General features: G+C 46.1%; 1 protein-coding gene and 1 pseudogene across 1 annotated transcript; one reads left to right on the top strand and one right to left on the bottom strand.

Annotated features, from left to right (window-relative positions):
* Positions 1-22,160: 22,160 nt before the first annotated feature.
* Positions 22,161-96,138, top strand: LOC143960480 (aldo-keto reductase family 1 member C15-like). Its single transcript, XM_077469127.1, has 9 exons — positions 22,161-22,326; positions 37,992-38,159; positions 48,843-48,959; positions 50,706-50,783; positions 56,166-56,288; positions 65,741-65,853; positions 67,627-67,792; positions 90,101-90,183; positions 92,944-96,138. The coding sequence occupies exons 1-9, from the start codon at positions 22,237-22,239 to the stop codon at positions 92,984-92,986; spliced, it is 981 nt and encodes a 326-aa protein (XP_077325253.1). The 5' UTR covers positions 22,161-22,236; the 3' UTR covers positions 92,987-96,138.
* Positions 81,975-82,096, bottom strand: LOC143964628 (U2 spliceosomal RNA; annotated as a pseudogene).
* Positions 96,139-103,410: the final 7,272 nt, after the last annotated feature.

Raw genomic sequence — 103,410 nt, 5'->3', positions numbered from 1 at the left:
CGACCATGACGAGGCTTGTTCTGAGTGGAAACTCTCCTGTTAAACCACTGTATTGTCTTGGCCACTGTGTTGCAGCTCAGTTTCAGGGGCTTGGTAATCTTCTTATAGCCTAGGCCATCTTTACGTAGAGTAACAATTATTTTATTTTTTTCAGATCCTCAAAGTTCTTTGCCATGAGGTGCCATGTTGAACTACCAGTGCTCCCTATTCACACCTGAGACCTTGTAACACTAACCAGTCACATGACACCAGGGAGGGAAATTAGCTAATCGGGCCCAATTTAGACATTTTCACTTAGGGGTGTAGTCACTTTTGTTGCCAGCAGTTTAGACATTAATGGCTGTGTGTTGAGTTATTTTGAGGGGGCAGAAAATGTACACAATTATACAAGCTGTACACTCACTACTTTATATTGTAGCAGTTTCATTTCTTCAGTGTTTTCACATGAGACAATATAATAAAATATTTACACAAATGTAAGGGGTGTACTCACTTTTTGATACTGTAAATGGGCTGAAAACACACCGCACCAAAAGTAGTGCATGCACATACATGGTAAAATGTAATGCACTGCATTTGCGACCAGCGTTTGAGGTGTCATTCATTTTGGACTGACACCCACTGCAGATCACAAGGGCAGTGCACTCAAGGTTGGTTTACCGTACAACATTCTAGTGTGAGCATGCTCTTATAATGTTTTTGTGAGTAAATAAAAGTAGAAAGCATGAAATAATATCTTCTTTTATGTACATTACCCCTTTCTAAACCTTAATATAAATATCTTTTGTGAGAGGATAACTTAAAAAAGAATGCGGAAACTGATGCACTTATATTGCATTTTCTGCATATCTTTCCAACTAGATTCGAAAATGTCAGCTTTATTTAATACTCTTTAAACTATATGTTAGGTTTTCCAAGGTATAATTTTTATTACATTTTACACAGAAATGAAAACGTCGTTCACAATTTCATTCTGCAGATCTTCCAATTTCCCCCTGGGCAGCCTACACTCCATTGTTTCTGCATCAATAAGCAATGTGGAGGCAGGGGGATGCATGCCTCCACAATGCACAGAAAGTCATCCAAATAATGTATGACCGAATCCAGCCCTGACTCGTCCCTAACCACCCACTCTAAAAAGGAGCTAAACTCTTCAAACATAGCGCACAAGATGGAGATCCACGTAAAACTGCTCCTGCCAACAACAACCCAGCAGCCGGAAACTCTCTGGATGCACCGGCAGCAAGCGGAATGCAGATTCAATGTCCGACTTAGCCATCAGTGCCCCCTTTCCATATTTCCTGATCCACTGCACTGCCACGTCGATTGACGTGTAAGATACGGTGCAGGCCTCCGGGTCAATGAAATCGTTCACCGACCCCCTTTTGGGAAGGACAGGTGGGGAATCAGCCAGAACTTGTTTGGTTCCTTCTTAGGCACCACCCCCAATGGAGAAACCACCAAGTCTTGCATAGGTTGTACCGAGAACGCCCCCCCCCCCATGCGACCTAGCGACACTTCCTTTTCTAACTTCTCCCCCACTACCCTTTTATGTTCCAAAGCGGACCTCAAATTTTTTGCCAATGGCGGCACCACTGACAAGGAATATGGTATCCAAAAACCCTCCCTAAAGCCATCGTCAGCAATTTGGCCACCTCCATGTCCTCCATTTAGAAAAGGAAGCATCCTTTCCTATTTCACCGGTGTCATCCCTTTTGTGAGCAAGCTCGCTGGGACGCTTCCCCTTTTGAAGCATCTGGAGAATGGGTGCGTTCCCCCACAACCAGAGCAGTCATGCTTGAACTTGCACGAGCCCCCGAATCTGCAGGAACCCTCATTGTACTGCCAGAAGACCCGCCACTTTTTCCCAGCCGAAAGTCCAGAGGTATTTGAATTCCCCCCCCCCCCCGAAGAAACTGTGACGGGGCCCTCGTTGATGACATAAGCCGCATCCACTGACTAATGTGTTTGTGATCCCACCGAAGGGACGGACGAACTGCTCTATGCTGGCAGAACTGCTCATTGTATTGCAGCCAAGAGGACCCCCCATATACCCTGTGAGCCTCCCCGATTGCATGCAGATAACAAAATAACGCAGAGCAATACTCAAGGTTTTTCTCTCCAATCACGCTTGCCATAATGGCGAATGCCTGGAGCCAGTTTGCAAAAGTCTGCGGAATTAGTCGATACCTCCTTTTTACCTTGTCTTCTTTTTTGGAGTCATCCAGCTTTACCTTATGCAGGTAAAATTTCTTCAAAGGCAGGGAAAATATTTCCACGTACTCACTCTTGTGAATCTTGTCTCGGACCTCCTGCTTAAAGTGTGCCCCCAGTGGACCCTCGAAGCACACGTAGACCTCACACCTCGCCGCGTCCGCAATCCGCACCACATCCGTCCTGGCTGCAGGCTACTTACTACCTTTTTCCCCTTTTTCGGGGGCCTTATCCCCCACTACCGTCCCTGGTGTGTCTGCCCCTGTCTGTGCCACCATGTTAGATGCCCCTGCACTTACCTCCCCCAACCCCTGCTCCAAGCCAGTCCACGGGGCCACCTGGGGGGCCAGATCCTGTCTGGGTTCAAACCTCCCTACCAACGCCTTCAATCCCTCCAATAACTCTCGCATTTGTGCCCCTGACCTGGAACTGGCCTGCCTTCCGGCCGCCAATTGCTGGTCCAGTGCCCCCCTTACTGTACCACCTGTGCCTGCTGCGAACACACCAAGCAGATCATTCAAAGCATTAGACAAAGACATGTTATCATTAGACTTACCGGTCCTTCTGGATGCCTGCCTCACTGCCTCAGCACTGGCCGGGATTGCTGCGCTTGTTTGTTCATCCTCCTCAGACAGTTCCCCTTCTGACCGGTCTCTCTGCTCCATGACGGGTGGTGCAGTCTGCCCCCCGGGTGAAGTGTCATCGGAATCCGTGTCATTCTGTCCTTGTGAGGGCCGACTCCCTCCTGCTGCTGAGCCCCTCGCTGCAGGGGTGTAACTATAGGGGGTGCCCCGCAACTGGGCCCTGTGATGCAGGGGGCCCATGCAGCCCCCTTTACATATGGCCGGCAGTAGCATAGGCAGCTAGGGGTACGGGTGGCTGGAGGTGGAGAGAGACTAGCAGAGCTCCATGCTCGACTATTGCACTGGCTGCTCTTTAGTTGTGCATTCCCCAGCATGACCTGTGTCCTCGGCTGGCTCCTCAGGGTACCCCTCTCCTGCTCCATGCATTGCCACTCAGTCTGATGTCTGTTCTCCCCAGCCAGAGTCCCGCCCCCCCCCCCCCGAGTCTGGCCCACACTGCACTGCATACTTCTCCCAGGTAAAAAAACTTTAAGCACACAGATGCAGTGCAGCCCTATGAGAGCCGGCGCTTGTCTGCCAGCCCCCCTCCTCCCCGTCATACACAGATGATGAAAGGTCTTTCTGGGAGATATGCTGATAGCCCGTCCAGCACACTGGATGGAGCCCAGGCCAAAATGGATGAGTGCGCGGCCTGCAGCTTGGTCATGGTGAGTGAGAGGACCCCATCCCCCACACACCATTACATACCCCCTCCATCTCCCCCTGGGGACAGGGACCCCTTCTCACGTGGGGACAGGGACCCATTCTCATCTGGGGGCAGTAACTTCATCTGCCCTGGAGAAAAGGACCTCATCTCTTCTGGGGATGGGGACCCCATTCTGCCTAGGGCCAATCCCCCAATGGGGCACCTAAAAATTAAAAAAAAAATAATAAAAATAAACTACTGATACCAGTGGTGGAACTACAGGGCTCACAAAGGTCATACCTGTGACCACGCCCTGGAGTTCCACTGCTGGACTCGGAGGGAAGGGCCCTGGCTGGGGTTCAGGGAGACCCTTCATGGTTTCTTGCATCGGGCCCTGAAGGTTCTAGTTACACCACTGCCTGGCTGAGCCTCTGTTTGCAGTCGCCCTGGTCATCCTCGGACTTGATGGTTGCTGACCACCACCACCATTCTGGCTCCAGGTTCTTCTCCCCATGGGGGGCCACCCACCTGCAGCCCTGTGTACTGCTCCATGCCTTCTACCGACCGCTGTGCTGTCTCCCCTCTCCCCCACTAACCGCTCCCCCTGCTCTCCCCTGTCCTGACTGGGTATCTCCCTCCCCTGCAGCCTTCTACTCCCTGGGGGGGGGGGAGCGGCGCCATGGCTGCCCATGGCCCCGCCCCCTGCTGTAGGCCCGCGTCGTGCAGACCGCTCTGGCCCTGTGGGGATGCTGGGTACCAATCGTTCCTCCCTGGGTTATCTCGTTTGCTGTGCAGGCCACGACAGCGGGCGAAAACCGCGCCGGAGGCCACGATCTCCGCGTGGGGGATCACCTCCGCCATCCCCGATCCGCCTGCTTAGTCTTCCACTAGTGCCCAGACTTGCCTGCTCAGCCACACTGTGCCCCTCGTCACCGCTGCTGCCCACAATCTTGCTAAAATGACATCAATCTCTGCCATGCTGATTTTCTGGTCAGAGGAACAGCGTGTAAAAAACTGCCTCCTCCTGTGTTTTCTCCTTCCAACAGCCCCCCTCCTGGCACCTCCTTCCACCTATATACGACCACTCCCCCTCCCCTTCCCCTTTCTCCACAAAGTTCCTTCTCCTCCTCCTCCCACTTCTTTATTCACAAACTTTCTATAAGATTAACCCTATCCTGTGTTTCCTTCTCCACACTGTCATGCCCGCCACTCCGTTATCATTCCTTTCAGTCCCTTTCCACTCCGTGCCTAACTGATCTGGAGGTCCACATTAGAGGGGTGGCTGGAGAGAGGGGGCGGCAGTGGCACCCGTGCGCCCTTAACGGACGGGCCGCCCCTGTTCACTTCCCATGCCAGCCTTGTTCAGCCCTATTAGCATGTACTGTTGGACTTTGGAATTTAAGATGAATGTTATTATCCTGTTGACTGTATTGTTTTCTGACACACCAACCGCTTGCCATTTACTCTTAATTGTCATCTTTTGTACATCTTTAAATAAAATAAAAAAAATAATAAATTATTGAAATTGGGCGGATCTGGGCATGAGTCTGTAAAAGATGATGTATGGGATACTTCTTTAAAAGGAAAGTACACCAGCCAGTTTCCCTGCACCTCATTGGTTCCATGATCAATTCCCTTACTTGTTTTAAGTTATTCCCTGAGAGAGCATTAGATATTGGAGAGCTAGAGAAGGGAGGTTAAGTTTTCTAATGGGTATCCAAGGCAGGGATAGAAGAGTATCTATCTGCACCTATTGTTTGTGCTTTACATTATATATATATATATATATATATATATATATATATATATATATATATATATATAATATAGAGGCAGCTGTAGGCTTTGTGAGGCTTTCAGCAAGACTTAGACATGAGGCCCTACTCACACCCATAATGGGAAAAATAATTCAAGTGATAAAATGTAACTGTTTAACGACTTACGGACTGCCCGCCACAGTTTTACGTTTGAAGGAGGATATTGTTGTTATGGCAGCAGCTAGTTTCAATAACCCCGGTATCCCCTTCTTCAGCGAACAGTCTGCTACAAGATAAAAGTGGTCCCTGTGGCGAGATCACTTTTATCGGTGGCGGGAGAGGCCCCCCTCCCGCCGCGATCCGGTGCCTTCCGCCACTTACCGGAGCTGTCGGCAGTGGCGGAGATGATTGCGTCCTTTCAGTAGCTGTGCATGGAGACGAGTGAGGGAAAGATGAACCCCACCCGTCTCCATAAAATTCCTGGGCGGAAGAGACGTCAAAATGTCACTTTTGCCCACAGCTCTTAAAGGGCCAATTTTTTTTTAATTATTTTTTTAAATTACAATTTTTTTTATTGCATTTTAGTCTAAATATGAGATCTGAGGATTTTTTAACCTCAGATCTCATATTTAAGAGGACCTGCCATGTTTTTTTCTATTACAAGGGATTTTTACATTCCTTGTACTAGGAATAAAAGTGACATTTTTTTTAAACAGTGTAAAAATAAAAAATAAAAGGTAAAATAAATAATAATAATAATAATAAATTATTATTTTTTTAAATGTGGCCCATCCCGCCGAGCTCGCTGGCGCGAACACATATGTGAGTAGTGCCCACATATGAAAAAACAGTGTTCAAACCACAAGTGAGGTATCCTTGCGCTCAGTAGAGCAATAATTCTAGCCCTATACCTCCTCTGTAACACAAAACATGCAACCTGTAGAATGTTTTAAATGTCATCTATGGAGATTTTTAACGGTAAATATTTGACGCCATTCCACGAGCGGGCGCAATTTTGAAGCATGACATGTTGGGTATCAATTTACTCGGCGTAACATTATCTTTCACATTATAAAAAAAATTGAGCTAATTTTACTGCTGCCTTATTTTTTTATTCAAAAAAGTGCGCTTGTAAGACTGCTGCACAAATACGGTGTAAAAAAAAAATAGTGCAACGACGGCTATTTTATTCTCTAGGGTGTTAGAAAAAAAAATATATATATATAATGTTTGTGGGTTCTAAGTAATTTTCTAGCAAAAAAAAAAACTGTTTTAAACATGTAAACACCAAAATCTCAAAACGAGGCTGGTTAAATTGTATATATTCACATTCTGAAATCCTTTGAACTAGATTGCAATAATGCATTCATTTTATGTTCCAATTCAACTTTTTCAGTCAATAATTGTTCAATATATATCTTCTCCTGCGTTTCTGCAATTTCTGTTACACTTTGTATTGCTGCCTGATTCGCTACACAAATCATTTCTTTCTGGCTCATCAAATATCATAGTATTATAAATTTTAACTAGCTTCATTACATTACGTAATTTTTTCTTTGTTTTAACTAATGAGAATCTATCCTTCTCAATGTCAGTATTTGCCTGAAAGCATTGATTATACATTAATTTCCATAAAACAGCATCAGAGACCTGTTTTGATAAACCTTTAAATTCCAATGTACTTTCATCAGCTAAGACATCTACAAATTCCATATTAATTTTCTACTCACCAAATATAAAACTTTTCTGTTTTCCCGCTGGACTCAAATTCAACCGTCTGTCAAGACTTCTGTATATCTGAAATTCTCCGGTCTTTCACAATCATCAATATCATAATTTTCTTCTAGGTTCTTTTCAATCTTTGGGAAGTTAATTTCTGTTCATCACTTCTTTCCCCTTTGATCAAAGGAAGGAAGATGAGAAAAAACTTCCGACTATATATATATATATTTTTGCCATTTGCCTGTAGCACAGCGCAATTCCCCATTTACTATTAGCATGCTGGCGCATGGGCGGCCGTGATCTGTGTGCCGCTATAGACCTGGCGCATGGCATCTACAACTCAGAATTAAAAGAAGCTGGAAGTGCCAATATTATGGGGGTGATGTGAGGAAGTATAGATATAACTGTCCAAGTAACAAATATGCCCAAAATAGAACGCAAAAGTAACTTTCTCTGAGCAAGCTTGCTGCGCCTGCAAATACACTTGGAATTGTGCTAGGTCAATTTATGCACTGTGCATGTGCAAGCGGCATTTGCGCCCGTTCAAGTGCTCTGGGCTGGCAAAATCTTCGTAAATGTCAAGCTGCGTAGATTAATTTGCATAAGTTGAACAGGCGCATCTCTCAACTTGACTTTTTTTTTTTACACTGGTTCACTTCTATGGGTTTTTTAAGGCTATTTGCACACAGGTCATGTTAGCATTAAAAGTAAAAAAATGCGTGGGGGTCCCCCGAAATTCCATATACCAGGCCCTTCAGGTCTGGTATGGATATTAAGGGGAACCCTGCGCCAAAAAAAAATGGAGTGGGGGTCCCCCTCAAAATCCATACCAGGCCCTTCAGGTCTGGCATGGATTTTAAGGGGAACCCCACAAAAAAAGTCTTCTACTTTCATCTTCTTTCTTCAGCTCTTCTTCCTTCTTCCTTTCTTCATCCTTCGGTTTCTTCCTCCATCTTCTTCTTCCTCCGATCCTCTTCTTCTTGCTTTGGTGTTCTCATCCGGCATCTTCCTCTATGGTATCTCTTCTTCATTCTCAGGCCGCTCCGTGCAATGGGAGGCTCCCGCTGTGTGACGCTTCTCTTCCTCTGACAGTTCTTATATAACAGAACCGTGCGTCAGAGGGGGCGGGGTCACCGGGTGGCCCTACCCTCTGTTATAAAAGACCTGTCAGAAGAAGAGAAGCGTCACACAGCGGGAGCCTCCCATTGCCCGGAGCGCCCCGAGAACGAAGAAGAGATGCCGTGGAGGAAGATGCCGGGCGAGAACACCGGAGCAAGAAGAAGATGGAGGAAGAAACCGAAGCATAAAGAAAGGATGAAAGAAGAAGACTTTAATAAAGGAATTGTCAAAAACTGTCTCTTTTCATTTTTAACACTTTTGTCACTTTTTAGGTGAAATGGTAGGGGTACTCCAATAAGCCCCCCGCTCGCAGACCCCCACAACCACCGGCCAGGGTAGTGGGGATGAGGTCCTTGTTCTCATCAACATGGACCCCAAAGCACCCTCCCAATGTTGAGGGCATGTGGCCTGGTATGGTTCAGGAGGGGGGGCGCTCTCTCATCCCCCCTCTTGCGTGCTCGGGTAAGGGTCTGGTATGGATTTTGAGGGTGACCCCCCACGCCATTTATTTATTTTTATCCTGAAGGGCCTAGTATGCTCTTTGAGGGGAACCCATGGCTTTTTCTTTTTTTTTAAATTAAAGTCGCCTGGCCTGGGGGCGACTTAAAGTCGTGTTGTAAGTCGCCACAAGTCACACTGTGATTTACACTCAAGTCGTGTCCAAGTTGCCTCCCAAAGTCGCGTTGGAAGTTGTGTTGCCCCTGTGTGAATGGACTGTTAATGATATGGCATGCACTATTATCAATTGCGCCGGCATATTATGTGTTGCGCTTATGTGTGCGCCAGTTCATACGCTCACTTGATAGTTTATCTAGCGCACAAATTGAGGTATGAACCGGCGCAGAGCATTCATCTTAGTAAATCAGCCCAAATGTGTTTAAGATTCACTATCCCCTTCCTAGCCCATGCCTGTGGGTCTGGAACTTTATTCATATGTGTAAGATTGGGATTCCCCAATAGGGGAACATGAGGAACAAAAATGTCTCAGGAGAACAATAACGGGCTCTAGCCCTATGCCACACCTTGATGGTTGTGCGTATCAGCTCCATAATCCCAGGGTGTGACCTCGCCCCCATGAACACTAGGTCGCTAAGGGTGGAATAGGATGCATAATAGCTGCCTTCAAGGTTACAGCTAGGTTGTCTCTAGGTTGGGAGAACCACCACCTTACCATCACCAGGACTGCCACCCAGAAATAGGCCAGAAAATTAGGCAAGGACAGACCTTCCTGTGTGACTAACTGTGAGTAACTGTAGCGTGTAAATAGCCAGACATGGAGATCTCCCATTCCACACGAAGAAGGATATAATGCCATTCAATTGATTAAAAAAGGAAGCTGGGAGTAACAGAGGAGAGTTACGAAAAAGGTATAGGAACTTGGGTAAATACACCATCTTAACTAAATTTACTCTGCCCACCAGAGTGAGAGGGAGAGACCTCCAGTCCATGCACTTCTGGGAGACGGCCCTTAGCAGTGGCAGTAGGTTTAAGTCAAAGTGTGAGGACAAAGGGGCTCACACCACCTCACCAAAATATTTGAATTCAGTAACCCAAGCTAATGGGGTATCAGACTGCGGAATGCTTTGTACTGATGAGGTAGACCTAACATGGGCCGCCAGAGACTCCATTGCCAGTGCAAATAGGCCCGGGGAGAGCGGGCAGCCCTGCCTGGTACCTTGGGTCAGGGGAAAGGAGGGTGATAGGGAGTTAGTTTGAATCCTGGCCTTAGGTTTATGGTAAAGTAACAGAATCCATTTATTGAATAGGGGACCAAACCCAAACTTACGTAGCATGGCCCTTTCAGCATCCAGAGAGGCCACCACCTCCGAACCCTCCCCGTCTGCCCTCGATAGATGGGTAAGAAGCCTTTGGATATTAATGTCTGTTCCCCTACCTGGCATAAATCTGCATGTACTGGAGCAGTGATTACAGTGTTCAGTCGACCAGCCAGAAGCTTTGTCAAAATGTTTGCACCCACATTAGGGAGAGAAATAGTCTGGTACATGAACACTGATCCAGGGTTTTCCCAGGTTTTAGAAGGACCACCACAACTGCCTCTGACATGGAGAGGGGGTGAGATTTCTCCTCCATCACCTTCAGAAGCACAGCCCTAAATGTCGGATGCAGATCCTCAGTATATGTTTTAAAAAACTCGGCCAGGAGGCCATCAGGTCCTGGGGTCTTACCAGCCTGCAGAGAGGCCACTGCCCCCCAAAGCTCTTCCAAGGTGATGGGTTTATCTAGTGCATTTCGGAAGGCAGATGTTAAACAGGGCAATGCAATCACCTCTAGGTAATTAGGCAGCTCCTCATCCATGCCCAACCTTCGGGAGCTATAAAGCTCCTGATAATAATATGCAAAACGATTATTGATAGAGATACTGTAGGATCAGTCAAAGGTGATGGGGATGGACACAGGGGAGGAGCTCTCCCTAGCCAACCACACCATCATGCAACCATTCTTTCCCCATGTTCAAAAATATGCTAAGACTGATGTAAGAGCTGTTTTTTTGTGGCAGACGTACGAAGCAGGAGAACATCCCTTAAAGCAGCCTGAAATGCAGAGTACACTCAGGAGTCTCTGCACTGGGAGTACTCCACCTCAAGAGCTGCTACCCTCTCCTCAGCCCACTCCAACTCTGCTCTCCAATCCCTATGTACTGTACAGATGTGTGACTAAAAACTCCTCCTGGAGAAAGCCTTAAAGGCATCCCAGATGGTGGGCAAAGAAGTAGAGCGATCCAGGTCATTCTAATATAATATCTTATCAGATCTATATAAGGTTCGGGCACCCTTGAGTCGGATAACCAAAATCTGGACAGGCGCCAAAGACTGTCCTTCGGCCATAGATACATTTAGTTGTAAAGCAATTGGTGGATGGTCCGAGATGCCACGAGGAAGAATGGCGACGTCCCGAACCCTGGGGAGAACAGACCCCCTGCATAGACCAGGTCTATGCGAGAGAAGGTTTTGTGTGAAGCAGAGTGGCAAGTATAGGCCCGTTGTTGAGGATGACGCCCCCTCGACACATCCGTCAAGTTGGAGGCCTCCACCCATGAGGCCAACCCAGCATCTGGGACCAGATTAAAGCGGAAGTAAACCCTGCAGTCCCTAAGGTGCTTTCCATCTATATTGTTCTAATCACTTATTAGCAAGCATCACATAATCTAATCCAGCCACAATCGCCTATTACTTAGTTTTTTTAAGTTTGAATTTTTTTTTTTCATGGATAAGGTGGCACCATCTTCAGTACTATTATCTAAGTCCACCCTTTCATGTTTCCCTTCGCCGCAATCTTGTGCATGCGCAATCATGTTATAGCCAAGCCTCGTTCTCAATGTTCCCACGACAACCGCCTCTAATTGACAAGTTTGCTGAATTACTTATAATAGCAAAGCACAATTGCATGTGTATGCCTGTCAGTCCTGCTTCAGCTGATCGCCGCTCTAGAATGCAGCATGATTGCCAAGGTTTATCCCCCCATGTGACATCACGTGGTCACATCGAGAGTACCAGGAACTAGAAAACACTACAGTCTCGTGAGCTTAAACGACTGTGCTGCTGGGAGAGGAAATCCCATTCACGGTACCACGTCAGTCGATGGACTGTACACAGAGCGCTCCGTAAATCAAGTAAAGGGAAGCGCATACGCTGGTGATGTCATTAATCAAAACGGGACAGATTACAGCAAAGCAAAACAAGGAGACAATTATTAGCAGCAATCATTTTTTATGAGGATTACAATCCAATAACGTTGTGAGGGAGGGTTTAAAACCACTTTAAAGTCCCCAAAAATGTCAGTAGAATATGTTCCAATTTTTGCCACCAGCTTATTAAGTAGTCTAACGGAGGCAGGGGGAGGTAAGTATAGTCCCACCAGAAGCACCTCCAGTCTATCTAACATGGAATGTGATATAACAAAGCGGCCGTCTGGGCCCAGCTCCAATGCCAGTAGTCAACTCGGAAGGAATTTATGAACCAGGATGCTAACCCCTCCGGAGTAATTGGTATAGGAGGAGTGGTAATGGTGACCCACCCAGGGCTTCTTAAGACTCAACAATTTACTCCCAGTCAGGTGGGTCTCCTGCAGAATACAAATCTGTGGGCGATAGGATTTCAGAAATTAAAAAAACAGGGACCACATCACTGAGGAATTCAACCACCTGGTGTTCCAAGAGACAATAGCGCAATTAGCCATAATCACTAGTCAAATTAAGGTTCAACATGATGAACAGAGATAGGGTTAGGAGCAGAGCCCGGACCACCGCACACACCAGATCAATTAGAGTATGGTATCCCAGAGTAGCATATATAACACCACTTGTAGAAAAACAAAAAAAACACAAACAGACAACATAGCAACCCCAACCGTACCCCCCACCCCACTACCCCCAGCCCAAACTTTGGGGAGGTTACAGATCCACAAACAGAACAAAGACCGAGACGCCATTTAGGGGGAAGCGTGTGCAAAAGAACATCTGTAGTCCGGCACTTAGTAAACATTTGTGGTGAAACTTGAAACCGGTAGAAAAGACTGGGTGCCGTCTCCAGCAGCTGCTGGGGGGTATAAAACTTAAATATCAGGTGTGAAAAGAACAGCTTACAGGCACCGGCCAAAAGGATATGGGAGAAGGCTAGGCAGTTTGTATCCAGTCCAGGACAGCATAGTATAAGCCAGTAGGATGACACCATAACCTACAAGGGAACGGCTTAGTTCCAACATTCTAACTGGTGGACCAGGAATGGAGAACGAGCTGCGACTGCATATCCTTGGCGGGGAACAAGGAGCATTCAGCAGAAATATTTAGCGCCTTGGCAGTGTAGCAATCCAAGCAGAGGCTTCTTCAGGGGATGTGGAGAACCACACAGATTCACCATCCTCCACACGCAATCTAGCTGGAAACAGCATGCTGTATTTGATGCTCTTGGTGTGGAGTCTCGCTCTCACCGAATCAAATGATTTCCTCTGATGCTGCGTTTCCAATGAATAATCCAGGAGAAGCAGCAGTTTAGCATTCTCAAAACGTAACTCTCCCAGGGCTCTGGCCTCCCTCATCAGGTCACGGTCTCGGAAGTGCAACAAGATGAAGGTGTGAGGTGGTGCTCCCTAGGGGAGGGTATACGATTGGCCCTTTCCAGGGTAAAAAATTGAGAAAACCATGCTGAGGGAAACAATTGCTGCACTAGGAGCTCAGTAAGGGTGAAAGCATTGGGGCTCTCAGCCCCTTCAGGGAGTCCGATAATGTTCCGCCTGTTGCGTTTTTCAGAATCCTCAGCTCGTGCTTCTAGCGCCTTGACCTTAGTCTTTAGGGTATGTAAATCAGCAACATGGGATATAAAATATAAAGTGATCAGCGCAACCTTCTATATTATAGTGTAAAATAAACTATAATCCTTGGTAAATATCTTGAGATATTTACCCAGGATTATAGTTCATTTTACACTATAATATAGAAGGTTGCGCTGATCACTTTATATTTTATATCCTACTTTGCACTGCGTATGCTTTAGGTCTAGCTGCATTTATTTATTTATTAGGTTAGACATTCACTTGATAGCGCGAGGGATTATTCTTTTTAAATCAGCAACATGGTCATGTACCGTGTCTTCAGTCTGCAACACCCTCTGTTCCACCTCAGATACCCGGCCCTGAAAGGAGTAGAGATCCTTACGGATGAATTCCACATTCGTCTGAATGTGATCAATCTTGTCTGATTGATGATCGTCTGCATCACTGCTGTAAACTCAGCCGCCGTGGCAGAGGCGCTGACCATCTCCTCCGTCTGTGCAGCCATGTGGGCAGGCTTAGCAGGCGAGCCCGTGGCTCCAGCCTAGCTCGCAGCAGCAGCTACTGGGGCTGTGCATCAGGTGGCAGGCTGTGGTTTTCGCTTTGGCATACCCCAGAGGTGGTACCGAGGCCAGGGGGAACACTGTCCAGTGTGTTCAGTGTTCAGTGCAGTCTGCACCCAAGAACAGGAGGAGAAGAAGCCGGTCTCCAGGAGCTCCGATGCTACATGTCCTCTCCCAGCGCCATCTTGGACACGCCCCTGTGCCAGCACTCTATACATGAACAGAATTACAACATAAAGAACAGGTGACAGAATAGCCTAGAAGAAACAAATGCTTTCATTAGATATTCCATAGTATTATTAACAAATTTTATAAAAATAGCACAGATATATAGAGTTTGAGTTTGAATTTACTTTAACCACCTCAATACAGTGCAGTTACACCCCCTTCCTGACCAGACCAATTTTCAGCTTTCAGCGCTCTCACAGTTTGAATGACAATTACTCAGTCATCCAACACTGTATCCATATGAAACTTGCGTCCTTTTTTCCACACAAATAGAGCTTTCTTTTAGTGGTATTTAATCACTAGTGGGTTTTTTATTTTTTGTGCTATAAATAAAATAAAACGTACATTTTGTGAAAGAAATGCCTTTTTCTTTGTTTCTGTCATAAATTTTTGCTAATTAGTAATTTTTCTTCATAAATTTTGGCCAAAATTTATACTGCTACATATCTTTGGTAAAAATAACACACATTAGTATATATCATTTGGTCTTTGTGAAAGTTATAGAGTCTACAAACTATGGTGCCAATCACTGAAAATTGATCACATCTGATCAGGCCTTCAGTACATCAGGTGTACCTCATTTCTTGAGACACTAACAAGTCAGGAAAGCACAAATACCCCCCAAATGACCCCTTTTTACAAAGTAGACATTCCAAGGTATTAAGTAAGTAGCATGGTGAGTTTTTTTAAGTTGTCATTTTTTCCCACAATTCTTTGCAAAATGAAGATTTTTTTTATTATTAGTTTTTTTTACAAAATTGTCATATTATCAGGTTATTTCTCACACACAGCATATGCATACAACAAATTACACCCCAAAATACATTCTGCTACTCTTCCCGAATATGGCGATACCACATGTGTGAGACTTTTACACAGCCTGGCCACATACAGAGCACCAACATTGATGTAGTACCTTCAGACGTTCTACGAGCAAAAATGACGCATCTCATTTCTCAACCACCTATTACACTTTTGAAGGCCCTGGAGTACCAGGACAATGGAATTTCCCATAAAATGACCCCATTTTGGAAAGCAAACACCCCAACGTATAATCTGTGAGGCATAATGAGTCTTTTGAATGGTTTATTTTTTTCCAGAAGTTTTTGGAATATGTGGAAAAAATTAAAACACATATTTTTTTTTTTTTACACAAAATTGTCAATTTATAAGATATTTCTAACACATAGCATGTATATAGCAAAAATTACACCCCAAAATACATTCTGCTACTCCTCCCGAGTATGGTGATATTACATGTGTAAGACTTTTACACAGCCTGGCCACATAGAGAGGCCGAATATTGAAGTAGTACGTTCAGGCGTTCTAGGAGCATAAATGACACATCTCATTTCATTCCTACCCATCACACTTTTGAAGGTCCTGGACCACCAGGACAGTGCAATTACCCACAAAATGACCCCATTTTGGAAAGGAAACACCCCAACGTATATTCTATGAGACATTGGCTGCAAATAGGTACTCGGGTACTCTGATGGGCTGGTGACAGGTACTCGGGTACTCTGATGGCCTGGTGACAGGTACTCGGGTACTCTGATGGCCTGGTAACAGGTACTCGGGTACTCTAATGGCCTGGTGACAGGTACTCGGGTACTCTAATGGCCTGGTGACAGGTACTCGGGTACTCTAATGGCCTGGTGACAGGTACTCTGATGGCTTGGTGACTGGTATTTGGGTACTCTGAAGGGCGGTGACAGGTACTCATATGGACTGTGACAGGTACTCGGGTACTAAGATGAACTGTGACAGGTACTCAGGTACTCAGATGAACTGTGACAGGTACTTGGGTACTCAGATGGACTGGGACAGGTACTCGGGTACTCAGATGGACTGGAAAAGGTTCTCGGGTACTCAGATGGGCTGTGACAGGTACTCGGGTACTCAGATGGGCTGTGACAGGTACTCGGATGAACCGTGACAGGTACTCGGGTACTCTGATGGACCGTGACAGATACTCGGGTACCCTGATGGACTGTGACAGGTACTCGGTACTCTAATGGACTGTGACAGGTACTCGGGTACCCTGATGGACTGTGACAGGTACTCGGGTACCCTGATGGACCGTGACAGGTACCCTGATGGACCATGACAGGTACTGGGGTACCCTGATGGACCGTGACAGGTACTCGGGTACCCTCATGGGCCGTGACAGGTACTCGGGTACCCTCATGGGCCGTGACAGGTACTCTGGTACTCTGATGGGCCGTGACAGGTACTCGGGTACTCTGATGGGCCGTGACAGGTACTCGGGTACTCTGATGGGCCGTGACAGGTACTCGGGTACTCTGATGGGCCGTGACAGGTACTCGGGTACTCTGATGGGCCGTGACAGGTACTCGGGTACTCTGATGGGCCGTGACAGGTACTCGGGTACTCTGATGTGCCGGAACAGGTACTCGGGTACTCTGATGTGCCGGGACAGGTACTCGGGTACTCTGATGGGCCGGGACAAGTACTCGGGTACTCTGATGGGCCGGGACAAGTACTCGGGTACTCTGATGGGCTGGGACAAGTACTCGGGTACTCAGATGAACTGTGACAGGCACTCGGGTACTCAGATGGGCTGGGACAGGTACTCGGGTACTCAGATGGGCTGGGACAGGTACTCGGGTACTCTGATTGGCTGGGACAGGTACTCGGGTACTCTGATGGGCTGTGACAGGTACTCGGGTACTCTGATGGGCTGTGACAGGTACTCAAATACTCTGATGGACTGTGATTGACAAGTACTATGAGGGGTGGTGACAGGTCCTCTTTATTGGGGGGGGGCAATCAGTATGATTGGTGTACACTGTAGGCGGTAACGAGATGTTACCGCTATCTCCTCCTCACACACGATCGGTGTGTGAGGAGGAGAACCCGGTAACATCACGTTACCGTGTTTTTTTTACATTTTAGTGATCGGCTGTGAAAGGATCACAGCCGATCACGTGGGTAAACAGCCGGCCAATGGCTGTTTACCAGCATCGGTGACGAGCAGTGTTCAAGGGGAACACGCCGCCACCGACGTGCACGTGCAGCGCTCTAACGATCGCGTGCATACGCCGTGCACAGTCGGGGTGTGACCATTTGTGATCGGCCGTGACTTCATCACGGCCGATCACGTGGTAAACAGCCATAACCAAGGGTTGTTCACCCCCTTTGGTGGCGAGCGGTGTCTCTGTGACACACCGCCACCAAAGAAACAGGGATGCGCGCGCACGATCGGGCGCATTCCCTGTTTAAACAGCCTCCCGCCACAATAGGTGCGCCGCCTGGCCATCATTTGACAGCTGGCGGTCAGCATCTAGTTAAATAATATTGTGTACAGAATTTTATGACCACTTTTAGCCTGTGCACTAAACAGTAAATAAATCAAAAGTTCACCAATGCCGAATGTATCAGTGAGTTGACACCATCAGGACGGAGATGCAATATGACTCATTAGTGGTCCAAGCTTCAACTTAAAATGAGCATACAGTATATAGATGCTTGTTAACGCATTTATGCAACAAATGAACATATTCTTCTACATACAGTGCCTTGCGAAAGTATTCGGCCCCCTTAAACTTTTCAACCTTTTGCCACATTTCAGGCTTCAAACATAAAGATATACAATTTTTTTTTTTTTTTGAAGAATCACCAACAAGTGGGACACAATTGTGAAGTGGAACGAAATCTGTTGGATATTTTAAACTTTTTTAGCAAATAAAAAACTGAAAAGTGGTCCGTGCAAAATTATTCGGCCCCTTTACTTTCAGTGCAGCAAACTCACTCCAGAAGTTCAGCGAGGATCTCTGAATGATCCAATGTTGTCTTAAATGACTGATGGTGATAAATAGAATCCACCTGTGTGTAATCAAGTCTCTGTATAAATGCACCTGCTCTGTGATAGTCTCAGGGTTCTGTTGAAAGCGCAGAGAGCATCATGAAGACCAAGGAACACACCAGGCAGGTCCGTAATACTGTTGTGGAGAAGTTTAAAGCCAGATTTGGATACAAAAAGATTTCCCAAGCTTTAAACATCCAAAGGAGCACTGTGCAAGCGATCATTTTGAAATGGAAGAAGTATCAGACCACTGCAAATCTACCAAGACCTGGCCGTCCCTCTAAACTTTCAGCTCAGACAAGGAGAAGACTGATCAGAGATGCAGCCAAGAGGCCCATGATCACTTTGGATGAACTGCAGAGAACAACAGCTGAGGTGGGAGAGTCTGTCCATAGGACAACAATCAGTCGTACACTGCACAAATCTGGCCTTTATGGAAGAGTGGCAAAAAGAAAGCCATTTCTCAAAGATATCCATAAAAAAAGTCTTGTCTAAAGTTTGCCACAAGCCACCTGGGAGACACACCAAACATGTGGAAGAAGGTGCTCTGGTCAGATGAAACCAAAAATCAAACTTTTTGCCCACAATGCAAAATGATATGTTTGGCGTTAAAGCAACACAGCTCATCACCCTCAACACACCATCCCCTCTGTCAAACATGGTGGTGGCAGCATCATGGTTTGGGCCTGATTTTCTTCAGCAGGGACAGGGAAGATGGTTAAAATTGAGGGGAAGATGGATGCAGCCAAATACAGGACCATTCTGGATGAAAACCTGTTGGAGTCTGCAAAAGACCTGAAACTGGGACGGAGATTTATCTTCCAACAAGACAATGTTTACAAACATACAACAAAATCTACAAAGGAATGGTTCACAAATAAACGTATCTAGGTGTTAAAATGGCCAAGTCAAAGTCCAGACCTGAATCCAATCGAGAATCCGTGGAAAGAGCTGAAAACTGCTGTTCACAAACGCTCTCCATCCAACCTCACTGAGCTCGAGCTGTTTTGCAAGGAAGAATGGGCAAGAATTTCAGTCTCTCGATGTGCAAAACTGATAGAAACATACCCCAAGCGACTTGCAGCTGTAATCGCAGCAAAAGGTGGCTCTACAAAGTATTAACGCAAGGAGGCCAAATAATTTTGCACGCCCCACTTTTCATTTTTTTATTAGTTAAAAAAGTTTCAAAAATCCAATAGATTTCGTTCCACTTCACAATTGTGTCCCACTTGTTGGTGATTCTTCACAAAAAAATTAAAATTTTATATCTTTATGTTTGAAGCCTGAAATGTGGCAAAAGGTTGAAAAGTTCAAGGGGGCCGAATACTTTCGCAAGGCACTGTATGTCCCACTAGGGCATATATAATTTCTTCATAAATTTAGGCCAAAATGTATTCTGCTACATGTCTTTGGTAAAAAAAAAATCCCAATAAGTGTATATTTATTGGTATATGTGAAAGCTACCGTATATTGTCTACAAACTATGGTAAATACTTTACACTGAAATTTAGGCAGCTAATGACGCTATGCTGTAATGATGGTGATCAGTGACTTATAGCGGGGCTTGTGCGATGGGCAATCTGACACTGACACTGGGTGGGAACTAACTGACACGGATATCACCAGTGACACCAGTATAGTGATCAGTGATAATACTATACACTGTTATTATACTGGAAAGGGGTTAGGTGTGTGTTTAATGTTTGTAATATGTGCTGCTTTTTACGAAAAATCTGCTTGTTTTTTCTCCCTGCTTTGCACGCACACAATGGCACCCTGAACCTGGAAACAGGCAGCAATGTATGTACAGGTACATCACTGTGCCTATAGGAGCTACCCGTCTGCAGTACAATGGTCCTAAAGCGGTTAATCTGAGTAAAAGGCAATTAGAGTAGCTGTACGTTTTTGAATTATTTGTAGAAAACTAGGACAACCGGAGAAAATCCATGGAATCGTGGAGGCAACATCTACACTCTTTTCATCCGGTGTTCCTTATACCCAATGATCTTTGAACCCAGGAGCCCATTGCTCAGAGGTTCAGTAGAGTCATCTGTTGGCCTGGTATTTGGAAACATCAGCAGTAGGATTCCTTGTGATAGTTTGAGATTCTATACCCCCACCTTGAGAATTTGAAGTGCCCCACACTATTTTCATCCTCCATAATTTTGATAAATGAATACACAAATGAAAAAAATCAGAACATGAAGACCCTATTTTAATGGCTGCATGTATAGACCTATAAATATCAGATTGGTTTTGAATGGGTTGAACCTATTAAAGGAGTTGTAAAGGTGTTTTTTCACCTTAATGCATCCTATGCTCAGAGGTTCATTAGAGTCATCTGTTGGCCACTTCTCCTTCTCTTCCTCCGTTGTCTAAAAATCTATACAGGGAGATCGGTGATCACAGCTGTCCCTCCTGCTGCACCGATCATCCCCGACTGTTCCCTATATCCTCCTCCTCCAGCCCCCCTCTGTGTCCATCTACCCCCCTTCTTCTCCAGCTCCCTGTCCTCCTCCACCCTCCCTCGTCCCCCACAGATGGCTGTGGGGATCTGTCAGGATGTCAGGATCGGAGGAAGGGACTGGTCATTTACTGGCCCCTGCCTTTTCTGATTTGGACACAGTGAGTGAGATTGCTCCTGTGTCCTGTGAAAACTGAGCAAAGTAACCTGTGTGTTATTATGCTTAGTTTATGAATGGACAGGAGCTGCTGTCTCCTGCCTATTCATCTGCAATGCTGAGAAAGGGACTGGGCAATATCTGTCCTCAGTCTCTTTCTCTGTCTCAAAGGGGAGATGTCAGGGTTCTATTTAGACCCCCCCCCCCAAACAGGGTCGATTTAGAAAATATATAAAAAATGAAATGAAAAAAATTTATAAAAAATGATAACATAAAAAAACTACTGACACCACCCCCTGCCTTACTAACACTGTTCATTGCCCCAACCCCCTCCCCCCAAAAAGCATAAAAACAAAAAAATGTAATTGTAAAAAAAAAACAATATGTAAAAATAAAAACCATCTATTGCCCCTCTCACACCATCACCACCACTTACTCCCCATCCCTTTCCCAGAAGCACTGTGAAAAAAATATATATATTTAAGGAAAATAATAAACAACAAAATTGTAAAAAATAATAAAGAAAATAACAAGAAAAAACGACTGACACACTGCTTTACTGACACTGTCCAGTACCCCCAACTGCCAATCATTGTGAAAAACAAAACAAAAATAAAAAATAATAAAAAAATAAAATTGTAAAAAATGTATAATAAAAAGAAAGAACTACTGACACCGTCCTGCACATTCTACTCACCGATGTACACTCCATGTTCCTCACATGCTCATGCACATTATACCCACCTACGTACACTCCGCACTCCTCTCCTGCACATACTACCCACCGTCATACACTGCACACTGTACATTCCCTATTGTAATGTATGTAAATCCTCTCAGACTCTATAAAACCAAACCCCATTTAAGCCATGCTCAATATGTAGCATGGTTTAAGCCACGCCCACCTCCCTAAAATGAGTGCAGGTTGGGATGTCTGAGTATGATATGTTTGTTATTGAAAAAAAAAAAATTATCCTTTAGTATCACTTTAATGACTATATAGATATAACCTGTGTAAGGTTTGACCCTTGAGCATGCTTTTTGAGTCTGATCAATGATATGTTAAATATTACACACTCATTCCTATTGATGATAAAAGCCCTACACACAGGACACAGGATTAGTATTTGTGTAAGATAGGAATTAGTCACATAATGGTGACACGTCACTTTACAAGGTATGGTAGATACAATGGTTCCACCATTACTGTGCGTTTTCTGTGTATCATTGTGGATTTGACACACATTACATCATCAGATTATCTTGTGATACTCATTCTGTTGTTTTTAATGAGAAACGCAGGATGTGTACACATCTAAGAGAACACATAGGATACTATCCGTAACCACAATTTAATAATAAAAATTACACAAAAAAAAATACACAAAAATTCTGCTTATACTCCTGTACGTTGAGGCCACTTGGGTGAAAAAAAGAAGCACTAAGAAGCAAGTAGTAATCAGCTGAAATGAGCTGAGGCTGCAGAAGCAAAAAGGGGCTTGGCATGTTAGGATTTTATCTCTGAAAGCACAACTCTGTCTGCTCTATATGTTTGTCATGCTTGCTCTGGGGTCAAATTTCAGGTTTTGCAGATCAGTAAAGGAATCTGAGGCTGTTTGGGAGCTAACATGTCTGACATGTCTGTGAGTTCACACGCCAGCCTGAACGATGGAAACAGAATCCCAGTTATTGGATTTGGGACGTACGCCCCTGAAACGGTAAGGGAGACAATTTTGGGGTTTTCAGGGTTCATTATATAATAAATTAGCCTTCAACAAGGGTGTAGCATTTCATGACTGTGCAGGGATCAGTCATACCAGATGTGTTGTGCATTTTGCTATGTAGCAAAGTCCCGAGCCTCTTCAGGCCTAATGGCTACTTCCAGAGTTAGTGAGAGCTGACATCCTTCAGCTTAGAGTGGGTTACAAGTAGAGGTGCACATCTTCACTGGTCTCATGATTCGATTGGATTACGATTATCTGGTCAGCGATTTGATTTGATTCAATTCGGCGAGGCTTCATGATTACAGACGAGCTCGCACTTCCGCTTGGGCACCTAGGCGGTTCTGCCTTTCTGCAATCTCCTGGGGCAGATCACAAGTCCCAGAAGAATGCCTGGCTATGCAGGACAGCGCTGTGAGACATGCGCACCCGGCTGTGAAGCTGAAAGCTGTTGGAGCCGGATGCCCACAGTAGTATTGCCAGTGCCATGGACAGGTGGGGGAGAGAAGGGAGGGTTTAGGTGGCAACGTCGCTAGATTGTGGGAGGTGAGTGTCTTTTTATTAAAGCTGCTGACTTTTAATAAACAAAAAATTTACTGGAACTCCGCTTTGAATTAAAAATAACCCCAGGGTACAGGCATTCACACATACTGCTGCTGGGAGCTGAGGAGTAGTAGTGATGGACGAACTTCCGACAGGACATTTCGCGAATGTTGCCAGAAGTTCGCAAACCGCAAAGTTTGCGGCGGTCCCCATTGACTTTAATGGCCGGCGAACCTTAAAAACCTCCAGGTCATATTTTCAGCCACAAAATACTTACTAGCTGTGCACACATAGTCCCACAACATGGACACTGCCATAACAAAAGTATTAAGTGAATCTGGGATCGACAACGACAAGCATTCTTTTTTATCTGTGAAATTTTGACAATTCAGGAGTGCATGAGGGCCATGGAGGAGAGGCAAGGTCAAGGCAGGCTATGAAGGGGGTGCAGGAGATGATCAGTGCCTCAGTCAGGGCAGCACAGTCCTGTGCCAGTGTCCCAGTGTGCCAATCTGTGCTTGAGCCCCTCTCTCTGCCCGGCCCTTACCCCCACCTATGCAGGGCCCGACTTCGGTGGTCCAGAGGTGCCAGTCCAGTGCTGATCCTCAGCCATGGTGCTGGCACTGCCTGCTGATTGGCTTCTCCGCTGCCATCTCCCTCACTGTCTGAAACCAGCACCGCGATAGAGACTGAGCACTGACACCAGCACCATGATAGAGAGCACTGACACCAGCACCAAGATAGAGAGCACTGACCCCAGCACCGTGATAGAGAGCACTGACCCCAGCACCGTGATAGAGAGCACTGACCCCAGCACCGTGATAGAGAGCACTGACCCCAGCACCGTGATAGAGAGCACTGACCCCAGCACCGTGATAGAGAGCACTGACACCAGCACCGTGATAGAGAGCACTGACACCAGCACCGAGATAGAGAGCACTGACACCAGCACCGAGATAGAGAGCACTGACATCACACCAGCACCGTGATAGAGAGCACTGACACCAGCACCGTGATAGAGAGCACTGGCACCAGCACCATGATAGAAAGCACTGAGACCACACCAGCACCGTGATAGAGATCACTGACCACACCAGCACCGAGATAGAGAGCACTGACACCACACCAGCACTGTGATAGAGAGCACTGACACCAGCACTGTGATAGAGAGCACTGACACCAGCACTGTGATAGAGAGCACTGACACCAGCACTGTGATAGAGAGCACTGACACCAGCACCGTGATAGAGAGCACTGACACCAGCACTGTGATAGAGAGCACAGAGAGCACTGACACCAGCACCGAGATAGAGAGAGAGCACTGACACCAGCACCGAGATAGAGAGAGAGAGCACTGACACCAGCACCGAGATAAAAAGCACTGACAACACAACAGCACCGTGATAGAGAGCACTGACACCAGTACCGAGATAGAGAGCACTGACACCACACCAGCACCACGATAGAGACTGAGCACTGACACCAGCACCGTGATAGAGAGCACTGACCCCAGCACCGTGATAGAGAGCACTGACACCAGCACCTTGATAGAGAGCACTGACACCAGCACCTTGATAGAGAGCACTGACACCAGCACCTTGATAGAGAGCACTGACACCAGCACCTTGATAGAGAGCACTGACCCCAGCACCGTGATAGAGAGCACTGACACCAGCACCGTGATAGAGAGCACTGACACCAGCACCGTGATAGAGAACACTGACACCAGCACCGTGATAGAGAACACTGACACCAGCACCGTGATAGAGAGCACTGGCACCAGCACCATGATAGAGAGCACTGAGACCACAGCAGCACCGTGATAGAGAGCACTGACCACACCAGCACCGAGATAGAGAGAGCACTGACACACCAGCACTGTGATAGAGAGCACTGACACCAGCACCGTGATAGAGAGCACTGACACCAGCACTGTGATAGAGAGCACAGAGACCACACCAGCACTGAGATAGAGAGCACTGACAACCCACCAGCACCGTGATAGAGAGCACTGACACCAGCACCGAGATAGAGAGCACTGACACCACACCAGCACCGCGATAGAGACGGAGCACTGACACTAGCACCGTGATAGAGAGCACTGACACCAGCACAGAGATAGAGAGCACTGACACCAGCACCGAGATAGAGAGCACTGACCCCAGCACCGTGATAGAGAGCACTGACCCCAGCACCGTGATAGAGAGCACTGACCCCAGCACCGTGATAGAGAGCACTGACGCCAGCACCATGATAGAGAGCACTGACACCAGCACCGTGATAGAGAGCACTGACACCAGCACCGTGATAGAGAGCACTGACACCAGCACTGAGATAGAGAGCACTGACACCACACCAGCACCGTGACAGAGAGCACTGACACCAGCACCGTGACAGAGAGCACTGACACCAGCACCGTGACAGAGAGCACTGACACCAGCACCGTGACAGAGAGCACTGACACCAGCACCGTGACAGAGAGCACTGACACCAGCACCGTGATAGAGAGCACTGACACCAGCACTGAGATAGAGAGCACTGACATCACACCAGCACCGTGATAGAGAGCACTGACCACACCAGCACCGAGATAGAGAGCACTGACACCACACCAGCACTGTGATAGAGAGCACTGAGAACACACCAGCACCGAGATAGAGAGAGAGCACTGACACCAGCACCGAGATAGAGAGCACTGACAACACACCAGCACCGTGATAGAGAGCACTGACACCAGCACCGAGATAGAGAGCACTGAGACCACATCAGCACCGTGATAGAGAGCACTGACACCGGCACCGAGATAGAGAGCACTGACACCAGCACTGTGATAGAGAGCACTGAGACCACACCAGCACCATGATAGAGAGCACTGAGACCACACCAGCACCGAGATAGAGAGCACTGAGATAGAGAGAGAGCACTGACACCAGCACCGAGATAGAGAGAGAGCACTGACACCAGCACCGAGATAGAGAGCACTGACAGCAGCACTTATACCAGCAACTCACTGTGGTGAGGCGAGTGCGCGTATCGGTCACGATCCCCCCTGCTGCGCTGAACGTCCTTTCGGACAGGACACTGGACGAGGGGCAAGCCAACAGTTCCATTGCAAATTGGGCAAGCTCTGGCCAGAGGTCAAGCCTGCCCACCCAGTAGTCCAGGGGTTCATCACTACTCGGAGCGTCCACATCGGCCATTAACCCAATGTAGTCAGACACCTGTCAGTCTAGGCGTTTCCTGATGCTGGATCCGGACGACCCCTGTCGATGGGTCGGCTGAAAGAATTACCTCATATCAGAAGTCACCAACACATCTTCAAACCCCCTTCTTCTTGCAGGCGCTGTTGGATTGGTACCCGCAACTCTTTCTCTGTGAGTGGGAATTCCTCCTCTGCCAGCGCACGCAAAAGCAGAATGCAGCATTTCTCGAACCAGGGCCTGGAAGTGCTCCATTCTGACAGCCCTCGGTGACGGTGGTAACATTTCTGCCATTTTGTGTTTGTACCGGGGGTCTAAGTACGTTGCCACCCAGTACTGGTCCTTGACCTTTATGCTTTTTATACGGGGGTCCCTGTTAAAACACTAAACTGGAAGTGGTGTGGTGGCCTGGCTCCTGCTCATCATCCAGGATAATGTCGTCCTCCTCATTCTCCTCTCCCCATCCACGCACAACAACAGGGTTCCCAGAAAGGTTTAAAGCATGCTCTTCTTGCTCCTCCTCATCCGCCCCGGCACCATCCTCCTCTGACTCCTCTTCAGACTCCTGTTGTTGACTTGTCTCAGATAGAGTAGCCCTCCCTGGGAATTCATCCAGCATTGCAGCTTCCTCATCTTCCTGCTCCTGCTCCTCCACAGCTTGATCAATGACACTACGCAATGCACGCTCCATAAAGAAGGCATAAGGTACGATGTCACTGATGGCGCCATGGCTGCAACTGACCAGTTTGGTGATCTCATCAAATGGCCGCAGAAGTCTGCATGTGTCACGCATGAGCAGCTACTGGCGTGGTGAAAAAAAAAACCAAGCTCCCCAGAACCTGTTCTGCCGTAGAGTTCATACAGGTAGTCGTTAACTGCACGTTTCTGCTGGAGCAGCCTATCAAGCATATATATATATATATATATATATATATATATATATATATATATATATATATATATACCGTCTGACTGGCAGATTGTGTCGCCGCTGAATGTCAGCAAGGCGAGCCATGGCCGTGTAAGATTTTCTGAAATGAATTTTTATTCTACCTAAAACACACAGACAACAGTCACTGACTCTAATTGACATGAAATTTTAAATGTGTTTTTTTTTAATCTACATATAATACACCAACCCTGACCTTTAACCCTGACTGTGACTCTGGGCATGACATTTGACCCTAACCTTAACCCTACAAATCTACGAAAGGTCCACAAACGCCACCTAGCAGATGATGTCAATTTATACATTTTGAAATCACTAATTGAATGACTTTAATGGGATTTCTGGCAACACTGAAACCTTTTCATTGTAAATTGGCATTGCAATGTCATCAAGGTTGTTAACAGTAGAATCTGTTATCAGCTTAAAAGATAATCACACTGAACCCCCAGAGAACTGGAATGAGTTTATCATAAATGTTTTGGGAATATTACAGTTTCTGTCAAGCTCCAGGCACAGGGTAATCTAATTTATTAAGGGTTACTTGGCAGGGAATAGGTTCGGTTCACACTAGTGCTGGCCATGAGTCCTGTGTTTGCTCGGGCAAGGCAGCCCGTTAATTTGAATGGGTTGCTGTGCTATGTGAAACGCACAGGTGCATGCACCTTTTCGAAAAATGCAAGAAAACCGCATTGTCTTTTTGACCGAAAAGGGGACGGATGCCTGAATAGGGGGTGGCTACAATGGCCATGGATAGATTCATGCATGTATTTTACAAAGAGGGGGTGGCTAGAGAGAGGGGGCGGTGCCCATGCACCCTTAATGGATGCAACGCCACTGCTATTCATTTGAATGGGTTGCTGTGCCACGTGAAATACACAAAAAAAGGTGCATGCACCTTTTGTAAAAATGCAGCCGCAGGGAAACTGCATGATCTATTTGACCATGCAGTTTCCCTGCAATTCCCACATCTGCAATCGGACCGCAGGCTGAGATGTGTGGGGGTGTCATTCAGAATGAATGGTAGTCCTGCAAGAGCAGTGTGATTCGGCTGCAGGTGGTTGCATTTGCGTGAATCAATACGATGCCCGCACTCAGAACCAAGCCTAAGTGCAGGTCTAATTAATATCATAAAGCCATTTAGGCCCGGTATACACCGATTTCCTGGGTTATTTAACCTTAAATGGCCCTTTTAAACTTACAGTCTTAAAAACTCTGACATGATAAAGCTATGTAAAAGAAAAGAATGGCCAAAACTTTCTTGGCCAAAACTTTCTTGGCCATGCTTATCGTCTGAGTGAGAGTGAGTGCACTTACTTTTGCTCTCATGTGACCCAGAATCAGCTGGCAATAGGCTAAAGACACTCCAGGCTCTAGAAGGATCCCAACAATATTGTTGGCATCCACCCAGATGCCTGATCGGCAGCTGGCTCAGACTCTCAGAGTGGGGATTCCGCCCCCCCCCCCCCAGCCCAGCCCTCCAGTGAGTGCTGCAGGGGCAGAACGGAGAGCGACAGTCAGTGCTCTCAGCTCCAAGCGGACCAAGAACTGAGCAATCAGAGGTCATGTGATCAGTACCCCCCTTTTCTGTGTGAAGCTCCATGCTTTGCAACATCTTCATATCAGCTGTCAAATGCTCGGTGCAATTGTGGTCAGACAAGCTGGTTACTGAAATGCACTCATACTCCAGAAGTCCACACCCCTCTCCCATTTAAAAAAAGGAGGACTCCAACCAGGGAAACCACCACCCAACGTGCACAGACCCACCGGAGAGCATAAAAACGTTGTCCAACCCAATCGTATTTAACCACTTCCCGAACGCCTCACACAGATATACTGCGACAGAAGGGCACGTACAGGCAGATTAACGTACATGTATGTTGCCCTTTAAGAAGAGGCTTGCGGGCGTGCACGTGCACCCGCTGGGAGCTCCATGATCATGAACCTGGGTCCCGTGGACCTGATGTCCACGGGGATACCCACGATCGTCTCACGGTGAGGAAGAACGGGGAGATATTAATGTAAACAAGCATCTCTCCATTCTGCCTAGTGACACTGTCACTGATCAGCTTTCCCTGTAATCGGGAGAGCTGATCAGTGACATGTCACACACAGCCCCTCCCCCGCACAGTTAGAATCACTCCCTATGACACACTTAACCCCTAAAGTGCCACCTAGTGGTTAACCCCTTCACTGTCAGTGACATTTTTACATTTTAATCAATGCAATTTTTTAGCATTGATCGCTGTATTAATGCCAATGGTTCCAAAAATGTGTCAAAATTGTCCGATGTGTCAGCCATAATGTCGCAGTCACAAGCTCAGTGCCAAATCGCAAAAAGTGCTCGGGACATGAAGGGGGTAAATTCTTCCCGGGCTGAAGTGGTTAAAGGGCATATTTAGAGAAGAATTCCAGGTATGGACATACATTCATTGGACCAATGTAACTATGCATATCCTATACCTGGTCAATGCGTAGGGAAGCTTGAAAGTAGACACTGCTACTACCGTGATCTTCCAGGTCCTATGCCACGTGGCTGCCCTGCAGCATTCTGAACATAGGAGGTTGGCTACTCGGCATTCGCGTCATTCGGATAATGCTTTGCATTTTCTGAATGAATGCAAAGCATTATCTGATTGGATAAGCTATAGAGAGAGCTATGATTGCCCCACCTATCCTTCTCAGCTAACTGGAGATTTGCCAGAATCTGAAGAACCCAGGACTTTGTTAGGCACTTTTCATTGTTGATTTTTGTTTGGCTTTTCTCTTTTCTGTTTCTGTTATAATATCTTGAGTATTTTGATATTGTTAAGCTTATCTTAACATGCACTAAGCCAGAATTTAAAGAATTCCTGTCTTTCTGAAGAGTGCTATTTTATTGTAAATCTCTGAAATATTTCTATCTGCATGATAGCATGTATTACGGACACATTTCTTAAAGCGGAGTTCCGCTGTTCTGTAAGTTTATTAAGTCCGCAGCTACAAAAAGGGGGTTATTTCCGAAAAGGCAAATCCACTTTGCACTGCAAGTGCACTTGGAAGGGCAGTCGCTCTAATGCCTCGTACACACGATCAAACAATCCGTCCCTGCCATCTTGACCGGAGGGAGCGACGAGGCTACATCACCAAAAGAGAAGAACAGAAGAAGAGAAGAACAGAAGACGGCGACAGAAGACCGGGACATCGATTGTAAAAGAGCTAGAAGAAGGCGCGGTGGCACGGCAAGAAGAGCCAAAGAGGGGGACAAGACCCCCGAAGAGGGGGACAAGACCCCTGAAGTCGGAAGAAGAGGGTGGCAGTGAAGAAGAAAGCCGGGCTCCTCCGCCAGTGAAATAGCTAGCAAAAGAGCAGAAGATAGTGGAGGAGTCCGGCGAGAAGACCCCCGAAGACGGAAGAAGACCCCCGGAGCTGTGCAATAAACTATTTTAACATTTGTGTGTTGTGTTTTTTTTTTAACTTTTTTTCACAGGTGAATGGGTAGGGGTACATTGTACCCCATACTCATTCACATAGGGTGGGGGGTCGGTATCCGGGGGCCCCCTTATTAAAGGGGGCTCCCGGATTCCGATAAGCCCCCCGCCCGCAGACCCCGACAACAAACAGCCAGGGTTGTTGGGAAGAGGCCCTTGTCCTCATCAACATGGGGACAAGGTGCTTTGGGGTGGGGGGGGCCGCGTGGCCCCCCTTCCCCAAGGCACCCCCCCATGTTGAGGGCATGTGGCCTGGTTTGGCTCAGAAGGGGGGGGGGCGCTCGCTCGTCCCCACCCCCTTTCCTGGCCGGCCGGGTAGTGTGCTCGGATAAGGGTCTGATATGGACCTGGGGGGAACCCCACAACGATTTTTCAGCGTTGGGGTTCCCCTTTAAGTCCATACCAGGTGACGGGGCCAGCGACGCCTCCTTGGTTACCTGGAGACGCGCTCAAAATGAACGGACTTTCCTCCGCGTGTTTGGGCGAGTCCGTTCATTTCAAAAGCATGGCGGATAGTCCAGCGGACTTAGTACGCCGTATTAGTCCACTGAAAAAGTGCCGTGTGTGGGCAAGTAGCTCGTTCGGAAAGTCCGGCAGACAGTCCGGCGGAAAGTCCGCCGGATAGTCTGCTACGTGTGTACGCGGCATAAATCTAAGGGGTAGAGCTGAAATGAGTGGAAGCTCTGCTGATTTTATCATCCAATCATGTACAAGCTTAAAAGCTGTTTTTTATTTTCCTTGCATGTCTCCCTCGGATCTACAGCGACTTTACTTCCAAGTGCAATTTTAGTGCACTTTCAAAAAAAGTGGATTTTCCTTTAGTAAATAACCCCCAAAGTGTAGCTGCTGAGTTTTAATGAACAGACATTCACCTGTTCCTCGATCCAGCAATGCGGCTGACCAAAGCCTCTCTCCTCCCTGTGGTGCCCTCATTACTACTGTGTTCACCCAGTTGTAATAGCTTTCGGCTTCACAGCCATGCCCGAGTTGGTCTGCGCTCTGCTAGTGGCCAAGCAATCTTCTGGGACCTGTGATGTGAGGGGGGGCCGTCAAGGGGAAATGGAAGCAATGGAGGATGGAAGGAGGAAGTGGGACAAGAAGAACCTGTCAAAACCAGATACCCCCCCCCCAAAAAAAATTACATGCCAAATGTGACATGTAAGGTGGGTTCGAGGAGTGCTTAAAGCGGAAGTTCCACTTTCGGGTGGAGCTCTGCTTTAAAGGTCAGACTTGTTATGGTGATTATTGTGAATGGTTCGTGTTTCTGCTAATCATGTGGGGGCAGTGAGCTGTGTATGCTGACACTAATGCTGGTCATACACTATACAAAAAATTGGCCAAAATTCTGTCATTTAGACAGTTTGTTCATTTTTCCGCCAGTTAATAGGCACAAAATTGTGAGGTTTTCTTATAGTGAATTTTGCTTTGATGAGATGTGAGTAGTTTTCTGTTTGCAATAAACTTCCTTTAAAAGACATACTACACTATGGATTCTCCTCCTCTTTACATGTAACGTATGAATGAGAATCTAAACCATGGATGAATAACCAAATTCCCAGGGAGATGCCAGAGAGTGACACAGGGGCTATACACTGTGAAGGCGGTTTTCCCCCAGTAGGGGTAAGGATCTCGTGAGTGCAACATAATCTATTTTCACCAAAGCGCACCAGGGATTTTCTTTGGATATTTGCACGAGGCACTATTTGGAATTAACTGGCTATGAACTGTTTAACATAACATAAAGGACTTGTCGGCACTTCATGTTTATAGGATAATAGTATTGTATTTATTCATTTTAGTTTGCTGTATTTTTCACCAGGTTAATTTAAAAAAAAAATAAAAAAATTTTTTTTTTATTTCCACAGGAGCATCAGGCTCCCGTCACAGGGCACATAATTCACAATACTAAAATATTTTCAATTTTCAAATTTTTTATTTTTCACAATTTTTTTGGCATGGATGTATAACTGTTTAATCAATTGCATGGATAAGGAATAATTTTAACTAATAGAGTTCTATATATTGACACATATCGTATCTAAAGGTCTAAATTTAAAAGGTATAGCACCAATTCTACCTGATTTTTCTTTAATATGCTAATAAGCCCCACCCGTTTTCGGGGGGGGGGGGGGGGGGTATACCAAGTAGAGGCTGCTCGTACCTCAAAACATCTTAAGACATTTTAAGGATTTTTCAGTAGCATCACAGCACTATCTTATAGTGCAACGTCATTTTTTTTTCCCAAACACCGATTAGGGTTGTCTAATTATCACTATTATATATACACATATAATTTTTCAGCACGAGGTCCCTGCAAAAGGGGCATGGACACTAATATCTTAACAATTTGTTAAATACAGTAATAGTAATCTTATAGCACTAACGAGTTAAGGATTTGTGAAGAAAAAATATATTATTAATTTAAAGGTATAGCGCCAATTCTACCTGACTCCTTTTTCACAAAATTGATAATCGTTGGGACGTTTTGGAGCCGAAAAAACAAAGGACAGGTTTGGAAATTTTCTGTCTAACGAATGATAAGTTGAAAGGTTGATGTGTTTCCCGTCTGAACTGTCTGCACTAGGTATATGTAAAAAAAAAGAACACAAAATGCATTAATTTATGTCCACTGAGAAATTTATCGGTCATTACATGATGGCACTATCGTTTGTGCTCATGGCCGAATGTTTGTTTTTCGAAAATGTGTTTGGTTGGTTTTTCGTATAGTGTATGGGCAGTATTAGATTGTGGTCCTGCAAGCTAAAAAATCTCTGTGCAGGGTGAGGCTGAAAACACTATTGTCACTTATTGGTGGCAGCAGGATATAAGTTCACCCTGTGAAATGAGGAGGGGAAATAGACTTGGCGCTATACCGTTTTGGTTTGAAAAATTAATAATTGGTCATGGTTTGTATAGATTTTCCAGCTTGCTGGTAAATAATAATATAAACCTAGATAAAAGTGAAAACTATCTGTTCAAGCCCAGCAGTAATCTTCAGTGATTATTTATACATATATGTTTTTATGCTTCTTTATAAATGTTAATAAACCATAAATAAACATGCGATTCCTATACTTGAGTATTAGGCCGGGTTCACACCACAGCGATGCGGGAACGCCGCGAATCCGCGGCGTTTTCCCGCATCGCATGCCTCCCGCCGGCAGTTCACACTGCCCTATGCGAACGGCTGGGAGTGTCAATGAAATGTTAATGACACCCCCAGATCCGTCCGCATATCGCAGTGCGATCTGCACACTCGCACAGGATCGGATCGCATGGTGTGAACACCCATGCGATCCGATTCTGCTGCGGACCAAAAAAAGGGTCCCGTGTGAGTTTGCTGCGGGAGCGTTGCGAATTCAGCCATACTATCTGTATGGCTGAACTCGCATCGCTACGGAGATCGGATGTGATTTGCACTGCAGTGCGGTGCGAATCACATCCGGATCTCCCCCGCAGCAGTGTGCACCCAGCCTTAAAGTGCAAGTGCCAGTGAAAAAACATGTGCGAGTGTTAAAATACACAATTACAACTCCAAAATAAATAAATATATGATTAATTAGCAATTTTGTATATCATATTTCAATTAGTGCTCACATAAAATACCATGTGACGAATGGCCCGTGGAAGGATAAAAAATAAAAATTAAAAATTAAAAAGGTGAGCAGCCTAGAAAATTATAAAAATAGTAATGACTATATAAAAGTGAAAAATTAAAAATTAGATATTGGAACAACGAACAATATGTGATAAAAATTGATTTTTAAAAATAATAATAATAAACAGTGGAAAAAACTGTGAGAAAAATAGTGAAAAAATGGTGGAAAAAAAATCTGCTATGAGTGTCTTTAAAAAGGAGAGGGAGGGGGGTGACTGCAATTGCTGCTCGCTGTGCTCGGTGACTGCTAATGTGATTGCTCTCACCAGAGGTAGAACCCCATCCGGGGTGGATCAGCCTTCACAGTATAAGCCACTGTGTTGCTCTCTGGCTTTTCTCTGCTGTGGTCCTGGGGGTCCCTCGTTCCTCCGTTGGTATAGCGTGCCTCGTTATATGCAACAAGGAAGAGGCATATCCAGATATGGATATGCCTCTTCCTTGTTGCATATAACGAGGCACGCTATACGGATATGCCCCTGTAAGGGGGGCTCTCTGAGGACCCTAATGTAAGGAGGGGCTCTCTGGGGACCTTTATGTAAGGAGGGGCTCTCTGAGGACCTTTTATGTAAGTAGGGAGGCTCTCTGGGGACCCTAATGTAAGGGGAGGCTCTCTGGGGATCCTGATGTAAGGGGAGGCACTCTGGGGATCCTGATGTAAGGGGAGGCACTCTGGGGATTCTGATGTAAGGGGAGGCACTCTGGGAACCCTAATGTAGGGGGAGGCTCTCTGGGGACCCTGATGTAGGGGGAGGCTCTCTGGGGACCCTGATGTAGGGGGAGGCTCTCTGGGGACCCTGATGTAGGGGGAGGCTCTCTGGGGACCCTGATATAGGGAGAGACTCTCTGAGGACACTGATTTAAGGGGAGGCTCTCTGGGGATCCTGATGTAAGGGGAGGCTCTCTGGGGATCCTGATGTAAGGGGAGGCTCTCTGGGGATCCTGATGTAAGGGGAGGCTCTCTGGGGATCCTGATGTAAGGGGAGGCTCTCTGGGGATCCTGATGTAAGGGGAGGCACTCTGGGGACCCTAATGTAGGGGGAGGCTCTCTGGGGACCCTGATGTAGGGGGAGACTCTCTGAGGACACTGATTTAAGGGGGGCTCTCTGGGGACCCTGATGTAAGGAGGGGAGGCTCTCTAGGGATCCTGATGTAAGGGAAGGCTTTCTGGGGACCCTTGTGTAAGGGGGGGCTCTCTGGGACCCTGATGTAAGGAGGGGCTCTCTGAGGACCTTTATGTAAGTAGGGAGGATCTCTGTGGACCCTAATGTAAGGGGAGGCTCTCTGGGGATCCTGATGTAAGGGGAGGCACTCTGGGGATCCTGATGTAAGGGGAGGCACTCTGGGGATCCTGATGTAAGGGGAGGCACTCTGGGGATCCTGATGTAAGGGGAGGCACTCTGGGGATCCTGATGTAAGGGGAGGCACTCTGGGGATCCTGATGTAAGGGGAGGCACTCTGGGGATCCTGATGTAAGGGGAGGCTCTCTGGAGACCCTGATGTAGGGGAGACTCTCTGAGGACACTGATTTAAGGGGGGCTCTCTGGGGACCCTGATGTAAGGAGGGGAGGCTCTCTAGGGATCCTGATGTAAGGGAAGGCTTTCTGGGGACCCTTGTGTAAGGGGGGGCTCTCTTGGGACCTTTATGTAAGTAGGGAGGCTCTCTGGGGACCCTATTGTATGGGGAGGCTCTCTAGGGACCCTGATATAAAGGGAGCTCTCTGGGGACCTTAATGTAGGGGGAGGTTCTCTGGGGACCCTGATATAAGGGGGGTGGCTCCCTGGGGACCCTGATGTAAGGGGAGGCTCTCTGGGGCCCCCCGATATAGGGGGAGACTCTCTGAGGACACTGATTTAAGGGGGGCTCTCTGGGGACCCTTGTGATATGGATATGGATATGCCTCTTCCTTGTTGCATATAACGAGGCACGCTATACGGATATGCCCCTGTAAGGGGGGCTCTCTGAGGACCCTAATGTAAGGAGGGGCTCTCTGGGAACCTTTATGTAAGTAGGGAGGCTCTCCAGGGATCCTAATGTAAGGGGGGGGCTCTCTGGGGACCTTTATGTAAGTAGGGAGGCTCTCTGGGGACTCTAATGTAAGGGGAGGCTCTCTGGGGATCCTGATGTAAGGGAAGGCACTCTGGGGACCCTAATCAAAGGGGAGGCTCTCTGAGGACCCTGATGTAGAGGGAGACTCTCTGGGGACCCTGATATAGGGGGAGACTCTCTGAGGACACTGATTTAAGGGGGGCTCTCGGGGGACCCTTGTGTAAGGGGAGGTTCTCTGGGGATCCTGATGTAAGCGGAGGTTCTCTGGGGATCCTGATGTAAGCGGAGGTTCTCTGGGGATCCTGATGTAAGCGGAGGCTCTCTGGGGATCCTGATGTAAGCGGAGGCTCTCTGGGGATCCTGATGTAAGCGGAGGCTCTCTGGGGATCCTGATGTAAGGGGAGGCTCTCTGGGGATCCTGATGTAAGGGGAGGCTCTCTGGGGATCCTGATGTAAGGGGAGGCTCTCTGGGGACCCTGATGTAGGGGGAGACTCTCTGAGGACACTGATTTAAACGGGGCTCTCTGGGGACCCTGATGAAAGGAGGGGAGGCTCTCTAGGGACCCTGATGTACAGGGAGGCTTCCTGGGGACCCTTGTGTAAGGGTGGGCTCTCTGGGCACCCTGGTGTAAGGAGGGGCTCTCTGGGGACCTTTATGTAAGTAGGGAGGCTCTCTGGGGACCCTAATGTATGGGGAGGCTCTCTAGGGATCCTGATGTAAGGGGAGGCTCTCTGGGGACCCTAATGTAGGGGGAGGCTCTCTAGGGACCCTGATGTAAGGGGGGCTTTCTAGGGACCCTGATGTAAGGGGAGGCTCTCTGGGGACCCTGATGTAGGGGGAGACTCTCTGAGGACACTGATTTAAAGGGTGCTCTCTGGGGAGCCTTGTGTAAGGGGGCTCTTTGGGGACCCTGGTGTAAGGAGGGGCTCTCTGAGGATCCTGATGTAAGGAGGGGATCCCTGGGGACCTTTATGTAAGTAGGGAGGCTCTCTGGGGACCCTAATATAAGGGGAGGCTCTCTGGGGACCCTGATATAAGGGGCGGGTCTCTGGGGACCCTAATGTAGGGGGGCTCTCTGGGACCCTGATGTAATATATATATTGTTATACTTATTCTTTGATGGTTTTGTTTAAAGGAGGGAGGATTGTACTGGGAGCACTGAAGTGTCAGGTTTGACTGTGTGGCAATGGCAAATGGTTTACATAGCTCACGGCATCACGGGTCAGGCAGAGGGCCCCTTAGCAGAATTTTGCTTAGGGCCCCAGGGAGGTCAGAATACAGGGGCAAGGTGTGTGTCTGCACAGAGTCCTGTACCATTAAATGGCCAGCCAAAGGTTGCAAAATGACCACTCAAGCATAGACCAGCTTCTGTACGAAAGAAAGGTGACTGAAAGGACCAACCAGTTAACCAGATGACAGAAGTACAAGAAAATGTTAGACTGTGATTTTAAAAATACACATATTGTATGTGAACAAATATAGGTTAACATAAGTAGGGTAACACACACTTTACTAGTGAAACAACAAAACATTTTAGCTGCTTAATTTGGTCTAGGCATCTACACATCAGTGACCTATGGTCAAGAAAAGTTGAAATGTACCTTTACATCAATTAAAAACAAAATGATAAGACAGTAGTAAGTTGACATAACAAATGATGTTGAGAATAATGTTGGAAATTAATTGATATATGATTGGATTTTGAATGTACTGGAGCCCACTGTGTCAATTAATGAATATTTTTCTATGAATTCCAGAGGTATTTTTATATTTATAAATCACATTGGCTTTTTTCAGTACCCCAAGAGCAAAGCGGAAGAGGCCACAGAACTGGCCATCAAAGTCGGGTACCGCCATATTGATGGCGCATATCTGTACAGCAATGAGGCTGAAGTTGGTCGCGCCATCCACAAGAAGATTGCAGATGGAACCATAAGGAGAGAAGACTTGTTCCATACTGGAAAGGTAGGTTCTTTTTAGGGGGAGGTTGTAGCAGAAGCTAGTGGTGTAACTAGAACCTTCAAGGCCCCCGGTGCAAGAAACTATGAAGAGCCCCCCTGTCCCTCAACCGCAGCCCTTCCCTCCACGCCTGGTGACAGAGCCCAGTCGCAAATGCAACCTTTGTGACCCTGGTAGTTCCGCCACTGGTGTCAGTAATTTTTTATTTTTGTTTTTTTTTATTTATTTTTTTACCATCTTTTTATTTATTGTACAGGATGCCAAGGTTGGCTCCTGGACGGGTGCTATGTAGCACCAGTATTCGGGTTGTGGTCCCTTTAAGGGAGCCACGGTAGACTTCAGAGGGTCACCCAGAATGGGTGAGGAATTCCGGGTGAAGTCAATCAGGAGAGGACTCAGGGGCGTAACTATAGGGGGTGCAGCAGTTGCGACCGCAACTGGGCCCTGTGATGCAGGGGGCCCATGCAGGCCCCTCTACATATGGCTGGCAGCAGCATAGGCAGCTAGCACACACTATTACATACCCCCTCCATATCCCCCTGGGGACAGGGACCCCCACCTCCCCTGGGGACAGAAACCCCTTCTCACGTGGGGACAGGGACCCCTTCTCACGTGGGGACAGGGACCCCCACCTCCCCTGGGGACAGGGACCCCTTCTCACGTGGGGACAGGGACCCCCACCTCCCCTGGGGACAGAGACCCCTTCTCACCATGGGGCAGTAACTTCATCTGCTCTGGAGAAAAGGACCTCATCTCTTCTGGGGACAGGGACCCCATCCTGCCTAGGGACAGTCACCCAATGGGGCACCTAAAAATGTAAAAAATTTAATAAATAAAAACTACTGATACCAGTGGTGGAACTACAGGGCTCACAAAGGTCATACCTGTGACCACGCCCTGGAGTTCAACCGCCGGACTCGGAGGGAAGCGCCCTGGCTGGGGTTCAGGGGGGCCCTTCATGGTTTCTTGCATCGGGGCCCTGAAGGTTCTAGTTACGCCACTGAGAGGACTGACTCGCAGTCCTCTCTATATTAATAGAGAGTTAGTTGGGACCCGGAATTTGGGAGGCTCTGAAGTGATAGTCGGGTGGGAGAAAGCCTCCCTCCCTGACCACAGGGATTCGGCACACAGGGGGTTAAAGGCCTCCAGGAAACAGCTCATAAAAGACAGGAAGTAGTGAAGAGGTGGTGGTGAGGAGGAGTAGGTGATTTACACCTGTCTGATGAACTGTGTTGCTGTTTGGAGGCTGCTAAAGATTCAATAAGGACTCTCAAAACTCTGCGGCAAAGACCCAGCTACAAAACTGTATGTGTTTTTTCTTTAATTTTTGCTTTGTGCTGAAGATAAGCGGACTTTGTTTTATGCTGAAGATGAGCAGACTTTGTTTTATATTTTGACCCGTGTGCTGAAGAAAGCCTTATTTTTGATTTGCTTATAAATAAAGATCTTTTGGTTTAAATGGTTTATGCACTTAGTCCTACGGAGCTATTATCCCCAAAGTTTACATTATTTTTTTTACAATATTTTTTTATTTTTTTTTACAATATTTGACTACAAGCGCTCAACCCACCCAGTTTACTGCTCAGCAGGAGTCCACTCAAGCACAGGTGGCTGCCTTGCAGGAGGCAGTACAGCGGCTGGCTCAGGGACGAGAACAAGCGGTTGTTGCCGCTAGCAACCAAGTGTTTGTGAGGGCCAGCCATTTTTTACAAAAACTGACACTCAGCGATGACGTAGAGGCCTTTCTCACAACCTTTGAGAGGATAGCGGAGAGAGGGGTGGCCTCCTGACCAATGGGCCGCTTTATCTCCCCTTTTCTCACCGGTGACCCGCAAAAGGCCTATTTTGCCCTCCCAACGGAACACATCAGTGACTATGAGCATCTGAAGGCAGAGATCCTGGCCCGCCTAGGAGTGACCACAGCCGTCCGGGCTCAGAGGGTGCATCGCTGGCGGTACAAACCTGACCGACCACCCAGGTCCCAAATGCAAGAACTGGTACAGCTGGTTAAAAAAATGGCTGCAGCCAGAAAAACTGTCAGGCCCACAGATGGTGGAACAAGTAGTGATGGACTGGTACCTGCGGTCCCTGCCAGATGACCTACAGCACTGGGTAAGCCATGGAGACCCTGCAACCACTAACCAATTGGTTGAGTCGGTTGAAATGTACACCCTGGTGGAGGACCTGCTTGGGCCTGTCAAGCGTTGGGAACCCACACCAAAGTCAACCAGACCAGCCACAGCACCTAGGAGAGAAGCCCCGCCAGACGTTGGAATCTGCAAACCTGCATCATCTGCTGCAGAACCTCGAAGGGTGGTTCCTGTCCCAAGAATGGGAGACCTACAGTGTTGGCAATTTCAGTCCGAGGGACATACCCGGGTGCAATGCCCACTTCAGGACGAGCCTATGGATTGCGGGAGTGGTCAGAGAAGCTCCTTCTATGTGCAAAGAGTGTGTGCCACTCATCTGGATCCGATCGCAGGATGGTTCGTGTGTGAAGTGTGGGTGAACCACCTTCCTGCCAGGGTGCTACTGGACTCCGGTGGCATGGTAACACTTGTACATGCCAGGGTGATTGGGAGACTTGGCCCTGTAAGGAAAACCCTACGGGTAGTGTGCATCCATGGGGACACCAAGGAGTACCCCCTGGTCCCGGTGACTGTTTCCTATGGCCATACCTCAGTTACACAAGAGGTTGGGGTAGTGAGAAGCTTAATACATGATATTATAGTAGGGCGGGACTGTGCACTATTTCTTGAACTGTGCAACCAGGTACAGATGGGGCTGCCAGGACAGCCAGGAGAACTGGGGACACTGGGCCTGGAAGAGACAGAGTCTGGGGGGCCTGGGCCTGAAACCCCCACAACACATCCCTCTGATACGGAGATACCGGTCACTGATAATGATATTTCAGAGAATGTTAAGTTGAAGAATGATGTTTCTATTTCAGGTTTCAACCCCGAGTTGACCTCTGGGGGGGGGGGGGGGTCTTCCCGTTACAGGTTATGCTGGGGGAGGATGACGAGGAGCTCTCTCCGTTGCAGTTCCCGGTTGAGGAGGGTGAAGGGAAATGTCCTCAATGCCAGTGCACCCAGACCTGGATGTACCCAGGGGTGCATTTGGCACCGCCCAGTTGCAAGATCCTACCTTGGTCAATGCTCGAGAGCAGGTTTCTGTTGATGGGGTCTCACAAATACCAGGGGCAGATCAGAGGTTTTGTCGTTTTTCGTGGAAGGGGGGCTTGGTTTATCGAGTGGCTGAAAGCCGAGGGGAAACTGTAGAGCAGTTGCTAGTTCCCCAACCGTATAGGCGGATGCTACTTAATCTAGACCACAACAACGCACTGGGAGGACACTTGGGGGCAGAGAAAACAGAGGCCAGGATAACCAACCAGTTTTACTGGCCAGGAGTGAAGGCTGAGGTTTAAAGATATTGTGCATCTTGTCCCATTTGCCAGTTAACTGCCCCAGTGCCCCACTATAGAAGCCCTCTGGTACCCTTGCCAATTATTGAGGTTCCATTCAAGTGGATCTCTATGGATCTCGTGGGACCCCTGTTAAAGCCGGAAAGGGGGCACCAATATATATTAGTCATCCTAGACTATGCAACCAGGTATCCAAAAGCAGTTCCTTTTGTGGAAAACTTTCTCTAAGGCCATTGCCTGTGAATTATTTCAAATGTTTTCACGAACTGGATTCCCCCCAAAGAGATACTAACGGACCAGGGCACACCTTTTGTGTCAAAGGTGATGGCGTACTTGTGCAAGCTATTTCAGATTAAACAGTTGCGGACGTCCATCTATCACCCGCAGACCGATGGCCTAGTTGAGAGGTTTAATAAAACTCTAAAGTCCATGTTAAAAAGAGTAGTCCAGAAAGATAGGAAGGATTGGAATATGTTACTCCTTGTCCTCTTGTTTGCCATCCAGGAGGTACCACAAGCATCCACGGGCTTCTCACCTTTTGAGCTAGTGTATGGGCGAAGGCCCCAGGGTTGCTCGATCTGGTAAAGGAAACGTGGGAAAGTGAGTACTCAATGTACAAAACCGTGGTAGAGCATATCTCTCAAATGCGAGAGATGGTGGCTAAGGTGATGCCGCTTGAAAGGGTTAATCCTGTGTCTAGGGTGGTCCCTTCAACCTCTCAGACCTTAGATCCAATGTATTGTATAAATTCAGATATATCTGGAATCAATTCTCGAAGGACAAATAAAACCACACACACACCATGGCGTCCTTCAAGAACTAATTGTATTGAGTTTTTACAAAGCGATTGATATAGTAAATTTCGCGTCACACAGAATAAGACATGCGCAGTAGACATCAAGACGATTACAGCTGGTCAAGACAAAACGCTATTGTTCTTTGTTCTAAGCTAGCTAAATTAATATGAGAAAAAGATAAGAGACAGTACATGATTTCTTCTGTAGCTAAAGGAATGCTGAGAAAATGTGTGAAAGTTTTGTATAAGTGTGTGAGAACAAATGAGTTAGAAGAATCTCATGTTGAGACAGTTATCTGAGAAGTTAAAGGGGTGTTCAAACTGTACATATTGTAAAATGGAAGTTTGTGAATATTAAGATGGCTGACAGAAACAAGATGGATGCTTAACATAACCTTTCACCGCTGGTGAGGGAGCACATGCAGAAGGCTCAGGATGCCCAAAGGGTATATAACCGATTGGCCAAAATCAGACAGTTTCAAGTAGGAGACCAGGTGGGTGTCCTAATACCCACAGTGGAGAGCAAGTTCTTGGCCAAGTGGCAAGGTCTGTTTTGAGGTAGTAGAAAAAGTGGGTGAGGTAAACTACAAGGTACACCAGTCAGGGAAAAGAAAACCATACCAGATCTATCACGTAAATTTGTTGAAACCCTGGAGAGACAGAGAACAGTTATCGGTACAGTCAGGGGACCATGCAGGGATCGACCTGGTGCAGGTGGCTGCTACCTTAACTAGGCCCCAAACCCAGCAAGCAAAAGATTTTCTTCAAAGAAATGGGGACATGTTTTCAGGGTTGCCGGGTCTTACCAATGTCATTGAGCATGACATTGTAACTGAGCCCAATGTAAAAATGTGGTTAAAGCCTTACCGTATCCCAGAAGCTCATAGAGTGGCAGTGTCTGAAGAGGTCAAAAGAATGCTCGCGCTTGATGTCATTGAAGAGTCGCAGAGCAAGTGGTCGAGTCCAATCGTGTTGGTACCCAAACCAAATGGCACTCTCCGCTTCTGCAACGACTTTAGAAAACTTAATGACATCTCCAAGTTTGATGCTTATCCCATGCCACGGGTAGATGAGCTAATTGAGAGGTTCACCACGCTGGACCTCACAAAAGGGTACTGGCAGATTCCCCTGACCAAGGAAGCTAGGGATAAAACAGCCTTCTCTACCCCGAAAGGCCACTTCCAATACAAAAGAATGCCATTTGGTCTACACTCTGCCCCTGCTACGTTCCAAAGGTCCATGGACAAAACTTTGCGTCCACATCAATGGTACGCTTCTGTTTATCTAGATGACATAGTCATCTTCAGCACTGATTAGGAGTCCCATCTTCCCCGAGTTTAGGCAGTCGTAGACTCCTTGAGAAGAGCAGGATTCACCATCAATCCGGAGAAATGTGCAATTGGCATGGAGGAAGCCAAGTACCTAGGGTACATTGTGGGTAGAGGGCTGGTGAAGCCCCAAATGTGTAAGGTAAAAGCCATACATTACTGGCCCCGCCCCCTAACCACGAAGCAGGTCAGAGCATTTTTGGGCACAGTTGGCTACTACCAGAGGTTTGTCCCCAACTTTGCCACCATTGCTGCACCATTGACTGACCTGACCAAAGGCAGAAAGTCAGTGATGGTAAAGTGGAATGACGATGCTGAAAAAGCTTTTCAGAAGCTTAAGATGGCATTGTGCCAGAATCCGGTGCTCGTAGCTCCGGATTTTACTAAGGATTTTGTAGTACAGACAGATGCTTCAAGTGAAGGGTTTGGAGCAGTCCTGTCTCAAGTGATCAATGGGGAAGAGCACCCCGTAGTTTTTCTAAGCAGGAAGCTGAGGGCAGCGGAGAAAAATTATGCGGTGGTGGAGCAGGAGTGTCTTGCCATCAAGTGGGCTTTGGACTCTTTACGGTATTTCCTCCTAGGTAGGTTTCGCCTGGTACCCGACCACGCCCCACTGACCTGGATGAGGCAAAATAAACACACCAATGCCAGGGTGACAAGGTGGTTCCTTTCTCTCCCAGGAGTTAAATTTCGTGGTAGAGCACAGATCCAGGAAACAACATCAGGACGCCGATGCCCTCTCACGGGTCCATTGTATGATGAGTGGTGCCTCTGAGTTGAGGCAGAGGGGGGGATATGTACAGGACGCCAAGGTTTGGTCCTGGGCGGGTGCTATGTAGTACCAGTATTCGGGTTGTGGTCCCTTTAAGGGAGTCACAGTAGACTTCAGGGGGGTCACCCAGAATAGGTAAGGAATTCCGGGTGTAGTCAATCAGGAGAGGACTGACTCACAGTCCTCTCCTATATTAATAGAGAGTTAGTTGGGACTTGGAATTTGGGAGGCTCTGAAGTGATATTCGGGTGGGAAAGAGCCTCCCTCCCTGACCACAGGGATTCAGCACACAGGGGGTTAAAGGCCTCCAGGAAACAGCTCATAAAAGACAGGAAGTAGTGAAGAGGTGGTGGTGAGGAGTAGGTGATTTACACCTGTCTGATGAGCTGTGTTGCTGTTTGGAGGCTGCTAAAGATTCGATAAGGACTCTCAAAACTCTGGGGCGAAGACTCGGCTACAAAACAGTTTTTTTTTGCTTTCATTTTTGCTTTGTGCTGAAGATAAGCGGACTTTGTTTTATATTTTGACCCGTGTGCTGAAGAAAGCCTTATTTTTGATTTGCTTATAAATAAAGATCTTTTGGTTTAAATGGTCTATGCACTTAGTCCCACGGAGCTATTATCCCCAAAGTTGACATTATTTTTTTTTTACAATATTTGACTGCCTACAAGCGCTCACCCCTATAAAGACGAATAGGTAACTGCATTTGTACTGTGATATAAACTCAAAAGCACTATTGTAATCACAATTACAGATTTCGGGAAAGTGTCTTGCATGCATTCTAAAAGTGGCGTAGCATGAGCAAAATTCATGCATCTGTCTAGAACAGGGTCTCAAAGAACTGGTCCGCGGGCCATTTGCAGCCCGCGGACCAGTTACAAACGCAGGTAGGGTCGATCCTAGGTGGGTGGAAGCGGCTGGGAGCTTTCTCTCCCTATCTCATCTCCTCCGCATGCTGCTGCAGCCCAGCACAGGAAAGCAGAGCGGAGAGAGGATCTGCCCATCACCCCACGCACCTGTTCTGTTGAGAAATGCCCCCATCAAATAGAGCCCGGCTGAAGTGCATGCACCGTAACATCACAACAGCTGATTTTTACCATTGCGCAGGCACAATGGTTTTCTGTCAGATTGTTTTCCCCTGCGCTCCCCCATGCTCCAGTGGCGAGTTCATGTCCATGATGGGTGGATTTCTATGCGTTGTGGGCGAATTTATGGGTACTTGGGGGCAGAATTACATGTCCAGTACTGCAAAACAAAACTTTGTAATGGGCAAATTTCTACTTTTCTTGTGGATGGATTTATGGGCACTTGGGTGCGGAATTAGATGGCCAGTGCTGCTGCTGCAAAAAAAAAAAAAAAAACTTTGTGATATTCCACCCTAAAGTACCCATAAATCTGCCCATAAGAAATTTAAAAATCCACCCATCAAAGTTTTTTTTTTTTTTTTTTTTGGCAGCACTGGCCATCTGCTTCTGCCCCAAAGTGCCCATAAATCCGCCCTTACATCTGGTGTCCCCAGTGCAGCAGAGTCCCTCATCACATCAGGTGTCCCCAGGGGTGGACTGACAACTCATGGGGCCCCTGGGCAATAGGAGATTATGAGGCCCCCAGGCAATCCGAGATTATGGGGCCACACGGTATACACACGCACAGTATACAATCACACAGTATACACATACATGTATACACAGACATGTTTCTATTGGCTGAGAAGGTACTGGAGAGGTGGGGCAGCTATAATCTTGAGATTTTTAGAGCAAAAGGATGTCGGTAAGGGACATTTCAAAGACAGATGTAAAAAAAAACACAGATTTTTACATACTGTTCCTGGTTTTACTGAGGCTGGCAACCCTGATGGGGCTCCCTAGTGGCTTGAGGCCCTCGGGCAGTGCCCGGGTGGCCCAATGGTCAACCCCTGGGTGTCCCTAGCAGCGGAGCCCTCCTTACATCTGGAGTCCCAGCAGCAGAGCCCCTCATCACATCTTGTGTCCCCAGGCAGTGGAGCCCCTCCTTACATGTGTGTCCCCAGCGCGGCGGAGCCCCTCCTTACATGTGTGTCCCCAGCGCGGCGGAGCCCCTCCTTACATGTGTGTCCCCAGCGCGGCGGAGCCCCTCCTTACATGTGTGTCCCCAGCGCGGCGGAGCCCCTCCTTACATGTGTGTCCCCAGCGCGGCGGAGCCCCTCCTTACATGTGTGTCCCCAGCGCGGCGGAGCCCCCTCCTTACATGTGTGTCCCCAGCGCAGCAGAGCCCCTCCTTACATGTGTGTCCCCAGGCAGCAGAGCCCACATCACATCAGCGTTCACAGTGTATGTCCCAAGCAGCAGCAGCTACAGTTCCTTTTGCCTGTGTTCAGTGGAGAGGGAGGGAGGGTCATTGGGGCAGCAAATCGATTGGCTGCTCCTCCCCTCGCCACTGAACACAAGGAGAAATGCGGCGGCCATCTTTTTGTAGCCTGCCAGCCGTTTTTTTTTGCCTGAAACATTACCATAATCCCAGGAAATCAATCGTGACGAGCCAGAATCTGGATTTCACCAGGAAAATCAGGACTGTTGGCAAGTATGGGTTAATAGTGCCTCCACTGACACCAATGCTGGGGCCCCCATTGGATGTGAAAATTGTGGCCCTCAGGTAATTTGAGACCCCTGGTCTATAACTTGTACTTGAATTTGGCACGTGCTTTTAGAATGCATGTGAGACACTTTTGCAAAATCACTCTCTGTATACTAAAAGAAAGCTGGTCCTAATTAGCTCCACTTACATAAGATATGAACTATTGGTATTTTATTTTTAATTATGCACAAAAATGGAGCAAAAAAATAGAGCAAAAATGGCACAGAAACTTTATGTTTTACATGCCATTTTAGCACTGGCTGAAAAAAAATATCAGCCCACAATTCCCTCATCCTGTCCCTCGGTTATCTTGGTACTGCTAAATCTCAAAGCAACTTGGCTCCCCAAAAATATGAAAAATGTGTAAACTGCGCTTGGATGTAAATGAACAAAAAAATATAAATTAAAAATTATACTAAACATAAATAATAGGCAGCAGCTCGAAGTGGGATACAAACACACAAATGCAAAGAAAGATAAAAAGAAAACTGCGCCAATAGCACTAAATAATAATAAAAATAACTATATACATATAACTATGCAGAGAACATATGGTATAGATGTCTATTGCCAAAAGTGGTCACTAAACATGCGTATAGTGTTCACAAAAAGATATATGCATCAATTTAAATGTATGAAAAATAGGGACCATACATAAAAATAAACATTGTTATAAATTAAAGTCCATTAAGATGTTCCAATATTCCAAGCGATCAGCATATCACCACTGTGATCACACACACACTCCGAAATTCTGTGCCCGTCACCAGATAAGTGATGCGCTTACCAGATGAATGAACAATTACAGCCTTAATGGTATTTAATTCGAAGCAGAGAGATTAGAGCTTCAATCAAGGCTCCTGCATCCAGATAACCCCCAATGTAGATAAATGGCCAAATCCCAGTCTTTGGAGCTCCAATGGATATATCATCAGCAACACAGTTAAAGAAAAAGAAATGCCTCCATAGCGTAAAAACGTCAGGAAATTTATTTAAAGCAAAAGAATCGCACTTACATATAACAGCTTTCTGTCAGGCATTCGAACAGAACAAAATACGCCGGCCGGCATACAAACAAGCGTCCCATCCTCCCCTCGTAGAGCGTGGTGGCGTCACTGCGTACCTTCCCATGTATGCCCCTCTCGTTCATGTTCAGAGAGTCCAAAAACGCATTCAAGTCATGGCTGTTGCCGTCCCAAAGGAGGAGGACGTCATCAATGTACCTAGCCCATAGGACTATTTGGGGTACATTTATAGCATAGATGGCGTCCTCCTCCTCCCACCGGGCCATAAAAAGGTTCGCCAAGCTGGGGGCATATTTAGCCCCCATGGCTACACCCTTAACCTGCCTATAAAATTTGTTACCAAACCAAAAATAATTGTGTGAGGCTGCAAATTCTAATAAACTCATAATGAAAGTGATTTGTTCAACCGACAGGCCAGAATATCTATTTAAATAGGATTGAACCGCTTCAAATCCCAAATGATGTGGGATAATGGTATACAGTGAGGTGACATCAGCTGTAATCAACCAAATGCCAGATTTAGCTGAAATGGCTCCCAGCATGTTGATAATATGCCTGGAGTCTTTAACATACGAAGGTGTGTCCCTAACCAACGGTTGCAAGTAAAAATCAATATATCTGCCCACCCGGGATGTAACGTTCTCCCCAAAAATATGAACTTGTGATATCTTCTGACCTCTCTAGCTTGTTGGAAATATCCAACTAATGTTTTTTTGTTTTCTTTTTTAAAGCTCTGGTGCACTTTCCACAGGCCTAACTTGGTTCAGAAAGGTCTGCAGAGATCCCTGGAAGCTCTTAATATGAAATACTTGGATCTCTTTCTCATCCACGTGCCTATAGAATTTCAGGTAAGCCGATTTCCTGGGATGGGGCATTGTTGAACTCTAGCCTTCCCTTCAGTCTTGCAAAGTTGCACAGCCTCCTCTCCTGTACTGAAATCACTTAATTGGTACTCTGAGCTTCTCACAATGTGCATTAGAAGCTGCAGCAAATCAGACAGAGCCTGACTAATTTCCTGGCTGAAGGACCATTATCGGTATCTGTCTTTTTCCTCCCCAGCCTGATTCTCTTTGGCCCACCCCTTTCATTCATTAGATTTCAGTTCTTTCAGGCAGGGAGGATCGGCATCATATCTAGCCATTACCTAGGGAGGTCTGCATTAAAATACAGTCTGCCTAGGATTTCCCACTCCTCCAGACTGACATCATCCATCAAGGCATTTTGATATTAACATAATTTCTACCAAGGGCCAGCCCACTGCTTGCATTGGGGTCGAGCGCTCTTGAAAAAAGTAGCGAGGCAGGGTGCTCTGATGTGTTCAGGAAGCTATGTACAGTACAGAACTCTGCCAGCTCCTCTTAGCAGCCATGATCTGCCTGCATTTCAGAGAAGCAATGACATCACTGATTCTAAAATAGATGTGTAATGAATGTAGCACCCTCCTAGAATAGGATGCTACGTACATTTTATTTGTTGGCTCCTTCTGTAGTAAAAACAGCAGCGGTTTGGCCTGGTCTGTTCAGGGTTTCACAGGCTGGGAGTTTGATTGCTTCCTCCTGCCTCTGAAAAAAAACTTCCTTAGTTTAGGGTGGAGGATTCAAAATGACCAGTCTGAATAATTATCAGTGTCCAGAAGGGGGCCGTAATAGTGACACATATTAGAGACCAGGGGTTCCTTCTCCCAAGGAGGGATCCAGAGCTAGAAAGGCTGCTGTCCTCAGGCATCCAATGGGCTGTGCAGCTGCTCTAAAGGCCTCAGCAGTGTCAGGGGGACTTTGCTAGAAGCTGATTGCAGAACCTCACCACAAGGCATCTGCTCTTGAGAGGTGCCATCGCACTCACTGGGCTATGTCCAGAGTAAGCTAAAAGGTGGCAGCTGTCCTGGGGACTTTACTTGTGAATCAAGACCCTAAACCAGTGATGGCGAACCTTGGCACCCCAGATGTTTTGGAACTACATTTCCCATGATGCTCGATTACACTGCAGAGTGCATGAGCATCATGGGAAATGTAGTTCCAAAACATCTGGAGTGCCAAGGTTCACCATCACTGCCCTAAACTGACCTCTGTGGCTGTGCATTGTTCTGGGAACTGAACTGGGTACCAGCAGTTGTACATCAGCGCAAGGTAAGTAGATGGTTAAAGACATGCCCTATGGTCTTTAGCCGTGAGGCCCCTATTGCTCAAGGAGAAGCTATTCCTCTAATTATCAAGTGCTGAGCATTTTGAAGTATCCCATGCCCCGATTCCCCTCTCCTGTTAAAGTTCTTTAAGCAATAAATTACCAAAGAAAAGAACCCCTGGAATGATTCATTACAACTGGAGTGATTGACTGGAATGTGGGTGGCTGGCAGCCTCTATACAGTTAGGGAAGATCCAGCTGTCCCTATGGGGGTAGTGCTACATGAACATGAAAAGATGACATTTCATTAGCATGTTGATGGGAGGGGTTAAGGCAAAATGTATGCAGATTAAACTTCAGCTTAAAAAAAAAAATCATCTGTGGCAGGCATCTAGTTTGCTCCCATAACAGACAGTGTCAGAGGACTTCTTATCTTATTCTTATCTATAATCTCTTTTTTTTTTTTTTTCAAGCCAAGTGAAGATCTGTTGCCAGTGGATAAAGATGGAAATTATCTGTACAGCAACACAGACATCCGAGAGACTTGGGAGGTGAGAATGATATGGCTAAAGTAAACCTCTGTCTACATTAGAAGATAAAAAAAAAACATGGCACACGTGTGGCCAAGACATAACTGGGGTTGTATTTACCAAAAGGCACCTCTAAGCCATGCCTAGAATTAGGGATCAGCATCAAGCCTCAAAATTCATAAAAAAGGGTAACTACCTCTTATATTCACCGACCGACACTCCTCTCTTAGCCATTGGGTTGTTATGCCCTATTACTAGGAGATACTACGCATTAGTTGTAATACAAAACTCAGAACTCTTAGTTCCACCCAGGGGGTGGTCCCTTGGGCAACAACCCTCCAGCCTGCCATGCAGCCATCAGTTTTATTTTGCCTAGTGAAGGAGAAGGACCTAGGAACCCTGCGGGCCCATCGGTCCATGCTTTTATTTTATTTTTTTATATGCAGAAGCCTGATTTTTTGCGCAAGATGAATGATCCTGTGATCTACTATCAACAGCCGGCTGGATACCCTTATCCTTGTAGTCTCCCCAGTCCGGCCATTGAGCGCGTGCAGGCCACAGCTACGCACTTGGCAGGCCACGACGAAACCTCAGCTCCAGAGGTGGTCGGTGAGCTTTTATGCTCCGGGGCATACATATGACTGGGATACTGATGTCTGCATCACAGTATGCCGGGCCAGCAGCCACCCTGTACTGATCAGTGAGTGGGTCTGTGATGGAATGTCTCCCAGCTCTTCAGGACTGGTAAGTACAGATCTCCCTGCCTCTGCAGGGCTGAGCAGCTGTGCATTCCCTGGGAGGTCGATTCGGGGGTCCCTCACCTCCCTCTCTTCTCTCCCCTGTTCCTATATTCCCTCCCCCCTCTCTGGGGGGATGCTGCATGTGGCTGCAGAGCAGTGTGTGTCTATGCAGGGGCTCTCCAGGGGGCTCTCACCTGGGTTGGGGGCTGCGCTGGTTAGTGGTGTCCTGGATCCTGTTTTTCGTGCCCCTGGAAGGTGTCTGTGAGGTTTTGCTGATGTCCTGTACAGCGCTGTGTTCACTGCCATCGTTTTCTCCTTGTACCTCATGGAGCGGCTTCGGCAGCCATTTTAGGTGTGGGCAAGGGCAGCATGCTATCCTGGGCTTCAGCGGCCATTTTCCTAGTGATCTCCTATTCAGGACACTGGCAGCCATTTTCTTGAAGCCTGAAACACAATTTTTCAGTGTTCTCTAGCGGCAGCATGTGCTCCTGACCTCACAGCCATTTTCCCTGTGTTTTATGTCTTTGTACTGGACGCTGGGCGGCCATTTTATTGAATCCTGAGCACACTTCAGAGCAGTTTTGGGACTATTTGCAGCTGCTGCCACTGACACAGCATTGTTTCCTCTGCACCTGGGAGCCCACAGGGACTACAGGCACTACTTGCTGGATAGCGCAGAACTCCTCAGGGTGGTGAGTTCAGCGGGAAAGAGCCCCTCAGCCAGCGGCAATAAGGAGGGTGGGACTGTCACTGTCTTAAGTCCCCTTCGGGTGGCAGACAGGGTAGGGTCAGCATGGATTCAGAAACTGGTGTTTTTTCCCCCAAAATCCAGGCAATTGCAACTGGGTCACCTGCAGACTGCGCAGTGCATATGGACACCCTGACGGCGGTCCTTAATTTGTTCGATGCCAAGATGGAAGCGGTGCGTGGGAAGAAAGGTGCACTAAAGCGCACCCCTGCCCCCCCCCCCCCGTCCTCGTCCTCTGGGGAGAGCTCTGATGCAGACCGGGTTCCTGCTGAGGCTGGTGACCCCTGCTCTGTCTTGTCAGATGACGCTGACCAGGACCGTTCGGACAGTGGGGATGAGTCCCTGTCCGGGTCCGTGCACGACAAAGCACTTGTTGGGGCACATATCACAGCTGTGCGGGATACCCTGAAGATTTCAGGAGCCAGCAGATACCTCTGCTGAAATACCGGTCCCTTTTGGGTCCCACAAGCCACCTAAGGTGTTCCCGTATCTGACTTATTTTGACAAGTTCATTTACAAGGAATGGGGTCGCCCGCAATGGACCTTTTCGGTCCCCAAGTATATGGCGGTGCGTTACCCTTTTGAGGAGAGCCTTCTCAAAAAATGGTCAGCTCCTCCGGTCGTGGACCCCCCAGTATCCAGGTTACATAAAGTACTCACGATCCCGGTTGAGGGGACTCCTGCATTCAAGGATCCCATGGACAGGAAGGCTGAGGCAGTGGCTCGTTCCTTGGTTATGGTGGTGGGGTCAGCCGTGCGACCAGTACTGGCATACGCACTTGTGTCGCAGACTCTAACTTTTGCACCGTGAATTGGGAGAGCAACAGGCTTCTCCTGTCTACGTGGAACTAGCAGACCAACTAGTGCAAGGCCTTAAGTACGTCTGTGACACGCCCCTGGATACTCTCCCTCTGTTATCCAGGGCTTCAGTGTCAGCTGTGGTGCTGAGGCGCCTGATTTGGCTAAAATGCTGGTCTGCTGACCAGTCATCCAAAAAAGCCCTGACGGATCTTCCCTTCCTTGGCGACCGGCTCTTTTGAGCCTCTTTGGATGACATTATTAAAAATGCCACCGGTGGTAAGAGTACCCTACTCCCACAGGCCAGGAAGGCTAAGGAGCCACGTCGGAGGCAAGGGCCCTCTTTTTCCGCTCACAAACGACTCTTTCATCCGCCCGAAGCTTCGACAAAACATCCCCAGCCCGACAGGACGTCCATGGATGGACAAAAACGTCCCTGGAACCACAAGCCCACCAAGCCTGCAAATAAAAGTGCTACCGCATGAAGGTTTGCCCCCACCCATCTCGAGTGGGGGGGTCGCCTTCGGGAGTTTGCAGCCCGGTTATCCGACCAATGGGTCTGCGATCTGATTTCCACAGGCTACAACATAGTTTCTCTCTTGGCCGCAAAACAGATTTTTTTTTCCCCTCCAGCATACCCGTATCCCCGGCTCGCCGGGAGGCCCTCTTGGGGCAGTAAGGGACCTGCTGAATCGTGGGGTGGTTGTTTCGGAATCGGAACGTTTCCAGGAATTCTACTCAAATCTGTTTGTAGTTCCCAAGAAGGAAGATCTTGAATGAATGAATGAATGAAATACTTATATAGCGCACAATGCGAACTGAATCGCCTCTTGGACCTAAAAGCCCTCAATCACTTTGTAAAAGTGCAGAGGTTCAGAATGGAATCAGTTCGCAAGAATTTGGGTGGCTGTTGAACCTAAAGAAGTTGGTGATTGTACCGACCCAGCGTCTGGAGTACCTTGGCTTGCTGCTGGACTCCATGGAAGTGAGTTTTTCTCACTTCAGACTCTGCGGTAAAACTGCTTATGAACCGCAAGTGGTCATCACTCCGCTTTTGCATGCGAGTCCTGGGTCTCATGGTAGCCTCCTTCAAGGCAGTACCTTATGCCCAGTTCCACACCAGAGTCCTGCAGAAGGAGATTTTGACAAAATGGGACAAATCTCAGTTGTCCCTGGATCATCAGATCCAGGTGAGCCAGTCAGTCAGAGACTCACTCATCTGGTATCGTTCCTGCCTCTGAAGTGGACAGTGATCACAACGGACGCCAGCCTATCTGGCTGGGGTGGAGTGATGGGGGTTCAGTCGGCTCAGGGCCTCTGGTTGATGGAAGAATCCCAAGCTGCCGATCAATCTGCTCGAGTTGAGAGCGATCAGGCTATGCCTCTCCACATTGTTGATGAGAATTTAGGGGTGTCCGATCAGGATCTAGTCAGACAACGCCACAGCTGTGGCATACGTCAATCACCAAGGTAGAACAAGAAGCTCAGCTGCTGCACGGGAGGTCGTTTGCATACTTCGGTGGGCAGAGCGACACGTACCGGCCCTGTCCGCCATTTACATCCCGGGAGTGGAGAACTGGCAGGCGGACTATCTAAGTCGCCAGATGCTGGACCCAGGACAATGGGCGTTGCATCCGAAGATATTCAGGTTACTGTACCTGAAGTGGGGCACACCAGACGTGGATCTTCTGGCCTCCCGTCTCAATTGGAAGGTGCCAAGATTCGTGTCCAGGACAAGAGATCCGTGGGCAGACACGCTAGTGGCTCCGTGGGATCAGTACCAGCTGATCTACGCCTTTCCTCCACTGAAACTGTTACCATGCCTGCTTTGCAGAGTGGAATCCGAGGGGATCTCAGTAATACTGGTTGCTCCAGATTGGCCTCAGCGTCCTTGGTATGCAGACCTGGTGCGTCTGGTGGCAGACACTCCCTGGCGACTGCCGTTGCAAGAGGACCTTCTGTCTCAAGGTCTGATTCTCCATCCCGCTTTACCATCGCTGGCTTTAATGGCATGGCTATTGAGAGCCAGGTGTTGAGGAACCGGAGTCTGTAGGACTCGGTGATCCCAACTATGTTAAGGGCACGAAAATCTTCTTCCCGGAAGATATATCATCATACCTGGAAGGCCAACATCTCCATGTGTGAGGAAAAAAGATGATATCCGCGCTCCTTTTCTATATCCAGGATCCTGCTGTTTATTCAGCAAGGAGTAGATCAGAAATTAGCGTTAAGCACCATTAAGGGGCAAATTTCAGCTTTTGGCTGTCTTTTTTTTCAGCGACCCCTGGCGTCTCACTCATTGAGTACCTACGTTCAGGGGGTATGACATGTAGTCCCTCCGGTGCGTCCTCCGTTACCCCCATGGGATTTGAACCTAGTGTTATCGGCGCTTCAAAAACCGCCATTTGAAAATATCAGGGAGATTCCCTTGTTGACTCTTTCCCAGAAAGTAGTCTTTCTAGTGGCCATCACATCGGCCAGGAGGGTTTCGGAACTGGCGGCCTTGTCTTGCAAGTCGCCTTATCTGGTTATCCACAAGGATAAGGTGGCGTTGTGGCCGCAACTGTCTTTTCTACCGAAAACGGATTTGGCTTTTCATATTAATGAAGACATTGTATTACCATCTCTCTAAGCCGAAACGCCCTAAGGAGGTGGCCCTTCACGCTCTGGACATGGTTCGGGCTCTGAAGGGGTATTTGTCTACCACTGCTCCCTTTTTGGAAGTCAGGTTTGTTTCGGTGGCTGGTCCCAAGAAAGGCATGGCGGTCTCGTCGGCCACCATTTCCAGGTGGATCAGACAGATTGTTATACTGCTTGTTGACGTACTGATGGCTGCATGGCAGGCTGGAGGGTTGTTGCCCAAGGGACCGCCCCCTGTTCAGAACTAAGAGTTCCGAGTGTTGTATTACAACTAATGCTTAGTATCTCCTAGTAATAGGGCATAACAACCCAATGGCTAAGAGAGGAGCTGTGTCGGTCTGTGAATTACAAAATCCTATTTTTTTTTTTTTTTCCCCTCATTTTGTTTCTGCTTTCCTTGGGGGGGGGGGGGGGGGTGCAGGCTGCTGGGTATCGCTGTAAAAGCAGATATTCTAATTTCCTACAAATATTTTTCAGGCTATGGAGCAGTGTAAAGATGCTGGTCTGGTCAAATCTATTGGCGTTTCCAATTTCAATCGTCGGCAGCTGGAGCTGATCCTCAAAAAGCCAGGATTAAAATACAAGCCCGTCTGCAATCAGGTAATGCATTCTCAATTCTGTATTAAGATCACAGTTAGGCTGGGTTCACACCGCTGCGGGGGGAGAACCGGATGTGATTCGCACAGCAAATCACATCCGATCTCCGTAGCGCTGCGAGTTCAGCCATACAGATAGTATGGCTGAACTCGCAGCTGTCCCGCAGCAAACTCGCACAGGACCCTTTTTTGGGTCCGCAACGGAATCGGATCGCATGGGGGTTCACACCATGCGATCCGATTCCTGTGCGAGTCGGCAGATCGCACTGCGATATGCCGACGGATCTGGGGGTGTCATTAACATAACATTGACACCCCCAGCCGTCCGCATAGGGCAGTGTGAACTGCCGGCGGGAGGTGAGCGATGCGGGAAAACGCCGCGGATTCGCGGCGTTCCCGCATCGCAATAGTGTGAACCTAGCCTTAAAGTAAACCTGGAAAGTCAAATACAAACAGAATCCTAGATCTAATAAAGAACAAGGGCACAAATCATGTGCGCATAGTATGTCGGGTAGAAGAACAGCCTATCATCTGTAATCCTACCCCCTCTCTTAATTAAAAAAAAAAAAAAACCGACATCATGAAAAAATGGTGGTGCCATTCCCCCTCTCCTTTGATAGACAGAGCCAATGTCACTTTCACATTCCTCTCTCCTCTCCTTCAGAGATACAGGTACAAAGCTCACTGAGTCAGAGGAGCATACATTAACCCCCCTGGCAGTATTCCTGAGTCTGGCTCGAGGTGGAAGTTTTATACCAAAAGCGGTAACCCCGAGCCAGACTCGCGACCGCATCGCTGTATGCAGGAGGAGGTTTACTTACCTTCTCCCTTGGATCCAGCGATGTCCCCCCGCTGTACGAGCGGCTCGTCCTCCGCTCGATTCATCACGGAGCCGAGCTCCATTCCCTGCGAGCGTTTTGCGATGCACGAGGATGGAGATTGGCGCCAAATTCAAAAAGTGAAACACACGCATTATATACAGTATAATGTAATCTTACAGATTACATTGCTGTATGTAATTATTTCACATCCCCTTTGTCCCTAGTGGTCTGCCCAGTGTCCTGCATGCAGTTTTATAATATAAAAACTGTTCTTTATGCCTGGAAACTGGAGATTGTCCATAGCAACCAAAACTGTCCCTTTACATCAAAAATTATTTTAGACCAGCTAGAAAACGGCGATAATAAATTGGAATTGCAGAATTGAGCGATAGCGATTTGTGGGGAGATCCGTCATCAAATATTGAAAAGTAATGACAGTGACAATTCTGCAACTGAGCAAATTTCAGTGTATTTGATTACATTGTGGAATAATTTTTATTATTATGTTATTATTTGGTACATTTATTTATAATTATTTATTATATTATAATTTATGATTTTATTTTTCAAACTTTATCATACCCAGGATGTCTGCTAGATTCTGGTTTGGACACATTTAAGTGAGTTATTCCTAAGAATTACAGGACTACAATATAAAATGCCAAATTTTCATGCAAAATAATTGTACCGCTTTCAGCACCTAAAATCCAAAATAATCATACCACCAAGGAGGTTAAGAGAGACAGAGAGAGAGAGAGAGAGACATTAGAGAATGCTTAGAGAGACTCTGTGATTAGGTGAAAGGGGAATAGTGTGATGTTAGGTCTCCACCACCCAAGCTTTGGTACTATGCCACACCCACAGTTTGGCAGATTTCTGTGGGCTACAATCGTATGAGGATGCATTTTTGAGTGGTACACACAATGTGTGTGTGTGTGTGTGTGTGTGTGTGTGTGTGCACAATCTGAGCTCTAAAGTAAACTAAACTGAAGTAGTAATTTAGACGTAACACATAGGGCGGAGCACTGTACACTTGGTGTCTCCACAGTCAGTTGGTCATTTGTGTTGTCTTAGTGGCTGGCTTTGTACGACATACAGTACATGGAGTTGTCAACCAGATCAGTTCTGTGTCAGGTCTGTGTGGTGAGCCCCAGCAGCTGCCCACTCTGAGATGTTAAATTCTCATCATTCTGTTTAAATTGTGAGTGCAGTTCTTAATGCATTCAAAATATTTTTTTTCGGACTCAGTGAGCACTGTTTATTTATTTTTATAGATTTGTATGGCTGCTGATTTAATACTTTCTTCTTGTGTGAACCCTGGTCATTCGAAGATTGGAACCGTCATTATAGCTGATCACAGCTAATTAAAGGGGAACCTACCTGTTTTGACCTTTTTATGATTTTAAGAAGGTGAGATTTGAGCCAGCCATTGATGGATTTAAATTCAGCCAGTTTAGCATCGGCTCATCTAAGGATAGACTAGTTGTATAGAAGTTGATCTCTTGATTGACTTCTGTACAACCAGACTGTTGGAATATTTTCACTCGATCAGGGCTGCCAGCTATAACTGTCAGTGCTGATGAGTGTAGATCACAGCACTTGTTCACACTTGTATATCTTTGAAAGATGTTTTCTTGAACTTTTTTATTGATGTAATTGCTCTTTATCATTATTTTATGTATTTGGCACTGAGTTTTACATTATTGAGTTTGCACTTTATTATTATCAAAAGACAGTTCACATCGAGTAATATTTATTGTGGTTGGTGTATACATTTTATTTTGATTTGTAACTGCTGATTTCTTGGCAATCTTTCAAATTTTGTTTTAGATATTTCTTAGCTCAGTAGATGTGTGTGTGTGTGTGTGTGTTTTTTTGTTTTGTTCAGTTTAAAAGTCTTTTACACTTTTGAGTACTTGGCAAGAAATTATGTATTTATTATCCTCCCAAATCTGAACTTGCACTCTTTTTACTGCAATGAGCTGTACACATCTCACATAAATAAAAAGGCCGGCTAGGGTGGGAGTAAAAAAAAATGTGAGTTCGGAGTTGGGGTAAAGTTTAGATGAGTTTAGAGGATGCCCAAGCTCCTTTTTATTCTGAAATGGCAACAACGATTGACCATTTTTGCACAATATGTTATGGCACAGATGCTTATAGTCTTCACAATGGGTACATGTGCCAGGGTGACAGTGCAGGAGCACAGATGGGAGTCAGTTGTCAGCCTGTAAAAGGAAATGTCTGAACCACTGTGGCAGGATCGCAAGGGGTTATTTAAAAGAAAGCCTATAGAAAAAACAACTTTTGAAATTTCACCAATATGGTAAAGTTTACAGTATATGAGATTTGTGTGACAGTTTACATCTACTGACTTTTTATTCTTCTAGGAATTTCGATAGAGAGATGTTCCTGGTACCATTCCTGTACACTTCTTTGCATATAATTTTTGTAAGGGTGTAAATGGGTAGATATTTTTGATTTTGATGAGATAGAGAGATATATATATATATATATATATATATATATATATATATAATCTCTATCTCTATCTATTTTTTTTTTTTTTTTTTACTGTATCTTAACCACTTCAGCCCCGGGAGGTTTGACCCCCTTAATGACCAGAGCATTTTTTTGCCATTTGGCAGTGCGTCGCTTTAACTGATTAAAGTGTTGCATTGTGCCCAAACAAAATTTACATCTTTTTTTTCCCCCACAAATAGAGCTTTCTTTTGGTGGTATTTTATCATCTCTGCAGTTTTTATTTTTTGCGCTATAAACAAAAAAAGACTGACAATTTTGAAAAAAAGCTATAATGAATATCCCATCAAAAATATATAAAAAAAAAAACTAATTTCTTCCTCAGTTTAGGCCGATAGGTATTCTTCTACATATTTTTGGTAAAAAAAAAATCACAAGTGGATATTGATTGGTTTGCGCAAAACTTATAGCATCTACAAAATAGGGGATAGATTTATGGCATTTTTATTATAAATTTTTTTTTTAGTTATGGCAGTGATCTGCGCTTTTTATTGGGACTGCAACATTGCGGAGGACAGATTGGACACTTTTGACGTTATTTTGGGACCATTGACATTTATACATAGCCACTGATTACTGTATAAATGTCACTGGCAGGGAAGAGGTTAAACACTAGGGGGCGATCAAGAGGTTAAATGTGTTCCCTCAGCGTGTTCTAACTGTAGGGGGATGGGCTACCACTGACATGGCAGAGATCAGGGCTCCCAATGTTTATATAGGCAGTTCCCCGTTCTGCCTCTCCTCGCCGCGATCGTAGGCCACCGGCAGACATCAAGTCCGCAGGACATGCAAGCACACTCCCGCGGTGAGCATGAGCCCAAGCCCTCTATCCCAGGATTACAAAGGGACGTACGGGTCTTTTTTATTTTTATTTTATTTTTTTACCTTAATTCATTTCCTGCATTAAGGTAAAGCATGTCCCACTAGTTGTATCGCCCCCATCATCTCTTATCCTTATCTGAGCCTTATCTTGATCCAGCTGCAGCAGCACTGATTTTTGTCTCCTTCCAGTACACAGAGGCAGAGAAGTGAGCAGGGGCTGAAATGTGTTCATGGATGCACACAGCCCAGCTCAGAAGCAAGCCCGCAGAAGTAGAAGTCAAGAGCAGGGCCAGAAGGTGGACAGTGGTGAACAGGAGGGAATTTTTTTTTTTTTTTTTTGGGGGGGGGGGGGGGTGCGGATTGTACTAGTAGGGATGGTTTAAGGGCTATGTTTGCTGGGGGGGGGATATGGGGTTGTGCTAGGAGGGGATATTGGGGGATTGGGGTTTTGTGCTCGGAGTGGGGGAGAGAATGTGTACTTAGAGGGGAAATTTGAGGGATAGAGGATTTGTGCTTGTTTGTTTGGGGGACATATGTGCTGGGGGGATGGAACGGCAAAGATTTGTGCTGGCAAGGGGTATTTCAGCAAGGGGGTGGGCTTGTACTGGGAGGAGGGGGATTTATGTGTAGCAAGGGCCCCCGCCCCTAGAGGCCTAATGGTGACCTCCAGAGTCAGGGAGAGCTGACATCCTTCTTTGTAAAGTGGGTTACCAGGCATGGTGGGTGTGATACAAAAAGAAATGCTGGGTGCCAGTCACTTTTTGAATGCGAACAAGAGATTTATTGTCTCTTAACAGAACAGTGGGATAGAGGGTTAGGGCCAGGACACCCTTGAGTAGATGCAGTGCTAATTGACAGACTCTGAGGCTTCTATAGGTAGACAGCTATACAGTGGAAGGCCTTCAGCCAGATAACACTTCTGTATAGGTAGGACCGCTGTCTCCTATGGCAATTAATCTTGCAACAGTCAATAAAAGGTAGTTGTATGTAACTCTTGGTAATACAGAACAGTTCATTTCTTATCTCACTGTAGATCTTCACTCAATGCCAGAAACCATGAATCAGACTGAGACAGAAGTACATTTAAATCACACTTGTATAATAATAATAATAATAATGTAAACGTAGTCAAAACATAGCTAGAGTTCAGGAACCGGAATGGATAGTCAGACAAGCCAAAACGTCAGGAAGCCAGAGATGAGCGTAGTAGAACAAGCAGGATCTGGAGCCAGAAGGAATGTCAGCCAAGCAAGCCTTTAACAGGAACACAGGAGAGGGTCTCTAGAGATGTGACCAGGGGGAAGGCAGAGATCATCTGGACTAGACGGCTTAAGTAGGCAGGACTGACGAGCAGGCTGCCATCAACAGGTGAGTCACTGTGGAGAGAAAGGAGCTGGCAATTAGCTGACAGCTGAGCAGCCAGCTTTGAGAAAGCAGGGAAGAGCCCAGCATTGACACTCACTGAGCTCCTAGTCTCTCACTAGACTTCCAGATCCCAGTCGTCACTTGATCTCCTGAGCTCTTCCACAGCTATCCCGCTGTATACTCCTCAAGTGTCACCCCCGCTATCCTGCTGGGTCCATGGCTTGGGACTTGCTGAAGTTTTCCTACTTCTTCACTGTTCCTGATTGGTGAGTAGACTGCTCTGGTACTTGCACAAGCTTACTCACTGTAGTCTCCAGTAGTAAGATGGATGGACCCTTAGCGGCGACAGCTTCCCTTCTGCGGGATTAAGCAGCGAAACAGACACACAAGGCAATCAGGGAACAGAGGATGATCCAGGTGATGGCTGTACAGTGGAGTCTTGGAGATGACACAAATATATCCAGTTTCCTTGTGTATGGTCACCGGGCTCAAAGGGATAAACCAAGAGATACCGCCATAGTGTAGTATTTTCAAACACAGTTTTATTAGAAATAAAAAGTAACTACTCACAAGGGGATGTAAATACAAAGCACAGCAGACCGCCGAGCAACTAGCCCGGATGTAAACGTCACTTCCGGCTCCTACGCGTTACGTCATCAATAGGACTTCAACTGGGAAATTACCTAGTGATAGCACCACCACTGGCACGGATCACCACCAGAGGATCGTCTCACGTTTGGCACATTGCACTTTAACCCGATTGATGCATTTTTTGTGCTGCGATTTTTTTTTTTTAGTGGCATGTTTATATTTTACTCTATTTGGGACACTTTAGTTTGACGCACCGACACGATTGTGTTTCACATATATGATTTGTGTCATATTGCATTTTATTTTTTATTGCTGTGATTCACTGATTTGTTTTGAGTATTTTATGCACATGCTTTATGCACTTTTTATGTACGCAGTATTTTTAATTAGTCCTTGCACATACCCGCATTTTTCAACTGTTTGAGTTGACCCACCTATTTATTGATTACCTTTGATGGTCCACATATTTTCACATTTATTTACACTTGGTCACTTTATAAGATTGTTTTTATAAGATTGTTTTCTTTTCTCTTTTTTTGGGTTTAATAAGCAAGCGCACACACCCCCCTTTTTTAAATTTTCATAAATTGAGAGTCCACTCACATAGTGATTGCTGCTGCTTTTTGTTTTTACCTCCCCCTATTTTACATAGAGCGCGGAAGCTCACAGATATACAGCTTCCCTTCTACCTCTGACCACAACTAGTTCTCCCCCAGCGGAACCTTCTCAAGTTGGTGGTTCTCCAATCCTGCAGTCCCAACCCACAGCTGCTTCTCCTGCTCCTGGATAGGCCTCAGGCAGCAGAGCAGCCAGGTGTCCCCAGGATAGGCCTTAGGCTTCCGGCCTAGCAGCCCAGGTAGACATAACACACTTACACCCAGACAGCCATCCAAGTGGCACAGAACCCTGATCAACTGACTCTACCCAAAAAAATAGGTTCTACCAGCAGGCCTAGGGACTAAAGAAACCCCTGCCAATTGGCTGAGACACCCCATCCATTCATACTCTGACCTTGCGAAGCCCCCTGTCATTCTAATGTCACCAGCCACAGTGCCACCTAGTGACAGAAGAGAAAAGGTGCAGCAATTCCAGAACTAGAGGGGAATCATTGATCTTCTATCAATTGGCCAGGATAATTACAACCTGGCAAACTAAATTTATTAGCAACTCTGTCTAAACACCACCAGGGTGCTACATATGCTTAGGGGATAAGCATGCTGATTAGTGCTCCATTTTTTTTTTTTTTTTTGGGCGGAGGGGGGATTTTTGCTTATACATATTGTAAGGGGCACAGTTTGGGATGTTTGCCTTGGGCTCTAGATGACCTTGTCCTGACACTGGCCAAGAGTGCTGGTGGGCGACCCAAGAAGAGTAGGTTTTGGGGCTTCTCTGTGCAATACCATTGTTATGTTTTATTTTAATAAAAAAAAAATCACTTACAACCGCTTTAAATGGTCCTGATACTGGTACCTCAGTATTTGATAGATACTGGAGAGTTAAACCATTTGATATTCCTCAGGGACTCTATCAAAGAAATTCCTGTGCTAAGTTCACGGGTCTGTATATCTGCTTTGCCCATTGTGAGGGATTCCCACACCCCCTGTACTATTTGAGGGGTTCCCACTATCTCTGTACTGAGTTCCTAGTTGTACACTCCTATTGTGACCGTCATGAGTGGTTCCCCCAATCCTTGGCTGAGGTTCCAGGTCTGCATACTTGCTATGTCCATTAATCACGTCAAAACCAAGTCCATTTCTGGCATTTGTTGTTTACAAGATAAAATCAATATTTTTTTGCTAAAAAAATTCTTAGAACCCCCAAATATTATATAATTTTTAGCAAAAACCCTAGAAAATAACATGGTGGTCTTTGCAATGTTTTATGTCACACGGTAAACATCCCTTGTGACAGTAATGCCGCGTACACACGATCTGACTATCCGGCGGACTTTGCAGCTGAGGTCCGCTGGACTTTCCGAACGAGTGGACCTGCACACACACGACCGGACTTTTCCTTTTGAAATGAACGGACTTGCCCACACACGGAGTAAAGTCCGTTCGTTTTGAACGTGGCTCCAGGTAGCCGGGACTAGCGAAGGAAGTGAATGTCGCCACCTCCATCCGTGAGATTGACACCTTGCTAGTCCCGTCGCCTGGTATGGATTTACCCCATATTCATTCACATAGGGTGGGGGGCCGGTATCTGGGGGCTCCCTTATTAAAGGGGCTCCCAGATTCCGATAAGCCCCGCAGACCCTGACAACCCTGACCGTTGGCCCTTGTCCTTATCAACACAGGGACAAGGTGCTTTGGGGTGGGGGGGCCGCAGCGCAGACAGGCAATTTTGAGTCAAAACTTCTTTCTAAGTCCACCGGAGCCCACACACGGGCGGATTGTCCGACGGACTCTGGTTCGCCGGACCAAGTCCGCCGGATAGTCCAATCGCGTGTACGCGGCATAATAGGCAGTGACAGGTACTCTTTATGGAGCAATCTGGGGTCCAAAAGACCCCAAACCCCTTCTCTGCACTTCAAAGTATTCAAAAATTATTCAAAATCTGATTTGTTTTTTTTTTTTTAATTTGGCCCAATTTAGGAGTGACATTGTGACATCGCTTCAGGGTTACTACATCGGAAACCCAATCGAATCGGCTTCTGGACATGTCGCTCGGGTCTGCATCAAAAAGTGCAGTAAAAAACGCACCAAGCTCCACAAAAAAAAAAGTTCTGAAGCTTCTTTGGGGTGACTGTTGTGTGTAGGGAAGCCCATTTAGGTGGATGGGCTGCCCTATGTGTGATGTGTAAAAATGCTCCAATATGCCCCCCCCCCCCCCCCCCACTAAAAATAAAACAAAAGCGCATTTGGGAATGCAAGTTCCCGCTATGCAGAGTTGCGAATGGGGTTTGACAGCTGAGTGTTTCTGTCTACTCCCTTCTATGTACTTGTATAAAGTTGGCCATACACTTTGCAATTTGTATTCAATGAAAAGGGTGATCACTGATTGATTGCAATTCTTTAAAAAAACGTGCAATGGGAGGGTGGATGATGCAGGGTGTGTGCTAATAAGGTCAGTGGGTCAACTCCTTCCTGTGTCACGATCTCTATACTGATCATGAAGACAGACATTACAAATGGAAACATCTAGAAACATGGATGAGCACAAGAAAAGTAAGGTGTATGTAGATTTAATAGAAAGCTTTGATATTTTTACAAACAAAGAACATGAATGCTATATTGGTGCATAGGGAAGAAGGAATTTAGAAAAAACAAAAAAAGTGTACAAAGGTGAACTTACCCTTTTGTATTTCTTGTCTATGCAGGTAGAATGCCATGTGTACCTGAACCAAGAGAAACTGCTGAAATTCTGCAAGGAGAATGACATTGTGCTGGTTGCATATAGTGCCCTGGGCTCCAACCGGGATGTGACATTCGGGTAAATACGGTACAACATTTTGTGTAAGATGTTAAGGAAGAACCCTGTTATGTACTATTTGAATCTCAACTGTACTTAGTCTTACATATACAGTATGAATAGAAAGAGTTTGCTTCCTATCCGGTTCCTGATCGGCTCACATGCTTTTACTGCGGCACAATGTCACCGCTGTGTGAAACCCCGTACGGCGGGGGACCCGATGCACGTGGCTGGCTGTTGCGATCACCGCACGAGAGCGGAGATATATCTTTTTGTTCCTCCTAAGTAGGAACAACGATATGTCTCCTGCCCCAGTCAGTCCTATCCCCATACAATTAGAACACACTGAGGGAACACAGGTTTAACCCCTTGATCACCCCCTAGTGTTAACCCCTTCCCTACCAGTTACATTTACACAGTAATTGATGCATAGTTATAGCACTGATCGCTGTATAGATGTCAGTGGTCCCAAAAGTGTGTCCAGTGTGTCAGATCTGTCCCTCACAATGTCACAGTACCACTAAAAAACGCAGATCACTGCCATTACTAGTAAAAAAAAAAATTATAAAAATGCCATAAACCTTTTCCCATAGTTTGTAGACGCTTTTGCTCAAACCAATCAATATATGCTTATTGCGATTTATTTATTTATTTTTTACCAAAAATATGTAGAAGAATATATATTGGCTAAACTGATGAAGAAATGGGGGGGAAAAAAATTGGGGCTATATTTAATATAGCAAAAAGTAAATATATATATATATATATATATATATATATTTTTTTCAAAATGATCATTTTTTTTTGTTTATAGCGCAAAAAATAAAAACCACAGAGGTGATAAAACACCACCAAAAGAAAGCTCTATTTGTGGGGAAGAAAAGGACACAAATTTTGCAATTGTCAGATAAAGTGACGCCATGCCAAATTGTAAAAAGTGCTCTGGTCAGGAAGGGGATAAAATCTTCCGGGGCTGAAGTGGTTAAACAAAAAAAATCTAGGATCACCAAATATAGTCTATATACAAGAACCATGTGTATTTTTCCTTGAAACTTGATGTGCTTTGTGTATTTCGCCCAGATCTGTGCAATAATCCAGTGTGAAACTTTCCCTCTGTGCAGGAGCTTCCTGTAATAAAGAACGGTTACTGCTGCTCTCTCTCCTTGTTTAGGGTGACTGGATTCAAGGTTTTAGACAGCTTTCACACCGAGCCGCCCAGGGCGTCTGCGGTAAGACGCTAAAAAAAAAATTGCCGGGAAAAACAATATTGTGGACCCCCAGGTACATACCAGGCACTTGGATCTAGTATGGATTCAGAGGGGACCCCCAGACCCCCCCCCCCGCTTACTTTTTTTTGTTTCTTGCGTGGGGTCCCCCCAAAATACACACCAGACCCTTATCCGAGCATGTAGCCCGGCAGGTCAGGAAAGGGAGGGGACAAGCAAAAGCCCCAACCCCCCCCCCCCCCCCCCTGAACTATACCAGACCGCATGGGCTCTGCGCCTCCCCCCCTTCCAAACAAGGGCCTCTTCCCATCAACCCTGGCCGGTGGTTGTCGGGGTCTGCAGGTGGGGGGCTTATCGTAATCTGGAAGCCCTACCCATTCACCAAAAAAAGTAGTGTAGTGTGAAAAAATACAGTAGACGGTTTTTGACAAGTCTTTTTTTATTAAAAATGTCTTTCATCTGCTGGAGGAAAAGAGACACAATTGTCGTATGTCACTGTCACCGGCCCTGCAGGTGGTGAGCCTATTTTATTATTTGGCATGAGCTTTGTCTGTTTGCTTCCATGCAGGGTTGGTGTAGGTTGTCCTGTACTCCTTGAGGACCCAGTCGTGAATGGTATAGCACAGAGGATTGGACGGACTCCGGCTCAGGTGGCGCTTCGATATCTCCTGCAGAGAGGGATTGTCGTTCTTGCAAAAAGCTACACTGAACACAGAATCAAAGAGAACCTGCAGGTACAAACTCTGCCACAACTTTTTTTTTTTTTAAGTTTTGGATAAAATAGGGAATTGATAAAGCTGAAGTTTAAAGATAGTAAGATCTAAACCCTGATGTGTTTTACTTCCTCTTTGTTCCCCTACAAAGTAAAAGCATAATTGGTTACCCCCCAAATGACCCCTTTTTTTTGAAAGTATTGAAAGTAGACATTCCAAGGTATTTAGTAAGAGGCATGGTGTGGTTTTTTTTTGTTTGTTTTGTTTTTTCCTTTTCACAAAATTGTCATATTAACGGGTTATTTCTCTAGTCGTCTGTCCAGGACAGCACTAGAGAGATAGGCTCCACCTCCAGAGGCAGGAAACACAATCCAGATCTTTAAAGGGCGGTCTCCGTCCCTTCCCCTTCAGTCTTTGTGTTTCCTCCACCGGAGGAGGAGGCTGGATCAGGAGCTCTCCTTCCCCTGACGGTGGGATTGCCCATAAGAGACGGGGAAGGAGTTCTGTGTACCTGTTTTTGGTAGCAGAAATCTGAGGTCCTCCGTTCGGGTTGACAGGAGCTACGAACCGGCGTTCTCCTTCTGAAGCCCGGGGAGGGCTGGCGTTCCCCCGCCTGATGGTAGGTTCGGATTTGAGTGCAAAGTCAGGTGGGGGGCGGCACAGGCATCGAGTTCCGGCCTGTGGAACGCAGGAGGAGGATAGAGGACTTCCGGCAATCCACTTCCGGGTCGCGCAGTGAGCGTGGACGATCCGAACCTTGGTGGCTATTTTAAAAAACCCCGGCCATATAACGTTCGTGCTGCATCACAAACGAAGGGAAAAGCCTCCAGGCAGTTAGGCAAGATTCCGATCGGATATGGATGCAGTAGAGAGTGGCAGTGGAGCCGAACCAGCTCAGGTAGGCAAACACAGAGGTGTCCTGTACCTACAGGATTGGGAGAGAGAGGGGGGGGGGGAGAGATGGACTAATCAATGCAAAGGCATTCTGAAATGGTCCAGGTGGGTTTTTCCTCCCTCCCTCTCTCAAACAGGATCCGGACTAAAGAGTCTTGCGAATCCTGTTAGCAGTTGGCGGGGTGCACATAGGTGTTTGGTGAAGGCATCCTATTTTTGCTAAGGTTTCGCTGACATTAGCTTGTCTGTTTTTCCTTTCCTTCTTCTCTCCTTCTCTTGTCTTGGGCTCTGCCCAAAGAACCAGAGAGGTCAGGGGGGAAGAGATGTCCTTCATGTATGAATAAATTAAAAGAAGGATGGTCTAAGCCCCTTTGCAAACCATGCATAGACAAATTGGTCTATAAGAAAGCTACGGGAGCCTGTAAGGATTTGATTTCTGGAGTACAGAAAGAAATGCAATCCATCAAGACGATGCTAGCGAACCTTGAGACCCCAAAACCAGCCGCAGTCCCCCCTGCTTCCACCCCAGACGAAGGTGATGAATCAGGGGAAGAGGAATTGATTCACTGGATGGCCTAAGTGAGACGGCATCATCCAGAGATATTCCTGTTCAAGGGACAAGCTCTCTCAGATACAGGCTCTCACTCGAGGAGGTAGATGCCTTACTGGGGCGATTTATGAGATGCTCGAAATTAAAGAAGAGCCAGTCTCCCTGTCCTTGCATGACCGGATGTATCAGACCCTAAAGGCAGATTCAGTCAGGGTTTTTCCGGTTCATAGCACACTGGTAGATTCGATCAAGAGTGGGAGGAGCCAGAGAAAAAGCAATTTTTTCCTAAAAGTATGAAGCGGAGATTCCCCTTCAGCGAGGACCCCACTTGCGTTTGGAACAAAGTGCCCAAGGTAGACGCAGCTTTTTCCCAGTGTGCAAAATTAACAGACCTCGCCTTTGAGGACATGGGTGTTCTTAAGGAACCCATGGATAAAAGGATGGAGGTGCTGCTGAAGAGGTCATGGGAAGTAACCAGGATTAATTTAAAACCTGCAATGGCCACGACAATAGTGGCTCGCAACTTGGAGGTCTGGCTGGAACAATTGCAAAGCCATTTGGAAGGGAGGACCTCCAGAAAGGAAATCCTGGAGTCCCTTCCTATGCTACATAAAGCAGCAGGTTATATGGCAGATGCCTCTGCGGAGTCTGTTAAATTGTCAGCCAGGAAGTGCCAGGAAGTGCCCTTGTAAACGCATCTCGCAGGGCACTTTGGTTGAAGTCTTGGTCAGGAGACTCGGCCTCAAAAGTGAGGTTATGTGGCATCCCCTTTGAGGGAGACCTCTTGTTCAGGCAGGATCTTGAGAAAGTCCTGGACCGTACTGCGGACAAGAAGGCCTTTCCTGTTAAAACCAAAAAGACTACAGGTAAACGCTTTTTTCGTCCCCAAAGGCAGGGACAGTCACAAGGACAGACCTCTAAGGAGTCAACCCCCAAGAAACAGTGGATGGGAGGAAAACAGAAAGGCAATCTTTTTTCCTCTTCTAAAAAAAACACGAAATCCCAGTGACCTGGTCCCTGTGGGGGGAAAACTGGGGCAGTTCCTCCCACAGTGGGAAAAGACTACCTCAAATACTTTTATTCTGAGGATCATCAGGGAGGGTTACAAAATACAGTTCAAGCACACCCCACCTACAAGGATGTGTCTGACCAAGCCTCCCAAAGATCCCCAGAAAGCGACAGTTTTGCTGTCGCAAATTGGCTATTTAATAGACCAGAGGGTTCTAGTGCCAGTTCCGTCACAAGAAATAAACTACGGTTTCTACTCGCATGTGATTGTAGTGAAGAAACCGTCAGGCAAATTCCGGTTAATTTTGAATCTAAAGTTACTGAACAAGTGGGTAACTTACAAGAAATTCCGGATGGAAACAATTTTTACAGTGAGGTCAGTACTCCCTCCAAATTGTTTCATGGCCTCTCTCGATCTGAGGGACACGTACCTACACATCCCCATTCGAGAAGACTCTCAAAAGTATTTGAGGATAGCGATTCTTTGGGGAAGGCAGATCCGATACCTCCAATTCAGGGCTCTGCCATTCGGTCTATCTTCTTCCCCCAGGATATTTATCAAGGTCCTGGCAGAAGCGTTGGCTCCCCTGAGGCTGAAAGGGGTCGCTGTCGTACCATACTTGGACGACCTTTTATTCTTCGCCTCCTCAAAGCTCCAACTGCAGGGAGATCTGAGGGTAGCCACCTCTTGCCTAAAATGGCTGGGGTGGTTAATAAACGAAGAAAAGTCGCACTTGACACCAACACAGGCCATACAGTATCTAGGTTTCCTGGTAGATTCGGTGTCACAGAGACTTCCTCACAGGGGAAAAAGTAGAAAAGGTGAAAGATGGTAACATTTTTGCAGTCCAATCGGACAATTTCCATCCGCTCAGCTATGGCAGGGTTGGGCCTATTAATGGCAACAATCCCTGCGGTTCCTTGGGCAAGGGCTCATTTCAGGTGCCTTCAGGCTCCTTGATCAAGCTAACAAGTACAATCATGCATTGGGCAGAAGAAAACCTATAATCGGTTTCAGCGGTCCATCTAAAGGGGGTGGACAACCACCTGGCAGACTTTGAGTCGACACCGGGTGTACGAATCAGAATGGTCCCTGAATAGGGAAATTTTCCAGCTGAAGTGCGCAAATGGGGTCTTCCGGAGGTGGACTTGTTCACCAGGAAAGCGAACACCCAGGTCCCAGTATACTTCTCCCTAGAGAGGAAGGCAGGGGCAAAAGGGATAGACGCTTTGGCACAAAACTGGGAGTTTCACACTTACTACGCCTCCCCCCCCCCCATTCAAGCTAATTCCTCTAGTCCTGAGGAAATTTTTGCAGGAATGGACCACATTAATACTGGTGGTTTTGTATTGGCCGAAGAGACCGTGGTTCTCAATGCTGCTGGGCCTGACAGACGAGCCTCCACTCATACTGCCCGAGAGAGAGGATCTGCTGTCCCAGGGTCCAGTTCTGTTGCCAGAAATACAGACACTAAAGTTATCGGCCTGGCGTCTGAAGAGAGCCTCTTGAAGTCTAAGGGGCTCTCGGATAGGGTGATTAGAACACTCCTTTCTAGTAGGAAGAGGGTAACCCAAGCAATTTATGTTAAGTATTGGAAGGTTTTTTGTTCATGGTTGGACACTAAAAAGGTGTCTAAGTATCCCGACAGTCTTGGAGTTTTTACAAGACGGTGCGGATAAGGGACTGGCCATTAGTACCTTTTTAAAGGTACAAATTGCGGCCCTGTCTGTTTGTTTTTTTTTTTTTTTTGGATCAACCTCTGGCAGCAGACCCGCTAGTCAGCAGGTCCTTTAAGGGGTTGACCAGGATTAAACCTGTTCCTTTCAAAATTTTACCCAAATGGGACCTGTCAATTGTGTTACAGGGATGGGTAACAAAGTCTTGGGAAGAAGAACTTTCCTTGAAATGGATCACGCTCAAAACAGTGTTCCTAGTGGCTATTTCCACAGCCAGACGCATTAGCGAGCTTCAGGCACTTTCGGTGAAAGAGCCGTTTTTACAAATTTTTGAAGATAGGCTGGTGTTGAGTACGGACCCTGGGTTTTTACCCAAAGTAGTGACAAAGTTCCCTAGAACACAGGAAATTGTTTTACCTTCGTTCTGTGGGTCCCCCACTAATCCTAAGGAGGTAGCGTTTAACCAACTGGATGGGAGAGCCTGTGTCTTACAGTATCTGGAGATGTCGAAAAGCATTAGAAAATCAAATGCATTATTTGTTTTAAAGGCGAGTAAAAAATTGGGGTCACAAGCTTCAAAGAATACAATTGCAAGGTGGATCAAACAAGCTATTGTAGAAGCCTACAAAGGGATGAAAATGGAATGTCCTTTTTTCCCCCAAGGCTCACTCTACACGGGCACTATCGACCTTTTGGGCAGAGCGAGCTGGAGCGACACCAGAACAAATTTGTCGAGCAGCAACTTGGTCAAGCTACTTGACGTTTATGAAGCATTACAGATTGGACCTTATCTCAGTGCAAGATCAGGCGTTTGGGAGAAAGGTCCTTCAAGCGGTAGTCCCCCCCCCCCCCCCCCTAATCTGGTAAGTTCTTGTTGATCCTCTCTAGTGCTGTCCTGGACAGACGACTAGAGAAAACGAGAGTTAGACTTACCGGTAACTCTGTTACTAGGAGTCGTCCAGGACAGCATGGATTCCCTCCCTATATGCTGTTATAATGCCGGACAAGTGTGTTTGTCGTTACAGAAGCAGTTTCCGGGGAAGTTCTCATTTAGAAGACTGAAGGGGAAGGGACGGAGACCGCCCTTTAAAGATCTGGATTGTGTTTCCTGCCTCTGGAGGTGGAGCCTATCTCTCTAGTGCTGTCCTGGACGACTCCTAGAAACAGAGTTACTGGACGACTCCTAGAAACAGAGTTACCGGTAAGTCTAACTCTCGTTTTCTCTCACGTGGCATATTTGTACCACAAATTACACCCCAAAATATATTCTGCTACTCCTAAGTATGGCGATATCACATTGTGAGACTTTTTCACAGCTGGCCACATACAGTGGCCAACATGCAGGGAGCACCATCAAGCATTCTAGGGACATAAATTACACATGGCATGGCACTGTAGACCACTGATGGGTCACAGAGGTGGCACTCGTATAGCACAAGTGGGGCACTTCAGGACAATGTCACGGATTGGGGCACTGATGAGCACTGATATTGCATGGATTGGGGCACTGCTGGGCACTAATAAGGCACAGATTAGGCCCCTGCTTTGCACTGATATGGCACCACTGAGAACTGATATGGCACAAATTGAGGCACTGCTGGGCACTAATATGACTTGTATTGGGGCACCGCTTGGCACTGATATGGATTTGGGCACTGCTGGGGCAATGATCTGACACAGATGGGAAGCACTGATCTGGCACGGACTGGGGCACTGCTGGGCACTGATCTGGCATGGGGGCACTGGCACTATAAAAAAAAGACCTACCTGAAGCAGCCTCATGCTGCAGTTTCTCCCTCCTCTGCTCACAGGATTAGTGTGAGCAGCGGAAAGAACCGGACTTGACGCCGGTTTTCTTACATTGATTGCTCCGTCATTGGACTGTCATTGGCTGCTGTCACTGGCCCTTTACCGCAATCGTGACCCACCGGGTCCCGTGAATCCGATGCTCATGGAAGCCCCCGGTGTGTCTCAGGGGGCACGATTCTGGGAGGACGTCATAGTACGCCCTCCCAGAGTTATCGAGCCGCACTGTAGCCGTCATTCAGCTATGGCACGGTTAACTGGTTAACCACTTACCCACTCGGTTACTTAATCCCCCTTCCTAACCAGACCAATTTTCAACTTTCGGTGCTCTCACATTTTGAAATTTGAATGCAACACTGTACCCATATGAAATATTTTTTTTTTTTTTTTTTTTCACATAGTGATTTCTTTTGGTGGTATTTAACCACTTGCTTACTGGGCACTTAAACACCCTTCCTGACCAGACCAATTTTCAGCTTTTGGTGCTCTCACATTTTGAATGACAATTACTCAGTCATGCAACACTGTACCCAAATGAATTTTGTGTCCTTTTTTTCCCACAAATAGAGCTTTCTTTTGGTGGTATTTGATCACCTCTGGGGTTTTTATTTTTTGCACTATAAATGAAAAAAGACCGAAAATTTTGAAAAAAAACCCATATTTGTTTCTGTGATAAAATTTTGCAAATTATAATTTTTTTTTCATAAATTTTAGCCACAATTTATACTGCTACATATCTTTGGTAAAAATAACCCAAATTAGTGGATATTATTTGGTCTTTGTGAAAGTTAGAGAGTCTATAAGCTGTGGTGCGAATCGCACAAAATTGATCACACCTGATGTACTGGTGGCCTATCTCATTTCTTGCGACCCGAGCAAGTCAGGAAAGTACAAATACCCCCCAAATGACCCCTTTTTTTGAAAGTAGACATTCCAAGGTATTTACTAAGATGCATGGTGAGGTTTTTGATATTGTCATCTTTTTCCCACAATTCTTTGCAAAATGAAGGTGTTTTTTTTTTTTTTTCTCACAAAATTTTCAATGTAATAGGTTATTTCTCTCACATGGCATGTGTATACCACAAATTACACCCCAAAATACGTTCTGCTACTCCTTCTGAGTATTACGATACCAAATGTGTGAGACTTTTACACAGCCTGGCCACATACAGAGGCCCAATATTGAAATAGCACCATCAGGCGTTCTAGGAGCATAAATTACACATTTCATTTCTCAACCACCTATTACATTTTTGAAGGCCCTGGAGCACCAGGACAATGGAAATGCCCACAAAGTGACCCCATTTTGGAAAGCTAACACCCCAACGTATAATCTATGAGGCATAATGAGTCATTTGAATGGTTAATTTTTGTTCCAGAAGTTTTGGGAAAATGTGGAAAAAAAATGAAAACGCATTTGTTTTTTTTTTTTTTGTTTTTTTTTTTTTTACGCAAAGTTGTCCATTTATAAGATATTTCCAACACATAGCATGTACATAGCAAAAATGACACCCCAAAATACGTTCTACTACTCCTGAGTATAACGATACCAAATGTGTGAGACTTTTACACAGCCTGGCCACATACAGAGGCCCAATATTGAAATAGCACCATCAGGCGTTCTAGGAGCATAAATTACACATCTTATTTCTCAACCACCTATTACAGTTTTGAAGGCCCTGGAGCACCAGGACAATGGAAATGCCCACAAAGTGACCCCACGTGGCACTGGAGGCAGATGGCACTGGAGGCAGATGGCACTGGAGGCAGACAGATGGGGCTGACAGATGGCACTGGGGCTGGCACTGGCAGATGGCACTGGCAGATGGTGCTGGCTATTTGCTCTGGCAAATGGGGCTGGCAGGTGGCACTGGCGCTGGCAGGTGGCACTGGGGCTGACGGCGCTGGCAGGTGGCGCTGGCAGGTGGCACTGGCGGCACTGGGGCTGACGGATGGCACTGGGGCTGACGGATGGTGCTGGCAGGTGGAACTGGTGCTGGCAGGTGGCACTGGTGCTGGCAGGTGGCGCTGGCAGGTGGCACTGACGGCACTGGGGCTGACGGCACTGTGGCTGACAGATGGCGCTGGCAGGTGGTGCTGGCAGGTGGCACTGGGGCTGACGGCAGGTGGCGCTGGCAGGTGGCACTGGCGCTGGCAGGTGGCACTGGCAGGTGGCACTGGGGCTGACAGATAGCACTGGGGCTGACAGATGGCACTGGGGCTGACAGATGGCACTGGGGCTGACAGATGGCACTGGGGCTAACTTACAGATCCTCTCTATCCTCACACGCTGTCTCTGTGTGAGGAGGGAGAGACACGGCAATGGGAGATGATCTCATATGTTTACATTTGAGATCATCTCCCATTGGCAGCTGCGATCGCGCTGTGAACGGCCGCTTTGATTGGCCGTTCATGGCGATCTGTGTTTGCTTGTCTCCGGGAGACACGGCGAATACAAAACTTCCGCGATGCGCGCCCCCGGCGGCGCGCATTGCGGAAGTAAACAAAAGGACGTCCAGGGACGGCCAGGCGAAGGAACCCGCCTGCTCTACGGCCGTCATTTGGCTATAGGGCGGGCGGGAGGTGGTTAATCACCACTGGGTTTGTTGTTGTTTTTTTACGCTATAAATGAAAAAAGACCAAAAATTCTGTAAAAAAATAAATAAATAAAAAAATAACATTTTTCTTCGATTCTGTTATAAAATTTAGCAGATCTTGTGTTTTTTTTTTTTTTTTTTTTCATAAATTTTGGCCAAAATTTATACTGCTACATATCTTTGGTAAAAATAACCCAAATCCGTATAATATTATTTGGTCTTTGTGAAAGTTAGGCCCCTTTTTAGACCTATGGATCCGTTTTTACTTCTCCGCTTGCTCAGCAGGGATCGCTTCGTTGATCCCCGCTGAGCCGGCGGATGACAAGTCCACCTCTGCACTCTGTGCAGGGATGGACTTGTCAGAGCTCTGCTCTCCCCTATAGGGGGATCGGATGATTACGGACCACCTGTCTGTTCTCATCTGATCCGATCTGCCAGACGGATGAAAAATAGGGTTTGCACCCGTCTGGATTTAGTGGAGTGGATCAGATCGGATGTCAGCAGACATGTCACCACTGACATCCGACGCTCCATGGATCTGCATGGAGTGCCCGTTCAGATCCACCTAAAAAACTGACAGGCGGATCTGAATGGTCTGCACATGTGAAAGGGGCCTTAGAGCCGGTTCACACAGCGGGCGATGCGAGGCGACACGACTCGCCTTGCCTTGCTCTCGCAAGTCGCCCCCGTTCTGTACAATGGAACCGTTCTGAGAGGAGCGACTCGAGTCGCTCCGACTCAGAAAAAAGGTTCCTGTACTACTTTTGGGCGACCTCGGGGCGACTTGCATTGACTTCTATACAGAAGTCATCTGCAAGTTGCCGCTGAGGTCGCGGCAGGTCGCGGCGAGGCAAGTCGGAGTCGCCTCGCCTCGCCTGCAGTGTGAACCGGCCCTTAGAGTCTACAATCTATATGATGCCAATCATTGAAATTGATCACACCTGATGCACTGATTTTCTCATTTCTTGAGACCCTAACAAGCTAAGAAAGTACAAATACCCCCCAAATGACCCCTTTTTGGAAAGTAGACCTTCCAAAATATTTAGTAACAGGCATAGTGAGTGTTTGGTGTTTGTTTTTATTGTTTTGTTTTGTTTTTTTTAAGTTGTAATTTTTTCCCACAATTGTTTGCAAAATGAATATTGATTTTATTTTCACAAAATTGTCATATTAACAGGTTATTTCTCACACACAGCATATTCATACCACAAATTTCACCCCAAAACACATTCTACTATTCCTCCTGAGTATGGCGATACCACATGTGTGAGACTTTTACACAGCCTGGCCACATACAGAGGTCCAACATGCAGGGAGAACCATCAGGTGTTCTAGGGACATAAGTTACACATGTAATTTCTTGACTACCTCTTGCAATTTTGAAGGTACTAGAGCACCAGGACAATGAAAGCGCCCAAAAAATGACCCAATTTTGGAAAGCAAACACCCCAACGTATATTCTATGAGGCATAATGAGTCTTTTGAACAAGTCATAATTTTTTTTTTTTCTTTCCACAAGTTTTTGGAAAATGTGGGAAGAAAATGAAAACTTTTTTTTATTTTATTTTTTATTTTATTTTTTTCCACACAAAGTTGTCCATTTATGGAATATTTCTTACACATGTATCTAGCCAAAATTACACCCCAAAATGTATTCTGCTACTCCTCCCAAGTATTACGATACCACATGTGTGAGACTTTTACCACAGCCTGGCCACCTACAGAGGCCCAACAAGCAGGGAGGACCATCAGGTGTTCTAGGGGCATACATTTAAAATCGAATTTGATTACCTATTATACTTTTGTGTGGCAGTGGTGGGCACTCTAGTCGCATGGACGTGGCCCAGATGAGAACTGATGTGGTGTAGATGGATGAGGATGGCTGAGCATGGATGGCTGAGTATGAATGGCATGGATTGACGAGGCAGGAATTGGCACCGAGCAGCACTGTAGGCACTACAGATACAGCGCTGCTGCAACCGATCTCCCCCCACTGTACTGATAGGTAAGGAGGGAGAGAGATGAACCGGGCATGCGCCGGCATGTTTACAGCTGATCACTCCATCATTTGATCATGAGCGATCAAGTGGTAAAGGGATGCTGCCATCGGCCCTATACCATGATCCATGATGCGCCGGGTCCTTCGGACCCAGCGGTCATGGATATTCCCGGTTGAAAAGCCAATTCTGGGAGCACATTATAGTACGCCCTCCCAGAGTTATCCAACGCCCTGCAGCCGTTTTTCGGCTATGGGCGCTCAGCAAGTGGTTAAACAAAATCATTCTGTTTTCATGTCATACCTTCTTTTAGACTCAGTGATGTTTCACTGGGTTTCTATGCATCCCTGTGCTATGCAGGCAGATAATGGATGCTGGCAGGGTGCTGTACATAGTATCTTAAAGCCGGCTTCAGTATTCCTCTCAAGAACTTTCAAAACTGATTACATTTGCATGCAAAATATTTTAAGTAACACTTACATGTGATACCAAGCCTCCACGGTTGAAAGAACTGAAATCCAATAAATGAAGGGGGCAGGGGAGGCTGGGCCGAAACTAGGGGGGCGGGGGGGGAACACCTGCCCCGGGAGTCACATTGAGAGGGGCGCCACGGCTGACAGGCGCAGAGAAAGCAACATCAATACTCACGTCAGCCCAGAGCTGGGAGGCAGGAGCTGAGAGCAATGAGAAGTTCTCTCTCTCTCCCTCCTGTCAGTGCAGTGCTCCTGTTTATACAGAAACAATCATTACTGAAGAGCAGGTGTTCTCTTCCCCTGGCTGTTTTTCTTTCCTCCTCTTGTTTTTTTAGCTGTGGTGGTGGCCGGGATCCCCATGCGCCAGGGATCAATGGGAGCCCAAGGGAGGACAGCAGTGGGGGTGCAGGGTGCCTGAATGTCGGAAGGTGCTCAGTGAGGGAGCGGGAGAGTGGGGTCAGTACAGAGTATGCAAGAGAACATGTCCCCCCCCCTCCCCCCCCCCCCCCGCCTTCTCCTGTTGCTGCACCAGTGACCTGTTCCGAGGAGCTCTGGAGAGGCAGAGGGATTTGAGAGCCTGAACCAGAGGTTCTAATTGGCTTCAAAATAGGGTGGGCTCGGGTTGCAGACACACCCAGGTGTGTTACAACAGCGAATTAATATTCACCGTTGTGTTTTCCGATTGGCCGAAAAGAGAAGACTCCTGATTTGCAGCTGAGGAGGGAACGGAAGCCACTGCCGTGGAGAGCAGGAGAATGGGAGGCTGCCAAGCAGGGGGAAGCCGCTATCATGGAGAGCAGGAGAACATGAGGCAGCCAAGCAGGGGGAAGCCCCTATCATAGAGAGTAGGAGAACGTGAGGCAGCCGAGCAGGGGGAAGCCGCTGTTGTGGAGAGTAGGAAAACGGGAGGCCGCTGCCACCAAGCAAGGGGAAGCCGCCGGTGATGGGGTAAGTGCTACCGACCGGGGGAGGGGGGCATACTATTTTTCACCCCCCCCCCCCAAAAAAAATAAAAATAAATGCTAGGACCACTGCTCCAGTGATGCTGGTAAGGTAGGGGGGCACACTGATGTAAGGGGGAGGGGGCACACTGATATAAAATGGCGGGGAACGCAGATGTGGGGGGGGGACTTGTATGTAAGGGGGAACACTGATATAAAGGGGGGAATTGATGTAAGGGGGGCTCTGAAGAAAGAGGGGACAATAGTGTAAGTAACAATTGATGTAAAAGGGGACGTTGATATAAAGGGGCAAACTGTTTTACAGGGAGGCTCTTAAGCAAGTAGGGGCACTGAAGTAAGGAAGGACTCTGATTTAAAGGGGGGGATGAAATTAAGGGGGGGACTCTGATACAGGGAAGGCACTATTGCAAGGGGTAAATTGATGTAAGAGGGGACATTGATATGAAGGACGAAACTAATCTAAGGAGGGACTCTGAGGTAAGGAGAAACTCTGATTTAAGGAAATATTCTGATATAAAAGGGGGCATTGATATAAGGGAGGACTCTGATGCAAGTAAGGCACTATTGCAAAAGGGGACACTCATGTAAGGTGAATTGATGTAAGAGGGGACATCTATATAAATGGCAGAACTGATGTAAGGGAGGGACTCTGAAGTAAGGGGGGACATGAACATTAAGGACTCCAATGTAAAGGACGATTGAGGTAAGGGGGCTTCGAAGTAAGGTGGGATGCTGATGTAAAGAAGACACTGATGTAATATGGGGCATTAATGTTATGCCGCGTACACACGAGCGGAATGTCTGACAGAAAAAAATGAGACGGAAGCTTTTCATCGTATATTCCCATCGTGTGTATGCCTCATCTGACTTTTTTTTTTTTTATTTATTTTTTTTTTTTTTTCCCGAAAATTCTGACGAACCTAGAAATAGGAATTGGTTCCGTCTGAAATATTTAAAACATGTTCTATCGGGAAAACCACTCGTCTGTATCCTGTTCCGACGGACCAAAAACGGCGCATGCTCTGAAGCAAGTATGAAACGGAGGCTATTAGCTACTGGCTATTGAACTTCCTTTTTCTAGTCCTGTCGTACGATTGGACTTTAGTGTGATCGTGTGTACACAATACAGTTTCAGCGGAACTGTCGGAACTTCGTCGGAAAAACCTTCATATTTTTTATTCAGATGGGAAAACCGGTCGCGTGTACGCGACATAAGGGGGGACACTGATGTACAGAAGGACACTGATGTAAAGAGGGATATTAATGTAAGGTGTTGCATTGTTATTATAATAAGTAATGGGGAACTCTGGAGAGAGAGAGAGAGACACACTGATGTATGGGGGACACTGATGCAACATAATATTGTAAAAATCCCTCTTTTTGGGTGGGGGCACTGAACTGAGCCTTTTCCCTAGGTGACAGAAAGTCGGGCTACGCCACTGAGGCGAGGGACTGGGAAGGGTTAGAATTTCATAGGTGCTCGACCTAAGGCCCTCTAGCTCTTGTGGAACTACAAGTTCCATCAAGTCTCATCCTTTGGGAGTCATGCTTGTAGCAGTGAGCCTTGCAATGCCGCAAGGGACTTGTTGTTCCACAATAGTTGGAGAGCCACAGGTTAAGCACTTTTAGTTAATTGTTTTTTTTTTTTTAACACTAAAAAGTGCATTGAAGGGTGTGCTTTTATCCACCCAAAAGGGGTAGAACCTCTCCCTGAACCCCCGGGGTGCAAGGTTCCAGGAACAAGGGTACAATTAGGTCTACAATTAGGGTCTGGCGGACCCTTCTCCTCATGGCCAGCCGAAGCCAACCACTGAGTACTAGGTCAAGGGGCTCTCAAGAAGAGACCTTCCAGGTTCAGGGGAGAGAGGAACCTAAGGGCCACACATCCACCCCTAGACTTCAGGGCAAGCCAGAGGACTCGCACCCTCCATCCAGTGAAGAAAAACACACACAAAAGTGAAAAGTGACAAACCTAAGGAGAAAATAAATGGCTGTGCAATGTGCACTAGCTAGACCCTGAGGCCTGGTAGCAAAAATTGCCCCAAACTTAGCCAGAAGGCCAGGGAGCACAGACACCGTTGACTCTCTGCCTTCCCGATTCATGGCCAAAATAGATTCATACTAGGAGTAACTGGGCCCATCTCATTTTCCTGGGGAAATTACTCCTGTGCCCCAACTATCTGTGGGCACCCCAGTGTCTGTTTTAGCCAGTACTAGCCTTCAGAGCCCCCATCATACCAGCAGGTTACTATACAGCCAACCATTCCTGGTATAAGGCCGTAATGACGGCCTAGCACCCCTACCGGACACTGATAAGAACAGATACTACACTTGATCTTAGCTAAAAGGTTGAGAAGTGATGGGTTAGATGATACTGGATGTTGTTGAGCCAGGAAATGAGGCAAATCTAGCTGACTATTTGACTTGCTGCAGTTTCTAATGCACGTTGTGAGAAGCTCACAGTGTGCAGTCAAATCAAAGCAAGCAATTTCAGTTTGGGAGAGGAGCCAGTGCAGATACACAGCAGGACGTAAGAGCACTTTGAAAGTGAGGAGATATCCCTTCTTGGACAATTTCCACCAAAACCTGTTTCTTGAGGGCATGTTAAATAAGCCTAAAAAAATAAAGGGGTCTGATGTACCCATTCACCAAAGAAGCAGTGAAAAGTAAGAAAAAAACAAAAAACGTTTTTTGACAAGTCCTTTATTAATAGCTCTGAGCTTTCTTCTCCAGCCACCACTGCCTCTCCCACCGCCGTCTTTTCCAGCTGCTGTCTTCTTCCTCGCCACTGGATGCCCGCTAAAAAAAAAAAAAAAAAAAAGCCACAGTACTGTGGCTGTCATCCTCCATTATGTTGTCGCCCGCTGTCTGGCATCTGTTATGGCGTGGGCGTGGCCATCCAATGACGTCACCTTGTTGAGTTGTCAGACAGTGGGCGACGACACAACGGAGGAAGACAGCCACAGAACAGCATTTTTTTTTTTTTTTGCGGGTAACCGGCGGCGGGGGGGGGGGGGGGGGTGTTTGGCGTGACGAGAGACACCAGTCAGGAGAGACGGCAGTGGGAGAAGACAGCTCAGAGCTATTAATAAAGGACTTGTCAAAAAACCAGCTCTGGGGTTTTTTTCTTTTCGTTTTTTTTTTTTTTTACTTTTCACTGCTTTTTTTGTAATGAGTATGATGTCTCTAATACCCATTCACATGGGGGGGGGGGGCCGGGATCTAGATTCCAATAAGCCCCCCACCCACAGACCCTGACAACCGACGGTCAGGGTTGTCAGAAAGAGGCCCTTGTCCCCATCAACATGGGGGCGCAAGGTCCTTTGGATTGGGGGAGCAGAGCTCCGCCTACCCCAAAGCACCCACTGCCCCATGAGAGCATGTGGACTGGTATGGGGTGCTCACTCGCCCCCTCTCTTTCCTGACCTGCCGGACTGCATGCTCAGATAAGGGTCTGGTATGGATTTTGGGGGGGGGGACCCCACACCATTTAAAATAAATAATTGGCATGGGGGGGCATCCAAATCCATACTAGACCCGAAGGACCTGGTATGGACCTGAGGGGGGGGTGGCCCTACACCGTTGTTTTTGCGTTTTATTGGGGGCAGTTTTTTGCCAGCAATTTTGATTACATTCAGCTGTCAGGGGAGAATTCCTCTCACAGCTGATGAGTCATCGGTTGTTAACGTGGTGGCAGGCTTCCCGGCCTCCTCCTTAGCAACCAGCTATACGTATTTAATAAAGGGGGGGAAAAAAGCATTTAAAGCGGAGTTCTGCCGGAAAAAAAGTAAAGTCAGCAGCTACAAAACTACTACATGCTGTGAATGGCTGAGCAATCTTCTGGGACATGTGACATGTCCCAGAAGATTGCAGGGAGGGAGGGGGGAGAGGTGAACATTCTTCTAGTGCCGCAGAGCCCCAGGAGGAAGTGGGAGCTGAATGCCTCTAAAAAGAGGGTATCCGCTCCCTCTCTCCCAAAAAAAATTGCATGCCAAATGTGGCATGTTAGAGGGTCACCGTCACTTAAAGCGGAAGTTCCATTTTTGGTTGGAACTCTGCTTTAACCACTTCCCGACCAGCGCACGACGATGTACGTCGACAGAATGGCACGGGCAGGCATATTGGCGTACATGTACGTCCAATATTCGTTGCCGCCGGGCCATCGCCGGCGGCGCGCTCCTGCGCTGGTCAGGACCCCCGTGAGTCCGGTTGCGGGACCCGCGGACTCGATCGCCGCGGGCATCCCCGCGATCGTCTCACGGAGCGGCCGAATGGAGGAAATGCTGTATAAACAAAATTTTTCCATTCTGCCTAGCAACTAGTGACGCTGATCTCTGCTCCATGTGATTGGAGCAGAGATCAGTGTACACTAAATGAAAGCCCAACCCCCCCACAGTTAGTAACACACCCCTAGGAACACTTAACCCCTACACTGCCACCCACTGGTTAACCCTTTCACTGCCAGTGTCATTTACACAGGAATCACTGCATTTATATAGCAGTGATTACTGTATAAATGACAATGGTCCCAAAAATGTGTCAAAAATGTCCGATGGGTCCCCCACAATGTCGCAGTCACAATAAAAATTGCAGATCGCCGCCATTACTAGTAAAAAAAAAAAAATAATAATAAAAAATTATTAATAAAAATGCTATAAAACTATCCCTATTTTGTAAACGCTATAACTTTTGCGCAAACCAATCAATAATCGCTTATTGCGATTTTTTTTTTTTACCAAAAATATGTAGAAGAATACGTATCGGCCTAAACTGAGGGAAAAAAAAGTTTTTTTATATATTTTTGGGGGATATTTATTACAAAAAGTAAAAAATGAGTTTTTTTCAAAATTATCGCTCTATTTTTGTTTATAGCGCAAAAAATAAAAACCGCAGGGGTGATCAAATACCACCAAAAGAAAGCTCTATTTGTGGGAAAAAAAGGACGTTAATTTTGTTTGGGAGCCACGTCGCACGACCGCGCAATTGTCAGTTAAAGCGACGCAGTGCCGAATCGCAAAAAGTGGTCTGGTCTTTGACCAGCAAATTGGTCCGGTCTGAAAGTGGTTAAAAATGGATGTACGCGGATTGGATGGATCGTCCACTAACATCAGTTTTTCGTCCATTCCATTTTTTTTTTTTTGTGGAACAAAAATTGGGTTTTCTTCAGTCTTAAAAAAAACAGAGCTTAGCAGAGACGGATGTCAGCGCATGATCACTTATTGTCAACAGATGGAGGAAAAAACGGACATATGGAACGCCCGTGTGAAAGGACCCTAAGGCTGGGTTCACACCGCTGCGGCAGCGAGAACCGGATGTGATTCGCACCGCACTGCAGTGCAAATCACATCCGATCTCTGTGCGATGCGAGTTCAGCCATACAGATAGTATGGCTGAATTCGCATCGCACCCGCTCCAAACTCGCACGGGACCCTTTTTTTGGTCCGCAGCAGAATCGGATCGCATGGGGGTTCACACCATGCGATCCGATTCCTGTCCGAGTTTGCAGATCGCACTGCAATATGCGAACTGATCTGGGGGTGTCATTAAGGTTTCACTGACACTCCCAGCAGTCCGCATAGGGCAGTGTGAACTGCATGCGATGCGGGAAAACGCTGCGGATTCGCGGCGTTCCCGCATCGCTCCAGTGTGAACCCAGCCTAAGATAGAAATGAATTGAAATAGAAATGAATGGGAAAAATTGCTCTGTTCTATAGTGGGTGTAAAGGTGTGAGAGATGAACTGATTAAAAATGCCATTCTCCTGGCTTTTATACATTCTATACATCTGACCTAAAAGGAGCATACCGCACATTCGTGTTGCATTTACTTCTTGGAATCCATCTGTTCTTAGCCCAGGCATGCATGCAGAAGGGTGTGCTTAGCTGAGAAAGCCCCTCCTCCCCTCCTCCAGATGGAAGACATAAAAGTGCCCATGGAGACTCCTGTGATGTATGCCATAATTTTGGCTTATGCAGAAACCAGGAATCGAGTGACATGTAAACAGGAAAACATAATATATCTCCCTGTCCATTTACTAATGCTAGCAGCATAAGGAATACAATTAGTTAAAGTGGTTGTAAAGTCTTTGTTTTTTTTGTTTGTTTTTTTTTTTTTTAGGTAAAAGTAAAAAAACAAGTTATACTTACCTGCTCTGTTGCAGTGGATTTGCACAGAGCAGCCCCGATCCTCTTCTTCTCAGGTCCCTCTTTGGCTCTCCTGGCAGCTTGCTATGGGGACACCCCAGCCAAGTCACAGCTCCCTGTATCCATTCAGACACAGCTGTGTACATTTAATACAGTAACAAAAATGACGAGAAGATAGGATCTGAAATTAATCTTCAGCTTAATATTAAAATAAAGGCGCTCCTAGTGCAGGAAGGATGTTCCAGGCCTGGCAGCATGATGTACCGAATCTCTGATGATTGGAGCGAGAACCTCCAACAGTACATACCTCTTATGATTTCGGCTAGGGACCGTTTTGTCCAATTGAAATTCCTTCACAGAGTTTATTACACGCCCCAGAGATTGTCGATCATCCATCATAATAATAATGATGATGTCTGTCCTAAATAACATTAGGAGGTAGGAAATGTTATCCATATAGTTTTGACCTATCCACTTATACAAGACTTTTAGAAAGCAGTGGTTGATGACATTAATGTGATCTTTTGGGTGTAATTGATAACTTACTTGCTAACACTCATACAAAATCATTCATTTTTTTGTGCTGCCTATTATGCAAGAAAAACTATTCTGTCTAAATGGAAGATGCCAGACCCTCCTACGGTCTCCTCCTGGAAGGCTATAATTAATACCTCCCTACCCTATATAAGTTGACCTATATGTGGCGCAACTGCCCCACAAAATTCAATAAAATCTGGTTGGTTTGGGTTGAAGCTAGGAATCTTATGTTTTGTCACCTTAGAGCTTTCCCTTCCTCCCTTTCCCCTCCCTCCCTGTTCTACCTTTCTGTCTAAATACCTGCACCTCCCTCACCTCCACATTACCATTCCTTTCCCCCTGCCCCAAATGATTGGGAGGTGGACGTGTACGTGTTGAACAGTGATCCTGAAATGTAACTTCTGCTGAAATGTGTTATCTGGATTATCTAGATGTGACTATGGGGGTGATTTTCGAAAGGCAAATCCACTTTGCACTACAAGTGCAAAGTGCACTTGAAATTGCACTGAAAGTGCACTTGGAAGTACAGTCACTGTAAATCTGAGGGATAGATCTGAAATGAGGGGAAGCTCTGCTGATTTTATTATCCAATCATGTGCAAGCTAAAATGCAGTTGTTTTTTTTTTTTTTTTTTTTTTTTTTTCCTTGCATGTCCCCCTCAGATCTGCAGTGACTGCACTTCCAAGTGTACTTCCAGTGCAATTTCGAGTGCACTTGTAGTGCAAAGTGTAAAAAAAAAAAAAAAAAAAACCCTATATATTTTTTGTTACTCATGACTCTTAGGGGTTGATTTACTAAAGGCAAATAGACTGTGCACTTTGTAAAGTGCAGTTGCTCCAGAGCTTAGTAAATGAGGCAAAGCTTCACTTTGCAAAGAACACATAATCACGTGCAAGAAAAATTTAAAAACAGCATTTTTGCTTGCCTGTGATTGAATGATGAAAGTCAACAGAGCTTCTGCTCATTTACTAAGCTCTGGGGCAACTGCTCCTGCAATTTGCAACTGTACTTTACAAGGTGCCCAGTCTATTTTGCCTTTAGTAAATCAACCCCTTACTATTTGCTTTGATTTGTGATTCACATGTACATTGATTTATTTCAACAAACCAAGACCATTCCTAGGGCGCTGCGTGACTCGCGCATGCGCAGTAGGGAACCGGGAAGTGTAGCCGCAAAGCTTCACTTCCTGATTCCCTTACAGAGAATGGCGGCAGCAGCAGCCGAGAGCCGAGCGATCGGCCTCGGCTGCCGACATCGCTGGACCCCAGGAAAGGTAAGTGTCCATTTATTGAAAGTTAGCAGCTGGCTTTTAAATTTGTTCGAACACGCAAACACCGTTTAAAGTCTATGGGACATGAACATGATTAATCAAAAGTGCCCATTTTAAAGGCTTATAGGACCCAGGTCCTGCCCCAGGGGACATGTATCAAAGGGCTTGTCCCAAGCCGTTTCTTGCCATTTTTACCATTTTGTGATTCTGGGAGTTAATGTGAACTCCGCGCCAAATAATTCCTATAATTACATTTCTATATAATTATTACATTTAACCCCCCTGACGGTATTCCCGAGTCTGACTCGGGGTGGATTTTTTATACCAAAAGCGGTATCCCCGAGTCAGACTCGGGACAGCGTCGCTGGATCCAGGAGGAGGTTTCCTTACCTTCTCCTTCGAATCCAGCGTTGTCTCCCCGCTGTACGAGCGAGCCGTGTCTCGCTCGATCTATCACATCGGCGATCTCCGTGCCCTGCGAGCGTTGCGACGCACGGGCACGGAGATCGGCGCCAAATTCAAAAAGTGAAATAAACAGTATACATACAGTATAATGTAATCTTACAGATTACATTGCTGTATGTAAATATTTCACATCCCCGTTGTCCCTAGTGGTCTGCCCAGTGTCCTGCATGCAGTTTTATATTGTAAAAACTGTTCTTTATGCCTGGAAACTGGAGATTGTCCATAGCAACCAAAACTGTCACTGTACATCAAAAATGATTTTAGACCAGCTAGAAAACAGCGATAATAAATTAGAATGACTCGCAGAATTGAGCGATAGCGATTTGTGGGGAGATCCGTCATCAAATAGTGAAAAGTAATGACAGTGACAATTCTGCAACTCAGCAAATTTCAGTGTTTTTGATTTGATTACATTATTGAATAATTTTTATTATTGTTATATTATTATTTGGTACAATTATTTATAATTATTTATTATATTATAATTTATGATTTAATTTTTCAAACTTTATCATACCCAGGATGTCTGCTAGACTCTGGTTTGGACAGATTTAAGAGAGTTATTCCTAAGAATTGCAGGACTACAATATAAAACGCCAAATTTTCATGCAAAATAATGGTACCGCTTTTAGCACCTAAAATCCGAAATAATGGTACCGCCAGGGAGGTTAATATAGTGCTGCTCCCCTAGAAAGAGTGATATGGTTAGTAGATACATATTGTATAGGGGCCGCTATTGATTACAAAAATCAGTGTTGTTTTTTTTTTTTTACCATTTTGACACTTTTTTTTTTTGTGAAATGGTAGGGCCAGTTACCGTTTCACACAGGGGAGAGGCCGGGATCTGGGGGTCCCCTTGTTAAAGGGGGCTTCCAGATTCTGATTAGCCCCCCCCCGCCAGCAGACCCCCACAACCATCGGGCAAGGGTTGGGGGGATGAGGCCCTTGTCCCCATCAACAAGGTGCTTTGGGGGGCTACCCCAAAGCACCGTCCCATGTTGAGGGCATGCGGCCTGGTACTGCCTGCCAGGCTGCGTGCTTGGATAAGGGTCTGGTATGGATTTCTGGGGGGACCCCCACGCCAAAATTTTTGGCTCGGGGGTTCCCCTTAATATCCATACCAGACCTGTATTGAATTTGGGGGGGGGGGCAATTTTTTTTAGTAATTTTGGTTCGGGGCTCCCCTTAATATTCATACCAGACCCAAAGGGCCTGGTAATGGACTATGGGAGAATCCCATGCTGTGTGGTGTGTTTTTTTTTTTTTTTCTTTTTCTCTTTCTTTCTGACTTTTATGTGTACATTTCTAGCACTAACTGGTATACACTTCTAGCACAGATATATCAAAATGCTTTCAGCAGTGTATTTAAAGAGGAAGTAAACCCCTCTCATTCTCTGCAAAGGCAAAGCATAATGGACTACTATGCATCATTTAGTAGTCTATAATGTGTCACTTACCTGACACAGGAGCCAGCGAAGTCACCGCTGTCCCCTGTAGTCCGGCGCATCCATCTTCTCGGTGGGGTCTCGCAGCTCCGCCGCTGTCATTCGGCGAAGCCGCGGTGACGTCACTCCGCGCATGCGCACGGGAGCCGACACGCGCGGCATCTCCGTCGTTGAAGATGCCGCGCTCAGTGCGCCTGCGCGCCGCTGTCTAGGGCGCAGCCTGCCTTCGGGCAAATATCTCCTAAACGTATAGGTTTAAGAGATATTTCTTGGACTTACAGGTAAGCCTTAATCTAGGCTTACCTGTAGGTGAAAGTGTGTTGTAAGGGTTTACAACCACTTTAACAGACCCATGCGGGAAAAAAAATAACGAAAGGTAATTGTGAGGATTTGCACACATTTCAGTACAAACTTTGTGTTTACAAGAACCGGCTGAACCACCCTTATTTAGTAAGAGAGAGCAAAGTAAACAACCACACATGTATAACAATTCTTTCCATCTGCAGGTATTTGACTTCCAACTGGGGGAGGAGGACATGAAATCTCTTTACGCCCTGAATCAAAATATGCGTTATGATAAAATGCCTATGTGAGTATAACACTGCTGATGGTATTTTCATGTTTTATGTGGTAAGAACCCCCGTCGCATCCCCCATCCTGCCCTGGGTGGTGAGGTTGCAAGGGGTGTGGCCTTCAGGTGATATCAGCGGGTGGCCCTGCCCCATGCCAATATAAGTCATGGCACACTGCGGACCCAGTATTACACTGGGAGATCGCATTGAGTCAACATCGGAAGAAGAACAGAGGGATAAGACAGCAGAGAGAGAAGATCTGGCAGAAGAGGGAGAAGACACCGGAGAGGGAGTAGAACCGACAGAGTGAGAAGACATCGCCGGAGGAGGTAGAATAGCCGGAGAGGGGAGAAGAATTCAAATGAGACCCTGGAGCTGCCTTAATAATGTCTAATCAATTTTTCTCTCCTGAGCATTGTGATTGGTTTCCCAAAGTAATGAAATCATTGTTGAGCCATCAAAAACTCCAAGATTTGGCAATAGTCATGTATGGTCTATGGGTAGCTTTGCAATGGGTAATTTGGCAATCACAATATTAGCCATGAGTAGTTTAGTGCCTTGAAATCTTAAAAATAATGAACCCAGTGCTCCAAGGCAGATGTGCTAAACACTAAGCTTCTGTAGGTTTTCAAAACTGTGCTTATGATATGTGTGTGTGTATACAGTCGTGCTCATAAGTTTACATACTTTGGCAGAATTTAAGATTTCCTGGCCATTTTTCAGAGAATATAAATAACACAAAAACATTTCTTTCACTCATGGTTAGTCTTTGGCTGAAGCCATTTATTAACTGTGTTCACTCTTTTTAAATCCTAATGGCAACAGAAACTACCCAAATTTCCCTGATCAAAAGTTTACATACCCTGGTGATTTTGGCCTTATAACATGCACACAAGTTGACACAAAGGGGTTTGAATAGCTATTAAAGGTAACCATCCTCACATGGGATCTGCTGGCTTGTAATTTGTGTGTGTGTGTGTATATATAATGGGTCACTCAGTTTCTAGAATCCAGACAGACCCTTGCATCTTTCATCCAGTGCTGCACTGACGTTTCTGGATTTTCAGTCATGGGGAAAGCAAAAGAATTGTCAAAGGATCTGCGGGAAAAGGTAAATGAACTGTATAAAACAGGAAAGGGTTATAAAAAAGATATCCAAGGAATTTAGAATGACAATCAGCAGTGTTCATACTCTAATCAAGAAGTGAAATATGAGGGGTTCTGTTGAAACCAAACCATGATCAGGTAGACCAACTAAAATTTCAGCCACAACTGCCTGATGAGACCAAAATTTAGCTTTTTGGCCACAACCATAAACACTACATTTGGAGAGGAGTCAACAAGGCCTATGATGAAAGGTACACTATTCCTACTGTGAAACACGGAGGTGGATCGCTGATGTTTTGGGGATGTGTGAGCTACAAAGGCACAGGAAAATTGGTCAAAATTGATGGCAAGGTGAATGCAGTATGTTATCAAAAAATACTGGAGGAACATTTTCATTTATCAGCCAGGAAGCTGCGCATGAGACGTACTTTGACATTCCAATATTACAATGATCCAAAACACAAGGCCAAGTCGACCTGTCATTGGCTACAGCAGAATAAAGTGGAGGTTCTGGAGTGGCCGTCTCAATCTCCTGACCTCAATATCATTGAGCCACTCTGGGGAGATCTCAAACGTGCAGTTCATGCAAAACAGCCCAATAATTTACTGGAACTGGAGGATTTTTGTCAAGAGGAATGGGCAGCTTTACCATCTGAGAAGACAAAGAGCCTCATCCACAAATACCACAAAAGACTTCAAGCTGTCATTGATGTTAAAGGGGGTAATACACGGTATTAAGAACTGGGGTAAACTTTAGACCAGGGTAATCTGTGTAGTTTCTGTTGCCGTTATGATTTAAAAAGAGTAAACACAGTTGATTGATAATAAATGGCTTCAGCCAAACACTAACAATCATCATTCATATTCTCTGAAAAATGGCCAAGGAATCATAAATTATGCCAGGATATGTAATTTTATGAGCACAACTGTGTATATATAGTGATGTTTATGATATATATTGTCAGTTCATAGACCATCTGTATTATATAAAGTTCTGTAAAGAAAACCTGTAATTTAGGCTGCCCTATCTAACCTTTCCTGAACATGCTAGCTGCCTGGCTGACATATCAATCCTCTGGCTTTAATACTTTTTCATTTTGTTGACCTGAAATATGAACCGTAGACATTCTGATTTCACTCTGTCTTACCCTGAATGAATGACTCAAATTTTGGTGTAAAGATAGCCAGGCAAATAGCATTTTCAGGATAAAATAAGCAATGACAGCTTTTTTGTGTTTTTATTGTATCTAAACCTGAATACAAAACTGGAAAATATTGCAGCTTACAAGTATTTTGTGCCCCCCTTTATTTTCATCTTGTGATCTTGGCAGTAACACCTCCCATCTCAGGGTGACACATCTCCCTTACTGTACAGTTTTTATGGATGAGCTAGAACAGGACTGCAGAACACCTTCCCCTCTATAATATAGGGGTGAGGAGTTCTCAGTTCTCCCTGAGGACAACCAGAACAATGTAACTGATAACTTCCAATGCTCTCTATCTCTGCTGACTGTTAACAGGTCATACGATTTCTTGCATGCTCAAAAGGTATTTTTTACCATTTTTATTAAACAGAATTAAAAAATGTTTTCCTTCTTCTTTATATACTTATTTAATAGAAAATAATGGAAAAAAAATGAGTTAACAGTATGATTGTTTTGTTCTTGTAGGTGGAAGGACCATCCAAAATATCCTTTTCATGATGAATATTAACATAAATCCTGGATGGAATGCTACACGTGCTGTATGCTTTGATGTAATCATATGGAGAACAAAGCAGATATTTGTAACCGTTCCCTGTTTTGTATGACCGGTTTTAGAAATGAAGAATAACTAGCACTAAACCTTTGTAATGCCAATTGTAGTGATCTGACAAACACATTTGTATGTAGATCGGGGTGGATCCAGAGTCTAGTCTCGGGAGGGGCATGCTAGAAAATGTTTTTTTGGGGGCAATTTTTTACCGAGGAAATGGCTGGTATTGGCGCTTCAATCATCATGGCACCATGGTTGCTATGGTGTCAGGATGATTGAAGCGCATTATTTCTATCATTACATTGTAATATAGAATTAAATGGTTCAACTCACCATAATGCAGAATCAGTGGGAGTCCTGAGCGTGTCACGTGCCACATCGCCTGCCACCAAATGCGGATTGTCACTTGCCACACACTGCAGAGTGTCACTTGCCACGCTACTCGCCGCACACTGCGGATTGTCACTTGCCACGTCACTTGTCACCAAATGCGGATTGTCACTTGCCACGTAGCCTGCCACACATTACAAATGGTCACTTGCCATGTCACCTGCCACACATTACGGATGGTCACTTGCCACGTCACCTGCCACCAAATGCGGATTGTGACTTGCCACACACTTTGGATTGTTACTTGCCACGTCACTTTTCACCAAATGCGGATTGTCACTTGCCACGTCACCTGCCACACATTGCGGATGGTCACTTGCCACACATGGCGGATTGTCACCTACTGTGTCACTTTCCTGCTAAGGTGGTCTTTTGCTGTGTCCCAGAGTGAAGTTGGTCAGCAGAGAGATGATGTAATCTCTATGCTGCCCATGGCTTCCTGCACAGTGAGCGCGGAACGGCAGGGATGCAGGGCAGTGAGAGATGTCGTCTCCCTGCCCACTGGCTTCCTGATTGGCCAGCAGCCCGCTCAAACGCTGAGCAGCCCAGCTGCCCCCCCCTTCACCCTCCCACTCATCGACCAAGCCCCCCGCACTGTCGCCCGCATAACTGCCCACGCTGTCACCGGCGGAGCCGCCCGCCCGCAGAACATCACCCGTGAAACCGCCCGCACCGTCACCCATGGAGTCGTCACCCGCGGAACTGCCTGCGCTGTCACTCGTGGAGCCGCCCACCCACGCTATCACTCGCGGAGCCACCCGCATTCTCGGAGGGGGCAATTGCCCCATTGCCCCCCCCCTGGATCCGCCCCTGAGGTAGATAGGTAGGCTGGATAGTTTTTTGCATGGAAAAGTTTCTCTAACATGAATTTGTACTTCTACTAATACTGATCAGGGTGTATATGTCAGCAACTAAACATTGTATCCAGTGCATCTGTCCCACAACACAAAAGCTTAGTGTACAAGAGCTACTGATCTTCATAGTTTTTTCCTGATTAGTGAACGGAGTCCCGGTTCACACATATGCGATGCAGGAACCAGCGCGATTCCAGTGCAGGTTCACATGTCACTTGTCAGCGGTTCACACTGACATCTAGGAACAGCTGTGTATGCACATATGCACCTATAATCAATCAACCAATCAAGCAAGCCAAGGCATAGGCCCCTCCCACTTAGCCCGGTGGGCGGTCCCAACATTAGAGCTCCCACTCCCAATCATGTTGATTGCTACTCAACAAGTATTGTCCTTCTGCATTTATTAATTAGTAATATTTGATACTCTATGCAGTAAAGGCTAAGTGAGGCCCCTACAGTGGGAGTTCTATTGTTGGGGCCGTCCACTGGGCTAAGTGGGAGGGGCCTATGCCTTGGCTTGCTTGATTGATTGTAGATGCATATGTGCATACACATGTGTATGGGTGTGTGTGTATATAAATATTGGGATTGCTGATTTCTGATATTCATTCGCTATTCTCACGCAACTGGGTAGGCTTCAGACGCAGTGCTCTGGCCCCTGAGCCCATCCTATTTTGAAGCCTATTAGGGCCTCTGGCTCTAATCATGTGCTTTAAAATCCCTCATTGGATATAATGCGTCCGGTGCCCTGCATGTAGATTAGCAGGCTCGTGCACTTTGCAGTGTAGGTGAGCATCATGGGAAATGTAGTTCTAAAACATCTGGGGTGCCATCATTGCACTAGAAGGTCAAGAATAGCAGTCTCCATGTTTCACTCAGCACATAATTTAGGCTACTTTAACACTGGGGTATTTTTCAGGCACTTTTGGGCAAAAAATAGCACCTGAAAAATGCCCCCCTGCAGCCCCAGTGTGAGAACCTGAGTGCTTTCACACTGGAGTGGTGCGCTTGCAGGACAAGAAAAAGTCATCTTTGGGCTGGTATGGGAGCGCTGTAGTTAACGCTGCCAAACCGCCCCACCATTAAAATAAATGGCCACCATTGAAAATGGCGCTTTGGACCCTTTTTTTTGGCGGCTAGTAGGAGTTAAAAGCTCTCCCCACTAGCAGCCGAAAAGTGTTGCTAAAATGACGGTAAAACGCAGCTAAAACTAGCATCACTGTACTGCCAATGCACCCCCCCGCCCCAGTGTGAAAGTGCCTTTAAAGTAAATGTAAACCCAGTCACTAAAACCTCATATAATCTTTAACTTGTTAAAAACAATAAATAAATTGGCACTTTTTAATCAAGTAATACCTGGTCGTTCTGTTGTAAAGGTCCTTGTTGAGACACTTCCTCTTATGGGGTAACAAATGCGCCCTAATTATGCTCCTGCATATTTATCCTATCACATGCTCCCCCATTGAAGAGACTATGAGCAACCGTGCTGGCACACATTGTGCAGACATGGTCCACTGTTGTCACCAACATGAAGTCAGTCCAGTGTAATGGCATGCAGCCAATGGTGCATGTAGTCAGGAAATGCCTGAAAGAGGTTGTAGGAGATCAGCTGCACTGAGATGGGGAAAAAGGAAAAAAAAAACGTGAAAATCATACAAAGAATTGTCTAACATGTCAGACGTGAAAGACGGATAGATCATGTGGCTGATCGAAAAAAATTTTTTCAATAAAAGATCAGTGTATGGCCAGCCTTAGGAACATTGTTTATCTTATATAATGTTGCAATCTTCATCTGTACTGTTATGTTGTCCTTTTCCTTTGTATCCTCACATTTAAAACCAATAAAAACTATTTGAAACAAAAAAACTGCAAACAGCATTTTATAAATAATAAAAAAAAAAAGCCAATAGTTTATAATACACATTGCTTTAGCAAATAAGTTGCCATGAGAGAGGTGTACATATGTGTGATTAAGGTGTAGTCACATGCGGTCCATTGTGGTATGTCAATCCATGTGTGTTAATGAGAATGGTGTCGCACAATAACGTGCATTGCATATTACCCTTCTTCCACTATGTTGTACCACAACATGCGGCACGATCATTATGCTTTGTGCAATGGCAGGTACTACACAGTTTATTAGAAAGCCAATCACAATGAGAAGTGAACAATGAACTGCAATGCACCACTACAGGCCAGGTGTATATGCATCCATTCACAATAAGAACTGCATGTGAATCGCACAGGATCATGCTGCATGTGCCTGTGTGATTCACATGCAGTTCTGTGCAGTGCGATTTCAGAACATTTAAATGGGCTGAAAACGCACCACACCAAAAGTAGTGCATGCACATACATGATACCAGCGTTTGAGGTGTCATTCATTTTGGACTGACACCCACTGCAGATCACAAGGGCAGTGCACTCAAGGTTGGTTTCCCGTACAACATTCTAGTGTAGTGCGTTATAATGTTTTTGTGAGAACATAAAAGTAGAGTGAAATAATATCATCTTTTGTGTACATTACCCCTTTCTAAACCTTAATCTAAATATCTTTTGCTGGAGGTTAAAATATATGTTGGGTTTTCCAAATTATAATTTAATTTAAATTTTACATAGAAATGAACACATCATTCCCATGATCTCATGAGAGCAAGTCCCTTCATTTTCATTTTACAGGCTGTAGTTCAACCAGGCCTTAATATCCTGCAGGGACCGTTTTGATACTTATAATCCTCATATATTAAGGAGTCTTAAAACGCTTACCCAAAAAATAAACACAGAAATAAAAAAAATAAAAAAAGAAAATAAACAGGTATAATCCTCGCCCCCTCTCCCCACCAACACCCCATCCCCCACCCCAGAGGACATACCCTGCCCTGGCCCTGTCCTCTAATCCACTTTACTTTTTTTTTACAATATATATCACCGCAATCATTTCTCTCTTTAACCCCTTCCCGGCCAGCCGCCAGAGTTGTACTGCGGCAGCTTGGCTCCCCTGTGCGATATGACTTTACATCGCTTCGCCTTGTATACCAAAAAAATGTAGAAGAATACATAGCGGCCTAAACTGAGGAAAAAAAATTGTTTTTGTTTTTTTTATTTTGGGATATTGATTATAGCAAAAAGTAAAAGATAGTGGGGGTTATGTACGAAAGGCAAATCCACTTTGGACTGCAAGTGCACTTCTAAGGGGTAGATCTGAAATGAGTGGAAGCTCTGCTGATTTTATCATCCAATCATGTGCAAGCTAAAATGTTTTATTTTCCTTGCATGTCCCCCTTGGATCTATAGTGACTTTACTTTGAAGTGCACTTGCATTCCAAAGTGGATTTTTCTTTAGTAAATAACCCCCATTGCGTTTTTTTTTTTCAAAATTGTCACTCTTTTGTTTATAGCGCAAAAAATAAAAACCGGAGAGGTGATCAAATGCCACCAAAATAAAGCTTTTTTTGTGGGGAAAAAAAGGACAGCAATTTTGTTTGGTTACAGCGTTGCATGACCGTGCAATTGTCAGTTAAAGCGATGCAGTGCCGTATCGCAAAATATGGCCTGGTCATTGAGTTGCCAAATCTTCCGGGGGGCTGAAGTGGTTAAGGATGCGCAGAAACATATCCATGGGGACCACACTGCAAGAAATTTCTCACAATTATCTCCTAACATTGCAGTTAATTCCTTCATTTTGCTCATGTATTGCATTTCCTCTACCCATTCTACTATTTTTAGCGAGTCAGATTTCCAATATTTGGGTAGGACAGCCTTTGTGACCATTAAGAAAAAATGTAAGAAACCCTCCTTGATCTTCTGAACAGAGCTTGGAATATAGGACAGCAATGGCATCGTTGGAGTTCAAGTAATTTCTGTATTCATTATAGCTTCGTAAACGTCAAGTACAGCTGACCAAAAAGGTACAATCCTGAGACATGACCACCAAAGGTGTGTCTTACATCTCCAGCGTTTATTTGGGACTTTTGAGGGAATATTCTGTGCAGCCTTCCCAGGTATTGGTACCATCTTGCTAATAATTTAAAATCCCTTTCTGTATTCTACTGGTCATAGACAAATACATGCTTTGGTTTGATCTTCTTGCGCTATTATATTATCCAATATAGAAGACAGCAACATAGCATAAATGGTTAATATTGGCACAGGCACCCATTCCAGACCTACCCTGGGCAGGTAAACTATATACCTCTCACCTTTCCCACCACCCCTTAAATTGACCCGGTGTAGATATCCCTTAACCGTCAGTCATCTATCAGTGAAATATAGGCTTGAGGCCTGATTAAAATCAGTCTATAGGGATGAGACCTCTCCGTGTGGCAGTACAGGTCTCAGCAACTCTGTAGGATGAGTCTAAGTGTGTTAGGTGCGTTAACTAACTTCTGGGCGTCAGCCCTCTCACCACACCAGACATGGAAAGCCAGGAACCTCCGCTCCGGTTCTCTGTCCTGCTGCCAGCCGGCGCCGTCACACTGCTCCGCAAGATGACCGGGACCATCGCTTGGCACCATCAATTGTTCTGAGTCCTCCGATCTGGTCACACAGATTCTCCAGTACACTGTACACACTGAACATAAAACCAGATGGTTTTACTGGGACCAGTTTCATTTCTCTGAATATCCTCCAATACCTATGAACCATCTTATGCATAACTTTGATCGAGTGGTTTGTGGCTGTCTTAGCACCACTCACAGCCTGTGTAGTTACCCCCTTTTTGTTTTTTGCATTTTTTTCTCTTTCCCGCTACTTTCTCCTTTCCTTCCCCTCTCTACACAGAAGAATGTCAGCTCTCCCTAACTCTGGAGGTCACCATTAGGCCTGGAGAGGTTTTTACTTTCAGCTATAAAACGTATACATAAAAAAAAATAATCAAATTTCTTCATAAATGTAGGTCAAAATGTATTCTGCTACATGTCTTTTGTAAAAAAATAAAAATAAAAAAATAAACCAATAAGTGTATATTTATTGGTTTGTGTGAAAGCTATAGCATCTACAAACTATGGTAAATATACTGGAATTCATGCAGATATGGGTGCTATACTGTAATGGCGGTGATCAGCGACTCATAGTGGAACTGGTGTGGTGGGCAATCTGATCCTGACATCACCAGTGATACAAACACAGTTGTTAGTGATAATACTATTCACTGTACTGGGAAGGGGTTAGCATCTTGGGGGTAATCAAGGGGTTAGGTGTGTGCCTAACAAGTGTTAACTTTTTTAACTAAAAATCTGCTTGTTTTTTTCTCCCTGTTTTGCACGCACACACTGGCGCCCTGAACCCAGAAAATGACAGCAATGCACAGGTACATCATTGTGCTTATAGGAGTCGCCATCTGCAGTACAAAACAGGTGGCCCTAAAGCGGTTAATCTGAGTAAAAGGCAATTTCAGTAGATGTACGTTTTTGAATTATTTGTGTAAACTAGGACATCTAGAGAAAATCCATGCAGTCACAGAGGCAACATCCACACTCTTTTCATCCAGTGTTCCTTATACCCAGTGAGCCAGCTTGAACCCAGGAGCCCAGTGCTGAGAGGATCAGTAGAGTCATCTGTTGGCCTCGTACTTGGAAACATCAGCAGTAGGATTCCTTGTGATTCCAGATTCTATACCCCCCCCCCCCCCACCTTGCCTTGAGGATTTGAAGTGCCCCACACTATTTTCATCCTCCATAATTTTGATAAATGAATACACAAATTAAAAAAATCAGGACCCTCTTTTAATGGCTGCATGTACAGACCTATAAATATCAGAGGTTTTGGATGGGTTGGGCCTATTAATGACCATGTAGACATAAAGTGTGTAAGATTTGACCTTTGAGCATGCTTTTCAGGTTTGTAAATCAATGGTATGGTAAATATTACACACCCATTCCTATTCATGATAAAAAGCCCTACACACAGGATTAGTATTTGTGTAAGATAGGCATTAGCCGCATAATGGTGACACATTACTTTTCAAGGTATGGTACATACAATGGTTCCACCATTACTGTGAGTTTTCTGTGTATCGTTGTGGATTTGACACACCTTACATCATCAGATGGTGATACTCATTATATTGTTTTTAATGAGACACACAGGATGTGTTTACATCATAGAGAACACATAGTACGCTATCTGTGAGAACTTTTTTTTTTAAGAATTTTAATTTCTTTATTACCTTGTGCACTTACAATATACAGTATATTCCAGGACTGGAGTGAAGGTTACATCATGACTTTGCAGTAGTAAAAGACTGTCTCGGAGCATAACAGTTCATATAAAAATAGATAAAATCAGAAACAGTATATACAATAAGGTAATGTTTGATCGGGGGGTATCGAACTCTTGACTCCCTGCAGGTCTCCAAGAAAATAAAGCAGAAGGGGTATAATATTTGTGGCCCAGACATATCTCCTTTGATCTTGGAGCTACAATAGGTAAGTATCCTGCTCAGGGCAAGGTATACATTTTTAACATATAGTTAACTACAGTCCCTATGGCATAGGGAATGAAAAGGGGAGGGAAGGGGATCTTGGAGATTACAAAATCCAACACTAGTCGGGATCAGAAAGGCTGAAAAGGTGTAAAGTTGAAGGAAAAAAAAAAAGGGAGGTGGTAGGGTATAACGGAATGGAAGGGAGCCAGGGAGAAAAGGATGGATGGTGGGGGGGGGGGGGGGGGGGGGGGGGGTGGTCCTCTGCTCTTCACCCCACAGGAGATCATGAAGAAAAGGAGTGGTAGTATTTAAGAGTAAGTTCACTGTACATGGGCACAGGTTCTGGAGACTAAGTAAATGTATTGGAAAAAGCAGGTATAGACTGACCATGGCATGTCCCTAAAGTTATCCTCAGTATTAAACAATGTAACTAGTCTAGCAAACCAGTAATTAACATCGGCGGGGACATCTGGGCTGTAGTGAACATATGTACGGTCAGTGAGTGCTTGTATCGGTGTAAAGGCACTGCATTAAGGTGTAGCAGGTATCTCAGGGCTCCAAACTGAGGTCCACAGACATCGGTTGGAGAAATACATATAGCGCTGAAGCAGATGTGCAGGGAGATACAGTGGTGGGGCAGATGAGAAGGAGAGTACATTGTTGGAACATATTACCAGGGGGTTACAATGGTGAGGCAGAAGAGCAGGTGGGACAGATGTGCAGAAGGTACAGTTGTGGAGAAGATGAGAAAAGAGGTTACAGTGGTGGGACAGATGAGCAGATAAGCTCAGTGTTAGGACAGATGAGAAGATGGTTCAGTAGAGCAGATGTGCATGGAGGTACAGTGGTGGGGCAGATGAGAAAGGGGAACATTGGCGGGGCAGAAGAGCAGGGGGTTTCAGTGGTGGGAAAGAAGAGAAGGGTGGTACAGTGGTGGGGCAGATGTGCGGGGGTTACATTGGTGGGGCAAATGAGAAAGGGGGTACAAGAGTGGCAGATCGTGAGTTCCTACTAGCTACAATGATCAGTAATCTCCTCTAGTCAGTCCGATCCCTCTACAATTAGAACATACACTAGGGAACACAGTTAACCCCTTGATTGCCCCCTAGGGTTAACCCACTCCCTGCCGGTGACATTTATACAGTAATTGTGCATTTTTATAGCGCTGATCGCTGTATATTTGTCAATGGTGCCAAAAATGTCAAAAGTGTCCAATCTGTCTGCCATAATGTCGCAGTCCCAATGTCGCAAACCAAACAATATACACTTATTGTGATTTTTATTACCAAAAATATGTAGAAGAATACATATCGGATTAAAAGCGAGGAAAAAAATTAGCTTTTTTTAAATAGCAAAAAGTACAAAATATCATGTTTTTTTTTTCAAATTTGCCACATTTTTTTGTAGCGCAAAAAATAAAAACTGCAGAGATGATCAAATACCACCAAAAGAAAGCTCTATTTGTGGCAAAAAAAGGACGTCAATTTTGTTTGGGTACAGCGTCACATGACCGCGCAACCATCAGTTAAACCAACGCAGTGCTATATCGCAAAAAAAAAGGCCTGGTCATTGAGCAGCCAAATCTTCCGTGGCTGAACTGGTTAATAAACATTTCAACCGTATTAGAAAACGTTTCAACCGCAATAATAAACATTTCAACCACAATAATAAACATTTCAACCACATTATAAAACATTTCAACCATATTAATAAACATTTCAACTGCATTAATAAACATTTCACCCGCATTATAAAACATTTTAACCGAATCTGTGTGTGACAGATGTTTTGGTGTGCTCAGGTACACACATAGCAAAACGCTATGTGTGGCAGAAAACTAATACTGCACATCACCCTGAACACACCATCCCCTCCGTGAAACATGGTAGTGGCAGCATCATGTTGTGAGGATGATTTTCTTCAGCAAGAACAGGGAAGCTGGTCAGAGTTCATGGGAAAATGGACGGAGCCAAATACTGGGCAATCTTGGAAGAAAACCTGTTAGGCCAATTTCACACTGGGGTGGTGCGGGCTCCGGTGTTCTGCCTAATAGAGTCCGGCCATCCATATGTGTCCGTTCCGTACTGCGCATGCGCAGTACGGAGCAGACGAAGCTTCGGAAAATCTCCGAAGCTGAACGGCGCCTGCGCCGTGAGTGGAGGAGGTAGCCCCACTATCCAAGCGGACATAGGGTTTAGAATTTTAGAGGGCCCCTCGCGGGCGAGCTTCGCTCGCCACGCTTCGGGCTCGGCCTCGCTGCGCTCGGCTCTTTTTTATTCTAACTCTATGTCCACTTGGATAGTGGGGATAGAACCTGGACTCACGGCGCAGGCGCCGTTCGTCCTCGGCAATTTTCGGAATCTGTGCTCCTGTGTACTGCGCATGCGCAGTACGCAGGGGACAGCATCTGATGGAGGACCCTATTTCACAAGACACCGGCAGTAAAACTGTGCTATTTTTAGATTTGCTGTCGTTTTAGCAGCAGTATTCGGCTGCTAGCAGGGGCTGTTTTACCTGGCCAAGAAAGGGTAAAAAACACTGCAAAGCGCTGCTACAGCAACGCTTTGCCAGCAATATAGCCACGCTGCCCCATACATTTCATTGGGCAGGAGAGGTGAAAGAGCGGTATACACACCGCTCCTTCAACGCTCCAAAGATGTTGCTAGCAGGACTTTTTTTACCGGCCTGCCAGCGCACCGCTCCAGTGTGAAAGC

The sequence above is a fragment of the Lithobates pipiens genome, unplaced genomic scaffold (genome assembly GCF_037356315.1).
Source record: "Lithobates pipiens isolate NorthernLeopardFrog02 unplaced genomic scaffold, aLitPip1_a1.2 Scaffold_8, whole genome shotgun sequence".
Taxonomy (NCBI): Eukaryota; Metazoa; Chordata; class Amphibia; order Anura; family Ranidae; genus Lithobates; species Lithobates pipiens.
This window is presented reverse-complemented; position numbering and strand designations above follow the sequence as displayed.

Coding starts and splice junctions, on each gene's coding strand:
- LOC143960480 (XM_077469127.1), top strand. CDS start 22,237: ATGTCTGACATGTCTGTGAGTTCACACGCCAGCCTGAACGATGGAAAC. Junction 38,160..48,842: donor ACTTGTTCCATACTGGAAAG/GTAGGTTCTTTT, acceptor TCTTTTTTAAAG/CTCTGGTGCACTTTCCACAG. Junction 67,793..90,100: donor GAATCAAAGAGAACCTGCAG/GTACAAACTCTG, acceptor TTCCATCTGCAG/GTATTTGACTTCCAACTGGG.